This window comes from Watersipora subatra, chromosome 1, assembly GCF_963576615.1.
Source record: "Watersipora subatra chromosome 1, tzWatSuba1.1, whole genome shotgun sequence".
NCBI classification, from domain to species: domain Eukaryota; kingdom Metazoa; phylum Bryozoa; class Gymnolaemata; order Cheilostomatida; family Watersiporidae; genus Watersipora; species Watersipora subatra.
Genome location: NC_088708.1, coordinates 32411090 through 32541725, shown reverse-complemented (window position 1 = coordinate 32541725; position 130636 = coordinate 32411090). Strand labels below are relative to the sequence as shown.

The 130636-nt window shown below is 37.0% G+C and overlaps 3 protein-coding genes across 4 annotated transcripts; 1 reads left to right on the top strand and 2 right to left on the bottom strand.

Annotated features, from left to right (window-relative positions):
• Window positions 1–10031: 10031 nt before the first annotated feature.
• Window positions 10032–27593, bottom strand: LOC137406419 (piRNA biogenesis protein EXD1-like). 2 transcript variants are annotated; one of them, XM_068093004.1, is made up of 17 exons: window positions 27479–27593; window positions 27127–27201; window positions 26909–26963; window positions 25884–26077; window positions 22274–22458; window positions 21294–21398; window positions 21028–21108; window positions 20192–20335; window positions 19480–19671; window positions 18767–18974; window positions 18383–18682; window positions 18190–18256; window positions 17710–17763; window positions 17226–17391; window positions 16801–16941; window positions 15495–15574; window positions 10032–10275 (listed from the first exon to the last, which is right to left on the bottom strand). In XM_068093004.1, exons 1-17 carry the CDS (start codon window positions 27591–27593, stop codon window positions 10221–10223), a joined length of 2217 nt encoding a protein of 738 aa, XP_067949105.1. In that variant the 3' UTR covers window positions 10032–10220. The 2 variants fall into 2 exon arrangements, with proteins under 2 accessions (XP_067949105.1, XP_067949113.1); XM_068093012.1 differs by having other exon boundaries at window positions 18383–18679.
• A 7941-nt stretch (window positions 27594–35534) lies between these two features.
• LOC137398329 (protein DD3-3-like) lies at window positions 35535–63217 on the top strand. The gene is made up of 15 exons (XM_068084439.1): window positions 35535–35644; window positions 38089–38142; window positions 39446–39532; window positions 39878–39973; window positions 42146–42284; window positions 42409–42557; window positions 43674–43794; window positions 44424–44629; window positions 46847–47056; window positions 49936–50103; window positions 51336–51571; window positions 52352–52568; window positions 54942–55059; window positions 61984–62184; window positions 62761–63217. Exons 1-15 carry the CDS (start codon window positions 35574–35576, stop codon window positions 62953–62955), a joined length of 2268 nt encoding a protein of 755 aa, XP_067940540.1. The 5' UTR covers window positions 35535–35573; the 3' UTR covers window positions 62956–63217.
• An 8689-nt stretch (window positions 63218–71906) lies between these two features.
• On the bottom strand, window positions 71907–102606 carry LOC137395011 (phosphatidylinositide phosphatase SAC2-like). The gene is made up of 19 exons (XM_068081795.1): window positions 102401–102606; window positions 100692–100772; window positions 99783–99922; window positions 98344–98478; window positions 98166–98213; window positions 96950–97129; window positions 95669–95896; window positions 94751–94862; window positions 89793–89985; window positions 88013–88090; window positions 86620–86740; window positions 86077–86276; window positions 83255–83401; window positions 81476–81586; window positions 80111–80256; window positions 79767–79925; window positions 79304–79391; window positions 77869–78083; window positions 71907–73746 (listed from the first exon to the last, which is right to left on the bottom strand). Exons 1-19 carry the CDS (start codon window positions 102495–102497, stop codon window positions 73199–73201), a joined length of 3027 nt encoding a protein of 1008 aa, XP_067937896.1. The 5' UTR covers window positions 102498–102606; the 3' UTR covers window positions 71907–73198.
• Between the last annotated feature and the right edge of the window lie 28030 nt (window positions 102607–130636).

Below are 130636 nucleotides of genomic sequence, written 5' to 3'. Positions count from 1 at the left end.
TTGGAAAAAATATAATCCATCATCATGAAAGTTACGTGGCAGTAAATCTATTTTGTATAAAGGTTATTATTATTAATATGCGAGTCTGTTTGGATAAAACTGGCTGTGATTTTAGATGAATCTCTGACTGATAACGACTGATAATTTATAAACACCAGTAATATATATATATACATGTGTATGTATTGGGATGCAGTATCTGAGTATCTATCTACTGATTTCATTAACTCACTTAACACTGTCTATTCAGTGTCTGTGCAAGTTATGTAAGTATTGAATTGCTTTAAATGATAAGCATATATTAGAGTAATAAACTATAATCATCATCTCTTTAATATGAGCAATAATTACTATCTTAACTGTGCAAATTCATGATCATTCTCACGGCTGATGTTATTGTTCTTGTCAATCACTACGAGCGACTAGCACAAAAAATGGGCGTGGCCTAAACGCTCCTTGATGGCACCGGAAACGCTCGTGTTGTTGAATGCACAGTTATCACTCTAGGGGGAGATAACTCTATGCATATAACTTCGAGACGGCTTGTCAGGTTTGTCTGCTGCGCATAGCAAAAGACCGTCTGGACAAACGTTGTATAGCACAGTTACGTGACCAAAACCGGAAACAGAAACGCTAGTTTCCAAACAAACCTGATCATCGTACTGATCTCTAATGGCCTCTAATAAAATTCTGTGGAATATTATGTAAATATTTGATGCTTGCCAGTGATTAGCCAGTAATGCAGAGACTGGCTTTCATGGAAAGCTAAGGCTTTGAAAAGCTAGCTTCTCTGCCTTCTCACAGAAAAGCCGAGGGACTAACAGGTGTGATCCAGATGCTTGGCAGAAGCCTCAGTGAGGATAGCAGGAGAGCTTATGTAGTGAATCGCCGGGCTTTTGCTGACAGGAAATTTGTGTGTGGTGGTTGGGCTTAAGAGTCCATCTTATAGCAGCGAGGCTGTTCATTTTATTTGCATAGAGGTTAGCAGTAGGGCCCGCTGTGAGATTCGTGACGGCATGCTGCTGTGGGTGTGCATCGCTGTGGTGGTGAAGGCTGGTAGTGAAGGCTGGTGGCAAAGGAGAGATTGGTGTGCCATCGTAGCAGCTTGGTACTGTAGCAACATCCTTGTTGTTTTGCAGACAAGCTATTTCGGCCTTCGTCAGGGCTCTGGAAGCCGGGTAGCCAAATTAGTTGGCAGCTGTACCTGAGGGTATGGTGTCAGGGAGCGAGGGCACTGGTCCTTCCCCTGAGGGTCAGAAAGGCCCGAAGCCAACACCTGATGATGCTAGTTCTTCAGGAGCAGGTGCACAGGCACGTGCTTCGATGCAGTTAGATGCTGGTGTTTTGACCAGTATTCTCAATCAGGCTCGCGGGCCAATCTTGGAGGGGCTGAGCCAACAGTTGCCTTGGTTTACCGGCGATGGACCAGCAAAAGTGTCTGCGTAGATTGGGGACTGAGCGTGTCTGTACTCTAGTCATGCCAGTGGAACTTCTCCCATATATGCTTCATGGCGGGGCTGTCGTATGATGGTGGGAGAGGCCTCTAGCTGAGAGGTTGCGAAAGCTGCACTGGTAATCGAGCATGTTATGCCTTGAAAAAAAGTATGGCATTAATATGTTCACTGCCAGTTTAGCGTTGACGACACAGTTGCCGTTTATTTAGATCGTTTGGAGCAATTCAGGAAGAAACTGGAGATGTCATTGGGTGATCTTGATCATTTTGCATGAACATTTGTACACAGCCAATTTTGGGTCAGTGCTGCCCTGTGTACGGGGCCGCTGATGCTTCAAAGCAGCAGAGAAGCAGTTCCATCTGCTTTCGGTGGGGTGGTAATCACCGTTTAAAAGCCTGTCAACACAACAGACTCGGGCGCAAGAGCGTCGCAAGAAAAAAGTCAACAGAAATTTCTTCCATGAGAGGTTGCTTCAGGTGTGACAGCGCTAGCTGTCCTCAAAAGCCATTGCATGATGACATAATAGCTGCCGGGTCTACTAATGGTGTATCAAGTTTTCATAAGGAGAATGCAGGCGGGGCCCTTTTTGATAGAAAAAGAGTAGCACGAATCGGTACTTGCATGCGGTCAAACAGTTTAGTACTGTTCCGGGCAGCTGGTAGAGCTATGTGCAGTAGCTACATGCCAACTTTTAGGGCTGTTCTCAACGGTCGATGTTTCATGTGTCTTGTAGACACAGGAAGCGAGTGGACATTGGTGAGTCCACGGGTGGTAATGGGGCTTCTTATTAGGCCAGCCTTTGTTAATGGCCGATGGCAAAGTTTCTTGCATGAGAGACCGATGGCGAGGCATTATTTGTTTGCTGAAACACTGCCTTCATGTTACTGCGCCAGGCAGGAGTGAGTTGAAGAATATCGGGGTCGACTGCCTTCTTGGTGGTGATGTCATTGGTCATATAGGTGGTGTCACTGTTAAAAGAGGTTTTGATTCGAAATACAGTGTCTGGTGGGAAAATTCTCATCGAGATGGATGCTGCAAAGCTTTTCGAGGAGAGCCTAGTGTTAGTGCAACCCGGCAAGGTTGCACTAACATTGGGCTCATACTGCCCATATCAGCCTGCCCATACTGCCACAGGCTGATGATTCTGGGCCATCAGCCTGTGGCAGTATGGGTTTTCTGCGGGTTGAAGACCCAGATTTTGTCGCCGAGTTTGCCAAAGGTCACTGGACCATTAATTGGTGGTGGTCTGGGGAGCTACCTCACTGGCTCTAGATCAGGATCTCTGAGTATAAATGTGCTCAGGCACCTCAGGGGCGAGAGCGTTATTGCGCAAAACTAGAGAGCTGAATCTCGAAATGCTGGCTAAAGTGGTGGCACGGCCTGTAGATGGCATCATTCTACTGCTGGCAGTGGTTCAGCTGACGACAGAGAAAGTGCCTCCAGTCATAGAGTACTGTGAGCTGAATTCATTTGTCCATTGTCATACTGGTGATGATGTGGTAGAGGTGTGGGCTGATAAGATTAGGAAAGGGCGGCAGCTGCGAGGCGAGGTGAAGGTGGTAGATTTTAAGTCCGCATGCCCGCGGATCCACATTTTCAAGGACCTGTAGAAGTATCAGGTCTTAGGTACAAGGGTGTGCACTATGCCTTAACTCGACTGGATTTTAGCCTGTCCTGTGCACCAAGAATCATGAACTCAATTTTTTTTAAGTTCTGTCATTAGACGAACGTGTTTGTCATGGTACTGATCACTACATTGATGACATAATGGTTCAGAGGTCCATACTGAGTGCTCAAGAGTTAAGAGACCACTTAGTTAGCTATGGGCTCAAGACAAAGGAGCCTGAGGCCCTAGATAGAGGCTGGTTGCTGGGTGTTGCTTTGCATAAAAATTCCAATGGGCATTTGCAGATGTCGAGGGGAACAACTCTTTTGAAACCCAATTTAGAGCCATCAACGCTCACGAGGAGAGAGCTGTTTTTGATATTTGGCCGACTGGTTGGCCATTATCCTGTAGCAGGGTGGCTGCACCCACACTGCAGTTTTATAAAACGGCTAGGCTGCAGTGGAGCTTGGGACTCTCCTGTTGGAAAGACAAGCAGCAGTCTGGCTGGTGAGCGCTTGGCGAGAGCCCGCCTCGACAACCCAGTCAAATGAGTTTGAAGGGTGAACCCTCGTGGTTTTGTTAGTGCGGACTGATGCAAGCTCCCTTGGCATGGGTGTGGCTTTAGATGTTGATGGCAACATTGTGGAGGATGCTTTATAGCTCCGAAAGAAGTCTGACCATCAGCAAATCAATGTTGCTGAGTCGGAGGCAGTTGGTCGAATGACCAACAAAGCTGATCAAATGACCAGGGTACGAAGGCATTGTCTAGAGTACCAAGAGACTGACTGTAAAGCAGCTGAGGTGTCAGCTGCGATTGTCAGCGCCAAATGTTTTGAAGACATTATTTGGGCAGCACATTTGCCGTGCCATTTAGAGTTGACAGGATGCTGTACCTTGCACGACAGATTCATAAAGATCTGTCACGGGAACAGGTAAAGACTAAACTGGCTGGGTGCGAGGCATGCCACCGCATTGACTCTGCACTGTGGGGCAAGAGTATTGTAGCCATTGGAGATGTGGCCATAGATGAGAACAAATGACGAGTGGCTATTGATGTGACTCATTATGGTGAAAGTACTTTTGTGTAAATGGTGGACTGTGGCTCGTCTCAGTTTGCCATCTGGCATAGGCTGCAAACTGAGTCTGCAGCACAGATAGTGATTCAGCTGTTTAGCATCATGGTTGAGGGTGGGTCGTGTTATGAGTTGTTGCTAGAAAACTTAGCAGTGTTCAAGTCAGCAGCTGTTCATCATTTTGCTGACAAGTGAAGATTTCTTTTAGTTTTTGAGTTGTATATGTGTCTAACGGTAATTGAATAATTAAGAGAAATTATCAGACAATCAAAAGGATTGCCGAAAGGGGTGGTATCACCCTGAAGAAGGCGACTTTTTTGGTATAATGTGAAGCCTTGCAAAGAAACGGAGGAGACCTCTGTTCCTTCGAATGTGCTGTTTCGATACCATTGGCGAGTGCCCTTTGCTATCAACAACAAGGCATCTGAGGAAGTTGTCGAGAGCTGTTTTAGTGTAGGTGATGAGGCGTGAGTGAAACCATACCCCCATCTTGCACAAAACAATGGACACTAGGTCAAGTTACCAGCGTCATCTTTAAGCATGTGAGAGATGTCAGGTGACAGCGCCATGGCGATGACATAGGTACTGGTCATGTCAGCAATGGACTGGTCATTGATATTTGGCCAAGACTATTGCGTTTAGGTGGCAACCACTTCCTGGAAGCAGATGCCATTGATATGACACCATTGGAGAGAGCTACTGACCGTGTATTGCCTGTTGGGTCTTTAGGTAAAGCCGAAGGCGAGGCAGCAGAAAATCAGAGAGGTGATGGAGCTCAGTTGCCAGCTGAGGAAGTCGAACCCGGGGCTGATGCATTCAGGTCGGCGGCCGAAATGGACAGACTGCCTGAACCGACTAGACTTTCGCACCATGTGCGACGGTGTTTTGTGTATTTGGATGATTATGAGTGCTAGTGACTCGAGACCAATGCACCAAGCTGGGGGAGATGTAGGATATTATGTAAATATTCGAGGCTTTCCAGTGATTAGCCAGTAATGCAGGGGCTAGCTTTCAAGAAAAGCCAGAGCTTTGAAAAGCTAGCTTTTCACAGGAAAGCCGAGAGACTAACAGGTCTCGCTATATAAACAGACGTGAATTATATGTTTGGCAGAACCTTCAATGAGAAGAGCAAGGGAGCTAATGTAGTGAATCCACGCGCTTTTTCTGACAGGAAATCTGTGTGTAGTGGTTCGCCTTAAGAGTTTATCATATAGCAGCAATGCTGCTTATTTGATTTTCCTAGAGGTTGGCAGTAGGGCCTGCCATGAGATTCGTAACGGAGTTCTGCTGCAGGCGTGCATTGCCGTGGTGGTGAAGGCTGGTGACAAAGGGGAGTTTGGGACCATCGTAGCAGCTTGGTGCTGCGTAGCAACATCCTTGTTGTCTTGTTGACATACTGTTACCTTCTTTCAATACTGCACTTTTAATGAAAAAAAAGATAATTTATTTAGCCCAACACAATACCATTTAAATAAGCAAAAAGTTTTCTGATTTTTTGTTTAAATATTTTATACCTCAGGTTGCACTGTGAATATTGTGTGATACTTCTGGTGTCTTTAGGTTGCGTTTTTAGGGGATGTTGACAAGCTATGTTGTCTCATCCTTGATGAGATGGAGCTGAAAAAAGCTGTAGGGTATCACCCTAGCAGCAAGAAAGTACTGGGCAAGATAACACTGCTAGGCAACCAAGGGGAAACAAATCATGGATTGGCCTTTCTGCTTGGCAGTAACAGCACGTCTTCTGATTGACGGAGAATAGCAGTTTAGTTCATAGGTGTAATGGAGACCGTTTGTATGTCAACCCAAAGCCTGAAATTCATCATGATAAATATCATTGCCAAAGCAAAAGCACTTGGATTGGATGTCATAGCAATCACCTCAGACATCGGTTCTGGTAAACGGAGTGTGTAGAGACAGTTTTGAGTCACTAGCAAGATGGACAGTCTAGTTACATCCACGGTGATTGAAGGCTGATGCGCCTCATGTCACCAAAAACCATGCCAACGCTTTTCTCAATCACAGGGCAATAACACCAGTCAGCAAACAACAACATTACAGTCACAGGCACACAGTCAACAGACATCTGCTTGTGGAATACGATAGAGATAGGTACCGTCAAGAGTTTAGCTGAGTTTTTGTCAGCTAATTTAATGCTATCGGCCGTTGTAGATTCTAGTACTGGAATTCTATCAGCGTTCACAACCTAAGCTGTTTTATGTGATGCTGAGCAGCAGTCTCGCTATTACCTCAGCAGATACTGCATTCAATTGTTGATGAAGCTAGGGCAACTGTGCCAGACCTGCACAGACCAACTTTGAGTTGTGGACAGCAGCCATCTCAACCAATCAAGATTCACCCAGCTGAGGAGCTTTGAAGAGGGTTCCCCTTTTTAAGTGAGCTATGCGATGAGTTCTTTGCTAAGCTTATGAAATGGGAGGTCACTATATGTGCCTCCAAGCACATATTCATATGCTAAAAATAGTGGAAGCATTGCTTAGAACTCAGTGCAGGGTGCCATGCTCCGACATCGTCAAGCTGCCACCATCAGCTAGGGCATCATCTGGTAAAGAGGTTTGTTACAGTACGTCTGCAGTTCATGCGTCGAAAAGTTACTGATATGCTGACGAATGATTCTTGTATTAGCTTTGGCAGTGCTTCAATGTCAATATCAGATGTTGTGCAAAGAGCTAGTGTCACCAGTTAACTCCTAGCCTACTAGACTAAAGCTTGTGTGGAAAAGTCGAACTGACGCGCCTGTTATAAGCAGATTTTTTTTTCATTGTTTGAGTTTACACTTACTTTCGCTTAATATTTTCCATTTTAATACTGTGTATTATCAAAATATTATTAGTATCCAACTGCTGACCTAAACTCAGTCTTGCGAATGCAGCATTAACCTATTTAACAGAATTATTAATTTGACTGCATTCTTGTTTTTTTTGCTTTTTATTGTAACTAAAATTATAATTATTTTTGTAATTTTATGAATTACAATTGTTATTTTTATCTAATCACGCGTTCTTTATATCTGAGCTGCTGACCTGAGTCCGGTTTTGCATACGTGTACGGTATATGTAATATGCTTAATAGATCTGCAGCTGGTAAGTACCTTGCGCGCTTGTGAGACGGACAGTTTAAAGAAAGGCATCCACATACACCGTTCAAATTAATATTGCCGCCAGCTACTATGTTGTCATATTTGTGGACTGTTTAGCAGTAGCAGAATGGGTTTTTACACAGACATAAAAAGTATAATTGTTCTAAAAAACCACACCAGAAAATGGTTGCAGGTAGAAATTCTATGAGAATTTGAGTTACCTATATGCAAACTCAAGTAAGACTTGTGCTTTAATTTGAGCTTTAAAAGGATTATCTTAAATTATAAAATTATTAGCATCATCTTGTAGGGAATTGTGTCCTCTTCTTAATGGTATAACTATAATACGATAATCAATGTTGGAGTAACTGGTAACTATTTTTGTTAGTTAGTGTTGTGGTTTCCATTATAGATTATATAAAAATACTGGTTGTGTCTGTTTGTTTGAAAACCAGTGAGCTCCCATATAGGCTTTGATTGGTTGCACAACTCTGCACTACACAGCTCTGGACCAAGGTTGATCTAGATACGTAGTAGTAGTATCTTTTATTTGACTCCATGACATCCTTCTAAAACTAACCATAGCCAAGTGATTTTCTTTTTTTGATACCAAACTGAAAACTGTCTGGTAAGTTGACAAACCTTAACTATATTTTAGACCCTACTTGGAAAATATTGTTGGAACTATTACAAATGTGCTCTACCATTATGGTGACATACACCTGGTTATCGTAGAATACACGTGTCTGACCTCATGCATTGAGCTCAAGAAACTAGAACAGAATGGCTAAAACAACTATAGAAGCAGGTTTCTCAGTAGTTCTGCAAAGTGAGAATGCATATTGCAAGAGTTGGGCTTGTTCAAAAGATTAGCATATGAATGACAAATCAACTTGTATCACTTTTTCACCTGGATGCCAACAGTGTAATGGAAAATCAGTGCTGCCAGCAAAGGTTGTAAAGCATGTATAAAATCATCAGCATAACATAAACATGCATGAAATCAGATGTTTCATGGTAAGTACTCATGGCATAGAGTGTGTCTCTTAACATGGATTTGCTGTGTCCTAGTTAGACACGGTTCAAGACACTGATACCCAAATTGGCAGAGTCCATTGAACTGCAAAATATGGATCTGAATGAAATGCAGAGACCAAGATCTGAGACAACAGAATGTAACTTCAGCTCACAGCAAGGTGTCAGGCAACTGACATCGTTATAATGTGGACAATCAGTGACAGCCAGACAGATCAATAAAAAAATCAACAGATAAAGTCTAAAGGTTTGGAATTGAGGTCTATTCATCGGTAGCTGACTGGAGAGTACCGATAACAGGTTCTGAAGAGCAACAGATTTGAATCGATAAGTGTTTCTGGGGCAACAGGTCAAGGAAACCATATAGGCTACCAGAAATGTGGGAATAGCTACTAAGGACTTCAAGCTGGCGAAAGCAATGGTAGCTATTTACAATAGCATGTATAAAGCAATGGTGAAGCTATTTACAATAGCGTGTAGAAAGCAATGGTAAAGCTATTCACAACAGCATGTATAAAGCAATGGTGAAGCTATTTACAATAGCGTGTATAAAGCAATGGTAAAGCTATTCACAACAGCATGTATAAAGCAATGGTGAAGCTATTTACATTAGCGTGTATAAAGCAATGATAAAGCTATTCACAATAGCATGTATAAAGCAATGGTGAAGCTATTTACAATAGCATGCATAAAGCAATGGTGAAGCTATTTACAATAGCATGTATAAAGCAATGGTAAAGCTATTTACAATAGCGTGTATAAAGCAATGGTAAAGCTATTAACAATAGCGTATATAAAGCAATGGTAAAGCTATTTACAACAGCATGTATAAAGCAATGGTAAAGCTATTTACACTAGCGTATATAAAGCAATGGTGAAGCTATTTACAATTGCGTGTATAAAGCAATGGTGAAGCTATTTGCTATAGCATGTATAAAGCATTAATACTCTAAGAGTCTAAGTGATTGACAGTTTTTTGTTTCGAGCAACACCTCTGGAATGATAAAATACCTACTAGTGTATAAATTACATAGAATAAAAGATTAATGCATACATTTTTATTAGAGGTGACTAGAACTGGGGCAATTTTTTTTGCGAATGTGGCAAAGCTCAACCATACCCTTTGATATATCTTCATTTTGCCAGCCTCTGTGGTGAAATTTGACTAATTCTCATTAAAATTCAGTTTCACCAATGATATAAAACCCCCGCCAAGGTGGGGGGTTTATATCATTGGTTTTACAGACTACTAGAACCAACTCAGACATTTTAAAAACTGCATGTCAATAATGAGTCATAATGCTTTGAAAAAACATTGTTTAGACAAGTTTCACCTCAAGGATATACAAACGTGCCAGATAAATGGACGAGCTACGACATAACTGTTCTTTTTAATACAAACTCTGCTCAGCATGCGAGAATGGTCTAATGATTAGGATGTTCATGAAGACATCTGTCAAGCAGCTAGTATTCTATCTCTTACAAGTGAACAAATGAGGTACCGCATTTCTTCTGCTCATTCAACCACTCGGCTCTAATACTGGATTATCGAGACAGAAAACGGAATCATAAAGGATACCATACAATTGTAAATATTAACAGGATTATTGAATATTTGTACATTTTGCAACTAGTTTTGTTGCGAAACGTACAAATGTACATGTATGTAAGTAAATCCTAATGTATGTAAATCCTTTTGTAAATTGACGTTCATGGAAGATGATGAGGCCGAAGATGCAGAAGATTTGCTGAAATAACTCAATAAATTTGTTGTAAATTGTTGTAAATAGTATATATTCCATAAAAATATATGCATAACAGAAATGGAGATGAATTATTGACTTTCAATAATAGTTCAGTGATTAAAGCAATTTACAATATCCATTTCAGAGATACGAAGGCAGAGGTGAGCAGTTATGACAGCACGTTTCGCCAACAGAGTTGAAACTATAGAATCAGCTGTCCCATTCGATATCGGGGTCATTGGCGCAATCTGCACCATTCTGTTCTCTGCAAACATAAAAATTAAACATACAGTATTTGCAAAAAGTGCTCATAGAAATTGCCATTTGTGACACATCCAAAGGTTAACTGACAGCACAAAATATTATTGTATCAGCAGTAGCAGATAGCATTACAGAGTGGGGATAGCAGATAGCATTACAGGGTGGAGATGGCAGATAGCATTACAGAGTGGAGACAGTAGATAGCATTACAGGGTGGAGATGGCAGATAGCATTACAGAGTGGAGACAGTAGATAGCATTACAGAGTGGAGATAGCAGATAGCATTACAGAGTGGAGACAGTAGATAGCATTACAGAGTGGAGATAGCAGATAGCATTACAGAGTGGAGACAGTAGATAGCATTACAGAGTGGAGACAGTAGATAGCATTACAGAGTGGAGATAGCAGATAGCATTACAGAGTGGAGATAGCAGATAGCATTACAGAGTGGAGATAGCAGATAGCATTACAGAGTGGAGATAGCAGATAGCATTACAGAGTGGAGATAGCAGATAGCATTACAGAGTGGAGATAGCAGATAGCATTACAGAGTGGAGATAGCAGATAGCATTACAGAGTGGAGATAGCAGATAGCATTACAGAGTGGAGATAGCAGATAGCATTACAGAGTGGAGACAGTAGATAGCATTACAGAGTGGGGATAGCAGATAGCATTACAGAGTGGAGATAGCAGATAGCATTAAAGAGCCGGGTCTCAATTATATTTTCTGTGTAATTTCAATCAAATAATTGGCTTTATTAACAAGTTGCGAAAATGGACAAAAATATTAGCAATCTTTGCAAACTGTCACCAGGAAACAACTGTATATGCTAAATGCAATATAATTATAGTAAAATTAAAATAGATTATCTAAAAATTGCCCACTGAAAAATCCTTATTTGTAAAGCAAAGCACGCAGTTAATAGGTTTTTTAACAGATATCTTCCAAGATTAGCCAATATGGCCAATAGGACGAAAAGCATCGTGTTTCATAGAGTAAGGCAAAAAAATCTTATATAAAGGGACATGGAAACTTGTGAGCCCACTGTATGAATCTTATATAAGGGACATGGAAACTTGTGAGCCCACTGTATGAATCTTATATAAGGGACATGGAAACTTGTGAGCCCACTGTATGAATCTTATATAAGGGACATGGAAACTTGTGAGCCCACTGTATGAATCTTATATAAGGGACATGGAAACTTGTGAGCCCACTGTATGAATCTTATATAAGGGACATGGAAACTTGTGAGCCCACTGTATGAATCTTATATAAGGGACATGGAAACTTGTGAGCCCACTGTATGAATCTTATATAAGGGACATGGAAACTTGTGAGCCCACTGTATGAATCTTATATAAGGGACATGGAAACTTGTGAGCCCACTGTATGAATCTTATATAAGGGACATGGAAACTTGTGAGCCCACTGTATGAATCTTATATAAGGGACATGGAAACTTGTGAGCCCACTGTATGAATCTTATATAAGGGACATGGAAACTTGTGAGCCCACTGTATGAATCTTATATAAGGGACATGGAAACTTGTGAGCCCACTGTATGAATCTTATATAAGGGACATGGAAACTTGTGAGCCCACTGTATGAATCTTATATAAGGGACATGGAAACTTGTGAGCCCACTGTATGAATCTTATATAAGGGACATGGAAACTTGTGAGCCCACTGTATGAATCTTATATAAGGGACATGGAAACTTGTGAGCCCACTGTATGAATCTTATATAAGGGACATGGAAACTTGTGAGCCCACTGTATGAATCTTATATAAGGGACATGGAAACTTGTGAGCCCACTGTATGAATCTTATATAAGGGACATGGAAACTTGTGAGCCCACTGTATGAATCTTATATAAGGGACATGGAAACTTGTGAGCCCACTGTATGAATCTTATATAAGGGACATGGAAACTTGTGAGCCCACTGTATGAATCTTATATAAGGGACATGGAAACTTGTGAGCCCACTGTATGAATCTTATATAAGGGACATGGAAACTTGTGAGCCCACTGTATGAATCTTATATAAGGGACATGGAAACTTGTGAGCCCACTGTATGAATCTTATATAAGGGACATGGAAACTTGTGAGCCCACTGTATGAATCTTATATAAGGGACATGGAAACTTGTGAGCCCACTGTATGAATCTTATATAAGGGACATGGAAACTTGTGAGCCCACTGTATGAATCTTATATAAGGGACATGGAAACTTGTGAGCCCACTGTATGAATCTTATATAAGGGACATGGAAACTTGTGAGCCCACTGTATGAATCTTATATAAGGGACATGGAAACTTGTGAGCCCACTGTATGAATCTTATATAAGGGACATGGAAACTTGTGAGCCCACTGTATGAATCTTATATAAGGGACATGGAAACTTGTGAGCCCACTGTATGAATCTTATATAAGGGACATGGAAACTTGTGAGCCCACTGTATGAATCTTATATAAGGGACATGGAAACTTGTGAGCCCACTGTATGAATCTTATATAAGGGACATGGAAACTTGTGAGCCCACTGTATGAATCTTATATAAGGGACATGGAAACTTGTGAGCCCACTGTATGAATCTTATATAAGGGACATGGAAACTTGTGAGCCCACTGTATGAATCTTATATAAGGGACATGGAAACTTGTGAGCCCACTGTATGAATCTTATATAAGGGACATGGAAACTTGTGAGCCCACTGTATGAATCTTATATAAGGGACATGGAAACTTGTGAGCCCACTGTATGAATCTTATATAAGGGACATGGAAACTTGTGAGCCCACTGTATGAATCTTATATAAGGGACATGGAAACTTGTGAGCCCACTGTATGAATCTTATATAAGGGACATGGAAACTTGTGAGCCCACTGTATGAATCTTATATAAGGGACATGGAAACTTGTGAGCCCACTGTATGAATCTTATATAAGGGACATGGAAACTTGTGAGCCCACTGTATGAATCTTATATAAGGGACATGGAAACTTGTGAGCCCACTGTATGAATCTTATATAAGGGACATGGAAACTTGTGAGCCCACTGTATGAATCTTATATAAGGGACATGGAAACTTGTGAGCCCACTGTATGAATCTTATATAAGGGACATGGAAACTTGTGAGCCCACTGTATGAATCTTATATAAGGGACATGGAAACTTGTGAGCCCACTGTATGAATCTTATATAAGGGACATGGAAACTTGTGAGCCCACTGTATGAATCTTATATAAGGGACATGGAAACTTGTGAGCCCACTGTATGAATCTTATATAAGGGACATGGAAACTTGTGAGCCCACTGTATGAATTAATAATTTGGCGTGTGCAATCGCGAGTGAAAAGGGTATTCAGTAAATGGTAAGAGCGATTTGGAATGGTAAGAACGGCTTATCCTAGTAGTCAGGTGCACGCATCTGCAAACTTGGGGTTGCAATCTTCATGATTTCAAATCTAGTGTGAAGCGCATTTTTCATTCCAAAATTTTAATCGCTATAGCTGGGCAGATGACAGATAGATGGTAACTGATGACAGACAAACTTTGAGATTTATTTATACTGTATAGATAAACAATACTGTTTATTTTACGGTTGCATTATTATGTTTGCTGTCATTTCTCTGCTTGGCACTAACAGCTCATCAGCAGGTCTTTGTGGATGATTTTGTGGACTGCTGAGTTTGGATACTCGCAATCTAGCGAAATGTAATAATCCCATCCACTTTATAGCTCAAACCTGGTTAACTTGCTCCAATTTCATTATTGCAACATTTTCAAATTTTAAAAATTCCATACAAGGTCAACAATATAGAGGCAGAAAATACATCCAATTTTAAACAAAATCTAAAGTAAACAAAGTGTCTTACTCAGTTTCCATCACTCTTTAATAAATGAATAAAATATACAATTGCTTGCAATAATAAAAGCTATTTTTTGGTTTTTACCAATTATTTTTATATTTGAAAATGGTTTTTGTTTCACTAACATCGAAATCATATTTGAAAAGCGAAATATCATGGGCTGTGTGTGTGTTTTTTTAAGATATAATTTTAAAATGCTATCAGTTAATCTTAATACTAAAAAGGACAAACAACATAACAGGGCATGAGTGTGGAGTTGCTACAATAGGATATTTGTAGGCCACGCTGGCCATATTTAATAAAACAGCTTCAGTAATTCCTCTGATGATTAAGTCTATATACTGCACTTGAACGAATGAAACAAAGTACAAATAAATCTATAATATACAAGGTCTAATCCAACAGTTCCGCGAAAGGAGTTGTGTACACTTGCATACATCTACAATGAAAAATCCTATTGCAGCGATCAAGTATTGTGACAAAACTTCAGGTTGCGAAGACAAGGAGTTCTTGCATGAGCCAATGTTATGTCAAGGTCAGTCGAACACTTCCAGCTACTTTTTAATAAAATTATTTAAATGTTCATTTTATTGGAACAGCATATTTGCATTAAATTTTATGTGAAATTAGGGAAAACTGGTACCAAAAGTGTTGAAATGTTAAACATTGCTTTTGGAGATAGTGCTCTGAAAAATCCCAGTCTTTGAATGGCACAATTGTTTTTGTGAAGGTAGAGAGAGTAGAAGATGATGCAAGGTTTGGCAGACCAGCCTCACAAAGAACTTGTTCATCAATTGACAGTGTGAGGTCACTAGTCATTACAGATCATTGTCTAACTGTTACAAAGATATCTGGAGAGATTGCAGGTGGTTTTGGGACTGTTCAATGGATTTGAACTGTCGTTTTAAACTTGAGAAGACTCTCAGCAAAGTTTATGCCACGCCTACCTTTGCACTTGCCGTTTTCTGTGAAGTAGTATTGCACTAATAACAACATGGTTGTGCTGCCTCATCATTTGTATCTACAAAATCTGACTCCTTGTGACTTCTGGCCATTTTATAAATTAAAACTTACTGCGAGACAGACCAAATTTGACAGTGTAAAATGGATTCAACATGCAACAACGAGAGAGCTAGACAGCATCGACGCCGATGGCTTTCAGCACTGCCTGGCATCATGCCAGAAGAGGCGTGACAAGGGTATCAATATTTAAAGGGAGTACTTTGAAAGGGTAACTAAATAAGCAAGTTGAAGCAACGCGTTTGGAGTTATCGCTTCATTGCTGGAACTTTTGGATTAGACCTCGTAATTGGCATATGTTAGCGTATAAAAATTACTTACACAAGTGTCGTGTTTGGGGCATTTAGACCTAGACTATGGTTCCATCTCTCCGAAGCCTTTTCCTTACTCCCGCTGCTTACCTGGATAAAAAATTTAATGAATTTTAAAAAGAATTCAGGTCATTTTACCAAATTTATACTTGGGATTATCTGAAAAACAGGAGAAAACACCTGCCAGAGTTAGTGAAAGCAAGAGGGCTATATTAATAATCAGAGATTTCTAATGCAGGTTAACTGAGACTGCTCTGATCTTTCACACCTCTACTGGTGCCGCAAATTCTATACTGATGCCGCATGTTCTCTATTGTTCTTACTTCAACCTTACAACTTATACACTCTTACTGTTTAAATATACCATTTCAACCTTACGACTCATACACTCTTACTGTTTAAATATACCACTTCAACCTTACGACTCATACACTCTTACTGTTTAAATATACCACTTCAACCTTACGACTCATACACTCTCACTGTTTAAATATACCACTTCAACCTTACGACTCATGCACTCTTACTGTTTAAATATACCACTTCAACCTTACGACTCATACACTCTTACTGTTTAAATATACCACTTCAGCCTTACAACTCATACACTCTTACTGTTTAAATATACCACTTCAGCCTTACAACTCATACACTCTTACTGTTTAAATATACCACTTCAACCTTACGACTCATACACTCTCACTGTTTAAATATACCACTTCAGCCTTACAACTCATACACTCTTACTGTTTAAATATACCACTTCAGCCTTACAACTCATACACTCTTACTGTTTAAATATACCACTTCAGCCTTACAACTCATACACTCTCACTGTTTAAATATACCACTTCAACCTTACGACTCATACACTCTTACTGTTTAAATATACCACTTCAGCCTTACAACTCATACACTCTTGCTGTTTAAATATACCACTTCAGCCTTACAACTCATACACTCTTGCTGTTTAAATATACCACTTCAACCTTACGACTCATACACTCTTACTGTTTAAATATACCACTTCAGCCTTACAACTCATACACTCTTGCTGTTTAAATATACCACTTCAGCCTTACAACTCATACACTCTCACTGTTTAAATATACCACTTCAACCTTACGACTCATACACTCTTCCTGTTTAAATATACCACTTCAATCTTACAACTCCTACACTTGGATATTTTATAACACAAATTATATAATCTCAAAAGAAAACTTGAAAATGAAAGATTTTTAAACAGTTAAAATTTGGTGTAGTGTATTTGCCCACCTACATGTATAGTTATATTAGATGCGGTTTCTACTTACATTCGTATTGCTGGATGTTTTTGACAGTAACTGTAATTCCTGCCGACTAGCTGCCCTGATATCAAACTCTTCAGGTAAAGTGTCAATGCTAAGGAGCGCATGACCCATCTTCTCAAAGTTCTGGAAGCCGCTGACACAACCCTTTAAATAGAGGTGCAATTGAAGCACGAGATGAACAACCCAGATTATCATGGCCCAGGGTGAACAGCAGTATATACTGATTATGCATATAATAAACAATTTATTTAGGATGGAAGATGTTCAGAGATAAAAAATGAGCACTCAAAAATTGTAGATAGTGACAAGTGGCTATCTCGCGATGGCTTCCAACTTATCTATCAGTACCACAGACATCGGCAGCGAACTGGTGCAATGTTTATACGCATCAGATGTCAATACTTGACAGAAAAGAGATGAAAGCATACCGTGGTATTAATAAGATGCTCTGGGTAGACTTGAGGATTAGTTCCGCTATCAACTCCGCTATCATAATCATCCTCTGGGATGCCCGTTTGAGTCATTCTCTGATACTGCACGTATGGAACTTTTGGAGAAGAGGAGATGGGGGATCCACGGCCCACACGATATGTCCTAAAAGTGTAGAGTAGTACAACTGGACGACTTGTGCGATTGACTGCCTCTATAAATATATTTTGATATACATGTATTTGCACTACACCCAACTAGACCAGCAAGAGTACATTTGTGTTGACTAATTTTTACAGTAATAAATTATGAAATTATGCTAAAACAATCATAGAATTATCTCCCTAGATCTTCCCTTCATACTGCATTGAGATGCTAAGTATAAAATACTTCATATACATTGTATAAGTAAATTACACCATATTGAAATAAATTATATTGCGAAGGTATAGGTAATATAATATATAAATAAATGGTTGTTACCGCTCAGCACCAGCTACTCCTAGCATCCTACTACTGTCACTGTTTTGATGAACACTGTAAGACAAACACCATAAGAAATAGCATGAGTGTTAATAGAAGAAAGTTTGATATTGATTACAAGCTTTCTGTTAGTAGAGACCCACAATAGGATAATTATACATTTATATCACCATAAGCTAGGACTATGCAAAGTTCAGAAAATTTATGAATTAGAATAATTTCAGGCAAACTCAGAAGTTTGAAAACTTCATTATATCATAGCTTCAGTTGAAAGCTGGTAAGCTAAATTTCCCGCTTAAACTATTGAACATTGCTTGCAGTAGTGTTAAATATAACAGCAATGTTAGCCACTTTTCCTGTTCAATGGAATGGGAAATGATTTGTTACCATAAATATAGAATTCATGGTAGACAGATTAACTAAACTATCCCTACTTACAAACAAAACAAGCTACATATGTATATATGCCTGAGCACTTACTTCAACCGGCATGAGTGCTGATCTGAAACTGGTGAGTTAGTTTTTTTGTCGAAGTCTTTCGTCAAGCCTGCAAAGGCATAGTAAGAATAAAAGACTCTAGGCTAGGGTGTGATACTACTAGGGTGTGATATACTTAATGGAGTAGTGATAGACGTATTGTAAAACGTTTTCACATAGAGATACCCATATTTACCTGTAGATGGGTTTGTCTCCTCTACAGTTACATTGCTGCTTGTTGCGGCGCTGACATGCTGAGAACTATCAACTACAGGGCTAGCATCTGTCTGTGCAGGATTGTTAAACACTGTAGACACGAAAGTAGAACGAGAAGAGGTAGCACATTTTGACGTAGACGGGGCTGAAATTAATGGAGTAGATTCGCTATTGGAAGAAGCTGGAATGGTTGGTGAATCAAGTGGTTTTGGCAACAACTTTTGAAGATGCACTGGAACAACATAACTGCTGGCGCCTGGCTGTCTGTGTGACTTTACTGCTAAAATTGGAAAAGAATGCGTCAAAAGTCTACAAGCCGGCCTTTGCACATTAAAATCCTCATGTAATGGCTTTATGTGCCTACCCGAACTAGAAGCTTGTGAACTGTTCCTAGCCCGCGAGTGCATGATAGAATCTCTCTTATAGTATAAATCGCTAGGGTTCTCAACAGTCTCAACTAAACCATCTGAATTAAACATATGCTCTCCTTCTTTAGACTGGGTTCTGCGAGATCTCAGTTCATCTCTGCGCTGGAAGCCTCGAAAAACCGCTGGAAGAACGTGTTGATCCGGCTAAAAAAACAACAACAACATGGATATCTTTGAAGGGAATGTGTAGTAACTCAAGCACCTACTGTCAAATACAACTCTTCTGTTATTTTGGATGGCTAGCCCAACAATAGCAGTGACTGTTTATGTTATGGAGCACATCGGTGATAATATAAAGTCGAATTCGAGTACGCTGAGTGTCCATTTGTTCAAGTTCAGCCATGTTTGGGGAAATAATAATTCAGAGGCAAACACAATAAAGAGCCCAAGACTGGACAAGCTCGTAATCAGCAAAAACTAAACCATTTTATCCATTGAATAATTCGCTTTGAGGAGATGTTGAAGATGATTGTTGATGTTTACTATGAATATAATGTTTGAAAATAGTGCGGTCAGCCAGCTGGTAATCTTTTCTAGCAATAAATGTTGAGTAAAAAAGTGATAGCACGTAGGAAAGAAGAATTATGTCAAATAGCTAAGCAGAGTATACTTGGCTAAACGGAGAAGGAAAGTGTATAAACAGGCTCACCTGCTCTCTTCTTGATTCCTCGTCAGTCAAGTCTCTGTAGATGCTGACATACGCATCTATAGCCGCATAGAAGTCATTCATCATTCTTCTAATAAGAATCTCTCTTAACTCCAGCATATAGGAAACAGTCTTAGCGAGAGAGTCCAAAAGATAGTGATGCATTGGCCGTTGTGACCATATCTTTTCCTCAGTCTATAATAGAAGGATAGTGAGGCAGTTTAATGATCATAAACATAAAAATCTACATTTGCATTTCGGACATTTCCTGCATGTAAGGGACAGAAATAAACGCAAATAATTAAGAGCCGTGAATGAAAAACTATATAGTACCTTGCCAAATAATCACGCGTCCTTATACTTATCAGTACTCAAACCAACAATTCTACACCTAAGTTGATACCTATTCTCTGTAATAAAAACTGGCTTTCAAGTTTAAAAAGCCATTTGAGGCAATTGGCAGGAACTATATCAGCAAGCAATATCAGTCTGCAGACAGCGCACCAACAAGAATTTTCAAGAAAATCTAATCTTGTATGATGAATGTAAAGTGTACCACTTCTGAGATTTAGCGTACTATACCAAAATGTTGTGCAGGAACGATCAGGTGTATCCCGGCTGTCATAACTGCGCAGATCTAAATGACCAACTGTAGTAGTTTAGCAACCCCTAGAATGTCTGACAAATAGCTGTAACCCAGCAAATGTGAACTCACATCTTTGAATGCTTGACGAATCTTGTAAACGTGATATTCATTTTTTTCTATTGGCAGAAGATCTTCCACCAAACTCTGTAGACTTCTGACATACGCCGGATAATGTCCACCATTCATAGTACGAGATTCGATGACTGCAGCTACCTGCATTGTGCAGTAGAACACATATAGATATTGTAGGGACAATGTTTTTCTGCATCCTTTGACCTCATGAGACTGACTGGTTCTTAAGGTAGCAACTAGGCATGACTGTTTGCATATGGCAGGTTGAACAAGGAGAAAAACTGTTTAAGATTAAAACTAACACTAAATGTATCGAATAAAGTTACCTAAAAATGTAAAACAGTTTAGCCTGAGTTACATGAACCATACAACTCTAGCGAGTATGGAATCACACTCTAAATGTGAGTTACAAAAAAAACTAGCAACTCCATAACTACTACTCCCAAACTGCTACTAATTCCCACTCTAGGTAATGCAATGATGCAAAATATTACAGATACTTAAATAGGCCAGTTAAATGTCACAAATTCGGGAAAACAATAATAGGTCATTTATTCTACAAATAATGCTTGCAGAGCAATTCGCATTAAAAAAACTTGGAAATTCAGAAATATCCTGCTAAAAATATTTTTAACTGTAGCGTAACTAACACTGCATCCTTGTCAAATAGCTAACAACTTGTCTGAATAGTGCTTAGCCATTGATATTATTGATGATAATAATAATAAGTAACATGACAGGCAGTCATCGAGTTGATCGATGCAAAAAACTGATTTTTAGGGTCAAATCAAACATTACAAAGACGTGCTCTTAATGACAACGGAAATGAGTACCTGTGTGTCAAATATGTTGACCATCTTTATGTTGTATTGGTGGAAGAGGAGGTCTGATATATACCTGCAGTCGTGTGTTACCTGTAGACAATTATTATTATTATACCATTGAGCAAACCTATTATCATTCTAATGATAATACAGAGTAGCTTTATTACAGTACCATCGAGTACACGAAGTAACTCAATGATCTCGGACTAACAATTGAATCACTCAACAAATAATTCTGCTAGTGAAGCAAATTTGTCACAAAGAGAGTATATAACCTTAAGTATAGATGGACTTGTGAGCACAGAATCCAATCCATAAAATATACAGGTATGACCCATAGTGTATGCATCAAAGAGATAAACAACGTCGGATGCAGCCACCTGTTAAATAGAATTAGGCAAGCTGAGTGATAGACAAACAGTTCATGTTATGTCAACGCAGCGTGTCATGGCCGATGCATGGAAATAGCATTGAATGGTACACTGACTAGGTTAGCTACCAACTGAAATTAAATTGTCATGTTTTATCAAAGCGAGCTGCACATATACCACATTGGTTAGCCAATCATGTGTGTATATACCTTGCAATATAACGCAACATAATTTTTTAAAAATTGTTGTCAGTTGTTGGTTGTGGGTCAAAGATTCAATTCATTCTTGCAATAAATACTAACAATGACATTTTTCTCTAAACCACAAACAAACATAACAGAAAAAATAAACAATGTATGTTAGAACTCACTGATCAACTGAATAAGATGAATGCTAGAAGTAAAACTCAAGTTAATTAAACTAAAAGAGGTTGATATCACTGAGAAACGACGGTAAGCGTTGCAAAGATCAAATTTGTAAAACTGATGACATGTTAGCGAAACTAAACATGGTGTCTACAAACAGACCCTAATACCTACAAAAAAACCCTAGTGTCAACAAAGAGAGTTTAGTGCCTATAAAAAAAGACTTTTCTCCAATGCAGGTGGCACGAGCACTGTTAAAAATGTAGGCGTTTGTATCTCTTGTATCTCTTTGATGTATGTGTATTTTGTCGAGCAATACTGCAATCCCAATAGCAATAACAGTACCTAATAGCAATAACAATAATAGTACCTAATAGCAATAACAGTACCTAATAGCGATAACAATAATAGTATCTAAAAGCATAAAAAAGTAAATACAAGACTATTGAGATGAGGAAAGTACTACCTAAAAGCACAAAGGAATTAATACAAGCCTATAGAGTAGATAAGAAATGATACCTGAATCCAGCAGAGTTTTCCCCTCCTTGAAATGTCCATCCCGGTAAATGCAAGACCAATTGCCTCCTCCGCTTTTATGCGGTATATTGCTTCATCAAAGCATTCGCCTAACTTGTCGACCACAATGTAGCGACTGGGTCGATGTTTTTTATTAAGCTTTTGTATCCACTCATCTTTGTGGGGTACTGTAGTAATGAAAAGAGAGACAGAAAATCACCTCATGAGCATTTATAACTAGACTGAAACAAAGATAGGTAACTTTCACAAACCTCTCAAGTTCTCAACCTTAATGGGTAACCGACAGCACAATTTTTTATTGCATTAGCAATGATAGATACCATTACAAATTGAGGTTTTAATAATATTTTTGTGTAATTTCGACCAAATACTAGGTGTTATTAACATTTTCAAGTCAAGAAAATTAACAGAAATATTCGTGATCTGTGCAAAATATTGATTGAAAACAACTGCCACACTATACGATTATATTAAATTTAAACTAGGTCTTAAAATCTAGATAGTAAATTCTCTAAAAATCCCCTGGTTAAAACCCTTATTCGTGAAACCAGAATATGCGTTGATAGAGTTTAAACAGATGACTTCTAAAAATAGCTAACTTAGACAAACAATTTTTAAACTTTTCATTTGTGTGAAACGAGAATTTCTTCCTAGCGCACTCCACAAGATGTACACACAACTGTTTGTTGTAATTCTATAACCACCACTCAAAAGTTAACGCGGGACACATAAATACAGTGCAGACGTTTTCAGTAATTGTGGAATCTGCTTCTACCTTGCGTTATAATTATCTGCCATGTTGGTTAACCGTAATGATGCAGTGTGACGACTAGATGGGGTGAAGGAATACGAAAAGCAGCCAACGGAAGTTCTTTGGTTTCGCATTGGCTAATCATTGGCTTTGACTTTATAATTCAGAAGTCTGTGTTTTGCCCAAAAAATGACCACCTCAAGTCACAGCTTAGAGCTAGCTTCCAATTTTTTGTCTCCAAAACTGGTTTTTAGTTCTCACATCAAAATCATAGCTAAAAAAACAACATTTCATTGCTATACAGTGCACCCTCAGGATTCGATTACCCTGATATATGATTTTTCCCTTACGAAGTTGAACATGGTGAGGCTTTCACCTCATCATATATGACTTCTATTTCACCATACGAATTCAAGGAAATTTTTCGCCCGAGTTCAAATTTGGCAGTCAGTGTGCTTATTACGTACGTCAAAATAACAAACACGCTGAAATATGGTTTGCCGAAATATGGTTCGCCGAAAACATTTTCACAATGTTCAGAAGAGACACCATGACCGACTTCTCTGAAGTCAGCATTCCATGTGGGAAATTTGGTGAACAATACATAAGCGAGAGCAAATATTCATTTTTAGCGTTATACTCCATTCTACTATAAACTTATTCAGCATACGTTTATAACTACAAGTATCCATATTTACTGTAATTTGATAGCTATGGAATCTAAGACCGATACAAATGTTACAAGACGGAGGAAAAACGATTTCCTTTTCAACAAAGTTGGAGGTCTTAAATAGATAGGAAGAAGGCACCCGTATTGTTAATATTGCCAAGGAATATGGTCGCAACCAATCAACAATTGTAATTATTATTAAAAACAAGAACTCCATTGAAGCCAGCGCAAGGAGGAGCTTACGACTGAGGACTTGAAGGAGTTGGAGGACATGCACGGGATCAGCATTCAAGAGAAGCAACCATTTAGTGGTGAGGAAGTAGAAGAGACAGAAAAGCCTATATCGGCAGAAAAATTTCAAGTGTTTAATTTACTTTAATTAATTCACTGATGTGTACTGGTACATAAAAACAACACTGTACAATGTATGCATAATATATTTCATTATTTATCTTTTTTGTGTGGCATGTTTTTCATGTTTTAATCATTTCATTTTATGTTTTATTTTGATTCATTTTATTTTGATTTTATGGTTTATTTTCTTGTTTAACCATGTCTTTGCAGGCCTGTTTTCTACTACGTAAATACAAATCATCGAATGTATGTAACTCATATACAACAAGCTACTCAAGATAGTTGACGCATCCACATTACTTTCTAAAACTTGCTAAAGCCCTGCCATCTAAGGTATAAATATATACAAACTTCTGTATGTATGGTAACTATGGTTACATTGATTCTTGTGCGCATTTAATACAAAACAAACTACTGTACAACCTTCCCTGGATACATTTACAAGCGTTAGGCTAGCTAGCAATTTTCTGCATTGCACCAGCATTTACAGTGCATCAGCAAGCAGCATCTTCAATAAGTGATCACGTAGGCTATCTTCTACATTGCACCAAGTTAGTTTGCTGTCTTAGAGCATTTTGCGCCAGTAGGAAAGCTGTGTCTTCCTGGCCTTTTCTGCTTTTCAGGACCCAAAAGTGGTAAACTTTTTCTTTTAAAACCAGTAAAAAAATTGGACAAGATTATACAATTTCTTTTAGCCTGCCAAAAAAATTTCATTTTATTATGTATTAAATTTATTTTCAAGTGTACAGTAACATAATTAGCATTGATACGTCTTTATTTCCTCTCTGCTCTACTCGCTACATGTACCAGCTTGAGTCACGTTACTCCAAAGGTATGTACATCCTGTATAGTAAATAAAATTTCATTTTTCTTTTCGATAGCCATTAAATGGTCAAGTGTGCGAGAGGCCGCTTTCGATAACCGCATCGCTCAGCCTTTCTTGTTGAATTAGGTTGAAACAGGTTTCAACCAGACACGCTAAATGTTATAGTGAAAGTGAAGACAGAAACTAATAAAGGATAAAATTTTAGTGATAAAAAGTGAAAATTCAGTAAAATAGTTAAAAATACCTACTAAAACTTAAGTTTAAGTGTGAGTTTAGTAAGCTAAACTTATTTGAAGTGAATTTAAAGTTTATGTTATACGTATGTCTTGAAGGCAAGAACTCCTTACCGTACGTACTGCATTTGGTACACACATAATGTTGCATTCTATTGCAGATCATAACCATTAAAATACACTAAATACAATACAGTTACTGTAGGTTACTATAATTACTAAAGTTAACATACTATTTTGTTACTAATTTTTAATATGTACACAATTTTTATAATATTTTGACGATATTTACCAGGGGATGTTTGCATTGTATAATTACAATGGTCTCTATACCTCTACATATAAATTTTTCACCACACGATGCCAACCCTGGAACGGATCCACATTGTATCTTGAGGGTGCACTGTATTGTAATAAATAGAGGTAATTTTAAAAAGCCGTGAATTAACGTTTACGCTAGTGTAATTGTAGATAAATTTCATTTTAAACTCTTGCAGTGAAGGAAAACATTTATATCTCACAAATGGATCATATGATCATTAAAAAAAGACAAGGTACAGCATAGGAAAAAGCACAGAAATGCACCTATCTATGCACCCGGAAGACCTGATGTGGTCCAAAACGAACACCGTCATACTTATAGAACTATTAAATGCTGGTTTCAAATGAGTCGTAAGTACTAGCGAGAGATAACATGGGCAAATAATCTAAATTCAGCTAATTCAATCTATTACGATGTGATAGGTAACTTGACCCACATTGTACAAGCGCCTCATATACACTGGCCGTCACAAGGTGCTCAGGTACTTCCTCCGGGTTGTCTGCCTTTTGCATGATCTCCGTGAAGGTAGCCAGCTGGAAGGTCTCCCTTTGCAAGTCGGGGCAGATAGGCATATTTCTTTTGGTGACACACTTGCTTCCTCGAAAGACCATGCTTTTGCTTTTCTCTTTTCTGATTGGTCAGAAGAAATGCAAAGTTGAATGCGACCTCAATATTGGAAAACAACTAACAGAGAATATACTATACAAAAAATTAATACTAAAAACCCAAAAGAATTTCATATTTTTTTAAAGCAAAAATCTATGTAAAATGAAGGTTTTTTGCAAAATTTATAGCAAAAGCAATCCTCAACGGAGAGATGTTATGGCATGCCCTACTTGTGGTTGAAGAACGAAAAAAAGTATTACTCATGGCTGAAGAAATTAAAATTCCAGAAATTCACATAAACATCATTTACTGCTTGAACTGCTATCTAGAGGCTCTCATAGACATCAGTTACTGTTTGAACTGTTGTTTAGGGCCTCTTTTAGACATCAGTTACTGTTTGAACTGTTGCCTAAAGTCTCTCATAGACATCAGTTACTGTTTGAACTGTTGCCTAAAGTCTCTCGTAGACATCAGTTACTGCTTGAACTGATGTCTAGAGTCCCTCATAGACATCAGTTACAATAATTATCCTTGTCTATTTCAGTTCAACCTATCATATTCCAGCCAGCTATTAAAACCTTCAGGCTCTAAACGTATAATAAACGAACATTTATACATACATGTATTTAGATAGCGATTTTAAAATTCAAATCCCAAGCTGGGTGTGATAATTGCTAAACCTAAATTGTAACCGAGCTGATAAAAACAAACATTTGTGAAGAAGGAATGTTATTTTTAGCTTAAATTCTACACCAGTTCTATGCTATTGAACAGAGAAAAGACTACTTGTAGACAATAAAAGAACAAAGCATGCAATGCCTAGTGCATTACTATTCTCAGAATAGTGGAACTTACAGAGATGTTCCATCCATTTTAGCGGTCTCATTATTAACCTCATCTGTGACAACCACTGCAAACAAAATCACGGCATGGCTAGCATTGAATTTAAAAAATCGCTACATCTCTAGCAAGTTTGTTATATATGACTTTTGAACCTACCATCAGATTCAAGAAAGTTTTGCATCGCCGATAAGCAAATGACTCATGCCAAAACCGTTAATCCATTAACTTACTGGAATCCAGAATTATCTCATCGTGAAAGAATGTCTGGTTGCCAGGCAGTTGTTTTCCTGTTGTGATGCACGTCACTGGAATAAACAAGAAAGATAAGCGATGATTAAAAACAATTTCAGAATAGTACAAATGAAACATTTAACTATTTTTGAAAAAGTTGCTGCTATGATTTTGAAACGGATAGATGTGGCCCGAGTAACCCAAATGCTTCTTCACAGGAACCCGCATCAGAGAGTTACTTCCAATGGGAAGTTTAATCTATTGTATAGATGATAAATTGAAGCGTATAACTAGGTACTAGATTTCTCAGAATATGCAACTAATGCATCACCGAAATGGAATAAAGTTCACCTTTGGAAAGAACGATCTTCCCATCAACATGATTATGGGCAATTAATCGGCCACAGTACTTGCCTCCTTCGTTCTTCAAGCTAAGAGTTACAATGCGTCCCAAGTAGGCTGCCATCTACAAGGTTGCAACAAAACTTGTGGATATTTAACTAACTTCAGCTTATACGTGATATAAGATATAAATACATCAGTCACGTATATTCATACAGAAAATGGTACTGGACAGATAGCATCATTTTCATTTTTGTTCTAATTATCTAATTAATTATGTTTCATTACTCTTATTATATCATCATCATACAAATAAATTAAAATATAGCGCTTTTGTTGGCTCATTAAAATAGTAACTCGCTACAATAGCATGATTTCTATAAAATTACTAGCAAAAAGCAGCACGATTAAGACTACCAAATAAAACTTTAAGTTAAAAGTCAGCTTTAAGTTATAGCAAATTATCTGTGGCCTGCGTTATCAGCAATATTACCAGCCAGATTTAATTATGAAGAGTGAAGTGTGCATTATCTAACATCAGAAAATTGTGAAACAAGAGAAAGGAAATTGACAAAAGGCAGTCTTGGACTGGATCTGCGAAATAGCTACTCAACTATAATACTAAATTCTGACTAAATAGCTTTCGACTTACGGGCTCTTGCCAAGGTATTTATTTGTCTGCAAGTGAGCTTATGCCATTCAGTGCTTATGCCTTATGTTTTGCTGCAAAATGGTATAAATTGAGAACTCGACGAATCAAGTTCTCTCGCAAGCAAGTCGCAAGCGTATGAGGCAACAAAAACATTTAAATACCAATTGAAATGTTATTTATGACCTAGTTGAAAAGTTTCACTAGGTCATAAATGGTTTAACAAGATAGCTAAAAAAATCGCCAATACGCTTTCGCTTAAAAATCTGATTAGCACAATCATTGATTATTCAAAGCTCCAGTTCAAAACTGATAGATGAACAATCCATTCCTCTAGACATTTGTATTGCGCAAACTCAGGCTGCAAGCTGTGATTATGGTTCAATTATTGTTGATGAGTTAGTAAGGGATTGCATTGTAGTAGTAGCGCTTGACAACAACCTTCGAGGATGACAGTTGATTAAGAGAACCTCAACTTCCAAACATTGAGCTGAAAAGCAGAGTGATCGATTTTGTTGCATGAGAGCGCTTCAAAAATGGTTAGCGCATTACATGCTGAAACTACTTCGAAAAACCTGGATGTAGTAAAACAAAAGAAAAAAATGGTCAAAAGATCACAGAAGCTTGATTCAAAGTATATGAGCTGTGGTTGATATTCGCTTTGGAAAGAAAAATGCCATTCTGTAAAGAAAAAGTATTGAAAGTGTGAAAAAAATAAGAGCCTGATAATGAGCTAGACAAAACAAATTAAGAATTGGAAAGACTTCTTTAGGTTTTGACTCATTATGACTAAAGGAAATCGACAAACTCATGAAAACATCAAAACCATGGTTTTTACAATTACTAGTCAACTTTAAATCAAAAAAATTTCAGTAGATATTTGTGTGTCAGTAACAGCAATTCCAGACTGGAGTTGCCCAAAAACTCAAACTCAACCACTTGCATACGGCATCCAGGCAAGGAAGTTAGTCCACAATGACAAGTGGATGGAAGAAAAGGAATGTACAGCGGGCGCTCCTACAACTTATATAATTCGTTTTAGAAGCATTTGCTTTTATAGGGGTTTTACGTTGTACGAACAGTAAAATACATGTAGAATGCTCAATCTGTTCCAAGATCTTTCTAAACTCACTCCTTTGTTCATACAAAAAGGAAAGGCTTGAATCAACTTATTAATTTGTAGGCTGTACCGTAACTGCAGTATTATTGGCTTGTATCGACAACTTTTCTCCTTTTTCTGATCAATTTCACTGATTTTATAAAGCATGATTGTGAGAATTTTACAATAAGTTGATGGGGAGCATCTTTAACGTTCATTCACAACAATTTACTGATTTTTTTTCTAAACAGCAAAGTCTATTCTGCAAAGTAAAACTAATAACGAATACTTTATACGTCTACAATAAAGCAAAATAAAAAATATTTTACTATAAAAAGAGCGGTACTACCTGTTCGTCATCTATCTGTATCAAGGGGTCAAGGTTATGTTAAAAGATAACTTTCGACAATACTCCAACTTGTGACAATCAGATTGGTAGACCGGCGCTGTAACCAATCGATTGCCTTTAAAGGTTGACTCGCAACAAAATTCACATTACAGTTATTTGGTATCAAAAGATTCACTATGTCTTACTCATCTGTGTTGTAGGTGCAAATATGTGGAAATGTGATTACAAGATCTTAAAACCTCAAAAACGAAAAGCCGCCGTAGTCTGGAATCAGTTTATTTCTCTGATGTTGTCATTACATTTGATTATTGTTTTGTCACGTGATGTTCTCACGTGAATTGAAAGGCCAATAAAAGGCTCAATATAGAACTTCTCGTAGAACTAGTTTATGACAAACACTTCGGGTTTTACTGAAGACCCCGTATCAAATATAGATGCTCGTTACTTTACAGTTTTGTTTCAGTTTGGTCTAATCGTCTAGTCATAATCTGATCATGTGACCCAATACTTCGCAAATAATTTCTGCGGCGATTTTCGATTATCAAAGGTGACCAACAGGCTCGTCATGATGACTATAAAAAAGACGCGTAAGAACAATAGACATGGTTTTATTGAATGCGTGAAGTACATTTGTGAAAATATTTCGACGAATGAGGTTGCATGAAAGTGTAAACAAAAACCATCTTGTACAACTATGTCCCATTTGAGCCGTTTTGGAAAGAGATTCTAATCTACGGCGGTTTTGTGATGGCGGCAATTAACTGTTCGCTTTTGAGCTTTTAGGACCTTGTAATCACATATCCACATATTTTGCACCTAAAACACAGCAGAGTAAGACATGGTGAATCTTTTGATACCAAATAACTGTAATGTGAATTTTGTTGCAAGTCAACTTTTAAGGATTTATGAACAATTGTGCAGCTACCTATTATCTGTTTCGTTGACACATCTGACAATCTGTCACGATAAACTAGAGGCCATGAAAGTTGTCTATATAATAGATATAATGCTACACGCACGTCGTTTTTCAATTCACCATTCAAATTGAATTTGACAACTAGCCCGACTTGACACTATCTTGTATAGAATTTTTTACATAGTATGAAGCAAAAACTACATAGATTTTTTACCGTATTTAGAATTTACATTATAGGTGGTATACGTTATAGGAGCGTCTACCGTATATGTTATAGGGGAGACTACTGTGTGTTGGAAGATCCCGAGAAGCCACTTTTGAAAAACCAACAATAGGAAACCAAAAAACATAGTTTGTAGATTTATTTTACTGCAGGATGGTGGAATGGGTGAAAGATTTTGTAAAATATTTAAAGAGCTAGGCTGCTTGCTACCTGAAGTAATGACAGAGCTAGACTTGCAAAGGCAACGCAAAAATGTACAACAGCAGGGCAAAAAACTTTTAATAGTGGAACTTAACATATTCGAAAGGTTAAAGGTGATCGAAAAAGTTAAAAAGGCAACTGGTGCTCACCTTGTACTAAAAATCATGCTATAAGAATATGTGTAAACTCCATAAGACTCCATAAGAGCAGCAGAAGCTAACAAAATTTATAACTCCATATGAACGATATCTATGAAAAAAGCTACTTTTTGAAATCAGTGTAGCTCCACAAAAATTTCAATGCGAAATGGATTAGATTGTGATCTGTCAAATGAACTACATTTTCATTTATCAAAATCCACCAAACAGCCTTAAAGAATAGTGGGTACAACCAGAAACTCCAATACTCTTCTATAGCACCAACACCTCAAAATAAAAGGAAAAACCGAACGCATAACACTACTTGGTATAACCCCCCATTCAGCAAACATGTCACAACCAACATCGGCAGACAATTTTTAAGAATCGTCAGAGAAGAATTTCCTAAAAACCACCCACTGCACACCATATTCAACAAAAACACTCTAAAAATCAGCTACAGCTGTATGAAAACATAAAAAACATCATCGACTCGCACAACCTAAAACTCTTGAAGGGCGAAGAATCTACCAGGAAAAATTCCCCAGCAAATTCTTGCAACTGTCGTGTAAAAGCCAACTGCCCCCTACAGGGAAATATTTGCAGTCTGCTATAATTTACCAAGCCACTGTCACCTCCCACGATGGCGAATCTAACTACATTGGCTAAACAGAAACTTCATTTAAAACGCGCTATAACAACCATAAAGCGTCGTTTACACAACGAAATAAAAGAACTGCCACTGAACTCAGCAAGCATATATGGCGATTGAAGGATTCCAACACTAACTATCCCATCAACTGGAGAATACTGGAGCAGTCCATACCACTGGCCAATGGCTTTAAGAACTGTACTTTGTGTCTACAAGAAAACTTTTATATTATATACAGGCCACACCTTGGTTCATTAAACAAACGTACTGAACTCGTCAGCGCCTGCAGACACGCTAGCAAGTTTCTACTGTCCAATTTTAAAACTTAATGTTTCTATGAATCCATAATCTTTCAGCTATGAAGTTTTAGTAATTTCAATAGTTTCAGCTGTATATAAGTAACCAATACTGGTGCTAACACTTCATCTGAAGATTGCTCTTACCAAGCATGAAACTAATAGTAATAAAGTGTTTTATCTGAAGTTATAGTCTGTTTTATTGATTTTATATGTAAGCTAGATATGTTAGAATCTTTTCATTATTTATGCATTTCTCTTCAATTGCCATCTAAGTTAAACGTTTGTCAATAGTGAAAGTGCTTACAAGTACATTGTTTAGCTCCTTCCACTCCCTACATAAGATGCTGTCAGGCTCCAAAGAGCACTTCTTTCTACGCTTATATTGCAATACAATCGCATAACTGACTACCACCACATATTCATGAGTAATACTACGAGCAACTTTGCACCAAAAATATTCAGGATACCTAGCAAATCTATAGGCTACACTAGGTTAGATTGTACCAGCAGACCAGCAAGGAATCAGCAATGTTATATACCAGTATTGACTAGCCCGTTTTTCAATGCAACAGTAGTTTGCTTACACATTAGCCAGCTGCACCTATCAACTCATTTTAGATCAGCGGTCAGTTTTGCATCATTTAGTGGGTGCACCAGCAAGCAGCGTTGAAGTTTCAAGTTGTCCGCTCTACCAAAAAAGATCAGATAGTGGATCTACATTAATAAATCTTATTTCATTATTGCGTGTGGTACCTAGGGTGTTCATTATTGTGTGTGGTACCTAGGGCGTTCATTATTGTGTGTGGTACCTAGGGTGTTCATTATTGTGTGTGGTACCTAGGGTGTTCATTATTGTGTGTGGTACCTAGGGTGTTCATTATTGTGTGTGGTACCTAGGGTGTTCATTATTGTGTGTGGTACCTAGGGTGTTCATTATTGTGTGTGGTACCTAGGGTGTTCATTATTGTGTGTGGTACCTAGGGTGTTCATTATTGCGTATTTTTTGTATTACTTGAGACATAGCGCCTTAAATGTTCATGAATTTTTTCTACCATACTAACAAGTTACAACAATCTAACTCTTTCTAATGCTAGCAGCTGATGACATCTGAATGTGATGACACTCAAAGCTCCTTGATGACGATGGTAACAAGTTCTAAAAAATAACTTCTACCTTACAAAAACCCTAATCATTTACTAGTTGATGTTAGAGACAACTGCAGATATCAATCAATAACAATAGTATGAAGCTTGTTGTTTGGAGATATTAGCAAAACAAGATAGCAAAAGGGAGCCGACAACCAAATGCCTCACAAACCACAAGCAATAGATACAATACTGCAACAAACTAAACACCTGATGCTTCAAAGTACTATCAGGAGACACAACAATTATAGAAGCACCAGAAAATTAGAAGCTTCTAGTGGAAAGAGTTAATCAGAGAAAGATGCATCAACTGGTCAGCCAGAAAGCCACCAATGGAAATTAGAGGCGATGGCATTTACACAGCTCAACCAACTTCTACCAGACACAACAAAAATAACAGCAGTTAGGCATCATTTCCAATCAGTGCATTCCTATGAGGTACTCAAGACAAGTCCACTAAAATACAAACCTGCTACAGCATAAAGAGCATGAAAGAAAACAATGACATGGCCTCTTTCTCTTTCGTCTGCCGAGCCTCTTTCTCTTCCGTCTACTGAGACTCTTTCAAGTGCTAAAACTCTTTTTATTGCAACTGTTGGACCTCTCCATCTGTTGGTCCATCATAATTTTTTTCTAACTATTAAGACTCATAGACGTATGATACAGAGCAAAAAAATGAACACCCATTCATGTAAGGGTGCAACTTTCATTGGCTATTTTTAACCTTTTGTCATTAATATTATTGTTTTAGATTTTCATTAATTGTGTAGTTTAATTTTATGGCAGATTTAATCTAAGCTTCACATGCATATGCTCTGTGTCTTCCACCTGTTGTATTATGGGATTTGGGGGCTCAGGCTATATTGGCATCTGAGCTGTAGTTGTAGGTAGTGGTGGCAATTACAGTGAGTAAATAAAGCTAGTTATTAAGGCTGATGGGTCAAACTAGTGAATAATGCTAGTGAGTAAAGCAAGTGGATTACGTAGTATTAAGCAATATTGGGTCGTATATAAGAAAGTGGAACAAAAGACAGGTTTTCTTCTTTATCGCGGCAACTTCATGTGAGTACATTTATTTATACAACACCACCAGGTCGTAAATAATGTTAGTCTCTGAGCTGTATCAGGTTCCTGAAAAACAGCCTAATAAACACCCACATGCAGGCCATCTGATGGAAAAAGGAAAAAATACCGGGCATCCCAGTTTCTTACCCATAGGGGATTATAGTCCGAACCTCGACGGGTTTGAAGCTCGACGAGTTTGTATGTCGACAATGGTTGGTCCAATCTCAACAGCGGTTGGTCCCAATCTTATAAATAATAATAAGTGAATTTATTAATATTATAATTATTATATTTTTACATTATTTTATTTATGGAAGTTTATAGTCTTACAGTCTATAGTCTTATTATTTTCTTGTGTTCATTGATTTTCTCAATTTTCCAATTTTGATATCACCATTATGATAATGATTATGCAAAGGCATGCTATCAATTTAAAACTCGTTTAGTAGGCCTATATACTTCGTCAGATAACCACTGGAGGCTATTTCTAGTTTGTGGGTGTAAAATTTCTTTTATCACCGTGATATTAGTGGTGTACAGTACAGCATAAATTGTCGATATTTGTCGATATTCAGACCAACCTTTGTCTGGATTCGGACCAACCTCTGTCGAGATTGGGACTTGTCTATGTTGGGACTGTTTCCCCCCAAAACCATTAGAGACTTAAGACTTAAATCTCAGACTGAAACATAACTCAGCCTAATGCTGGAATCTAGGCAAACCATAGTATTAACCAAATCTTTACTTCTGAGGCACTTTCTCAAGGCCCCTGGGGCTAATTACAAGTGTACTATTACTATCGAGTAAGTATCCCCTGGCTTACTCCATGTAGCTACTGACTAGAATTGATCCAATTTACCCGATTCTTGCCAAAATACTTCTCTACTAGTTTGACTGAATCATACTGTACACGATGCCAAAAAATTTCTGCAAAACAACATATGTTTTCTTATCACACGCGCCAATGTGGTCGTGCAATAAAAAACATTCAAACAACGATACGTATTTATAAATTGCATGTTTAATTGCCTTATGCAAAGTTGCTGCTATCTAAAACATAGATAACAATCAGCAAAAATCAAAGTTTTCGTCTAAATAACTATGACAAGTTGATTTAAATGTGCTCTAGGTTGTCTGTCTGTTGCTATATGTTGTTAAAAATTAATGTTGTAAAATTGGTCAGATTATAGTTCACGAAAAATTACGACCGCCATCGCTAATAGCTGGGCAAAGATTATATCGTAATTAAAGTTGGGGGCTCTACTAATGCCCGTTATAGGTTTGTAGAACCTGTTCTATGTTGCTCGTCGGGCATTTCTGCCGTGGTATCGTTTCAGGAAGAACGTTATTCATCAAAACAATCAACACTATGTTTTATATTTTTATACTAACCGCGATTGTACCGTTTGTTTCTGCGGATATTTACATGCATAATCCTAGGTAAACTTTTTCTTTATGTCCATATAGTTTCTTTTGATGGTAATCTATTGGAAATTGATGATATTACCAATGAGATTCAGCCCCCACGGGGACTGTATATCATTGATATTACGGTGGTAATATCAATGATATACAGTGATGGTAATACATACCTTTAAGCCATAGACACTGATTGGTTTAGAGTGTTGTGTTCATGCATTCCAAACAGTAAGTTTTTATGTAATCAATAATTTTTGTGTTTTTGTGACTACAAAGAAAGTTAGGGTTTTGGTGTGCTCTGTATGTAACACTAGGTGTAATCCTTATGAGTTTAATACGTCAAGGCTAATTAAGCTATGCCTGCTTTTAATGATCTCTGCACGAAGCATTTTAGCCAATTTGTAAATAAGAAGTGGTAGCAACAAACTATGACATTTATTCTGGAACAGATAGAAGGGTTTTCCTTAGGTTTTTTTAATAAACCAACTATGTGTATGGTTTTTTAGACAGCAGCTGATAAGAGCAAATCAATAAGTATAAGATTTTTGTTGCCATCACACTGTTGTGGTTTTATGAAATACAGTAAACTTAAAATAGTATTAGAGGACATTTGTCCGTAGATGTTAATGAGGCTGTCTAAGTAGTCCACTCACAGTCTACTCACCTTATGATTTCAAAACCTGATATATCAATTACAAATTATATTGACTTCAGCATTCAAAGCATAAATAGCAGTATACCGTAACATAAATTTCAAAGCATCTGAATGTTATAGAATAAACAAATAAAAAAGATCACCTGAAACATTACCTTCTTCAAATTGCTCTACTAACATTTTTAACTATAAGGTTGGAAAGATCATGATTTGTTCGAAAAAATCAGTTTCTGTTGGTTCAAATCGATGTTTTCGATTTAATAGGTTTTTCGATGTTTATGATCTTTTTGATAAACTTGTTTTTTGGACTCATTTTTGTTTATGCAAATTGCATTAATCATCAGAATGCTGGTAAACCCACTTTTCAGTTTTAGTGACTTCAATGCTTTAATTTGACAAATTCTTTCATTTTTTGATCTCAACAGTCATATAAAAATATACTGTGCAAACTGCTTGTAAGTTAGTGAAGTAATTGCACTAGCAGTTTCGCACACTCTACGAGTGAAAACCAAAAAGGTGCTATGAAGTGTTTAAGCACATTTTTCGTTAGCGCAGTTGATGCAGCTGATCATGCGAAATAAATGTTTTTTCAGTATCTAGCTGGTTTCTTATTTGTGAATAGACAAAGCCAAATGTGGAAAATACTCTTTCAATGCTTCAACTATTGAGCTTAATGCAGCAAAGAGTGATGGCATAATGTCATTTATTAACAGAATCATGTGAAAAAACTATATCAGTTACAGTTTCTACTTCACAATTAATCCTGCTTTGAGGTTCATGAAATAAAGTCATAGGTCCTAGTTTCAAAGCTCTTTCTATGACATTGTCCTACACACGTAGTTAATTATCTCCATTTTACTTGCTAATCTATGACAGAGGAGCGTTTACAAATTTGTTACATGCATACATTAAACAGAATAGTTGATCAAGCAACTCTGATGTTTACCAAATTATGAAAAAAAATTCATATGAATCATGACTTTTTCTGAAAAAACAATTATTTAAATCATTTGATTTTGTTGTGCCAACTTTACTAAACCGGGCTGTGATTATGGTGCCAATATCCATGGACTACTGGCATTTGAAAGTTTCATCCTTCTACTCATTTTCCACGTATGTAGCTGAATTCATCAAGTTAGTCAGTACTTTGGTTCAAGAACAGTCTGCAAGGGAAGCACACTGACCACAGACGAGCCATGCTTTAATATTCACCATAATGTATTTAGGCGGAGGTACATTCTTTTCAACTTTCATTTAATGAGAATAAAAAATATTTAGAATAGAAACGAAAAACCTGGTTAAGTTACAATTTTGTTGATACGTGTCACGACATCATTCCTTCAGCTATTTCCGTAGCTGAACTCATCCAACCAGTGCATATATATGTATATGTCTAGTGGCTTTTAGTTAAGCAGTTTTTCTCTTACCCACATATGTATGTCTTCTGCCTTATAAAATATTCGGTTGGACCAAATAAAATGTTTATTGGTTTATTCGTTTGGCCAAATATTTTATAGGGCAGCTGCAGGTTTTCGTAGTATTTCCTTCATAATGTGCTGAACCATCTCTGCTTGAGTCTACTTCATTTTCTGCTAGTAATTTTTGCCTGCGTATTAGCCAGTCTTACTACCGCAAACCGTCTCATCTAAGTTTTCCATTATTATCAAAAGAAACCAACAAATGTTTCAGTAAACATGCTGGTACCTGAGTTTATGTCTAATTGTTTTGGTCGAACTACCAGGGCTTGTAACGCTTTGCCTTGGGCGTGTGTACGGCTTTTATTACTGGCATATTTTTATGTTATGTTCAGGGGCTCCAATAACAGGTTAGACGAAGAGGGAAGAGAGCGAAATAATGCTAACAGGTATGAATATCTTTACTTCATGCATGAGAAAGTTCAGCACATTGAGCAAAAGCATTGGAGGTGATGTATCACGAGTGATGCGTTATTAGCGATGCACTATTTCATCTTCACATGCATGATTTTAAATGTAACACTTTCTAAATCATTGTTTTGTTTATGCTATCATGCTAGAGTTCACTCGTAAAATGGCCAAAATAAAACCTTTTTTTGGCTATAGGAACCTAGGAAGATGCCTGTCTGTTACATGTAACGTGCAGCAGAAAATCTTTCTTCCTCTATTCCTACGTGTACAACAACCAGTGAATAATGTACTGGTTATTCAAAGTAGCAAACACTTCAATTGGTTAAAAATGATATTTTGTCAATATTACATTTAAATATAAACTAAATAACTCTACAAACATCTGCTTTTACAATAATTAAGCAACATTTGAAAACTATCGTCTGTGTTGAAATCAGCGAGAAAATGTTTTCATAATTTTGTCTGAGAAGTTCACTTAAACACAACTAGTGATGACCAGATCTGGACACACATAAACTTAGAGAGGGAAGTGTGATGTTTCATTCCTTGAAAGCATTGCACTGAAAAAGAAAGATGTTTTGTAATGGAATGAAAAATCTCAGTGAGAGTCCATAAACATGGTTTTAAATTCAATTGAACAGTGGGATTCTTGATAGCATTGGGATGTACCAGACCAGCACATTGACCTGTGATATTCAAAGAATTATCGTTGAAAGGTTTGATTCAAATGATTGTAATGCTCAGTGAATCTGAAGCATTCTCTGTGTATTCCAGTTTACAAAGGTCTGACTACACAAGGATAAATAGTACGATTGATAAGAGATATTTGATGGGATTTTGTCTAGCGATATGAAATACATAGACTTGTGACTGAGCACTCGCTCACTATTATTTCTCTATTGAATACTCTAGCCATTACTTGTATTATTACATGTACATTTATTGAACAGTAGCAATGCTTGCTTTGAGAACTATGATCTAACTCATTTCGACTACACCTTTTATTATTTCATAATATTAATTTACTACATGAATCCATAAACAGTCTCATCTGGTCTAGAATTCCATTGATGATTGGGATTTTATATGGTATAAACTCTTTGCCAATATCGACTGTAAATTCACTTGCATAGTCTCTGTTACCATATAATAAATAATATACATGATGCACTAATACGTATAGAGTGGTCACGCCTGTTGTATAGCGGTATAGCTCATCCCTTTTATTCCTTGTATCTATATTCACTGATTGATTAAAGCCGCTTTCTCTGATTCTTCCAGAGTGTTTGACAGTCAAAACAATGATAGAGGTGGCTACAATGTAGGGAGTCTCTACTACTACGAGGGCTCTGTATTGCCTATAGAGTGGTGAGTTTTAACCCACTCGGGCATTACTCTCAGTTTGTTGTTTTTTTCTTGTTTGTGGAATTGTTTTCTACTTTTATATGCTGCCTGTACATTGTGACTAGCCTTGCATAGATCATGTATTGCTTCTGCAAGTTTTGAGCAAACAAACTAGAGCAGCTTTTAAAGAATATGTTAATGCTAACTGTTAATGCTAACTAGACCACTGGAACATCGATCAACTCACTCTCCTTTATACGCCACATTTGATTGGTTACCACTGCTTGCATAGGTTCAGCTGCGTTTTATTGTCATCCTGTCATATCTTAATTATGCAGCTATTGCTCACTTTATTTTTACTCCCTACAGGACAAACCAGCATGAGTGTGGTGGACCGAATACTCACTGTGAACTCATAATTCAATACATGTGCAGCAATAGTCTCAGAGATGGTGCCACTACCACGTATGTAGCATTGTATTGTTCAACACTAGCGATGCGAGAAGTGGGTAGCTTCCATAATGGAAGTAACAGATATCTACTGCTAGTAATAGGTGATGTGACTGAAATAGCTGTTATAATCTTAGTTGACTCTGGGAGTGGTTAGTAGTAGGAGTGGTTAGTAGGAGGAGTGGTTGGTACGAGGAGTGGTTAGTACGAGGATTGGTTAGTAGGAGGAGTGGTTAGTATGAGGAGTGGTTAGTAGGAGGAATGGCTAGTAGGAGGAATGGCTAGTAGGAGTGGTTAGTACGAGGAGTGGTTAGTAGGAGGAGTTGTTAGTACGAGGAGTGGTTAGTACGAGGAGTGGTTAGTACGAGGAGTGGTTAGTATGAGGAGTGGTTAGTACAATGAGTGGTTAGTAAGAAGAGCGGTTAATACTAGGAGCAGTTAGTACTATGAGGCATAGTACTAAGCATAGTCAGCTGGTAGTAGAGGTGATTAGTAATAGTAGGAGCAGTACTCAGATTACTTAGTACTAGGGGTGGATAGTAACCTAATAGTTAACACCGAGCATTTACTACCGGTGATATTTTATAGTAATTGCAACTAGGGATGTATCCACAAGCTTTTACTCATCTATCTGACTGGTAAATTGTCTTTTCTTCCTCTCAATAAACCAAATTCAGTTTTCTGTTGTTCTTACCGCTATGACTATGTCAAACTTTAATGACTAACACATAATACATATAATATAGTTGAGTCATACTCGCTTGTTTTACGGAAATTAGTTTAAGGTAAGTTACAATAGTAAAATATGATCTCCTCTACTTCTTAATCTACGCATTGTCGTCCCTTCACTCTTCACATGTCTCTAATGTAACAGTGACAATAATGGCCTGTTATTATTGATTATTTCTTAGTTCTTTTCCATATAATCTAGTTGTTATGCTTTCAACTTTTTACATAGTTTTATATACAGAGTTTTCAAATATTTGAATTACGCGTTGGCCAGACACACACAAAAATAAACACCTTCATTTAAAAGTTAGAATGGTAAATGCTGTACAAGTTAAATAAAAATAAATTTTTTATGCAAAAACATTTCTATTACTCGTGCAACTCCTGGAGTTCACCTAGTAGTTTTATATACAGTGAAACCTGGACACATGAAGGTAATTTATTTTAATATTTGCATGGCAGTTAAAACCGTCATGAGTTGGACCAAACATTTTATAAGCATAGCATACATAGCATTTTGTTTAATTTATTCCAGAGCTAAAGAATAACAATAAACACTTCAACTAATAAATGTTGGATGAAAATAAGTGCATACATACAAAACTGTGTAAAACTAACGGTGAAAACCTAAATCGTATGTAAAACTTGACGAAATTAAATAGTAATCAGAAAAAACAAATTTTATCATTACTTTACCTCAGAGACATGCCAGTAGAAATGTAGGCACAGCAATGCGTAGGTTTGGTAGCAGAGATAGTGATAAAAATACATCGCAAAACTTACTTTGACTTTCACTAAAAATTTATCTTTTTTGTTTTTATTTTAATTTCTACCAGCTTTTTAGCATTTGCATACAGAAATGTGATGTTTCAAGAAATATTTTGACATAATCATCTGGGATGAAGTAAACCAAGCACCGCAGTTCCTGGCAGGAATAGTTGCTCCAGCTCAACAGTTTTAATTAACTTTGTATGTAAAGATTTTGCTGTAACTACATGTGTAAAGGTTTGACTGTAACTGTAACATGCACCGATTTTACTGTAACTTTGTATGTAGAGATTTGACTGTAATTTTGTATGTAGAGGTTTGGTTGTAATTTTATATGTAGAGGTTTGGCTGTAACTTTGTGTGTAGAGGTTTGACTGTAACTTTGTGTGTAGAGGTTTGCCTGTAACTTTGTGGGTAGAGGTTTGGCTGTAACTTTGTGTGTGAAGGTTTGCCTGTAACTTTGTGGGTAGTTTAAACTACTGAAACCTCAGCTATAGCTATAGCTCTGATGAAGCTTAACCATTGCTGGATTAGCAAGTATCTGCTATCAATATTCATGCAGTGCGCTTTTCCAGGGTGATTAAGCTAGATTATTTACTTGATTAGGTAAATAATGATATGCGTGTTGGTGAGCCATTATAGGACTATATATACCATTATAGACTAAATGTATTTTGTGTCATTCGACAGCACTATACCCGAGAACTCCGCACAATGTCAAGGCCTCAACTGCAACACAGATTTGACCTATGGCATGCATGAGGACTTCAACTATTACAGCAAGTGCAAGCGTAGGCAGCGGAATGAGGGCTTGTTCCTCGCTGACCAAGTATGAGTTCAGTGTGTTGTTAGAGCATAGCTTTAATAAACTATTATTCATTTTACCCTTCTCAGTTATTCTCAGTTATTCTCAGTTATTCTGGATTACTTTAAAATAAAAACTGCCTTTACAGAAGTTGAAAGGTAAAACAGCCAAATATACGAGACAGAACCCTGGAGGTACCAGGAGAGGCTATGAGTGTCCGGAGGAGCGTGATTACTACCCCTACTGGCACCCTACTCCTTGGAGAGATTTGGTTATAATGACCAACAATGTATCACGGTGCTTATTCGTTATCGTACTATTTATTATAGTTCTTCTTGGATTATATCAGAGTCATAGCGAGATCACATTTCACCACTTCATTGTCTAAATCTACTTTGGCTCACCTATATTTAGAGTTAGGTGTGCCTTTTTTAATGAATTATTCGTAGCTAACCACCTCAGTTTCTCACTGCACTTGTTTAGCAATGAATAGTTTAATCTCCCGATTCCAATTCCTTGCTAATGGGTCTTGTGCTTTATCATATAGTGACTATGAACTAGCCAGGCACTTGCAAACAAATGCAAATGCAATTGGTTGCATCGTATTTAAATCATGACTACACCCACCGTATGGTATGCACACTGGTATGTTCATAGCTACAACCTTGCACCTTAGTGCCATTTTTTACCACCAAGACTCTTATTTTAGATGGTTGTTAGCGATATGTTAGTCGTTAGCATTATGTTAGTCGTTAGTGATATGTTAGTCGTTAGTGATATGTTAGTCATTAGTGATATGTTAGTCGTTGGCGATATGTTAGCCATTAGTAATATGTTTGTGATATGTTAGTAAGCAATATGTTAGTCGTTGGCAAAATGTTTGTTGTTAGCGATATGTTAGTTATAGTGATAGGTTTGTTGTTAGCGGTGCGTTAGTAGTTGATGATATGTTAGTTGTTATCGATTGTTAGCAATATGTTAGTCATTGGCAAAATGTTTGTTGTTAGTGATGTGTTAGTGATTACTGATAGGCTTGTTATTAGCGGTGCGTTAGTAGTTGGCGATATGTTAGTTGTTAGCGATTTTAGTTGTTAGCGATATGTTAGTGAAATTTTCTGTCGTTAGTCGCGCAGTTAAAGAATGCCACATTCAAAATATTTGTAGTTGTCTACTCTTGGCTACGCAGGGGTTGTCCCCCCTGCACTTTGTTTCGTAGACCGGTCTGTAGAAATTCGCTATTATCTTTTTACTTGAAAACCTTCCTGAGGTTATGCTGCATCTACATGGATAGCCGCTTCGATTATTTTTATTAACATAGATACAGATGCTATGAAATAAAAGTAAAGTTCACCTATAATATACCTCGATTGTCATGATGCTTATATAACTGTCTATTTAAATTTTATTTAAAAGTTGTGAGCTGTATTTGGCTGAGTCAGAAAATGTCAAGTCACGATATGAGTGTGTGCTGCCGTACGCTGCCATGATCTCCAGGCAGGACTATATCATACCCAACAATGAGGAGGACTGCTTGGTGAGTCATTCTGTTGAGCGTGTTAAAATGCGCCATAAATTATGAATGCGTCATTATATCATGACAACCTCAGGCATGAGTCACACGTAATATGACTCATGACACAGTATAATTAATCCTGACATGGTTTGGCAAGTTTGTGACACGTTAGAGTGGTTAGAAACAGCAACTAGGCAGGTTTATGCTTCATACGAAAATCAATCATTGGTCTTTTTGACAACTAGAGAATCGTGATGTATTGGCTGCCATTAGCTTTAAAATGGTATCATTTTTTATGACGGTTTGGATGTCACGCTGCTCTTTTTGAGGATTGTAAAGTTGAATAGAACTGGGCGATCAATTGGTCAAGCCTTAGACTCATGCTAATTAACTCATGCTTATAATGAAGATACAAGACTAAAACAGCCGCTTCACTTTACAACTTTCAACCAAGTAAAAGCAATTTAGTTGTGATTTGTTAGCAAGCACATATATTTAGTCTAAAATGCCTATGGTGTCCATGTTGTCTAGAATTCTGCATTTGCATTTTAGGACAAAGTTTTAAAACAAGTAAAGCATTTTTAGTGATTGTAACATCGCGTAGGGAAGTGTAAATTATATTCTACCAATTCTTGGATGAATATTTTTAGGCATTTGTCTACCCTGCTAACAGTGTGAATGGCACAAGAGGTGAGTGGAAGGAGGTGCCTAGTCATGGTATTCCAGCTCCAAAGTGCCAAGAGACCGAGTTCAGTCGTGACAATCATCTCGGCAATGGACTCAATGGATATCCCAATGTCTACAATTGGACTATACCCAAGGAGGCACTAGGGGAGAGATGTGCAATTAGGATAAGGTAAAAGTTACTCCCCTAACCCTCCCTAATCCTCTCACAAGTGTATGATTTAGTAGTAGAATGGCGAAACAGCTGCCTGTTAATGGGGTAGAAGACTATCTAAAGTAATACATTAATTGAAAAATGTAGATACAAGAACTGAAAGGAGTATCAGGGTTGATCCAAAAGTTTCAGGACTGGTTTGATATTTTGGAAAATATTTCACTCACCAGATCTTAGTGTTAGTTGTCTTCAAAATACTCCCTTTGGTTATCAATACACCACTGGAAACAACGTTAAATACTCCCTTTGGCTATCAATACACCACTGGAAACAACGTTAAATACTCCCTTGGCTATCAATACACTACTGGAAACAACGTTAAATACTCCCTTGGCTATCAATACACCACTGGAAACAACGTTAAATATTCCCCTTGGCTATCAATACACCACTGGAAACAACATTTCTAAGATTCCATACACTGGCTCAACTTATTTCCTGGTATATTCTTAGGCTCTGCCTAACATGCCGTCTTCACAGTCTTTAGTGTCTCAAATCTTTTTCCTTTCAACACATGTTCGAGTCGGGGAACACGAAAAAGTCATATGGTGCCTGGTTTGGCAAATATGGTGGGTGGGGAGCTGCAGGAGTGCTGTTTCTGCAAGAGATCCAGTAACTTCGATGGCAGTGTGTGCTGGTGCATTGTCCATCCTTCATGCCGTTTTAACATTATTAAACACGCAGTACTCTAAAAACATCTGAGTTGACATATTTAGCTATTGTCTGACCTTGAAGGATTTATTGCTTGTGTACTAGGCCCTCAGAATTGAAGCAAATCACTATAATAGCCTTGGTAGGTAATCTGGACATCCAGTTTTGGTGGTCCTTTTTGATCTTGGCGAGGTAGGGCTCTTTCACCATGAGCTCTAAGTCTTTGTTTCAGGGTCATAAAAGTAAATCCAACTCTCATCACCGGTAACTTTTCCAAAAGTGTTGCATCTCCATTGACTGCTGCCAGCATTTCAAAGCTTGCTGAAATCTGGTGTTGCTTTCGCTCTTCTCAGCAAATGAGGAACAAATTTTGTACCGACTCGCTTCATTGCCACAGCGTTTGTCAAAATTATTCCGTACAGTTTCGTAACTCGTGTCAAGCTTCACAGACAGTTCTGCGATGGAAAATCCGCGGTCAGCACAAATCTTTTTTCACCAGATTCACCTTATCAACATTCTTAGCTATGTAACTATGAATGTCATCTTACACTGATTTTTTTTTCTTAGAACCTCTTCCATTCAAACATCCTCCTCCTGCTTAAGCAATGTTCTTCGTAAGCTTGTTGCATCATTTGATAGGTTTCACTAGCATTCTTGCCAAGCTTGAGACAAAATGTGATAGCACTTCTTTATTTTGACTGATGAAATGTCATTTCCTGCAAATTGATTTTGACATATTGCTTAATATCATGGGCCATGGTGTAGAGTGCACAACTCCTACGACAACCTGCACACATAAAATTAGCAAGATACCACAAATCCTTGAAGAATTATCAAACCTATCCTGGAACTTTTGGATTGGCCCTCATTTGGGTGCATCGTGTACCAACTTTCTATGTGTGTACGTTTAAAATATTCTGATTGTCCCATCGACGTCTATGTGTCTATGTCACGGGGTAAGCACCTTACTGCTTCGTAAGAGATGCATGACAGGCATGCTTAGCTAAATCACTTTGTTTCTATCATCACTGTGGATAGTTCAGTAGCCATATCTGCATGTACGTATCTGAATATACAGACAGAATACAGATACGCTGTATATATATATATATATATATATACATATATATATGTATATATATATATGTATATATATAAAAAATTGTTTCCTCACCCCGGATACCCCGTATGGGTGGTAAATACTGCTCTAACTCGGGTCTCCTACCAGAGACCTGGGAGTTTGAGCACTCGCCTCAAGATCTTAGCTGTTCCCAATAGCGCACTTTTCTGCAACTCACCTGAGTTGATATATATATATCATATTTATATATATATATATCTAGATGTGTATCTAGATTTTTATATATACATTAAAATGTATCTCAACCTTTAATATCCATGTACACATATTTAGATATCTACTTATCCGCATCTGGATATTTACATATACATATCACTCCCTATCTACCCACATGTACCTGAATATCAAAATTAGTCTCAGATGGAAATATTGTTTCTGTTTAGGTACAACATTTCTACTGGTGAATATGAGGGCTGGGATGGTGTGCCTGCTGGTACAGAACTTGACCTGTCAGAGAAGTATGGTTTGGAGAGTGGCGGTAACCGAGGGTATGTTCTCAAAAACAATCCCCAAGTGGACATATTCAACAATGATAAGCTCACATTGCAGATGGCAATCAACACGGCTCAGTATGGACGAGTGTTTCAGGACAGGTACTGCCCTAATCTCTGTATTTTCTGTATAGCATGTGCTCTACAGATGTGTCAACAGTATATCAAACACTCTTCATCCTCTTACATCACCCGTAGCTGTTTACAGGAGGTTTGATGAAATTTAAGTCTTTCACTTTGGTCTGTGAAGTTTATATATAGCAAAACTTATTACGATTGTTATAAGGTTTGGTGCACACTCTATCTGAGTTTAATATTGTGGATGCCTCATCAAAGTATTCTGTTATCACAATCTGTTTTATTTTGTTTTGTTGCAAAGCATTAGATCTATATCAGAGATTCGGGAAATGTGTTGTGGCGTCTGCTTAGCTGTAGTCTATATCAGAGGCTCGGGGGATGTGTTGTGGTGTCTGCTTAGCTGTATTCTATATCAGAGGTTCGGGGGATGTGTTGTGGTGTCTGCTTAGCTGTATTCTATATCAGAGGTTCAGGGGGATGTGTTGTGGCGTCTGCTTAGCTGTATTCTATATCAGAGGTTCGGGAGATGTGTTGTGGTGTCTGCTTAGCTGTATTCTATATCAGAGGTTAGGGGAATGTGTTGTGGTGTCTGCTTAGCTGTATTCTATATCAGAGGTTTGGGGGATGTGTTGTGGAGTCTGCTTAGCTGTATTCTATATCAGAGGTTCGGGGGATGTGTTGTGGAGTCTGCTTAGCTGTATTCTATATCAGAAGTTCGGGGGATGTGTTGTAGTGTCTGATTAGCTGTATTCTATATCGGAGGTTCGGGAGATGTGTTCTGGTGTCTGCTTAGCTGTATTCTATATCACAAGTTCGGGAGATATGTTGTGGCGTCTGCTTAGCTGTATTCTATATCAGAGGTTCGGGGGATGTGTTGTGGTGTCTGCTTAGCTTTATTCTATATCAGAGGTTCGGGGATGTGTTGTGGTGTCTGCTTAGCTGTATTCTATAACAGAGGTTCGGGAGATGTGTTGTGGTGTCTGCTTAGCTGTATTCTATATCAGAGGTTCGGGAGATGTGTTGTGGCGTCTGCTTAGCTGTATTCTATATCAGAGGTTCGGGGGATGTGTTGTGGTGTCTGCTTAGCTTTATTCTATATCAGAGGTTCGGGGGATGTGTTGTGGAGTCTGCTTAGCTGTATTCTATATCGGAGGTTCGGGGGATGTGTTGTGGCGTCTGCTTAGCTGTATTCTATATCAGAGGTTCGGGGGATGTGTTGTGGTGTCTGCTTAGCTTTATTCTATATCAGAGGTTCGGAGGATGTGTTGTGGAGTCTGCTTAGCTGTAGTCTATATGAGAAGTTCGGGGGATGTGTTGTGGTGTCTGATTAGCTGTATTCTATATCGGAGGTTCGGGAGATGTGTTCTGGTGTCTGCTTAGCTGTATTCTATATCACAAGTTCGGGAGATATGTTGTGGCGTCTGCTTAGCTGTATTCTATATCAGAGGTTCGGGGGATGTGTTGTGGTGTCTGCTTAGCTTTATTCTATATCAGAGGTTCGGGGATGTGTTGTGGTGTCTGCTTAGCTGTATTCTATAACAGAGGTTCGGGAGATGTGTTGTGGTGTCTGCTTAGCTGTATTCTATAACAGAGGTTAGGGAGATGTGTTGTGGTGTCTGCTTAGCTGTATTTTATATCAGAGGTTCGGGGGATGTGTTTTGGTGTCTGCTTAGCTGTATTCTATATCAGAGGTTCGGGAGATGTGTTGTAGTGTCTGCTTAGCTGTATTCTATATCAGAGGTTCGGGGGATGTGTTGTGGTGTCTGCTTAGCTGTATTCTATATTAGAGGTTCGGGGGATGTGTTGTGGTGTCTGCTTAACTGTATTCTATATCAGAGGTTCGGGAGATGTGTTGTGGCGTCTGCTTAGCTGTATTCTATATCAGAGGTTCGGGAGATGTGTTGTGGCGTCTGCTTAGCTGTATTCTATATCGGAGGTTCGGAAGATGTGTTGTGGTGTCTGCTTAGCTGTATTCTATATCAGAGGTTCGGGGGATGTGTTGTGGTGTCTGCTTAGCTGTATTCTATATCAGAGGTTCGGGAGATGTGTTGTAGTGTCTGCTTAGCTGTATTCTATATCAGAGGTTCGGGGGATGTGTTGTGGTGTCTGCTTAGCTGTATTCTATATCAGAAGTTCGGGGGATGTGTTGTGGCGTCTGCTTAGCTGTATTCTATATCAGAGGTTCGGGGGATGTGTTGTGGTGTCTGCTTAGCTGTATTCTATATCAGAGGTTCGGAGGATGTGTTGTGGTGTCTGATTAGCTGTAATCTATATCAGAGGTTTGGGGGATGTGTTGGGGCGTCAGCTTAGCTGTATTCTATATCAGAGGTTCGGGGGATGTGTTGTGGCGTCTGATTAGCTGTATGCTGAACATTAGGCTAGGTATATTTCTCCTTTCATTTTGCTCGTGAGCCTACACGATGTGTTGATGGTTGATAGAAGATGTGTTAGTCTGCATTAATTGGTGTTGATTGACATATATTATGTTCAATTTAGCTGACCCATATTCTGATCAGGTCTACCAAAAAGAGATTTTTAGTTATATTATTAGTTATATTTTGCCACTTCTATATTCTTCCCAATTATTCTGTCAACAATTAAATCTAGGATGTGTCCATCAAATACTTCTTATAGGTAAGCAGCAATGATGATTTTATGATGATAACTCTGCGCTATTAATTATGATGTATTTGAGAGAGTTGTCTTTTTTTTATAGCAGTCAGTCAATGTAAAAAGATAGCCTGACAGGTCATTTTACCATAGTTCTCTGAACTTATTTGAACCCTTGTCCGTGTCCAGATTCCAATAATCATCCAGTTGCATCGTTTGATGAGCAAGTTGTGACCATCTGACCTGCTGTATTCCCTTTAGAATCGATAAACACAGGTTTTTTTGTTCTGCAGAAGCTTTGCTATGGCCATACGCAGTTCACCCGAGTTGGACGGACAAAGGATATATAATGTCAATGTGCGAGGAAAAAGAGGAAATATTGTGCAAGTTTATCCAGCCGTTGAGTATGACTTTGTACCAAATACGTTGGAGGCCTCCGTTGATGATTATATTCATATACAGTAAGTTCATTGAAGCCACAATGTAAGACATAACAGGTTGATTCTTCTTGTTACAAAGGGATGAGGGGCAACGGTGGTTACATTTAAGGCGTGGTCACACGAGCACCGAACCGACGTAGGTTCGGTTCGAAGGCTGGTTCGGTTCATAGCACGTGTCACACAGCATCCGAAGTCACTTCGCTTTCTAGATACCATACGTATAAAGACAGGACACGGTTTCATTAGTAGTTGCTATGTATTTCAGTTAAATATATTTCTATTGTAAACAAAAAACTTTGAGGTACAATTATAAATTATAATTACACAGCAGATTTATCAGAAGATCGTTCAGCTGCTCAAAATAAATCACTCGATACAAAGATTTTGTCAACCCTTCCCATCAACATAATTATATTTTTTATTAACATATGAATGTTTTTCTATGCTGAGTACATAACAAACAAAAACAGTCTTTATCATAGTACTGTGGTTTTACATAAATAAATCAGTCAACAATACTTCATCAGGATGAATATGACACATTACTTATATTCTACACGATAGAAAATCACAACCATTCTCTTACATTTATGCAAAAACGTAAGTGCAACATCTTACATTTATGCAACACAATCACAAGTCCGGGTGAACCTTGTCGTAAATTGCTTCATGTTGTTTATTTAACGAAATAAAAGTATCGTCCCATTTCCTTTTTACTTTTCAACTTTACTCACACGCGCATAAGGAGAAAGGTGAAGCGTGCTCGCTAGAATTCTAGAATTTTAACCAGCCAATAAGAGCAAGGGTTCAGCCACGAATTTTCGAGCAGTACCGAAATGGTTCGTTTCAGCTAGAATTGTCTTTGGTCGAACTTTTTACAGCTGAGAATGACGTCGTTTTGCGTCATTTAGTTCGGTTCGGTGCTCGTGTGACCACGCCTTTACTTGGGTCACAGGCGTCTTCTCTTCGGTATATGTGATTGCATAAGGAGAATTAAGAATTGTCACAAATTCTAAGTTTAAGAGACACAATCAATCTCTCTGATTGATTGTGTCTCTTAAGCTTAAAATTTGTGACACTACTTTCCTGTCTTGTTTTCTTTTTATGGTATCTTCTAGAAATAATTAAGAACACCATCATATCATCAAACCTCTTTTCCTAAACCGATAACCAAGAGCTTTTGCTGGCCATTCACTTCATTATATATGCATATCAACATAATTTAGCTCGAAATATTGTTTATGCCATTTTAGGTGGACTGGTTCGAATACGAATCCGAAGAACAACGACGGGCAAGGACAGGCAGGTAGCGACAGAAGTAACATGGTTCTCCAGGAGGAACGAGTCTATTCAGAAGATAGTGGCAGCTATTGGCAAGGCACAGAGAAGTATGGCCACTGGGGCCGCAGCTATCCTATGAATCTAGACAAGGCCAACCTCGCTGGCCTGTCACTGGAAGATAAAACCTCTCTCGCCATCCTTTCTCCAGGTACTTTTTTTAATTTTCTGTAAGGAGAGTTTAGGTGGTGCTACTACATGATAATTGAAAAGAGGGCCAGTTGCTTGATCCTCTTATTTTTGGCATTTTATCAGCGTATGAGAAGAGTCCGAGTTATTATTGGAGCAGCATTTCGATATATGTAAGAATCTGCGATGACTTCCTGAAAGGGGAATGAAAATATTGGTGTGAAACGCTTACAAAATGTTGTGGCATGAGTTTTTAGATGAGACTAAGAGATGCTATAAGCTAACTCTTCTTAGTACAGCTTCCATAGTTCAACTGTTATGTATGATATCTTAACACTAGCTATAGTCTAAGTCTCTGTAGTTGTCCAACTATTATATATGATATCTTAACACTAGCTATAGTCCAAGTCTCTGTAGTTGTCTGACTATTATATATGATATCTTAACACTAGCTATAGTCCAAGTCTCTGTAGTTGTCTGACTATTATATATGATATCTTAACACTAGCTATAGTCTAAGTCTCTGTAGTTGTACAATTGTTACATATGATATCTTAACATCAGCTATTGTACATGTTTTGTTTGGTCGAAGATTATTCAATCTATGAGCTCTTCAATTGGTCGAATCTCTAGCCCAATGAAAGCATTAGATAAGCATAAGATAACTCCAACAAATAGCCCTTCTAGTCATCCATAATAGCTGTAGGTTGTTACAAACATTGCAGATGGCTTGTATGGGTCTTGTCTCATGAGAGCAGACTGCACCTACCTGGCACTTATACTAAATGGTATTTTGTCTTAGGCCAGTTTAGGGGTGAGCTATCTGAGCTAGATGATGCCGGCACATATTTTGACCTTGGTCCAAAGAAGGTGACAGCAGCAGGCGTTTCTCATTATATGTGTACCAGAAATAACAACTTCTCCAATCGAAGCCAAAAAGGCAAACTTGTCATCCTGCAGCATGGTGTAGCAGAGACACAGCTGGGAGCGAGGGGAGGAGAGTTAGCCCTCCCGCAGAGGTGAGACACTTTTGTGTTAGATCTTCTGATTGTTGTAGCAAGTTACGAACCCAATTCATCTCGCTGAATTGAAAGTTACTGTAAGTAATGAGCAAGGTGTAAGAATCCTTGAAGCATGTTCAGTATTGTCTATGGAAGTTGGCTAATTATTGATGCTGTTACCATGATGGTCAGTCAACTTACCTGTGACAACAACTCCTTATCCAGCTCGTTGACGAGACAAACATCATTCATTGAGACAAACCTCATTCAGTGCTAAATCATAAAGAGTCTAGCATATCTAATGTCTGTGTCACAGCTTGTCATCTTTGTAAGCTAAAAACCCCTCTTCGACTACTAAAGTTTTACATGCTTTTACAACATCTATTTTGATGTGTGTAATTTTAATGCAAAAATAACTTCCCTGTACGTGTACCAAAAACAACTTACCTGTACATGTACCAAAAACAACTTACCTGTACATGTACCAAAAACAACTTACCTGTACATGTGCCAAAATCAAGTATTGTTGATTATTCTCGTGCTCCGATGATGTTTCTTATACTAAAATTTTCCTTACAGATTTTTTTCAGCAATAATAGAATTTATTATTCAAATAACTAGAGCTCTGATGCACACTAATAGATAAGATTTTTTGATTTTACAAATTTCTGTAGGTTTTTTGAAAATGTAATACAGACAAAATATAGATTTGAGGTGTTCCTGTGTAGGTAGGGGTAGTCAGGGAGATACGAATCTAGTGTAACTTGGACTTATGAACTCTCGATTAAAAAAACTTATTTGCATTTTCTTGCTTTTACATTTGATATCTTTATATTTGTTTTTAATTAATTAGTACCCTTGTAGGCTAGTGTACTGGGAGATATCATCAGGTTAGGTGTACTGTGAGATATCGTCAGGTGTGCTGTGAGAGATCATCAGGTGTGCTGTAAGAGATCGTCGGGTGTGCTGTGAGAGGTCGCCAGGTGTGCTGTGAAAGATCTTAGGTGTGCTGTGAGAGATTTTAGGTGTGCTGTGAGAGATCGTTAGGTGTGCTGTGAGAGATCGTCAGGTGTGCTGTGAGAGATCGTCAGGTGTGCTGTGAGAGGTTGCCAGGTGTGCTGTAAGAGATCTTAGGTGTGCTGTGAGAGATCTTAGGTGTGCTGTGAGAGATCGTTAGGTGTGCTGTGAGAGATCTTAGGTGTGCTGTGAGAGATCTTAGGTGCGCTGTGAGAGATCGTTAGGTGTGCTGTGAGAGATCGTTAGGTGTGCTGTGAGAGATCATTAGGTGTGCTGTGAGAGATCGTCAGGTGTCCTGTGAGAGATGTTAGGTGTGCTGTGAGAGATCTTAGGTGTGCTGTGAGAGATCATTAGGTGTGCTGTGAGAGATCGTCAGGTGTCCTGTTAGAGATCTTAGGTGTGCTGTGAGAGATCTTAGGTGTGCTGTGAGAGATCGTCAGGTGTGCTGTGAGAGATTGTCAGGTGTGATGTGAGAGATTGTCAGGTGTGATGTCAGAGATTGTCAGGTGTGATGTGAGAGATTGTCAGTTGTGCTCTGAGAGATCGTCAGGTGTGCTGTGAGAGGTCGCCAGGTGTGCGGTGAGAGATCTTAGGTGGGCTGTGAGAGATCTTAGGGGTGCTGTGAGAGATCGTCAGGTGTGATGTGAGAGATCGTCAGGTGTGATGTGAGAGATCGTCAGGTGTGATGTGGGAGATCGTCAGGTGTGCTGTGAGAGGTCTTAGGTGTGCTGTGAGAGATCGTCAGGTGTGATGTGAGAGATCGTCAGGTGTGCTTTGGGAGATTGTCAGGTGTGCTGTGAGAGATCGTCAGGTGGGATAATAAAGCGCGGTGAGTAAGTCTATGCATAATAATTCTAAAATTTTGGAATAAAAATGATTAGCAGTAGCTTAATTCAGTTTGTTTGATATTATTTTATTGATGTGCCACCAAACTATAGGAATGAAAACTGTGTACAGATATACTGACACAAAAACTACTGTTTTACGAGACTTTGTTCAAATTACTTCAATAGTTAATAGAAATATTTGCTCAAGTTTTGTGTCAAATGTTAAAACAATTCGTATGTGTGGTGATTGTAAGTTGAATTCTAACTCTATCTGTATACACATGAGTATTTGTATGTGCGGTGATTGTAAGGTAAATTCTAACTCTACCTGTATACACATGAGTATTTGTATGTGTGGTGATTGTAAGGTGAAGTCTAACTCTAGCTAAAAATAGCTACAAGTTCTCAAGCAGTCCTTAGTATTAGTTTTAGCCTCCGGAGTGTGTATGGCTGTGATACCTTTTGTTGTGAGCATGACAATGTAATGCATGCCTCTTGTTATATATGGTTATGTAATGCATTCCTATGTAGTGTCAACTACTTGTAGGACCGCTGTGCTGACAGTAAATGTAGGTGTCCTTTCTCGTCTCACATATATTAAGATGGAACATTGGCCAGCTGAAGTGGGACATCAAAAAATAAAAGATGCTGAACAGTCTCTGACAGTCAGTAAATTATTTATTATTCTATAGTGCTATACCCAGTGTTATGGGTAGTCTACATGTGCCCTAGTTAGGAGTTGGTATAGTTAGTAGTTCTATGTGTGCAACTACGTTGACACATACAGGTATGTGTACATACATGTGCTCAAATATGCACACATACAAGTTTGCATGCATATGTCATATGAATTTGTGTATGTACGCATACACACACACACACACACACACACACACACACACACACACACACACACACACACACACACACACACACACACACACACACACACACACACACACACACACACACACACACACACACACACACACACACACACACACACACACACACACACACACACACACACACACACACACACACACACACACACACACACACACACACACACACACACACACACACACACACACACACACACACATGTATGCGTACATGTGTGTACGTGTACATGCATGTACACATTTATGTACAGTAAGTGTGCATGTACATCTGTGTGTATGCATATTTGTATGCATATTTGTATGTATATGCGTAGGTGTACTTGTATGTGTGCTTGTGCATGTATGTGTACTGTACATGTACGTGTATGTGTGCTTGTATGGGTACATGTAGGTGTACATGCATGTGTAGTAAAAATTATCTAGGGTTATGTTGTAACAAATGCTGGTGAGCATAAACACCGCTGAAAGAAGTTGCCAATAGGGTATTTATAATAGGTAGTAATTGTGTTATACATTAAACTGCCTGTAGCCTGAGAAGAGAGTTGGAAAAACTAATGATTTTTCTTAAATCAGATTTTATTTAAATCAAATTTTTCGATGTTTATGATTTTTTTGTTCATTTTTCCTCATTCAGATTGTCTGTGGGTTGCACATCAGAATGCCTTTTAAACGTACATTTCAGTATCAGTTTCAGTATCAGTTTCAGTATCAGTTTCAGTATCAGTTTCAGTATCAGTTTCAGTATTAGTTTCAGTATCAGTTTCAGTATCAGTTTCAGTATCAGTTTCAGTATCAGTTTCAGTATCAGTATCAGTATCAGTTTCAGTATCAGTGATTTACATACTTCAATTAAACTAATACTTATATATCTTACATCCAGTCATGTAAAATTATGCTGTGTCAATTACATGTAAGTTTGGAGAGTAGAAATGCTAGCAGTTACACACAAAGTATGAATGAAAACCAAAGACATAAAAAGGGTACTATGAACCATGAAACATTCTTCTTTATTGTCATCAACACAGTTGATCATGCGAAATATAAATACAGTAGGCGCTCTTACAACGTAAGTAATCCGTTCCAGGAACGTTTACTTGATAGAGATTTTATGTTATAAGAACAGTAAAGTACATATAAATTGCCTAATCCGTTCCAATATCCTTCCACACTCACCCCTTTGGTCATGCAAAAAATTAAAATTTGACTTAGCTTTTTTAATTTGTGAGCTGTACCGTAACTGCAGTATTATCGGTTTGTATCGACAATTTTTCTCCTTTTTCTGAACAATCTTACAGGTTTTATAGACCTTGATTGCAGTAATTTTCACAATAAGTTAATAGTGAGTGCAGATCTTTGACGTTCATTTACAACCATTTGCTTATTTTTTTTCTAAACATAATGTCTATTCTGCAAAGTAAAACTAATAATAAATATTTTATACGTCTACGATAAAGCAAAACAACAAAATAATTTTACTATAATAAAGCGGTACTACCTGTTTGTCGTCTATCTGTATCAAGAGGTCAAGGTTAGGATAAAAGAGAACTTTTGACGATACTCCAACTCATCACATTTAGATTGGTAGACCGACGCTGTAGCATCTGCACCAATCAACGCCTTTGTATTTACAAAAAATTCCACAGCAATTGTTCTCTGTTTTGTCGACACATTTGGTGATCTATCATGATGAGCTAGACGGCTAGAACATCGCGAAAGTTGCATTTATAATAGATAGAACGCTACACGCACGTCGTTTTTCTTTCACAAGTGCGGCGAGTTTGAGTAACATTCAAGTCAAATTTGAGAACTTGCCTGACCTGGCCCTTTACATTATATGAAATTTTTTGTGTAGTAAGAAGCAAAAACTTCACATAAATTCTTTACTTTATCTGGAATTTACGTTATAAGAGGCCTACGTTATAGGAGCGTCTACTGTACCAGCTTTCCGGTGGTTTTAGTAATGAACTGGTTTCTTATTTTTGAGTGAACAAAACCCAAGAAAACCCAAGATAGAGATGACTCTTACAATGCCTGTACTTGATCTGATTGCAGTAAAGAGTTTGATGTCATTCATTAAACATAGTAGTGAAGAAAAACTGTGCCAGTCGCAATTACGATCTCACCATTGATCATATACTCATAGGTTGTAATTTCAAAGGTCCTTCTGTAACATTGTACTACACATGTAACCAATTATCTTCATCACTCTTGCCTATTCACGATGGAAGAGTTTTCACAGATTTGTTACACACGCATCAAAATTGGATTGTTTGTCAGAAAACACTAATTTCGGCCAAATTATGAAAAAGTAAAATGAATCATTTCTTCCCGAAAAATCATGATTGAATCCATGCAAATTTTAAAAACCTGCCTAAAAATTCCCTTCTAACCTTGAGCTGTAGCAACTGTGCCCTTCTAACCTTGAGCTGTAACAACTGTACCCTTCTAACCTTGAGCTGTAGCAACTGTACCCTTCTAACCTTGAACTGTAACAACTGTACCCTTCTAACCTTGAGCTGTAACAACTGTACTCTTCTAACCTTGAGCTGTAGCAACTGTACCCTTCTAACCTTGCGCTGTAACAACTGTACCCTTCTAACCTTGAGCTGTAACAACTGTACCCTTCTAACCTTGAGCTGTAACAACTGTACCCTTCTAACCTTGAGCTGTAGCAACTGTACCCTTCTAACCTTGAGCTGTAACAACTGTACCCTTCTAACCTTGAGCTGTAGCAACTGTACCCTTCTAACCTTGAGCTGTAGCAACTGTACCCTTCTAACATTGAGCTGTAACAACTGTACCCTTCTAACCTTGAGCTGTAGCAACTGTACCCTTCTAACCTTGAGTTGTAGCAACTGTACCCTTCTAACCTTGATCTGTAGCAACTGTACCCTTCTAACCTTGAACTGTAACAACTGTACCCTTCTAACCTTGAGCTGTAGCAACTGTACCCTTCTAACCTTGAGCTGTAGCAACTGTACCCTTCTAACCTTGAGCTGTAGCAACTGTACCCTTCTAACCTTGAGCTGTAGCAACTGTACCCTTCTAACCTTGAGCTGTAGCAACTGTACCCTTCTAACCTTGAGCTGTAGCAACTGTACCCTTCTAACCTTGAGCTGTAGCAACTGTACCCTTCTAACCTTGAGCTGTAGCAACTGTACCCTTCTAACCTTGAGCTGTAGCAACTGTACCCTTCTAACCTTGAGCTGTAACAACTGTACCGTTCTAACCTTGAGCTGTAACAACTGTACCCTTCTAACCTTGAGCTGTAACAACTGTACCCTTCTAACCTTGAGCTGTAGCAACTGTACCCTTCTAACCTTCAGCTGTAACAACTGTACCGTTCTAACCTTGAGCTGTAACCACTGTACCATTCTAACCTTGACCTGTAGCAACTGTACCCTTATAACCTTGAGCTGTAACAACTGTACCCTTCTAACCTTGAGCTGTAACAACTGTACCCTTCTAACCTTGAGCTGTAACAACTGTACCCTTCTAACCTTGAGCTGTAACAACTGTACCGTTCTAACCTTGAGCTGTAGCAACTGTACCCTTCTAACCTTGAGCTGTAGCAACTGTACCCTTCTAACCTTGAGCTGTAGCAACTGTACCCTTCTAACCTTGAGCTGTAGCAACTGTACCCTTCTAACCTTGAGCTGTAGCAACTGTACCCTTCTAACCTTGAGCTGTAGCAACTGTACCCTTCTAACCTTGAGCTGTAGCAACTGTACCCTTCTAACCTTGAGCTGTAGCAACTGTACCCTTCTAACCTTGAGCTGTAACAACTGTACCGTTCTAACCTTGAGCTGTAACAACTGTACCCTTCTAACCTTGACCTGTAGCAACTGTACCCTTATAACCTTGAGCTGTAACAACTGTACCCTTCTAACCTTGAGCTGTAACAACTGTACCCTTCTAACCTTGAGCTGTAACAACTGTACCCTTCTAACCTTGAGCTGTAGCAACTGTACCCTTCTAACCTTGAGCTGTAGCAACTGTACCCTTCTAACATTGAGCTGTAACAACTGTACCCTTCTAACCTTGAGCTGTAGCAACTGTACCCTTCTAACCTTGAGCTGTAGCAACTGTACCCTTCTAACCTTGAGCTGTAGCAACTGTACCCTTCTAACCTTGAGCTGTAACAACTGTACCGTTCTAACCTTGAGCTGTAACAACTGTACCCTTCTAACCTTGACCTGTAGCAACTGTACCCTTATAACCTTGAGCTGTAACAACTGTACCCTTCTAACCTTGAGCTGTAACAACTGTACCCTTCTAACCTTGAGCTGTAACAACTGTACCCTTCTAACCTTGAGCTGTAGCAACTGTACCCTTCTAACCTTGAGCTGTAGCAACTGTACCCTTCTAACATTGAGCTGTAACAACTGTACCCTTCTAACCTTGAGCTGTAACAACTGTACCCTTCTAACCTTGAGCTGTAGCAACTGTACCCTTCTAACCTTGAGTTGTAGCAACTGTACCCTTCTAACCTTGAGCTGTCGCAACTGTTCCCTTCTAACCTTGAACTGTAACAACTGTACCCTTCTAACCTTGAGCTGTAACAACTGTACTCTTCTACCCTTGAGCTGTAGCAACTGTACCGTTCTAACCTTGAGCTGTAACAACTGTACCCTTCTAACCTTGACCTGTAGCAACTGTACCCTTATAACCTTGAGCTGTAACAACTGTACCCTTCTAACCTTGAGCTGTAACAACTGTACCCTTCTAACCTTGAGCTGTAACAACTGTACCCTTCTAACCTTGAGCTGTAACAACTGTACCGTTCTAACCTTGAGCTGTAGCAACTGTACCCTTCTAACCTTGAGCTGTAGCAACTGTACCCTTCTAACATTGAGCTGTAACAACTGTACCCTTCTAACCTTGAGCTGTAGCAACTGTACCCTTCAACGAAACTGTAGTGAGAACTTTTGGTTGTGATGTGTGCATAGTGTCCAAGGCACCATATTTTCTTCCACAGACTGTTACATTTGTTTATGTTTTGTATCTAACTACATTTTCTCATGAATGTTTTATATTTACATTTAATATATTTTTTGTTTCTTTATCCACATGTTTAGCTACATTAACATGTAGCTCTATTCTACAGTTGCGTGTAAATTGTGCATTAGGCTATAGCAAAATACCATATCTGTTTATGTATGTTCCTATAGTTACCACTGACCACTAGGTTTGTCTATATATCCTCAACTGGGATGTAGTAGTTGAGCAGAGTATAAATTTTTCAGTTCTTTATTAGATTCATTATGTTCCATTTTCTGTACAGGTACAAACATATCTACTGGTAAATATAAACATATCTACTGGTAAATATAAACATATCTACTGGTAAATATAAACATATCTACTGGTAAATATAAACATATCTACTGGTAAATATAAACATATCTACTGGTAAATATAAACATATCTACTGGTAAATATAAACATATCTACTGGTAAATATAAACATATCTACTGGTAAATATAAACATATCTACTGGTAAATATAAACATATCTACTGGTAAATATAAACATATCTACTGGTAAATATAAACATATATACTGGTAAATATAAACGTATCTACTGGTAAATATAAACATATCTACTGGTAAATATAAACATATATACTGGTAAATATAAACGTATCTACTGGTAAATATAAAACATTTTTTCAATTTGAGTCTCAATGATGTTTTTGTGTAGAAAACACAATTATTTAAAAAGAGGAATGAAAGTAAACTGCAGAACTTACGATGGCTGTAGGTCAATATTACTATACAATGACGGCTAAATCTAGTTTGATAATCTTCAGCAATTACATTCATCAAAGAGAAATTGAGGTGTCCGTATTATTGTTGAATCATGATTGATTGACATGAGACAAATAATGGCAAGTAAACGTTATCGATAAGCTGACAACTGATAGGTGATGCAGGTGCTTGCCATTAGTTGTTATCCAGCATGTCACACATGTGCTTGGTTTCAATGATAAGATAGTGTTGGAACATGTGCGCTGTTAAATCCTCTCTTTCGCTCTGATTTATTTTGAATAACTTTGCTGAGAGAATCTATTTGAAGTGTGCTAATGGAGTTTCATTACTAATTTCTTAATACTGTGGAAATAGCACATAAACCTCTTTCATTCTTCCCATAGCTTTATTGCTGAGGCATTTTGAGTGTGATATGGCTTATGCACTTGTCAAACAAAACATCTCATACAGTGGTATGCTTGTGACAGAAAAATCTTTTTATTCTTTCTGTTGTACATAACTAAGTATTGTTTCGTATTGTCTAACTGACTCATAATTCATTTTTTCTTATATTTTGTAATGAATAAAAATCTATAATAAACTTATGACAAATCTATAGCTGAACATGGGCTGTAGATACAGTAGAGTTCTAGGTATAGTAAATATCACAGTTTGGCTACTGCCTATTATCTATGAGTGTACTCTGCACTGTCTCATACATAACTATAAAACTAAGGTGATGACAGTTTCAAGTACAATAACCCATTACTTTTATATTCGACGATCATTTTTGTTTGATAAAAGTATTTCTAGGTCTTCCGCTATTTAAATTTTTGGCTTTTAGATATATGCTATTTTTACTGTTGCTTGCGCTACGATGTTATCAATCTAAGGAAAGGTTTAGATAACAAAATGTTATCCATTGTTTACAGGTTGGCACAGGATATGCTAGCGACTTTGTTGTAATCAGTCCGGAGAACGACATAACAGGTGACAGCAAAGTATTTCAAATTGACCTCAAGTTACACAATGATGCTGGAAACAATGTCAAAGTGTACAGAAGCTACTCGCAGCACTTTTCTTCTTGGGAACATATAGCTGCTGAAGTGACTGATGGCCGAGCTGTTTTTCAGGTAGTTAACGATCGCTGTCTATTATTCAATAGCTTGTATGATATCCAATCTGAGGTCTAAGCAGAACAAGAGCAAAGGCTGTAACGCAGTAATCCATCACAGGTAACACTTTGGTATCTAAGCTAGCTCATGTAATGAGTTGGTGTAGAGGATGTATTTTTTAGCTATATTAAAAATCTTAAAAGATTGCACACTCGGGTTCACCTTAGATATCGTTTGCACTAACGTCAGCTGAAGAATATAGACGATAATGCTAGGATGTTATATCGCTCTGCGTGGATGCAGTGCTTAGGTACTGTCGTAAGATCAATCCAAAGTGAGGATGTCATCATCTGGTCAGACCATTACTGTTTGTGCAGGGTAATTGCACTCAATTGTCAACACTTTCCAAGCTAACTTTATTCTGGCATGACCTTCTCTGCTCACTAAAACCTGGAAACGTGCATCGTAATTATGTATGTCAGGATACTCATAGTTTCGTGTAGTGTGAAGTTCTTATTAGCCTTAATTGTGATAAGACATTAAAAATTCATGGCTAGCCAAGCTACCTGTATGATAATAGTTGTTTATTTGCAGGTGAGGGGGGGAGGCGTTTATGTGGCAAGAAATAGCATCAATGCTGGAGCTATTGCTGCCGGTGTCATCGTTGCCCTCGCGGTTGTGATACTGGTGGTTGCCGTAGTGATATACTTTAGGAGGAAACCAGAAAAATGGGAGGCAGTCACGAGGGGAGTGAGGAATGCAAAACGAGGCACCCAAGGAAAAGTTTAAGATGGCTATGTTTTTTTAGTTACCATTTCTCAAGAAAGACCCTTTTTATTAGTTTGACAGTAATAAGCTTTTATTCACGCAAGCTTTTAATTCATTTTATGGAAATATTGCTCAATTTTATTATATTTACTGTTTCATTCCCTTTCGCATTCGCATCAGACTTTGTTACCTTTATCATACACTTTACTTATTTTTCCTGTTATCATGCAATCTTCCAAACACTATTGAAATGTATACGTGTGCATAATAAATTCACATTCACCACTTATGTTCCACCTTCAGTGAACCATATGTAGTCAATTAGAGGACACGCATTCATCATCTTATGCACTATACGGCCAGCGGCCAGCCAGTCAACTATTACTTATAACCCACTGTCAATGGCTGACCGGCATGATTACATTTCTGACTCATTTTAATATTCCTGTCAATCCGACCGATTAAATTTTATTGACATCCTTCAAGGTGGTGCAATAATTTAATCCAAATACTGCCATACCTTTCTGTATTGGATAAGACCTTTCAAGTGCCTTTCACTGTAGAAGATTCAACCAGCTTTTGTGAGGTAATCTTTGTTCTAGTTAATCTATACCAGAGTTAAGATTAGTAATAATACTGTGTGACTTCCCTCATTCTGCCGTACTAATTGTTGGTATCAGTCTACAGGAAGTACAATGTCAATAATTGGCGCGATCGACAATTGACCCCATCTCCAATCGATACCCAGTTTACTATCGACACACAATTCACTATCAACACACCACAATCGACAGACAACCATAAATTGACAGACAGTCCACAATTGACGCAGTCCTCAATTGACCTACAGTCCTCAATCAATGCACAGTCTACTTTTGACATGCAGTCCACAATCAACACACGGTTTATAATTGGCTGACAGTCAGCAAGTTTTAACAAAGTCTGTGACAACTTTCATTGTGACAGAATTAAATATGTATGCTATTATAACCAGACAAGTAACAGATTCACGGCACTTATCAGCAGGGTTGTGATGCATCAAAACTGCATTGCATCATCCATAGCAATGCAGATGGCAGCAATTTTGCAGAGCACTACAACTTTTTCATGTGCAGTAGACATTTGCCGCTACTACAACTCCTAACAAAAATTGTACACTGATCTACTGCTCATTTTATTCCACGAGGCATTATTTGAAACCCAGCAACCCAGCAGACCGCGATAGTGCATTCTTCAAACCTTGAAACTACATGTGTACTGCAACTGCGCATTTGCTTGATGTTCAGACTATACATCAAGTTATCAACACACACTGTTCTCTTTCCAAAAACCTGTGCTGCGATTTTACTGTTACCGCCCAATGTTCCCACCATAGTCGATGGTGTTTGAATGTTGAATTACATACACAGCTTCAGCTTGAGTTGCCTCCAGTAATTACCATTGACAAATCTAATCGTTTATGTCTGGTCTAAGCAGAATGAGTCTGTTCCTATTGTTTGATGTTAGAGAAATCTACTGTAATTCTCCTCATCTGTCTGGGACATCCTAGTCCGAGTTGAATATGCTGTGTGCTCACATGAGAGCTAATACTAAGCAAACACATAACGGAGGCCCACACATCGGCCCTCATTTTAACATATAAACATGATCATTGCGATGAGTTTGTTTGTTCATTCATACTAAGTTTGCGTAGCATTCACATTTTGTATTTGTGTTGTGGTTGTATCAAAGTCAACTCAATACTTAATTCTGTGATAAGTTTTCACAATAAACTGTTGTGCATATATGTATGGTGTAATGCAAAAGTTCTTACTGTATCTAGCACTACAAATGCACACTAGCAATACTTCCACTGTATTCAGCAGTGCACATCGTGCAATAGCTAATACTGCCACTGCACCAACACTGCTTATTGCACATTAGAAAATAGTTGTACTGCAAATATACCGCATACTGCGCAGTACTAAATGTATGCAATGCAATTTTGCTGCATACTACATGGCTGTGACGCGCTTACCACTGCTACCGCACTGCTAATGCAACTGCATGGATATCCAGGCAAAGATTTACTGTTGCTGTATTACATTTTGCGTCTGGACATCAGTGAGTACTTATCAATGCGCAGGTATGGCTTTTTCATACTGGTCACAACCTTGCTTATCAGTTGGTTTCTGGCTTGATTGAAATTGTCTGACCCAAAGTGACTACATGGGGTACGGCAATAATACTACTGATATATAAAATGTTTCGAGGTCAGATGTTTAGGCCGAGTTTTTAGCATCAATCAAACAAGCACAAAGCTCATTTGACCACATAGATTAGTATTAACGCTACACAGTACGCATTTGAACATATAGTACTAAGGCTACACCGTGTAACGCATTTGCAACTTAATATGAACAGGCTGGAACTTATACACCTATATGGACCTAAATATTGGTGTGTGCTTGAGGGTGCCAACTCACTTAGCCGCTGGCATGGACTGACAACAGCTACATAGGTGTGTTGGCACGTTCATATGAACAGTAGTATTTATGCATTGGCGGGAGTCAGCGGGTACATCTACCAATGCATTGAACTGATTTTGCAGATACCTGTACCGCTGCTCACGCTGATATTTGCGCATCAACGCCGGTGAGCAGGTTCTCGCTCTCCTGTCGACAGTCATATAAATGAATCAATGTGAGTTTACAGGTACTTAGGGAATCTACTAGAGCAGTAGTCGTACAACAGCGTACATGAACAGGTACTTGTACTACAATGTATAGTAGCACTCATGAGTCAGCATGCTTCAAATAACTTTTCACCAGTTTTTACAATGTACAATGCCAAATATCTACATGTAAATTTCATATTTGAAGCTCTTTCAACCGTGTAGATTTCTTTGACTGTAATTGAAAGCTAAACAATCTTTTTTTTTCTTCATATACTGTATGTTTGTAAACTCAAGTTGTTGACACTCGTATTAAAAATTTGATACTCTATTGCAACTGGCTATCTGTACAGGTGCTGACCATAATATTCCCAGCGTGCCTGTTGGGGCAATTAAGAAATATTTGATCAAATTACATTAGTTACGAATCAAAGAAACATGTTTTGTACGTATGCATTCTTCAAAGCTAATATATTTTACTGGATAAATATGAAAGACGTTGCTTCTATTTACTTTAATTAATTTTCATCAATTTATTCATAAATAGCACCATATTTTCTAAATCTAGACATATTGCATCTGATGTATAATGGTTGCAGCACCATACAAAAAAACATTAAGGCAAGTTTTTCTATCCAAGTTGAAGGCACCCGTTATGTCGAGGTGCTAAAAGTGGCATCATAACGCGATTGTCTTCGGAATATGGGTCATTGTTCGCAATTTTGCCTCGTTTCCATTTGGCTCTGCGATTCTGAAACCATATTTTTATTTGTATTTCGCTAAGACAGAGATGCTTAGCTATGTTTGAGCGTTCGCTCAAGGACAGATATCGTCTGCTGTGGAATTGTCTTTCCAATTCAAGCAACTGCTCACTAGTAAAAGCTGTCCGTCGACGTCTTGGCCTCATATTTGCTGAATGCTTGACTTGCTGTGTATCCTTTTTCTCATCTACTACATTGAGCTCTTCCTGTTGCAGTGAATCATCTGTTCAAAAAATAAATAGCTTGAGTCATTACGCTGAGAAACATTGAGCTCAACATTTTCACTTGGAATGAAATAGAGGCGAATATAACATGCTTTAGAGTTATCAAGTCCCTTTAGTGCAAATCCTTATGGTACTTAGGCTAAAGTTGCAAAGTTTTAGCTCATAGAAACTACACTAATTATTTGTTGATTTGAAAAATTAACAATTGAAAATTTTGGAGATGACTTCTGAGAGTTTGGATCACTTAGCTTTTAGTATAGCTTTACTAGCAGCTTTAAGCTTTCTATATTCATCAATTAAATAGGTTTATTTTAAATTATAAACAAATTTTTAATAGGTACACCTTTCATTTCGCTTCCATTTATTCAAGATCAAAATTTATAAAGTTATAAAATATCTAAATGCAATTTAGCGGCTGATGGTTGTTACTTCATGAAAATTTCTTTATGCCACAGTACTGACTACTCTCAGACAAATGAAACATTTTATTTAAAAAGCAGAAAGCCTGAGTATGTCATAAGTCATGAAATTTTAAAATTATGCGAATTGTACACACGCTCAACACATACGCTCTGCAGACATGTATGAGGAATGGTCTCTATAAGTCAAATAAGTCCAATAAAAAAAACATACCGTAGCTGTCGTTGTCTGAGGCTGGTGAGTTACTATTCCTCACCGAGTCTTTCTGCTCTGTCTGGCACTGCTGACGCAAATTCTTTTCAAAACTATTGAAAAATCTTTGCTGATACAGTCGTTGAATAATGGCTTGTTGTCGCTGATAATTTTCAAGCATTTGCAGAGAAAATAAAGAGTCCTGAGGAATTGCTGGAAGAGTTGAGTACGGTAGCTGTGGCAGAAGTGGATACGGTGCCAATGGAGCTGTAGCTGTTTGTGATTGCTTTGGTGTTTTCGTAATATCCTCTCCTAAAATTGCATCGATTGTAAATGTACTCATGGCAGACGGAAATGTGATGAAATAATATAACTCGAGTTTAACAAAATGGTCTTCCTTGTGCCTTTTGTAAAGTGATAGTGTAATGCTGCATGCACAGACTCCCTTGCCTCGCCATACCCAATTAATTCAGCGTAGCTTGGTGTTCTATCCTATAATTGCTTATGCAGACAGGCCATATGACTCACTCCTGCAAGCAGAGATAAGCCAGTTTGGCAGTCTTCAATGACTAGACATCGTATGCATTGTGATAACGGCAAACCATTTCAACAGTTCTGGTTATAAATCACTGTCCACATACTCAGATCTGCATTAATTAATAATTTTTTAATCATATTGGTTCTTCATCACCGTAACTAATTTTGAAGAATGAGCAACAAAGGTTACAAGCATGAGTGGGTGACTCCAAATCTTGTCATTGTTGTCATCATCTACATGTTGGTGGGAAGATAGTGGATGATAAAACAAATCAAGGTTTGAATGTTTTTTGCACAAGTCAATAACTTGGACTGTAATATATGTACAGAGCTAGACTACAGTTTGTTACCTAGCAAGCTAAAATATGCAAACAAAGCCGCTAATGTTAACTTTGCGCAAAATCAGTGACTCACATTGACAAATAAAAGCTATGTCAGTCTGTTTGTTTTGTAATAGTTTTTTAATTAACACCATCAGTGCTGCATGATGTAGTTTTAATATTTTGGAAAAGGTTTAAATTAGATAAAATATTTGGTAGGAGTTGACTTATTCTACCAACTTGGTACATTTTGAACGGAGACAGAGGTGCAATGCTCAATTTTGGTAAAATTCAAATGATCAAATGCTTGCCTTTAGTAGCTTATTCAATAAAACTATTAGTGCTTTCTCATGCCTCCATTCCAGACCTTTGCTTTTTATCGAGAGTAATGGGAAAGCCAATAAGAAACCTGTTTGTTCTCTGTTTGGCACAAAGTAAGGCGCTTTCTGTTTTTATAACAAGACAATTGCTTGAGCCAGCTTGGCAACAGTTTTAGATGAGTTGTTCTTTTTGTTTGCTGATTTTACGATTAATTTTTCATAAGACTTGTGCTAGCAACCCACTGATCACAAGACCAGAACTCTAAGATTGTCAGTAATGTGCTTAAATTGAACTATTTAAATTATGACCATTTAGACAGCTTTTTAATCAGAGTAATTTCAACTGCTTACATTTCAGTTTTAGCCGTGCCTCATTACCAGTTTATAAAATTACTTTACTGTTATGCCCAACTTCCATTTTATCCGTTGCAAAGCAACAAGTTCCAATGTAACAAGTGCCGAGATATGACCTTTGCACTCACAACAAACATTTACATTCGTGTTCTGATTGTATAGAGTTATTTTCCTGCTTCAGTGTTTGACGCGCTAAACTTTCGGTTTATTATTAAAGAGATGGGCGCGTTTCAATAAAGTTAAGTAAACCTATCAAATATAGGCACGGTAAATCTCGTAAAGCAGTTGGCAGGTCTGTAGCTACAGCCATGCTCCATGTGAAGAAGTGTATTTATAATGTTCGCCTCTTAATTGAGTGGATAGTGCTATTTGACACCAGGAATTTATAAACTACAAACATATCTATAGACACGGCCATCATGTTCTGGCTGGCTTGGAAAGAGCAGATGCAGGGCAAAAGCTAAATAGGTTGGAATATAAAACTAATTTGTATCAAACACTTTGACCTAGAGAGGTAAACAAATATGACCATGCAAATGGTGAGTAGATGCAGTCTGCCCTCCTCAACAGCTGCATGTAATTATCATTACGGACTGGCAGCGTTACATATGGTCTGGAATTAGAGATATCTGCTTAGCAGTAATCTGTGTAAAAAATAATAAAGCAATTAGCTAATGATTGTAATTAGTTGCAATATATTTTGTATCTCCGATGTTGATACTGGATAACACGTCTAATTATGTATAAAGTGTGCGATTAGCCAAGCTCTCCATCCTTTCACAGCTGCCAGTGCGGTATCAATACCATTAGGCCCCGGGCAACACTTCATCGTTGCAACTTCCTTAATATTGTAAGTTGGCTAGCAACATTAACTGGTTATAATAATCCTGAACTGCCCAAGCCACTTCTCAAATTAAAGTTACATACAATTTGTACAAAATGATCTCTAAAGTGGTTTTATTTCAAAAATTTACATCATTGATGATTCTATTAGCATATCAAAAATGATTCGCAAATGGATGTAGGCTACAATAAATTTTCAGTTTTTTCTGCTTGTGACAGCGGGCGATGTAAAGATAATATACGACATGTGACAAATTGTATCTCCATCCGCTAGCTCTCTATATCAAACGTATGACCAGGCTCGCTATCGACATGAGTAAACACACTGACACATTAATCTAGATTCACAGCTGCTTTTCACACCTCTTATCTTTTACCAAATGTCTTGAGAAATAATTGCTCGCTAACAGCTATAAACTCACCAATAGAAACCAAGTGTTGCCGGCAGTCGAGTCAATGGGCTCTGCCTTCTATGAAATGTAAGTAGTCTTTATTGACTCAACGCAATTGTCGACTTGTAAACTTTGTATCATAAGATAGTGATATGTGAACGAACATATTTGATGAGGTAGACACCTGTCGATAATGGGCTCTATGAAGTCATATTGCTTGTATAATTACATACATAAATAGTACAACATTATGCGTAATTATGTACATGTATAAACGAAGATATGTCTGCAGGCACTAGCATAATCTTTATGTCGTATGCGATAAGCTTCTTTGCAGAATTGGTGGAAATTGGCGTGACTACTGATCTCAGTCTTCAGATACCAATTTGTTCAAATGGATGGCAGCATGAAAAGATTATTTCTTGTGATGCAATAAATAAACAAAAATTTTTTCACAAAATATAAGCTAAACTGAAAAACCGTTCCGTGATCACAACCTTTTTTATAATGTAAATTTTGTTTTTATAAAATCACTCTTATGAACTTTTGATTGAGGTCTGCCATTTTTATTGATTGACATATATAGGCCTACATTGTATGTCCATATACTTACATGCATATATATATATACCTATATATATATGTATATATATAGGTATATATGCATATACCTACTATATACGTATATATATATATATACTTACACGTATATATATATATAAGTATATATTTATATATACTTATATATATACTTATAGTACTTGCCTTGCATCTCGCAAGGTGGAGATGTACTATAGCACTATAGATGTATATAGTGCTATAGTACTATATATAGTACCTATATAAATATACGTATGTATATATATATAAAACGAGTATTAAACTTATCATATAAACATACCAAATAGATAGTCACTAGTCTGTCTGTGATTAGTTTGTCATCCCTTCTGATTTACAGTAAGTGGTTATATTTTATACAAATAGAAAGCCACAAATTTACCTCAGAAAACTTGTACATCAAATAGGCTGAGTAACCAGGGGTTATATATATATTTATAGATATATGTAGTTATAGATATATTTATATATACATATAAACTACTCAAGCTGTGTGGAAGTCATCTGTGTGAAAGTGATCTAGTTATATATAATTTTCTCTATATGCAAATGCAATGTATTGCAACATTTACAGACGGAAAAGATAATAAAAGGGCAGAACTTGCGAATCTTTTGCTTTTACAATTCAGTGGAGGGTGGAATCTCATTTACCTTTGAGTGTGTTGCACACAAGCTACATACTATATGCGCATAGGATGCTTACAAAGGACTTACCTTTAACATGTACTTGTTGGTATTTTGTACATATTCTTTGTGTTTCGTTATCATGTATTACGAACTCTGGATAATAAAATATCAATGTCTTTGACACTTGAGTAGTGTGGGATTCACAAACATGCACATATATGTGAATGTTTGTGGATATAACAACACAATTGTTGTGTTGTTATATCTACAAACGTGCACATATATGTGAATGTTTGTGGATATAACAACACAATTGTTGTGTTGTTATATCCACAAACGTGCACATATGTGTGAATGTTTGTGGATATAAAAACACAATTGTTGTGTTGTTATATCCACAAATGTGCACATATATGTGAATGTTTGTGGATATAACAACACAACTGTTGTGTTGTTCTAATTGCATTACACAAGTCTAATGCGTGTAATTTACTCACGACTCTGTGCGTACACATATGCATATGATATGTATAACACATGGTACATGTATAACTGTAATGTACAAAAGTTTGTAACTCAGTTTATAAATATTGATACATTTTGAATAATATTTGGTGTTGATATGAACCCATGTTGCAGTTGGTTGCCTAACTTGACCAGCAAACAACATTTGAGGAGTTAGTATTTCTCAACTGATAACCTTTTAGGCATGCTCAATCAAGCCACGAGTTCAAAGAAAATTTTTTTAACAGCTTCGTGTCAACCTGTCACGACAGCGTATAATACGAATTCACAATAAAAGTATACAACGCACAATGTAATACACGATACACATAAGAATACACAATGCACAATGTGATACACATAAGAATACACCATGTAATAATCAGAACACACAATACACAATGGTAATACACAATACACATAAGAATACACAATTGCCTTTTAGTTTCCTTGAAAGATAACTGAATAATTAAGCTTTATAATTAAGTATAATTAAGCTTTATAATGGTTTTATTGCTAGTGTTGCTTTTATAGGTTAGTAAATGTTGAACTCCCGACTAATGACATTTTTACCTAAAATATTCTATTATGTACAATCAGAAGACCACTCACCATTAAAACTGACAATTCACACTTGAAACTGCTGCGCAGCTAGGTTTTGGCAACATTAGAAATACAGCAACCGCTTAAACAATCATTAGGAGCATAATGCAGGACCGACAGACTCGGCTAACTTTGAGTCACTTTATATAAAAGGAAAATTATGAATATATTTTGAATATAACTTGTAAGCAGTTACGGAGCCTTACCAAAATTTATTAGGCGAATCGGTCAATAAGAGTGACCCTGTTAGTATAAAACTTCCCATAATTCTATGTTTATGCATTGAAAAAGACAAAGAAACATGAGGATAAGCTTAGAGTTAACATTTGACTTTTTTGTGTAAATCTCTATTTTATTTGTAAGCGTTTCATAGCATTTGGGCTGAAGAATTTGGAGATAATTTGTTACATTAATAAACCTAATAAATAATGTATCTTTATTATATATTATTAGATTAAAATAGAAGACTGATATTTTTGTTATATGTAGCCCTTTTTGCTACCTCTGCATTTTATGTGTATACACTAGAATATGCATAAAGATGTATAGAAAATCTACAAAAAAAAACATGTGAAGAAAACTCCTACATAACAGTGTTGAGCACTGTATAGCACAAGATATTCATCAAAAACTGTGACTAGACTAGAAATCATATTTCTTAAAAGTATAACACTGAGCAGGAAAATAGTTTTAGCACAATTTCCCCTCATCTTCGCCTTGCGGGATGCACCACTATTGAGACACTTGGAGGCAGAAAAAATAGTTCTTCGTTTCGTAACTAGCCTACGGTAAAGTCTAGAAGGTTCCTTGATTATCAAACGCAATGAATTTCAAATAAAGGTATGGCATGTGAGCAGTAGGTGTGAATGATAACTTGACTGGACATGCATGGGCTGCTAGAGAATAAGAATCTTCATGTCAAGATTACTGAACCTAAGTACTGACTCTTGTATATTGGCCAGCAGCTTCGCCTCGAGAGCCTGCTGCCGCCGCCTCGTCTGTGGCGATGAATTTGGGTTGGAGATTAGTTGAGATACTTGATTCAATCCATGACGTATACGAGAGAGGGCTGATCGGTCTATGCCTGGCTTGTTAAACGTTCGAACTTTTCCATCATGTTCTTGTACGGTAAGTTCTTGCAAGTTAGGTGCAGTCGGGTGGTGCACTTGACTGGGAAAGTCTTGACGACCGGTTTGAAGACTATTTTCTTCTCCAAACCAGATTTGCGGTGCCGAGTGTCTCAAGTCTTCAGGAGTCTTAACCGACAGCATTGTAGAGTCAGCGACTAAGGGTACTTCACTGATGCTAAGGTCGGGCAGTGAGCCGACAGTCATAGTCTTGGCAGGTGCATGAATGTCCTCGGTAGAGAGTAAACTGTCTACTGTAACCATGTTGTGATCTGATGCTTCATCTATACACGTCTCTTCGTCAAATACGTCTCCTTCTGCATGATAAGGGATTAAAAACCTTGACTAAACTTGAAGCTGCATGATAAGGCTATGATTAAAAACCTTGACTAAACTTGAAGCTGCATGATAAGGCTATGATTAAAAACCTTGACTAAACTTGAAGCTGCACGATAAGGCTATGATTAAAAACCTTGACTAAACTTGAAGCTGCATGATAAGGGATTAAAAACCTTGACTAAACTTGAAGCTAGGCGTTTTCTTTGTTACGATCGCCATATACTTCGTATATTATAAAAACAATTATTAAACAAAGCGAAAAGCATAAAAGAAATTGTAAGTCAATTATGCCAATTGAGAACAACATTTTAGAATGAGTTAATTCCTGAAATTAAACTGACAGGAATTTGAAAATTGGCAAATTCCCATATGGCCAACAGAAAGATGATGAGACTGTTCAGTTGAATGTATTTTAATATGCTGCCAACTGCTATATCGGCAGCATAGGTTAGCCCTGCCACGCTAACCTAGACTACACATGTACATTGTACCTCAATCAGCCCCGCACCATTGGCTAATGTAAATCAGTCAAAGACATCTATGTAGATTGTAGTAAGTGGATTGAAGAGCTTGAAGTGGCCAGTGCAATATAATAATAGAAAATATAATGCGTATAATGTAATATAAATGAATATAATGTGTATAATGTAATATAAATGAATATAAAGTGTATAATGCAATATACGTGAATATAATGTGTCTAATGTGATAGACGTGAATACCATGTGTATAATGTGATACACGTGAATATAATGTGTATAATGTGATATACGTGAATATAATGTGTATAATGTGATATACATGAATATAATGTGTATAATGTGATAGACATGAATATAATGTGATAGACATGAATACCATGTGTATAATGTGATATACATGAATATGTGTATAATGTGATAGACGTGAATATAATGTGTATAATGTGATATACGTGAATATAATATGTATAATGTGATAGACGTGAATATAATGTGTATAATGTGATATACGTGAATATAATGTGTATAATGTGATATACGTGAATATAATGTGTATAATGTGATAGACGTGAATATAATGTGTATAATTTGATAAACATGAATATAATGTGTATAATGTGATATACATGAATATAATGTGTAAAATGTGATAGACGTGAATATAATGTGTATAATGTGATATACGTGAATATAATGTGTATAATGTGATACACGTGAATATAATGTGTATAATGTGATATACATGAATATAATGTGTATAATGTGATATACATGAATATAATGTGTATAATGTAATAGACGTGAATATAATGTGTATAATGTGATATACAAGAATATAATGTGTATAATGTAATATACATGAATATAATGTGTGTAATGTGATATACATGAATATAATGTGTATAATGTGATATACATGAATATAATGTGTAAAATGTGATAGACGTGAATATAATGTGTATAATGTGATATACGTGAATATAATGTGTATAATGTGATACACGTGAATATAATGTGTATAATGTGATATACATGAATATAATGTGTATAATGTGACATACATGAATATAATGTGTATAATGTAATAGACGTGAATATAATGTGTATAATGTGATATACATGAATATAATGTGTATAATGTAATATACATGAATATAATGTGTATAATGTGATATACATGAATATAATGTGTATAATGTAATATACATGAATATAATGTGTATAATGTGATAGACGTGAATATAATGTGTATAATGTGATATACGTAAATATAATGTGTATAATGTGATATACGTGAATATAATGTGTATAATGTGATAGACGTGAATATAATGTGTATAATGTGATAAACATGAATATAATGTGTATAATGTGATATACATGAATATAATGTGTATAATGTGATATACATGAATATAATGTGATAGACGTGAATATAATGTGTATAATGTGATAAACATGAATATAATGTGTATAATGTGATATACATGAATATGTGTATAATGTGATATACATGAATATAAGGTGTATAATGTGATATACGTGAATATAATGTGTATAATGTGATATACATGAATATAATGTGTATAATGTGATATACATGAATATAATGTGTATAATGTGATATACGTGAATATAATGTGCAAATCTGCAAAATAAATATGAAAGAAGCTATGAGATAGAGGTTCAAAACTCTACAATTCTTAATAGAAAGAGGTGCAGCAACTACATGTACAAACACTTGCAAATAAAAATGATATCCCAGCTACTCACCACGTGATTGGCTGGTTATACTCATGAATAGCTCTATAATTAATTTAATAAAAAGTAGCACTCAATTATAATTACAAATTCATACATGGTCAATTAGAGTACTGAATTAGAGGCTGTGCCTTAGAAAAGTAACTACAGAAGTGTGCGAAATCAAATCACCTGATTAAATATTTTGCAAACAAAGAGTTTTTAAGGAAAGCAATTTAATAAAGCACAACTATACAAGCATTTGAGATACATAGTAAGTACCTTTACAATACCCCCTTTTTACTGCAATAGAAAACACAAGCTTTCTCCTTTCTCTTTATACACCTAACCACTAGAGAAATGTTAAAGGTTTACTTGCAACAAAATCACATTACAGTTATTTGGTATCAGAAGATTCACCATGTCTTACTCTGCTGTGTTGTAGGTGCAAAATATGTGGAAATGGGATTACAAGCTCTTAAAAGCTCAAAAACGAACAGTTAATTGCAGCCATCACAAAAACGTCGTAGATTGGAATCCCTTCCCAAAACGGCTCAAATGGGACGTAGTTGAACACGATGGTTTCTGTTTACACTTTCACGCAACCTCATTCGTCGAAATATTTTCACAAATATACTTCGCGCATTCAGTAAAACTATGTCTATTGTCCTTACGCGTCTATTTCATCATCATTGTAATGCTGTCACTTTGAGCAATGATATCTTAAAACCTACCGTAAAAATTCGTTTAATTTTTTTAACCTTAGCTCGAAGGAGTGCATATCATCCTCTGACAAACATGAGGAGCCTGTTGGTCACCTGTGATAGTCGAAAAATGCTGCAAAAATTATTCGCGCCATTTGGCAGGAAGTATGGGTCACATGATCAGATTACGACTAGATGATTAGACCAGGCTGAAACGAAACTGTAAAGTAGCGAGTATCTATATTTGATATGTGCTTTCCGGTAGAACCCGAAATGTTTGTCATATACTAGTGCTACGAGACGTTTTATATTGAGCCTTTTATTGGCCTTATATTTCACGTGATAACATCATGTGCCAAAACAATAACCACAATTTTTGAGTATGTCATTGAAATAAAGAAATTCCAAACTACGACGTTTTTGTGATGGCTGCGATTAACTGTTGGTCATTTTGAACTTTTAGGAGCTTGTAATCACATTTCCACATATTTTGCACCTACAACACACCAGAGTAAGACATGGTGAACCTTTTAATACCAAATAACTGTAATGTGAATTTTTCTGCAAGTAAACCTTTAAAATTACGCTTAATAGTTGCTTCAAATTAACATAGCTATAGTCATGTGTTACATAGCTATAGTCATGTGTTACATAGCTCTAGTCATGTGTTACATAGCTCTAGTCATGTGTTACATAGCTCTAGTCATGTGTTACATAGCTATAGTCATGTGTTACATAGCTATAGTCAAGTGTTATATAGCTATAGTCATGTGTTACATAGATATAGTCATGTGTCACATAGCTATAGTCATGTGTTACATAGCTCTAGTCATGTGTTACATAGCTCTAGTCATGTGTTACATAGCTCTAGTCATGTGTTACATAGCTCTAGTCATGTGTTACATAGCTATCATCATGTGTTACATAGCTATAGTCATGTGTTACATAGCTATAGTCATGTGTTACATAGCTATAGTCATGTATTACATAACTAGAGTAATGTGTTACATAATTATAGTCAAGCTACATAGCTAGAACCATATAGTTAAATTTTTATATTCAATGTTTTACAGTGCACAAGCCAGTATGCAATTAAGTGTATTAATACTAAAACCATAAACTAGGTACCACAGACTGAATTACATAACCAAAACTCTTGCGAGCCAAACATCACCTTCCATGAAGTTAGGAGTTCCAACATGTGCTCTGTTATTCGATGCCTTCGGTGAAAGATTAATCTTCTTCAGCTGTTTGGACACAGTGCGCGCTGCGCGGTTAACTACACTGCTGGCCATCGAGGCAATTTTATGGGGTTGATGCCAGAGGGTTTGGTCCATGGACATAGTGTTAGTTTGAACGGAACGCTTGGCAACAGGCCGAAATGTCTTGCTGCAACATGAAAGCCCAATTGCAGATGGCTAATGAAAACAGGATACAGCCGAGGATTAAAATGGCTCCTATTATGCTGCGATTATTTTTGGCTAGTAACTCTTCGGCTAGCCAAACACATAATATTGTGACTGAGCAACATTTATCTTGGCCAATTAAACATGGACACACAAAGTTGGTCCATTTCGATGGTTGTATCGTGTGTTTCTTGTTGGAACAGCTACTCCTATATTTTGTTTAATTTATTCCAGAATTTAAAAAGCAAAGAACACTACCCAAGAAACTACATATAGCGTTAAAACAGATATATTGCATAAAACTGTGTAAACAAATATATGAAACTAAATTATATGTAAAACTATAGCTAACAAAGTAGTAACCAGTAAAAGAAGTTTCGATTGTTACGTTAGCCTGAAGACATAGCGTAGGCAAGGTAATGCCTGAAGACATAGCGTAGGCAAGGTAATGCGCAGTCCAGTAGAGTAAGTGATAGAAATATGAAGCATAACTTACTCTAGCTTGCACTCATAGCTTAAATTCACTCAGTTTATATAATCACTCCATTTTAAAGTTTATTTTTAATTTTAACCAGATTTTTTTAAAATTTAACTTACAAAACTGTCATTTTAAAAGCTTCAAACATTGTATGATGAAATCACTTCAGATGTTGAGATAAATACTTATTTCATTGCATGTTGCGTGTCAAATATGTATGTGCAAGTGGTGAGAACTAAGAAGTCAAGTACACGTTATACAAATTATTCAAACAACATGTAATATAATACGCAAGTCTACCAGAATTTGGACTGCAACAAAATCAGACCATGCAAACAAACAAGTAGATGGCACCTAACAATGCAAATAAGCCCCAACATTAAATCCACAACAAGCTAAAAATATTATTAAACAGTTGATCTTAAGAGTACATGAAGAAACAGATGTACATGTACCCTGTTTTTCTGTTTTTTAGCAAATATTAATGTTATTAATGTTAATATTAAACACATCTAAGGAGTAATTTATATATTTCAAGTGAGAAGGTTTGCAGTTCTTTCTTATGGTTAAAACATTTTGATGTAAGTGTGCTGCTTGAAAGCAGCTTCATACCTCCCCTAGTCAGTACACCATCACAACATACTTAAGGGCACGGATTACATAAAAGCTGTGCCTTCAATAAGGATGAAATTTAACATAAGGGCTGAGAAATAGAAACTGCGTACCTTTCAACCCTGATGGATCTGATGTTCACGAGACCGGTGGCGTACTCACTGGCTACCTTCAATGAATCTGCAATAGCTCGCAGCATTTCTACAATAATAGAAGCTTACTAAGGGAGGAAACACAACGATAATACTAATTGAATAGACAGACGCAAAGCTACGACATGAGCGTAAATATGTTTACAAACGCAGACATGCCTTTCCATATATCATTGACATGAGTATTTCAAAAGATTGAAATTGTAAATAAATTAAAGAACTAAAATAACTAAAATACTAAAAAGTTTTCAGCAAGTAAAAACATTTTAAAACCAGCGGGATTAAAATCATTTTAAAAGATTTTAAAACCAGCGGTTTAAATACCCAACAAATAACCTAAGAGTGGTGTGATAACTCCTAAACTGATTGTCAAATATATCGAGCACCGAGTCAAATTATAATGAAAGGGACGGGACATACTGACCAGTTTGCTCATCTGGACTGTTGATTTCTATGATAGTATTATTGAAGGCTCTCACATTCGGCACTCTCAGGGTGTGGAAGTAACCAGGATCCCCGTAGTACTTGTACCAAAGACGCATGCAAAGAAACTTGGTCTTGAATACAGATGTTGAATATGGTCCTACATTCAAACCACATGACATCCACTTTGGCAAAATACTAATTTGTCTGTAACACAGACATTAGAAAACCATGGTAGAAAACCACAAGCCAAAAACTAATTTATATCCATAAGACATAGCTATGTCTATGGTGCAGAAATTTGAGCTCAAATACAAAAAGGAATTTTGTAGCTAGAACACATACCTACGTCTATGGCATAGAGGTCTGTTAATGGAACTTGCTGATACTCGGACAAGCAATCAAGCTCATCATCATAGCTAACGACGTAGTAGAAAGAGTCGGTCAGCAGCAGTATTGTATCCATCTCGGTGTCCATCATTGAGTTGGCACTTACATGTTGATAATAGGAATAGATGATTAACCAGTAGACAACACTAAGACTATCATATAGATAATAGGAATAGATGAATAACCAGTAGACAACACTAAGACTATCATATAGATAATAGGAATAGATGAATAACCAGTAGACAACACTAAGACTATCATATAGATAATAGGAATAGATTGAATAATCAGTAGACAACACTAAGACTATCTTATAGATAATAGGAATAGATGAATAACCAGTAGACAACACTAAGACCATCATATAGATAATAGGAATAGATGAATAACCAGTAGACAACACTAAGACTATCATATAGATAATAGGAATAGATGAATAACCAGTAGACAACACTAAGACTATCTTATAGATAATAGGAATAGATGAATAACCAGTAGACAACACTAAGACTATCATATAGATAATAGGAATAGATGAATAACCAGTAGACAACACTAAGACTATCATATAGATAATAGGAATAGATGAATAACCAGTAGACAACACTAAGACTATCATATAGATAATAGGAATAGATGAATAACCAGTAGACAACACTAAGGCTATCATATAGATAATAGGAACAGATGAATAACCAGTAGACAACACTAAGACTATCATATAGATAATAGGAATAGATGAATAACCAGTAGACAACCCTAAGACTATCTTATAGATAATAGGAATAGATGAATAACCAGTAGACAACCCTAAGACTATCATATAGATAATAGGAATAGATGAATAACCAGTAGACAACCCTAAGACTATCATATAGATAATAGGAATAGATGAATAACCAGTAGACAACACTAAGACCATACTATGGTATCAGACTATAATACAAGTGACCAGCTAATTTGTTAGCACCTGTCATGCCTGGCAACAGTAACATTATTTAACATGAATATGTGAATATAAGTCGATGATTTTGTCGTAGATATTGTTGTGAAGGTTGGGCCTATTATGTTATAATCTGCGTGCATATTTGTAAACTAAATCAAGTATCAAAAATGGCTATCAACCACCTCAAGAATACAAAATGAAAGATACTATCAATAGTTGAACAAATATGACTAAATATTTGCCAGTTTAAAGTTTCACAAGTCGATGAAAAACATTCCAAATGCAACTTCACTTTTCAAGTGCCAAATACTCTTTGGCATACCAGTCATAAAGCCATTTTCAACAAAAGAACAGGATGCTTTGGAATGACTCACTCTTTATCGTCTACTGAAATGACTGCCCAGCCTCCAAGAGATCTCTCTGGTTCCATGATCATTAACTTCCTCGCTTCTTGTATGACTGAGACTACATCACTCGCTTTATCTCTGCAAATCAACTAGACATAGTAGTTGTACAGACAATATACTATCTCGTATACAGTACACTAGACATAGTATTCATACAGACAGTATACTAACTAGTATACAGTACACTAGACATAGTATTCGTACAGACAGTATACTAACTAGTATACAGTACACTAGACATAGTATTCATACAGACAGTATACTAACTAGTATACAGTACACTAGACATAGTATTCATACAGACAGTATACTAACTAGTCCCACGACCAAATGAGCGTAGCGAAGTTTGAGAGTTTTTATGATAAATGCATGTGCACGCAACTTACGAAAATTTTTCATCAACAACATAGCAAACCCTTGTTTCAAAATCTCATCAACAAATCTAACCATCGTTTTGTAGAGTCGTTAATGTATAATAACGATACAAAACACATTTAAGCCTATTTAAATATGTTACCAAGTCTTTGTAAATTGTCGACAGCATCTTAAAACTTACCCATCTGATCGGATTATACACAAATAGACAGATTAATTTGGCCGAAAATCGCCACAAAACGCTTGAAAATCTTGGTTTAATAAAAGTTAAGACCGGCCTACGATACACCAATAAAGCCGTGTGACAGATAGTAGAACTATTTAGCAGTGCGCATTTCACGAGAAAACCGTGCTAATTTCACCAGTCTATGGCCTTGTTTACTTGTAATCGAATTTATTCGAAGGTTTCTGGAATAAATGTAGACCATTTGAGGCGTAGACCGATTTACAGATACGAAATTGTGGTACACAGTTTATCAGCCTATGTTTTTTTGTCCAATCACCGAAGGTTTCATTGAATTATTTAAAACGTTAGCCGAAATTCTTTACAACTTATGTACAAGCTAGGGCCGAACTACAATGCCCTTTACGACGAGGCATTCCTCTCAATCTAGCAAGGGGTTTGACAATACACAAGAGTCAAGGTCTTACCATGGCTAAAGCTGTCATTGATATAGGCCACCACGAAATGACCGCTGGAATATCGTTTGTTGCTCTCTCTCGAGTTCGAAACATCACTGACTTACTGGTTAACAACTTCGCTAGGGAGCACATCACTCGATTAGCTATCAATGACCTAACCTTACAACGCAAAAGAGAGGAGACTAGACTGTGCGACCTTTAACAGATACTGTATACTTATAACAGATATTGTAATATCAACAATTAACCAATTACTCGTATACCTGGTTTCAACCCAACTTTACCTCCAAGATAAATTGTTAGTTGCACCTTTTTAGAGTCGTGCTCACTCAAATTTATTTTATATCATCTCAAACAAGTCTCATTTACACTATACTCTGTCAATTCCTGCTGAGAACTACTTTTTCAACAACGAACAGAACCCTTTCTTTTTTCCATTATCACTATGGTCGTGGGCTGTATGACTGTGGAATTTATAGTACACAGTACACTAGACATAGTATTCATACAGACAGTATACTAACTAGTATACAGTACACTAGACATAGTATTCATACAGACAGTATACTAACTAGTATACAGTACACTAGACATAGTATTCATACAGACAGTATACTAACTAGTATACAGTGCACTAGACATAGTAATCATACAGACAGTATACTAACTAGTACACAGTACACTAGCTAGTACACAGAGTAGTCACACAGACAAGAAATCAACCAGCACCTGATGTAATCAATTTCTTCTTGTTGCTGCTGCTCTGGCTGCTGCTCTCTGACAAGGAGTGTGAGAATATCTTCATCAAGAGGTTTGCCTAGTTGAATGTCTATTGCAGCTTGTCTGTAGAGGTCTTTGAATCGATGAATCAGGTACCTACAGTAGTACAAAACGTGAAATGCTTAAACAATTAAGATTAATTTAGAGCCTTGCAAAAATGCAGCGAAAGGCATATGTAGACTGAATGCTGCTATGATATATTGAATAACCCAGCAATGATATAAATATATTTATCTATATAAATCTCAAAGTTTGTGTGTGTGTGATTTGGTTTGTCCAGCTATAGCTAATAAAATTTAGGAATGAAGAATCCATATCGCAGAAGATTTGATCTCGGAACCTCCCATTCATTAGGCAAATACCTTACTAAACAAGCGACGCGAGATTGATGGATTCGATGGGCGATATGTGTCGCTATGTGAGTGAAAATATGCTAGTGCTCTCTGTTACGGTGCAATGTAATTTTATGCTTGCTGTCACGAGTCTAATTAGTAGGCTTACTCAAATTAGCCATTGACAATGTGCCAGGCTAATGTGACAATTATATTACCTCTCTTTGTTTATAAGCTGATGTTTAACACCCGTGCAATGCCCGGCATTCCGTTAGAATATTTATATATACAGTAGATGCTCCTATAATGTATATCTTCTATATTGTAAATTCCAGACAACGTAAAAAATTTATGCAGTCTTTGCTTCGTACTACGTAAAAAATTCCAAATTACGGAAAGTGTCAAATCGGAGCAAGTTGTCAAATTTTATTTTAATAGTAACATATCTCACCGCACTTGTGAGAGAAAAAACAACCTAAGTATAGTGTTGTATCTATAATACATACAACTTCCATGACATTTTAGTTTGTCGTGATAGACTGTCAGATGTGTCGACAAAACAGAGAAAAGGTAGTTGCACAATCGTTCATAAAAGGTAAGTTCAAAATAGTTCATAAAAGGCGATGTATTGGAGCAGATGTTAGATCTCGAGGCTACCAATCTGAATGTTTAGAATTGGAGCATTGTCAAAAAATATTTTTATCTTAACCTTGACCTCTAGGAACAGATAAAAGACAAACAGGTAGACGCTACTCTTTTTATAATAAAAATAGTTTTTTGTTTTGCTTTATTGTAGACATATAAAATATTTGTGATTAGTTTTACATTGCAGAATAGACTTTGCTATCTAGAAAAATAGGCACATCTTGTAAATAGACACTGAAGAATCTTCAGTGTCTATTTACAAGGATTTCCGTTCCAGGAACGTTTACTTTATAAGGATTTTACATTGCGCATACAGTAAAATACATGTCAATTGCCTAATACGTTCCATGATCTTTCCAAACTCACCCCTCTGGTTACACAAAAAGAAAAACTAAACTTAACATCTGTATGTCCAGCTATAGCTATTAAACTTTAGGAAAGAAATCTCCACTTCGTGCTGGATTTGATCTCGAAACCTCTTGACAGCCAGGCGAAAATTTACCAATTAAGCTACGGGAAATGCAACAATTTCAACAGGCGATATGATTTGCTACGTCGATTAAAATACGCATAGACATATGATACTATCTATGTCGATATGTATAGTCATAGTATAACCACTCTGCGTTACGCAACGTCACGAAAGCTCGCTCTCACGGCTCTTATTAGTAAGTTTAGCAATACAGATAGTAGCGTACTCAAATTAGTCATTGGCAATGTGCCAGGCTAATAGCAACTACATTACCTGCCACTGTTTATAAGATGTTGTTTAAATCTCGTGCAACACCAGAAAATCAGCTAACATATATAATATACATATACATGTATATATACATATGAAGGATTATCGCATTGTTTGAAAAAGTGCTCAATAGTAAAACTAGAGCTGACTAAAATCAAATTTGAGTAAAAGTTACCAAAATGGTTAAAGCATTTTACTACTAAATAGTTTCGTGCATAGTAGGTGCACTCTTCAGGTAAAATGACCAAAGGTTGGTAAAATGTATAAACACAAGCTAAGCAATATATAGGTTTAAAATAAATAGGATTAAAAGAATTCATGTAATGTGACCCAGTCTGTGCTTTAGTGCATGTCTACATGTCGATATCATTTCTACTCTGTTGATAGCTATGGCTCGTGAACTATAGAGAATTTTAAATAATAATGAATGAATAATAAATAATAATTTATTTGCGGAAAAACACTTATGCCAATAAATTAATCCATGAATACAGCTGGCAATAGAGTGAGAAATATTTCCCATACATTGCACGCGTTAAACTTTGTATTTCACTTGTCAGTTCTATATGTAAACGTATCTGCAAATCAAATCATATACATACCATAACTTTGAAATCAGAATCATCATTGTCAATGTCATCAAGTTCAGTATTAGAAATTGTTGACGGTGATTTCACAGTGAAAAACTGCAACAGCGACTTTTGATATGATGCCATGCTGAATTCTGAAGAAATTGTGACAACATTGAACACTTTTGTAAAGAATTGCGATGCATTGATGGGCACAATTCTAACCCCCGACAATGGTTACAAAAGAGTATGGAACTGAGCTGTTTACTGACTACGCTGGCGACTAGGTTTTAATTTATGTAGCCGTTATTCTCTCTTTTCGACAAAAAGCCAACAACTTCAATTTTACGCGGATTTTAACCATTTGTGGAATTGTCTGCCCGCCAAATCGCGAATTTTTAAATCCATTAAATAATATCATCCAGCAGGGTATGTCATACAATTGTAAAGTAGGAACTCCAATGACTGGCTGTAAAGCAAGACCTGTTAGCAGACTTTACACCATCCCGCATGAGACCAGAAAATTTTCGCTCTCCTGTCCTGGTGTAGTCTCCCTTCAGGGCAGCGGTGCCGGCATACTGGCGGCTGATAGCATCGCCGTTGTTAGCCCACAGCTGATTGAATGCATGCCGAACTCCTTCTTGCAGCTGGTCATCTGGTGTCAACAGACCAAGTTTGCGAACCTGAAGAGATAGTTATTTGTCAGCACGCATGGGGAAATACAGTCAATATATTTGGCAGCACACAAATAAGACGCATAATGTATATAACATAGACGCATATATATGCATTGTTTTGACGCATAGAAGAATATGGATGACAAATTTGGCAGCACGCATGGTCGACATATTTAGCAGCAAGCATAAAAGAATATGGTCGACAATGTTAGAAATGCCTATTGAAATGATGATGTTAAGAGGCTATGGATGATAGGATTTAAGAATATCTTGTGTAAGGACAGGGAACAGCTACTGAGAAGCCTCAGAGAGTGCACCAGCATGTAAGAGAGAAAATGATTACTCTAACCTGGAGGTCTATTATGATTCTGGCAACAGCTGTTTGTACGACATTAGTCCTGTCGAGACAATCGATACAGTTGACCCTAAAGACTCCATTTTGCTCACATATCATACCTTGACCATCCACCCTATGCACAAACAAGATATATAAAAAAAACTATTTATTTTGCTGCTCAGCAGTCTACACATTACAGACCTCGGTATAACATAAGCCAGTCCTTGACCTTTCTACCACCGTATCCGCTCTATTGTTTAGCATACTGATATTAGATGCAACTATATAAACTTTAATGCCAAGAAGAATAAATGGTACTGAATGGCAAACATACGAAACCTTAAAAAGTTTATATCATACTACACATAGATGTGAATAGATCTTCACTATATGGCGAAGTGTATATCATACTACACATAGATGTGAATAGATCTTCACTATATGGCGAAGTGTATATCATACTACACATAGATGTGAATAGATCTTCACTATATGGCGAGTTAATTGTTTGGTGGTGATTTTTAAGGTAGAAGATTTAAAAATCGCTACCATTTAAAGAGATACCGGCAATCGTATAAATGATATAATCGTGTATTGGCAATGTATCTCCCATCTGATGATTTTCAGACTGAGCGATACTGGAACTAAAGCGCACGAGCCCTTTTGTCTTATAATAAGCTCATTCCATGACCTTCCACGCACACGAACAAGCATGAAATAAATGTTTTTAATTAACACAAACACAAAACAGTTTTGTTCTAAGTTGAAATATATAAAAAATAAAAAACAAAAATTTTCATGTTTTTATGTAATTATAATAATAATATAGAAGTCGTCTATTTGCAATATATCGCTGATTTTTTGGAAATCGTGAAGCTCTAGATGTGACTATGAAACAAGCTACCAACAGACAGACAAACAGACAGACATGGAAAACATGCAGCCAACAAACAGACATAGGAAACATGCTACCAACAGACAGACAAACAGACATAGGAAACATGCTACCAATAAACAGACAGACAGACATAGGAAACATGCTACCAATAAACAGACAGACAGACATAGGAAACATGCTACCAATAAACAAACGAACAGACATAGGAAACATGCTACCAACAGACAGACAAACAGACAGGGGAAACATGCTACCAACAGACAGACAAACAAACAGACATAGGAAACATGCTACCAACAGACAGACAAACAGACATAGGAAACATGCTACCAATAGACAGACAGACATAGGAAACATGCAACCAACAGACAGACAAACAGACAGGGGAAACATGCTACCAACAGACAGACAAACAGACAGACATGGGAAACATGCTACCAAAAGACAGACAAACAGACAGACATAGAAAACACACTACCAACAGACAGACAGGTTAAACATGCTTACCAACAGTATTTGTGGTCTTTGATGAAGTCTTTGATGCTCTCTGTCAGCATGCTCACATTGTCAAACTGCATTCCTCGACTGAAAATCAAGGAAATCCTAGAGCAAACTTTCTTGACATCTGACTATGCTCACAGATATTCCAAGGTTTATCTTACTCAATTCAATCTTCACCTTTGAGCACCTAATTAAAAGCGTGATTTCGCACAGTACAATCTCATGAAAACTATCTGCTAGCATACATATTACTGCACACTTATGCCTAAACATATTTCTAATATAAATATTTCCAAAGGTTTATCGTGGCCATGCTGAGTAAAGTATTGTCAGATAACGTCAGTTTGTGAGAGAGAGAGAGCTCATTGCAGCACCATAGAAGCCTCATACCAGCTGCTTAGGGCTTCACCATCCTCATCATCTTAGTCCAAAATAATGCATTCAAATGACCAATGCATGAGACCAGGAAACATGGTCAACCAAAAGTGTCATTATAGTTGTGTTGTTAACTAGACATCTTGCCAACTAAAAACTTATGCTATGGGCAGCGCCCTATTACCACATAATTTGCAATTATATGATGTTTCCATACAATGTTGTTTAAGATAGCCTAATATTGATTGGAAAACACATATTATCACTAATATAATAATGGGTCAGTTGTAATTCCAATCGACCAATAATTATATTAGTGAGGAGATTGATCCTACGTAGGTTGCAATTCTTTGGTTAAGTATTGTTGAGTGATTTAGGTTTATTGCGTGCTGCTGTCTAATAAAACAAAATTCCTCATTTTACACTGTTAACCAGGACCGGCGCATCTCGGGAAAAACAAGCGTCATAATTTGAAAACCAGAACACCTAAACAGCTTTCTAAACTTGGCATATTTATTCCGTTAATTTCATATAATTATAAGCTAATAAGATAAATTGAAGTTATCTTGAGTGACTCTAAGTTTATAGTTTAACTTCAGTCGCAGTATTTTAAGCCAGATAATATACACATTAGTATGGACTTGGTCTGGCGTGAATATTCACACTTACAATTAACTGGGTTCACCATGAGAAGGAAGTCACATGCTTGTAAATACAAGAGAGGGGACAACTCTCGCATGTCACAATGTATAATTCATGAACATCTTCAACGACGAGACTGACAGGGTATTGTTATACCTACACAAATTAATGTCATTCCATTTTCAAGTACATCATATAAAAATAAGTCCAAAGAGCACAAGGAATAATTTAAAATAATAATAAAATTTAGTAATAAATTATTAAATTCTGAGTAATAAATTTTTAATGGATATTTTTTATCTTGCTAATTACTGAAGCTGCGAAAGCTGCACCTCAACATACGGAGGGATTACTGCACTATTATAATGTAACTGCGATGGTTGGAATGTTAGCAAAGCTTGTGAGTGCATGACTTTTCCATCTGTTTATGTACACAATGTTTAAAAATGAACAAATAAAAAAATTTTCATTGTTAAATGCACTTTAAATATAAAAAATTTTTCACTCATACATAAAGTAATGTGCATGCATAGTTGGCAGCATTTGAAAGCAGCATCACGTAGACTGAAATTAGGTTTTGACATAAATCAAAACATGAACAAGCTATTACAGTATAAAGCTTGTACAATTTTTGTGTCACATCTTCATTAAACCAGAAATATCATCTTGTGCAAGGTATTCCATAAAATACCTCTGAAAAAATACTAAAAATACTAGGCATATAGAAATGCAAGATATCGGAAATACTGCAAAATGTTGGCAAACTTACCAGTATTCATGGAAATCAAAGGCCACATAGCTGACAGAAGGATTATTGTACAAGAGCACGTGGCGCAAAAATACTTTTGCCATTATTTTCTCTCGACCCGATCGTTCAACGAGATTAACACATGTGACATCCTTGTAGTGATTTAGCTGCTCCTTAAAATGCTTGTCAAATGCAACTGCGATTTCTTCCTCATCTGCACAAACAACAATCACTAACAGAAAGAAAGCTAGAGAAAACCTAACAATAAACCCTTTGAAATCAGAAATGTACAGCAATTCAATCATTGAAGCAAGCTCAAATTGTCATTACCCTAGGACACTTATGTATTCGCGGCACCTAACTTTCGCATTTTCGCGGCGACATCCTCTCTCGAAAATTTCATGAGCGAAACTAAACTATCATAATGAACGAGCGAAAACGCAAAATTAAATGGCTTTGTTCATTGATATTCACAATAAAATCGTCATATTAGAAATGCAGGCAATTTCGTATGTGGTTGGCTCATTGGGCAATTTTTGCTAAACTCATTATAGCTAATACACCGACTGAGCAACATGGCAAAACCAATTAAGATAATAAGTTTTTTGGAAAAGCCTAGACAAATGAGGAAGATGATGATATTAGTTTAGTCATTGAATTTGTAACTGATGAGGATGACAGTCTGGTAGGGAAAGTCATAAAATTGAATAATAATTATTGTGGTGATGAATTTTATTACCAAACAAAAGCAATAACAACCGGAGCCATGGCCATCGCGGTACCGCGTGCTATAAATACTTGAATTCTAATATTGGTACCACATCAGTCACTGCGGCAGGGACCTTGACGTCATTGATAGTCCAGGAAACAAATGGCAGCAAGCAATCAAATTGCATTATTGATCTCGCCTACACATTTCTACCTGCGGTTCACAAATACAAACTACTGTCCTTGTCGGACTATTAGCCGCTAGTTGTTTCTGATGATTTGAGCCATGCGGTTTATATAAGGGTGCGGCTAATCTGTGGCTTTTTCTTTCACGCTAGGGTGCACTAACAGAAATCTCCCAAGTAGTGCGCTTTAGCGGCGAAAGAAAATATGAAACAATGCCTCACGGTACTGTCCCGTTAGACACTAAATTAAAAAGCGTCGGATAATACGAAACTGTGCCGTTCTGCACTGTTCCGTTTTAAACGGCAAAGTTGCTGCCACATTAAAAAGCACAGTCCTTAGTTCTGCGGCCTATACAAAGGTGCGGCTTATGTATTGTTTTATTATCGTTTTTTGGAAAATAAAGCAGATGCAGCTTATATAGAGGTGCGGTTTATAGTCCGAAAAGTACGGTAGTCCCAAATTAAAAAATATTTCGTACCAATGAACTAGACCTGAGGAATCTAATGATGTTTGCTCCACTGCATTTATTTTCACATCACTATATTTTCGCACTCATCAGAGCTGCGAAATTAAGTTGCAGAAAAATTTTTTTTTGTATGCTACTCACGAAACTAAATACTAGCGAAATATAAGTGTTCTAGGGTAGATTCCAGCAATTTATGAGGACAAGGCTTCTGTGATTATGCACTTGCAAGACAGGACAGACCCGCACCATGAATCCTACTGAATTAAAAACTCACAATACAAATAGGGGTTTTCATGAACCTTTTAATACTTTTTGCAAAAAATCAAACATCACAACATCATGTTGTTTTCTTTAAAAAAACCTTTAAAGGTTGAATCGCAACTAAATTCACATTACAGTTATTTGGTATCAAAAGATTCACCATGTCTTACTCTGCTGTGCTGTAGGTGCAGAATATGTGGGGATGTGAAATACAAGCTCTTAAAAGCTAAAAAACTAACAGTTAATCGCAGCCATCACGAAACCGCTGTAGATTGAAGTCAGTTTATTTCTCTGACGTAGTCATTACATTTGGTTATTGTTTTGTCACATGATGTTCTCATGTAAATTGAAAGGCCAATAAAAGGCTCAATATAAAACTTCTCATAGCACTGGTTTATGACAAACACTTCGGGTTTTACTGAAGACCCCTTACCAAATATAGACGCTCGCTAGTTTACAGTTTTGTTTCGGCTTGGTCTAATAGTCTAGTCATAATCTGATAATTTCTGCAGCATTTTTCGACTATCACAGGTGACCAACAGGCTCATCATGTTTATTAGAGGATGATATGCACGCATTCGAGCTAAGGTTAAAAAATTAAACGAATTTTTACGGTAGGTTTTGAGATATCAGTGCTTAAAGTAACAGCATTACAATGATGATGAAATAGACGCGTAAGAACAATAGACATGGTTTCATTGAATGCGTGAAGTATATATTTGTGAAAATATTTCGACGAATGAGGTTGCCTGAAAGTGTAAACAGAAGCCATCTTGTACAACTACGTCCCATTTGAGCCGCTTTGGAAAGAGATTGTAATCTATGGCGGTCTCGTGATGGCGGTGATTAACTGTTCGTTTTTGAGCTTTTAAGAGCTTGTAATCACATTTCCACATACTTTGCATCTACAACACAGCAGAGTAAGACATAGTGGATCTTTTAATACCAAAATAACTGTACAGTAATACTTCAACTTACGAGTGCTCCAACGTACGAGAAACTTGAGATACGAGCCAGCTTTCAAGCAAGTTTTAGCACTAACATACGAGCCATGTTTGAGATACGAGCACTTGAGTCAGTTGCCAAGTATGCCGGAGGTGTTTTATAAGAACAGCATCACTATGTATTTTTCAACTGCTCAGGGGTTATACTGTTGTACCGTGTTTTTGTGCACGATTTTCTGTGCAGAATTATGTAAATTAAAAGTACTGTGCGTAGACCGAAAGTTTGCCAGTAAAATGAAAGATAATACAAAGAAAAAGCAAATGATAACAGTCGATATTAAACGGAAAAGTATTGAAAAATATGCGAAATGTGTATGCGTGATTCAGCTAGCTCGGCAATATGACAGAAATACATTCATAATTATCAAACAGAAGGATTATATTCAGGGCATTTAGTTCGCAAAAGGACTAACCATAGTTTCTAAACGGTGCAGCGATCTTCACGGCTGCTGATGGCATTGGACAAACAATTGGCCGGTGACAGCGTAACTGAAACGATGCTATGTGAAAAGGCCGGTGCTATCTATCCAAACTGTTTAATAGACATTCGGACAAGTTGGCTAGTGGTCGTGCGTTAACCATTTGTGGCGACACCTGTGTTCGTCCTAATCGCAACATGTTGCAAGGGCGACAAAGGCAAACGTCCTTAGATAGGTTTATCTTAAAACGGCCGGCTAGTCGTGAAAGCGAAAAAAAAGGAAAAATTTCTCGCTAACCAGCGAGAAATTTCAAACTATGAACGCCGAAGAAACTTTAATTACGTTTAGTTGAAAATGAGAGTTTGCTTTTTGGTTTGCTTGTAAGTTTGTCTTTTAACACTTTGATAAAATCCAAATTTACCAAAGGCACCTGTTGTAACGGAGGATAACTTATATCTCCCTCCCTGGCAAATGCGAGCGTTAACTGCTATTGTATGTATTTAATTTTACATTTTAATTAATCACATTTCCTTGCATTGTTTTTTATTTGTTGCTTTTTGAAAGCATGTACTACGTAAGGACAATAACCAACATGTTCTTTCTGTTATAATATCTTGTTTTGAGTGTTTTATTTGCTTTTTTAGAGTATGGAAACCAATCAATATATATTTAATTGTTCTATATATAAATGAATTGCACCAACATGCGAGTAAATTGACATACGAGCTCAGTCTTGTAACGCATTAAGCTCGTAAGTTGAAGTATGACTGTAATGCGAATTTTGTTGCAAGACAACCTTTAAACATACAGCATGACTGTACATACTAATAAACTATTAACATGGTGAGAGTGTATTCCAGGAGAAAGGAGAGACCCGACATGTGAGAACATATACATGTGAGAGAATAGACATATACATGTGCGAGATTAGGCAAGTATATGTGAGAGAATTATAGACATATACATGAGAGAAAATAGGCATATACATGTGAGAAAATAGGCATGTACATGTGAGAAAACAGGCATGTTTATGTGAGAAGCATGTACAATATATGAGAATAGATAAATACATGTGAGGGATAGACATATACATATGCTCTGCTAGCCAGCTGTTCTATCGTCATGGCACTCCAAGTCTTAAATAGAAACACTATAAATGTGCTATCTTGAGCAGAAAATACTTGAATAAACTCTACTGTTGACAGTATAAAATACCAGCTATTTGTCATCCCATACACAACCTTCCCATCCAGAATAGATCTCACAAAGAACACAGAAGCAGTAAAAGCAGATGCATTTGTAAATAAATCTTATTACCACTGTCTTAGCCATAGGAAACAAATGTGAAAACTACATGTAACCTTTATCTATTATTGGTGGGGGTCTATACTTGTGTCTACATATGTTACCTTTATCTAGTATTGGTGAGGACTGTACTTGTGTCTACGTTTCTACATATGTTACATTGATTTATTATTGGTGGGGGTCTATACTTGTGTCTACATATCTTACCTTTATCTATTATTGGTGGGGTCTATACTTGTGTCTACATATCTTACCTTTATCTATTATTGGTGGGGTCTATACTTGTGTCTACATATGTTACCTTTATCTATTATTAGTGGGGTCTATACTTGTGTCTACATATGTTACCTTTATCTATTATTGGTGAGGTCTATACTTGTGTCTACATATGTTACCTTTATCTATTATTAGTGGGGTCTATACTTGTGTCTACATATGTTACCTTTATCTATTATTGGTGAGGTCTATACTTGTGTCTACATATGTTACCTTTATCTATTATTAGTGGGGTCTATACTTGTGTCTACATATGTTACCTTTATCTATTATTGGTGAGGTCTATACTTGTGTCTACATATGTTACCTTTATCTATTATTGGTGAGGTCTATACTTGTGTCTACTTATGTTACCTTTATCTATTATTGGTGGGGGTCTATACTTGTGTCCGGGTTGACTCCAAAACACTGGAATGCTCCCTCGCACTTGCACATATGAGACTGTGTGCGTCTGGAATCCTATTATCTACAACCATAAGCTCAAATGCGAAAGGACAACTCTTCAATTCATCCGCTATCACTGCTTAGGACAGGAATGGACAGATGGGAAAGCATTAGGGGTAATAAGCAACTTTACTATGACTTTCTTATAAATTTCTGTACATCATCAACGATAAACTTGTACAAGAATTTTAGTAAATTCTATCAGAATATATCGGTATTTATTTATCATTTACGATTGTTGGATGCTTGAGGTGATTTGATTGCCAAAATGTTTCAAGATTAAAATCGATAAAACTTCATCCCGGTTAAAGAGCTCAGATTAAGCAAATGTGCAATTATGACCTCCATGTATATAGCTGAATAAAGGCCAACAGAATAGAGGCGCGTAATGCTGCAACTCGAGCGCAATAGCCGATATCAGCTATTGCAACGATAACTAGTGATGTCTTTTTGCACGTATGTTTTCCTGAGCGTTTCAATCGCAATCAAGTTAAGTCGATTTTAATCTTGAAACATCCTGGCAGTCAGATCACCTCAAGCATCAAAAACAACCTCAAATGATAGGAAAAGCACCGCTGAACACATCTACATGCGATGTCAGAGAGCTATGATATAGTTTCAATCTTGATATATCTATGTGTGACGCTACCAGATTGTGTTATAGTTTTTCTTTTATAATCCTTACCACCAACATTATTGGGGAATAAAGTATATGGGATGAAGTAGTGAAATGAAACAGGAAATATACAGGTATTACGGCGAGAGGGTATGATCAAGATAAGTTGTTGAAAGCCTGCATGAGGCTAAAGATTGCAAAATTATACTTACCTGCTCTGTCTCGACATAGTTGGCACAGCTTCCATCTGGGTCGAGACCTCGTCTCTTGTACCTCGTGCCAGCACGATGCCGACTGCGACGTGACAACAAGGTCAGAGAAAATTCAAAATGCGAGTCAAGACCAGTTTGCTGGTAAAAGCGAGATTCAGACACGCTGCAGGTTTTCCTCTCAAAGAAACCCTGTATGATGGGCTGGATCCAGTGGTCGGCGAGAGGGTCCTTACAATAAAACAATATCATACCTCTACACCCACAAAACAACTTAGTCATGTCAAATTCATAAAACACTCCTGCATCCCTCAGACAACTCCTTTCCTCTCAGACAATGATAGTTACAAGCGAATGTACTAATCATTGTCTTACCATAATGTATGCCACGAGAAACCTGAGGATGTAGGCTTTCAGACAAACACAAATATGCCAATGTTTTAACTGAGTTTTGGAGAGCTGAAGCTAAACTCCGACGTGTCACTCTTGAAGCGTCAATATATATATATTGATATGAATATATATATTTACTGTATATATATGTACTGTATATATATACTGTACATACAGTCAGTATATATATATATATATATACACTGACTTGTTTACTGACGGGTTCACAAGTTTCGCTAGTTGAGAAATTATCTCTCTAGGTGAGATTATTTTCAGGTCTTCTAAATGTGGGTAAGAAAAAACATTTATACAGCGGTGTGCGAAATAAACTGAACTATCTGAACTATATCTGAACTATATCTGAACTATATCTGAACTCTATCTGAACTATATCTGAACTATATCTGAACTATATCTGAACTCTATCTGAACTCTATCTGAACTCTATCTGAACTATATCTGAACTATATCTGAACTATATCTGAACTATATCTGAACTATATCTGAACTCTATCTGAACTATATCTGAACTATATCTGAACTATATCTGAACTATATCTGAACTATATCTGAACTATATCTGAACTATATCTGAACTATATCTGAACTATATCTGAACTATATCTGAACTATATCTGAACTATATCTGAACTATATCTGAACTATATCTGAACTATATCTGAACTATATCTGAACTATATCTGAACTATATCTGAACTATATCTGAACTATATCTGAACTATATCTGAACTATATCTGAACTATATCTGAACTATATCTGAACTATATCTGAACTATATCTGAACTATATCTGAACTATATCTGAACTATAGCTGAACTATATCTGAACTATATCTGAACTATATCTGAACTCTAATATTATGCACATACATTGGATACAATGAGATCTTCAAGCAGCGCTTTATTCCAGAAAAATCTCTCATCAGCACGTTTCCATAGCGGAGCATCAGTGTGATATGAAGGAAGATTCTGCCTCTGTACTGAGCTAGTAATATCACCGTTAGGAGAATAGTAGTAGAAGTCTGAGATGTTAAACATTTTGCTCAGCTCCTGTATGACATGATGAAGATTATTGTAATTATTTGAAGAAAGTCTTGTGAACTTGACATGGTAAAAGCACTTTGCCTTGGTCCATCCTCTTGCCACAGCCAAATTTATTGTCCAGTACATACACCAGGATAATGTCAATTCAACAGAAAATGAGAATGGAACTTTCTCATATATAATAGTAATTGATGATGTCTAAAGACGATAGGAAACTTGTTCAACATTATTAAAAATTAACTAATGAAGTGAAAATTATGAAACAACCTGCAAATATGGTTTTTGTAACTATATATTACTATGATCTACGCATAGCCAGCAAAGCATGACTACCCTTACAAGCTAAACAGAAAATTGACAACCATAGCATCTGTCATCTCTATACTAACATACTTAGATGTCATGTCTATACTAACATACTTAGATGTCATGTCTATACTATCATACTCAGATATCATGTCTATACTAACATACTCGGATGTCATGTCTATACTAACATACTCACATGTCATGTTTATACTAACATACTCGGATGTCATGTCTATACTAACATACTCAAATGTCATGTCTATACTAACATACTCAGATGTCATGTATATACTAACATACTCAGATGTCATGTATATAATAACATACTCAGATGTCATATCTATACTACATACTCACATGTCATGTATATACTAACATACTTAGATGTCATGTCTATACTATCATACTCAGATGTCATGTCTATACTAACATACTCAGATGTCATGGCTATGCGATTGATGCAGAAACTATTGAACAAGCAAATGGTGTGAATAAATTCGCTCTAAACCACGTCAGGTGAGCTGCTGAATTAAAAACTTAATGCTTTCCCACCTTGTGGTTGGTCAGCCTAACAGAAACAATTAGCTGGGAATCTACAAATGTATTGCTTTGCAACGGCTACAATGCTGATGAAAGGCTGTTAGGTTGGACACTGCGGAGTGTATAGGTCGGTATTGAATACAAAAAGCGATTGTTAAGCTATGTTGTAGGACTTGAATGCCTACGTATTTACCTCCATAATCTTGCGTTCTAGCCGGTCCCATTCCTTCTGTGGGTCCTTCTATAAACACAAACAATCACTACAGACACTCAATCATGTGTGCATTGGCGGTTCCTAAAGGAAGTCACCAAGTTGACTAATGTCAATCCCAAACACTGCATACCATTCTTCGATATAAATGTTAACCTACCCCATTCTTTTTAGATTGCACTGAATCCTTGACCTTCTGAAAAGAATTCAATGTCGACTGCAGCATCTTCTTGCCATGTTGTGAAATTTGTCTTGGTTTGACGGCACCTGATCCTGAGGGGTGTTTGTCACATTTCTGAGAAGTAATCACAAAGACACAATAACTCTGTGCTGATGTCGAGTGAGCTAAATAACTGGTTAACAATCCCATACTCTTTTCCTTGCCTCCCATTGATCCCATTCCTGCTCTCACCTCGCTGGCCATTTTCATGCTTTTCTCTTCACTCCTCCCCCTTATCCCATTCCCTTCACTCCTCCCCTTATCTCATTACCTTCACTCCTCCCCCTTATTTCATTCCTTTTGCTCCTCCTTCTTATCTTTCCCAGCCCTTCTTCCAACCCTTGCCTCTCCCTCACAACCATCGCTGTCCTACCTGCCTTTACTTCCTCTCATTTATTTCCCTCTTCATCCCCCTCCTAGCATTTACCGGTTGCTCGCAGGTAAAATAAGACTAAGTTTACAAGTTCAAAACGTATCAGGATGTTGATAAGCTTCAGGTGGAAACTGTTCAACTATCTCATTCACAGCATTTCCACGCTTGGAATGGGTTCGGAGTTGCCTGCTGCTGACTAATACGCACCGTACCGTTTTAATGACTCGGAGTTGCACTATAGCATCCCTCAATATAAAACTTTTTAAAGTAGACTCACTTCTGGGTGACAACCACTTTACAATTCATACATAGTCAACTATTTGCACTAAAAAGTAATTATGTCATCATCTTCATGCGAACAACCCATCCTTGGCATGTAAATGTTAATGTCAAGGCAAAAAAAACAACCAGAAACAGTAGTCAGGAGCAGTAGAAATAGTAGAGGTCCGCATGACTGCAGACTGAAATTATTTTACTTCCGCTGGGGAGAGCATAGCCAAGTATTATTGATACTGATCCATCAGCAGTAAGCGTTTCTATGATGTTAAAGTACTCTTACAGCGCATACCTTCGCACATATTCAGTGAAGCAAAATAGCATTGAATGCACTCGGATTTACTTTTTCTATGATTCAGAGTGGAAGCAACTCCGCACCCATTCGCAGAAGAAAAACAGAGTAATACTCTGTCTAATACATTGCCAATAAATTGCTTCCATCCATTTCATTTACTTCACTGCCTCATCAAAACTCTGTGGCACAACCTCGACAGATACAGTTGCCTGTGCGAAAGATGATCAGCTGCCTTACGACATAGAATTATGGAAAGTTATTTGAAATAGAGCTCACAAACAAATACACCTATTACCCTTTGTAATACCACGCAGACTGACCCAACTATTAACTCTCTGCGTTAAAGATATTCAACTGAGGCTTTTTCCCTTGAAAATTAAAACATAAAGCAGAAACTTGAATTGCTCATTTAAGAGACAAAAAGAAGATACATACAGAAAGCTCGAAATCTGGAGGGAGGCTTTTATCAGAAAGTGGCAGAAGAGCAACTTTTTCAATCTTATAGACATCAGCTTTGTTTACCGTCTGACCAACATGTTGCTGTTGTTTTATAAGCAAAAGTCTCCAGTCAGAGTCTACAAGTACACCACACAGAGACCTGACTAACAACAGAGTATCCATCTGAACACAATTACAGTATAATCTGAATACAGTAACCATAGAATCTTCATGCAAAAACATTTTTAGGGAGTCCTTTGGTCTACCAAAGAATTAAAACTAAATCTCCTGTTGAACATGGATTCTAACGTTAAAAGGTGTGTACCACACTATGTTAGACGTTTAAAAATAAAATAAACCATCATTTTTAATGAATCATAAGAGCTGGTTAACAAAGTTTCTCTACTCTATATATATACACTATATATACATTATGAAAGTACTAATATGAATGCATAATATAAAAGAGTTGTAATAATGCGAACATTTATATTTAGCAGTTCACATGCAATGCTGATGAACAGCAAAAATTTCAGCTTCTACATTCATACAAAAGGCACTAGAAAGAGAGCGACGCCTGCATTACAACCTTGCCACCAAATCTCACCAGATAAGCCAGTGATTGGCTTGCACTGAGCAATTGAACAGAATGAGATTCGTTGTAAGTAACGAATGGCCAGCCATAAAGTCATCAACTGAGTGAAGGTCTACTGTATCAGCGAAGAGCATCTTGACATGAAGACACAATTGAATCAGACAAGCGGGGGTGTCAACACCTGATGACATACGAATAGATATTTATTATATCTATCATCATTATTACCATTTGTGACAGCTTGCTTTTTCTTAAAAAACCGAAGGTCATACATAATGGCAGAAATTACTTAGAGACGACATGAAACTGACCTGGTAAAACTTTCACTTTGCCAATGATGCCGTGTATGACTCCGAGACAAGTAGGATTGACAGCATTACATAACTCCATACCTAAACATCGTAAAACAGACTTTCATATGTACATATATCTTAAAAAGGAAATACAGAAGAATTATATGATGAGCTCAGTAATGCCTAAAAGATAAGTTGCTGATAGTGTTTAGAGATCGAACATTTGTAGTCAAACTTGTTGAGAGGATTGCAGGAGACATTACAAACATTAGCATTAGTATTTAGTATTCACCCCTTCGCATGTCATTTGAAATGTGTAATTTCATTCCATATTAAATTGACCAATTACCGAGTTTGATATTTAGCAGCCAAAACTGATTATGAATAATGAATGGAAAGAATCATTTCTTAACGCTAATCAACAAGAAATAATGGCTGGAAAACATGAAGTATGCCACAAATAGATTACTGGTAATAACTCTATGTGTAGTTGAAACAACTGGAGATAAAATATTTGTTTGAAACTTATCACTTAGTCTAAACCATATTATCATCTAGTCTAAACCATGTCATCATCCAGTCTAAACCATGTAATCACTTAGTCTAAACCATCTTATCACCCAGTCCAAACCATCTTATCACACACTCTAAACCATATCATCACCCAGTCTAAACCATGTCATCACCCAGTCTAAACCATCTTATCACCCAGTCTAAACCATCTTATCACCCAGTCTAAACCATCTTATCACCCAGTCTAAACCATGTCATCACCCAGTCTAAACCATGTCATCACCCAGTCTAAACCATCTTATCACCCAGTCTAAACCATGTCATCACCCAGTCTAAACCATCTCATCACCCAGTCTAAACCATATCATCACCCAGTCTAAACTATCTTATCACCCAGTCTAAACCATGTCATCACCCAGTCTAAACCATCTCATCACCAGTCTAAACTATCTTATCACCCAGTCTAAACCATATCATCACCCAGTCTAAACTATGTCATCACCAAGTCTAAACCATATCATCATCCAGTCTAAACCATCTTATCACCTAGTCTAAACTATCTTATCACCAAGTCTAAACCATGTCATCACCCAGTCTAAACCATATCATCACCCAGTCTAAACTATCTTATCACCCAGTCTAAACCATGTCATCATCCAGTCTAAACCATCTCATCACCCAGTCTAAACTATCTTATCACCCAGTCTAAACCATGTCATCACCCAGTCTAAACCATTTCATCACCTACTCTAAACCATGTCATCACCAAGTCTAAACCATGTCATCACCCAGTCTAAACCATTTCATCACCTACTCTAAACCATTTCATCACCCAGTCTAAACCATGTCATCACCAAGTCTAAACCATATCATCACCCAGTCTAAACCATTTCATCACCTACTCTAAACCATGTCATCACCCAGTCTAAACCATGTCATCGTCTAGTCTAAACCATCTTATTCCATCTACTTTGAGAACAACAAAAGCAGAATGGCCTTGACATTGAACCAAGATATCCAATTTTTAGCAATAACAGTTTAATAAAATCTCTACAAATCATGAGACCATACTTTTTACAAAAAATATACACATTGGCATCTGTGTCTCATTACAAACATAAAAATATAAAATACACAGAAATTAATAAAAAAAGACTTTTCAGATGTTGCCACACAAATACTTTTGACACTCATTCAAAGATATGGTTGCTTACCAGATTTTGGTCGTATTTCTCCGGTTTTTCTGTCACACCAAAGTGTGTGATCTCCATGCTTGATTATATAGTTCTCCAGGGTCTCATATAGTTCCATAGCAATTGGAGTCAACAAGCATCCACAGCGTATTAACGCATTAACTTTATGAGGAGAGACAGCAGCTTTCAAGTCAATTGAGTCAGAATGGCAGGACTCAACATCTGGACAAGCCTGCACAAAAGTAACCACCTACTTGGGTTGCTACAGCCTTGACTGCTTTGCTTCTTTAAATACCTCAACTATCTGATGCAAGCAACCCAGAAACGATACAAGTTCAAACTTAAAAAAGCATGATGAAAAGCTTTTATTAAAGCCATTTGTTATGGCTATTAACTTTCATTGTTGTAGGTCAACAACTAGAAGAATTAGAATCAGGGCAGCGTGCAGAAGCACCAAATGGATATTGTATAGTCGATTCCTTTATATTGCCTGATCATGGACCTATTAGAGCATTTGTAGTTTCTAGCTTGGGCATTACAACATAAATGCCTACTACAAATGTAATAGAAACAATCCATGCGTTCTAATCAATTCTTTTACGAACTGCTAAAACTGCTTTTTGAATATTATGATGATGATTATGCAAATTAGTAAATTAACATCAGCCTTAATGCATCTATGTCAGAAAAAGCTGATTACAAAGCTAAATTGAAAAACATATTCTACCATGTTACATGAGGGAATTGTATGACTAAAGACATAACTGAACACCATCCAAAACTTCTGAGAAAGGCTTCTGAAAATGAACAATGGTGTGATTAGATTAGCGTAAACCCCCGTCCTATTATCGATTCTGTATTTAAGCCAGCACTGTTAGTACTTTATTTAAAATCAATATACATGTATATATATTCAAATCATGCATGTGTTTGTTGTAGCACGTTTTTAATGTTCAATGTGAAGTTGCGCATGTTGATGGCTATAGACTTGTGGCTGCAAGCTTGTTAGTTCAATGCATGTAGGAGATGTTTACTAAGATTAGTTCTACACAAACTGCTGCTGTTCATATATACATGTATACATACATGTATATATACATATATACATATATATATATACATGTATATATGTATACATATATATATACACCATTAAAATAAAAGTATTAGAAATATTGTGACGCGTTTCTAGAAAGGAATTGTCATGAATAAATGAACATATTCTGATTTAAGTTACATTTTCATTAATCCAAACTTTTTTCAATATACAATTATGCCTTTCCAAATCTTGAATATTTCAAGGAATTTAAATTATAGCTGCTAGAGACTGGAAGAGTATACGAATGCGTCATTACTAACTTTCCTACTAACACACTGGAAGTACCATAAATGGACATCAAAGTTAACCACCCGGTCTGTAAATTACTATTGGTTTAAACATTGACAGCACTGTCAATGTTTAATCTACTAGCTCTAGTTTAATGTTCTAATCTACTAGCTCAGATAATTGCTATTGCTGTTGAGACAGAAGAAGTCAAAGTTAACTCCATAAAACATGTTTGTTCTGATTTTATATGACCAAAACAGCATGGCATATAGTCAACTTATATATGTTAACTTACACAGACCCATATTTACAAATGTGGCAACACAATTCAAAGTTTCTAATAAAATGAAAAGTGCTTCTTGTGTTAATAATTAACACATCTATAGACCAAAAATAAAAACCAGTATAGAAAATGTAACTTTTATCTCAACTTGCTCAAATTTTTATTGTTAACCCCTAATTATGCCTCTAAAAAGGCAAGTGCAAGTAGTAGAGCTATTTCTACACAACATTTTAAAGAAACAGAGCTGAGACACGAGCTGCTACAATCACAGCAAAACATTTCCTAGACTAGTTTATGAAGTGTAAATATGAAAAATTCAGTGTACTGTATAGATTACTTGCTTTTTTAATATACAAGTCAAAGTGAAATACACGTAATGTGAAAACTCTTAACGTTGCCTCCTTATTTTGAAATAGTAAGAAAAATTTTGAAAAGTGGTAAACAATTCATGGTTGAATTGTATTTATACTGTTTAAAACGCAAATCAATATGAATTGAATTATAGTTACTGTTATGAGAGCTGAATTCTGTCTATGAAGAGAGTTGATGAGAGTTGAATTCTGCCTGAAAGCCTATGAGTGACATAGTAAACAATATCATAAAGAATGGGTCATTCTTTGTCAGTCTTGATAGCTTAACTGTGATAGACTGTTACACATACATTCATAGCAATTTTTATTGATTTAGTTTCGTGTCCTATTAGTTATCAGCCATGTATAGCTGCAGCCAATGATAAAGTTGAAAAATCTGGGCGTTTTGTAATATATTGCCCGTCATATCTTTTCATAAACTAGGAGACGTATGTATTGTTCTAAAGTACCAGCCTAGACTACATCAAATGAACTTTGTTTAGTTTAGGAATGCTATTGTTCCATAGATCCTGTAGATAAGAATTATAACAGTCACAATTAGACATGCTTCTACAGAACACTTTATAAATTGATTTACAAATTTATTCCCATAGCTGAGCACAAATCAGTGATGATCTATAATTAATCTTCTGTGGTGATTTGAGAAAATTTTTATTTGATTGCAATAAACACAATAGTAATAAAAATTTAATTTGCAAGACACCTCAAGTTATTAAACAACGTGTTCACACGCATCTGCGTTAATGCATAGTATATCCGCTATGAAACAAAAGTAAGTTAGCCCAGCTACATAGCATTATTATTGTAGTCACCCTCGAGGGCAGTTCGGATAGTGTGCTTGCTGCAAAATTAAAAACCTCTGTGTACTGTTATAATTATGTTTTGTCAATAATATTTTCAGGCAGGCACTAAATGCATGGCCAAAGAATCTGAACTGCAAAACTTTCTAACTGAAACTTGATACATAAACTAACTGCTAAGACTAGCAGCTTAACGACAATGAACTATGCGACTTTGTTTACACACGAGTTTACTAAATTTAAGTTATACAGAATGACTACTAAAAGCAAAATATATAGCATATAGTTGGAACGACGTTGTATTTTTGCTATAAAGTGATGTGACCACAAATCGAGCGAATATAGGAACCTGCGATTACAAAGTTACAAAGGCTTAACAGGATACAGCTTTTACTACACACCTTTGCTCGCTATAATCGTTGTGTTTCGTTGTAGATTTACGAAGCCCCGTCTTATCATCACATAAAAATTAACATTTTATTTGGGTACGTTAGCTACGATTAATAATCTCCGTTTGCAAACAATCAGAATTATACTAAAAGTAGCAACTGCGCGAGAGCACAACTGCCAAATGTTCGCCCAAAAATAGAGTGTATTATCGTTCGCTCTCTGTACGTACTAGTATTACATACTAATAAAATATTTTAAAGATTAAGGGCGGTCAAGAGATGAACATAAAAGTATGCTTTTATCAGGAATTCTCACATTTTGTAACCTGATGACCCCTTGCAAATTTTAATGAAGTTTCATTGTCTTCAACCCCAATATTAAATTTTAACTATTTAGCAAACACTCATTAACAAACACTTTAATAGTATTGTACGATGTTACCGCAAGCCTACTAATGAGATTCAACTATTTAATGTTTATGAGAGTTTTTTTTTATATCCAGTGGCGTGTTTAAAAATTTCAGTCTCAAGTCTCCAATCCCTTCTATATTAATTTTGTTTCTCTGTTTATTCATAAGCGCCATGACATGACTGAAAGCAGTCATGTTACCATATAAGTAAGAATTTGAAAATGCCAATACATGCAGATCAACAATTTGGCAAAGGCTTGCACACTTATTCACAGTTATCTCACTGCTCCACATTCCAAGAAAGCCTTTATTATTGAAGAGAGATTTGCCACCAATTTCATGCTTAGTTCTAGCAATTCTTCCTGTGAAGTAGGTTAAAATCTATACTTTCCATGTTAAAATTAAAAGGAAATATCAACCAGCTGGGTATTTTCATTTTTTGAGATCATTAAAACACACCTTTCTGTTTTTCTGCAAGCTTTCAAGATGACTTGTACGTGTCATCAAGTCATTATCAGAGACTGTTTCTTCAGCTTCTTGTTCCAGTGCGCTTGAATTGGAAATGTATTGAAAGTTTAATCATCTAAGAAAATACTTGTACAAACTAAGCTTTTTAAGAAATTGCAATAAAATAGCACATGCTTCAATCAAAGTTGCACCCCTTCCTTGTAATCTGTTTTGCACTTCATTTAGTTTCAAGAATAAATCCACCATATACCGTAAAACAGGTGACATTTGTTTTATTTCAAGTTTTTTGGCAAGTGATGGTTAAAATTCGTTAAAAAAATTAAGTCAAAAAATGTTTCAAAATTATCAACAAGCCATCCCAAAAAAGGTCATTTCGAGAGTTACTGCACTTTTATGAAGCTGTTTAATATTGTCATTATGTTCCTCAAACACTTGTGAAGATGGTTGGGTTAGCCTATATTTTGTTTATCACTTTGATGCAAACTTGTAAGCTCTCATGAAGTTCTGATCATAAACTATTTGCAACTAAATGTTGCCTATGCAATATGAAATGAATAACAACAGTACCAGGAACATTCTGTTTCAGTCAGGCTGAGAACTCTCTGTACCGACCAATCGCAGCAAGTGCACCAGTGCAAGCTACAACAATTATAGCCTATTGTTGTATGGAAAAGCTATTCAGTTATCAATATTCTATCAATGTTTTAGAAATTGTCTCTCCTTTTGAAGTCGTTTTCAAATACTTACAAAAAGAACTCATCAATCAAACGTTTTTCTTTCTCACTCCGTTATCTTACATAAGCCATAAGAATGTTGTCAGATCCAAATATTGACTTGGCCATTTGAATAGCGAATTTGCATTGGTTCAGCTCTGAAGTGACGGTTTGTGGACGTCATTTGCCAACTCGTCAATCAGGCACTAAACTGTACTACTATTTAACAATGAACATTTCACCACTGAGCTAGAATTTTTTTCATAACTGTTTCAATGACTTCTGTCACAGCTGGTATGATAAGTTCCTTTTTAATTGTATGAAACCTTTTTTGCTTTGGAATTACATAGGAGAGATGTTGTATGACGCAAGCGAGCCTTCTTCATTTGATGCAAATGCTCAAGGTCTTGTGAACCGCTTGAGCGTTGACCTTTTTTCCAGCTTTACTTTCATTGACTTAGAATGATGAAAACCTCTGTTTTTTATTTGGATAGAATCAATTCAAGTGATTTTCCATTTTTGAATCATCAAATTTTGTGTGTGTGCATTAAGCGCTTGGGTGAAGCTTTTCTTGAAAAACTAAAAATTTAAATTTAAAATATTTTTGAGAATATTGACAGCAGTTTTTTAGTCTGGAAGGGTAGTCATGATACATTTCAATTCACTTTTGGAAGAACACCTCACTGCACTAGTATCAAGCTTAGGTCTGGCTTACCTGTGTCGCACGGAACATTTTAATGTCCAGGGCAAGAGGATGATATGTATTATCGTCATGGATTTGGTACAGGTTTGGTATGACTTATCTAATGATCATAGGTCTAATATCGATCGGCCAACTAGTCTAGTAGACCAACTGGCTTAAAGATATTCAGTCGAAAACCGATTCGTCCAATATACTATTTGGTCTAATGAAGATTGATACAAAATTTATGCAAAGACAAGATAGAAATACACAAATTTAAATCTGAGGCTTTTATTTAGTACACACAAGTTATATAGTGAACCAGACTTACAATTGGACGAGTTAGTTTTAGAAAAATTAGTTTGGAAGCAATTGGATTTAGATCAAATGTCGTTAGACAAGACCTTTAAAGACAAAGCAGATAGTTACTTTTTCATTGGCAAAAAGCGTTTTATAAATTTGTCTTTCGAATGATAATTACATTTTCAAACAACCATAATGACAAATTAATGACTGGAACAAAAAATAGTAAGTAATTAAGACAAATTATATATGTGCTTGCGGAAATGACTCAATATTTATTTTCATTGCTGTTTTTTGTTGTTGATATTGCGAGGCAGTAATTATTTCTCCATGTAGACCACGAATATATGTAAATTGACCCCATGAAACTTCATATCGACCGGTAGAGGCAATATTGACCATGTCGAGAACCCCTCTGGCCTTTGTCGCGGCTTAAACTTATAACATTCTGCTTCATAGCCTGACACCGACGCCAAGAGCCTGCTTTCCAGATACTAGAATAATTATGTAGATTATATGTAAATATTATATATATATTATATATATATCGTAATTATCTTTGCTTTATCTGCAGATCTGGCGATATCTTACAGCACAATGAACTGTCAGGTAGACACTAACGCCTGCGCCAATCGACAGCCTTGTGGTTGTACACATAATTTGTTTTCATCTTGGTATGCCCTGCACAGAACATCTCATGTCTATAGTAGTTTTGATATGTGCCTTCTCCCTAACTGTAGAGAATAAACAAGTTAGTTGCAGCTATTGTTTTTTCTTCCACATGCAAAATAAAATACAGATTTACAACCTAATAATTCACCAAGATACCACTGCCTTGTGCATAAATTATTTCTGCATGTTTATGTTTACATTATAGTTTTAAACAAATGCTAAAGATGAATATACATTAAAGTTAAAAGTTTTTAATGCAGCGCCGGAATGCTCATGATTACATATGTGATTATTTTATATTCGATGTATGGCCAAAGCGTAATTACTTTTGATGAAAGCAGGAATGTTGTTAGTCACTCTGCATCTGTACATGTGATTCCTCAAAGATAATATAAAATGGCTGCTTAGTCGATATCAAGCTGAGGCTATGTGTGTTTGTAAGAGCTTTGCTGCCCAAACAATGTCTGTGATCTTGGCTGGACAGGTCTGAGCTCAGTAGCGAGAAACCTCGATGAGTGGAGACGTGGCCAGTTGGAGGTAGCATTGTAGGTTTGGATGCCATTCCTTTCACACCAGTAGCCTTTAGCGGAATTGAACCCCAACCGGTCGTTTGGAGGTCAGTAGTTCAAGAATTCGGAGAAATTAAGAGTAAATTTATTGCTCATAGAATTCGTAAAACTACTTAAAAAAGAGACCTGCACTACTCACAATGGCATAAACTTGGTTTACGACTGTTTGAACTCCCAAGACAACAAGATGGCGGCCGCATCAATGAATTGGACAGTATCTGGCAGGTTGTCGACGCTTCCTTCAAAGATATTTTACAATACCCAAAAATAACACTAGCTTGCTTAGCTGGTATCTATTCACTGAGAAGCCGTGTACAACTGAAGGACTGGTAACAATAGCACATGGTCTTCACATAGGACTCCAAAAGTAATTGTATCAACATCAAGGAAGTACGGACGTTTCTCCGAAGAAATATGGAATCTTCAAGAACAATGCAATTTTCTGACAATTGGTAAACACCTAAATCTATCACAATTGAAACAGGTATTTAGATTTAGCGATGTATTTGGAACAAAGAAAAATAAATAAAAAATAGAACTGTTAAAACAGTTATAATTAAGCTATATAATAGATCAGCACTGTAATGATATAACCTAAATGTTTTATAGCAAAATAAATTGTATCTGAAATGCTACGGAGGCCACAGAACTGGCTATAGCAGCCTGAGTATCATCTAATCCTTTGAATGTACGTGTAATCCATGTTCATACCAGTGTTTGATGTCAGCAGCATCCAAGAATTACTAACTTGGGAACTCGTATATTGACATTAATCTTTAAAACCATATCTCCAAATCTGACTCAATGGACCAATCAGAGCTGTTGTCCTATACAAAAAAGATTTGGTGTTGTTGATCATAAAGCTCGCAATTTGGAAGCTATTGCATTTAATTTAACTAAATCTACTTGCAACACGTTCAATCATTTAATTATATCGGTTTACACATTGCCGAGAGCAGGATGCACTGAGCACTTCAAAAAGACTTCAGGACAATACATTCAAAACAAGGGAGATAACCTTTGTTATGCATAACTTTAGTGCAATGGTGTTATTGAAATCCTGCGTTGAATGTACTGAGAGGAATTTTTTGTATCTAGAGTCAACTAGGAACCATGGAAGTCAGCATATCAGAGTCAAGGCCTGACTACACACACGGCCAAAATGAATCAGCAACACGTCATCCATGCATCATTTTGAAATGAATATTTGATAATTACAGTCTTAATTCAATTTTATCAATTTCCAACACATGCTGGTTATGTCCAGGATCAGCTAGAGCAACAATGATGTCATCATGGCTTTCCGGAAACGTCTAATTACAGTCAAACATGGATAACTCGAACTTCACGGGACCGAGCAAAAGAGTTCAAGTTATCAGAGCGTTCAAGTTATCAGAGCGTTCAAGTTATCAGAGCACTGTCACAAGTCCATGTATTTATTTATTTATTAGTAGATACATGCACATATACAAACTATAATAGAAATCAAAAGCATAAATGGCTTGTTTCAAATTAAATGCTTCTAATGTAAAGTTTAAAACTTTTTTTTATCAAAAAGTATAGGAGATTTTTTTATCACTTGAGATTGTTTTGTTGTTTGAGGTGATGTTATTGCCAGGACGTTTTTAGATTAAAATTGGCAAAACTTGATCGTTGTTGAAATGCTCAGAAGAAAAGTCATCTTTTTCTTTTGAGCGTTTTAACCGAGATCAATTTTGCCGATTTTTCTTGAAGTTTATGCGAAGGTCACCTCACTTTTCCATGCTTCCAAAAGGCGATCGCTAAGCGGATGTTTGGTAAAAATCAAAATTCACCCAACCTTTAGAAAAGTCGTTGACGAAAATATTTTGCCGGCGGTGGCAATAATGACGCCTATGATTTACGAAAAGTTGAGGTTTACCTCTATGACTTGGAATAAAGTGATTTTCTAAAGCGATAACAACCGTCTCGGTAGCTGTTGGGCAAAAAACTGTTCGAGTTAACAGAGTTGAGGTCGAGTTATCTAAAGCAATTTATCATTACGTGGGAACGGACCAAAGAAACCGTTCGAGTTAACCATGTGTTCGAGCTATCCGTGGGCGAGTTATCCATGTTTGACTGTATATCTAGACAAAGAAATCCTCTTTCAAACATATATACCAAAGCAACTATATACCAAAGCTACTATGTATCAAAGCTACTATATACCAGACCTACTATATACCAGAGCTACTATATACCAGAGCTACTATATACCAGACCTACTATATACCAGAGCTACTATATACCAGAGCTACTATATACCAAAGCTACTACAATTTCTGTAGTATACCAAATTAATTTGTTTGAAGATCTGCATTGTATGTTAAAACTATGGCATGCTGGACAAAATAGACTACTGACAACACACACCAGCTTTATAGTAAATGCTGCAGAAAAATAAATGAAATATATACAATTAAAAAGTCAACTATAGTAATTGATTCACAATTGAGACAAAGAGATCGTTGTTATGTTACTTAAAGGTTGACTTGCAACAAAATTCACATTACAGTTATTTGGTATCAAAAGATTCACCATGTCTTACTCTGATGCCTTGTAGGTGCAAAATATGTGGAAATGTGATTACAAGCTCCTAAAAGCTAAAAAACGAACAGTTAATCGCCGCCACCACGAGACCGCCGTAGATTAGAATCTCTTTCCAAAATGGCTCAAATGGGATGTAATTGTACAAGATGGTTTTTGTTTACAATTTCTCGCAACCTCAATCGTCGAAATATTTTCACAAATATACTTCACGCATTCAATAAAACCATGTCTATTGTTCTTACGCGTCTATTTTATCGTCATTGTAATGCTGTCATTTTTGGAACTGATATCTTATAACTTACCGTCAAACTCGTTTAATTTTTTAACCTTAGCTCGAAGGAGTACATATCATTGGCTGATAATCATGACGAGCCTTGTTGGTCACCTGTGATAATCGAAAATCGCTGCAGAAATTATTGCGAGGTGGTGGGTCACATAATCAGATTACGCCTAGACGATTAGACCAAGTCGAAACAAAACTGTAAAGTAGCGAGCATCTATATTTGATACGGGGTCTTCGGTAAAACCCTAAGTGTTTGTCATAAACTAGTGCTACGAGAAGTTTTATATTGAGCCTTTTATTGGCCTTGCAGTTCACGTGAGAACATCACGTGACAAGACAATAACCATACTGTAATGACTACGTCAGAGAAATAAACAGATTCGAATCTACGGCGGCTTTTCGTTTTTGAGCTTTTAAGAGCTTGTAATTACATTTCCACATATTTTGCGCCTACAACACAGCAGAGTAAGACATGGTGAATCTTTCGATACCAAATAACTGTAATGTGAATTTTGTTGCAAGTCAACCTTAAAGAGACGCACAAGTGAAAGTGTAGGCTCACTGATACACAGACTCAAAAACAGAGTTGATGATAGAGAGATGGGATGTAACATTCTAACTTGGGCTAGGTGAAAACCGAATAACGTTATCTTATAGTTATCTATAACTCTGTGTCTAATTTTTACTAGCCTCTTTGCTTTCATCTACGAAATTGTAATATTTCAGGTCACATCGAGTTTTGTATGCCGGATAATCCATACGATGAAGTGATATACCAACTAGACAATTAATTGAACATGTAGCTTATGAAGATTCATACCATAAATATGGCTTTGCTGCTTCACCAGATCACGTATGATATTCTCTATAAGAGCGTCTTTCATGGATAATCTATGTTTTCTAGCAACACAATACGCTTCCTTACACCACGGCCTCTACAAATTCATATATGGAAATTGTAATCAAACATGAACTCAGACCTAAGTAGAAAGACACATTGTCATCAACTTTCACTTCAAGCCGGAGTTAAAATTGTTTAGCATTTTTTCACATTAGCATCAACGCAGGTCAATGACAAATCCAAACTTTCGTAATTGCTCGCTAAAAGACCAATTATCACTATCTATTCTACAGAAGCCACATAATATATGTGGCTTTTCTAGAATCTCGGTTATGAAAACATGAAAATTGAAAGGTACAACAATAGCCATTGCATGATTGGGTACCCTCATTTATGACACCATCTGTTTGCAGAATAGTACAAAGCATATGCAGATGAGACTGGAGACAAAGTGATATGTGTTTATCTACCTGTGGAGAGAAGAAAGAAGCGATTCCTTCCCACAGCTCAGGCTTATCAGCTGGAAGTTGAAGACTGAACATGAGACCAGTGAAGGGATCAACAAATCCATTACCGTTCATACGTTTAGACAGACACATGTAATGCTCACGAGGGCAGTCTCTGGAGACGTAAACAAGAAGTATATCATTAACTACTTCTGACCAGACAAGAGCTCCAGCTTCTACAATGGTAATATTACCACATGAACTATCCGATTAGCAACTGACCGATATTATGTAACAGAAAAAAAGGCCGAATATCTGAAAACTTTAATTTTACAAAATTTCTATGAATCTATGACAGAAAGTTAACATAATGAGAATCCTGAAGACTGACTTATAGCAAAGACAACATGGAGATGGTAATAATTTTAAAGTGATATATGTCATTTGAATGAATTCTGCTGCAATTCTAATAAAAGTTCCATGTCTATGATTGGGTAGTATAATAAAACATTTACAGCATAAATCTTGACCAAACACTAACGATCACTTTTGTAGATGACCAAATGACTCAGATCTTCTTTTAGCAGCTAACAGATTTGTATGAGGTTTTTAATTTTATTATCAAACAAATTATTCCATGGTCATCCTGGACTGCATTTCTACAAGTCTGACATGAATATATATATATATATATATATATATATATATATATTCATTCCTTTTCTTTGCTGGCTATATTGTAGTCATTGGGTACTGCTAGATATAGCAGTACCCAATGACTACAATATAGCCAGCAAAGAAAAAGAAAAGGTAGAGAAATATCTCCCTCTTGGAGAAGAGACTGAAAAATGCTGGAATGTAAGAACAACTGTAATCCCAGTAGTCACTGGGGCGCTGGGCGCCATAACACCGGCGCATAAAATGTGGCTTGCCCAAATACCAACAACAATCAACTCAGGTGAGTTGCAGAAAAGTGCGCTATTGGGAACAGCTAAGATCTTGAGACGAGTGCTCAAACTCCCAGGTCTCTGATAGGAGACTCGAGTTAGAGCAGAATTTACCACCCATATGGGTTAGCCGGGGTGAGGAAACAGTTTTTTTTTTATATATATTTAATATATATATATATATATATATATATATATCAGTGCTTAAAATTGAGTGCTACACATTGGGAAGGAGCTGACAACTACCTGGTGGTGATGGTCTCCTGATAATTGTAGCTGACTGTTTCTCTGCCAGAGTCTGCCTATCAAAAAGCTTGACATCTGTCTCAACTGCTGAGGAGGACAGGTACCTGTTCAACTCACTGGCTGACTCAATCTCTACTGCAAAATAGAAACCAATCAGCCACCAGTAGTCGGATATCAAAAGAAACGCATTAATGCATATTTTACAGTAATTAGTGACTTTTGAATGGTGCTCAAATAAAGTATAAGTTGACCAATCAAATTGTTTAGCAAACATCTTCCAAAAAGCATTTCATAGTAAATTTGTTGTCTAGACTATACATTGACTGGAGCAGAAGCAGTACAGCATTGTATAAACTCAAAGTGATTGTTTGATACCATGATAAAATATAAATCTACTAGCTGGGCTACCCGGCGTTGCACAGGTGATAAAAAAGTCTTTAATTAGAAAATTGATTTGTATTTAACATATAACAACATTTGCCATTTTAACTTTCAAACTACATATCATGAGAAAAGTGTTTGTGTAATTGAAATAAATTAACAAACAACATTCAAACTACATTTGTCAAAATCAAACAACATTTAAACTTCATATCATGAGGAAAATGTTTCGTGCAGGTCAAATAAATTAAAAAAAATAAAACAACTATAAAAATGTTTAGATGTAAATGTGAAATAATTAACAAGTAGTAGCTAAATTAAGTCGGTTTTGCTACGATCCCTATAAAAGATGATTCGGAAATGATACAATTAATTCGAACTGAGAAAACAAAATAAAAATCCTGAATATGTTGAATTAATAATAACAATTCTTGCATTAAAAGTGGGTGTGTATAAAAAAGGTTACTGTTCCACCAGAAGCTATCTATCAAAACTTTGAATATGGCGATGCGGAGACAATATAATTGTCCCCGTGAGAAGGATTGGCTGTGACCCCAGATATAGTAATCGAACCTTACGAAAAATATTTCTTGGCAGGGGCATCGTAAGGCTTGGCGGCATCGGTAAAATAATCAGCGTGCGCTATAGCTATAGGCGGAATGACAGATTCACAGACATACTTTGAGAAATATATATATATAGATAAGGGGTCTAAACAAACAATACAGAAGGACTTCTACTTGTGCATTTACAGTTTTCCTTAATTATATATCTTCTATATGTATATTTCTCAAATTTGGTCGTATGTCTGTAGGTGCATCCAGCTATAGCTTTCAAATATTGGAATGACAAATTTTACATAAATTTTCTATGTATTTGAAATGTACATAAAAAGACGTTTATATTATAGGAGCGTCGACTGTATTATTAAATGGTTTAGTGTTACTGCTATGTGTATGACTTAATATTTTATTACCTTGATTTCAAAATTTGAATTTTTTATGAACAATTTCACTTGTTAAGGTGCAACTCTACACACACTTTAGAACATATTTAGGTCAGACTTTAAAATGCTCAAAATTTACTGGTTGAAGCTGTTATTACCGACTCAAATTAATATCAAAGTATTTCTTGAAAAATTGCCATTTACACCAAACCATGAGCATCACCATAGATGAAACATTCTATGCAAGACAATGGTACATGTTATTTTTCTGTTTGTTTCTAAAAAATAATGCCATAGATGAAAAGAAGAGTCACAAGGAGTAACCAGAGTTTATGGGAGTTTCATGGATTAACATACGTGATACAACTGAGGATTTGGCTCGCTTGCTCTCTCCATCAGGTTGGTCCATGGACAGCTTTCTTTTTCTGCTGTTTCTTGCTACTTGCTCAATAGAGGAAGTTTGTGCAATGGGGTCTTGTTGGCAGGAGGAAATAAAAGACTCATTAGGCTGTTTAATAGAGCCACAGCTATCACTCTTTGCTGCACCCCAAACACGCGCAAGATTCCCTGATTTAGCCACACTGCTGTGGGTCTGCTCCAAGGTAGAATACAAAGCATGATCTCTCTACAATATAACAGTGCCATTCACATCGTGTTCAATATGTTATGTTGATGTTGCTGTAGACAAATAGGAAATGTCTGAACATTTTTTAATAGAAAGGCATGAACATGACGGAGTGAAATCAAATCCCAAAAAAAAAATAAACATACAACATACATAGATCGGATGTAAACAGGTTTGACAAACAGGCAACTTAGCCTTGAGTACAAATACATATGATTGTGACAAATCATATGAATTACATATGATAACTTTTCAGTTTATGAGAATTAGTTTTTTGAAAAGTGCAGCCAACAATCGGTCTGAGCAAACCGTGAGTATTTAGAATTAACAAGAATGCACTATAAATAGCAGTTTAGTAAATTTTTAGTAGCTCGTAGACTGATTTCTGCAAGATTGCAATATTCATGCCTTTCAATTCAACACAGAATTTCAACAACAGCTACGTAACACCTACCAGAGCCTGGTGCATCTGAGCAAGCAATAAAAACTCCATATGCAGTTCAGCCACTGATTCTCTTCCAGGTAAATTATCAAATAAGCTGCTCTCACTTTTGGAACTTCTCTACAAGTTGAAAGCATATACAGTTTTTGTGAATAAAAGAGGATAAACCTACAACTCACAAAAGCATTATATAGCAATGAAAGTGCCTATTTACTAAACAAAAATTAACAAAGTGCAAATTCTTGTACAAGTGAGCAGTACAAAATCTTGAGTAACTCAAGTATCAAGAAAAGCTAGCAAATGCACACATTTAAAAAATCCCAGTACACTGTATAACCCTGCACAAACAAGATGCAAAAACAAATATGTTAGACCTGAAAAAGCTTTTCTTTGTATGAAACGATGAAATCACAAAGTCCCGATAAGCAGTTTTTAACAAAAACATACGTAGCTAGCATATTGTCGATATCATCTACAACACGAGTTACGGCTAGCAAAATAATACATGTTTATCGCTTACCAGTGGAGTTTTTCGTGTCGCTTCTTGGCCATATTGATCGCTCAGACTATAAGATTTCCGCGTAATCTATAAAATAATTGCGACATAACCTTTTCCATCAGTTATTTATGTGATTCAAATTTGGGCAAATTGAATTATAAAAAACTAAGCTCTGCCAATAAGTTATTGAGCTGAAGCTGACAACTATAGACAAGCAAATTCATCTTATTAAATCATGCATATACACTCTGACAACCTTAATTCGTTGTCTGCTTGCTGTTTATTCTTGACATGCCATCTTTTGCCCTATATCCTATAGCTTGACACGAACATTGTTCGTCAGTAGTGAGAGTTTGGCATGCGTCTGTCAGCATAGCTCAGCGATGTTGTGGCTGCCTCTCAGCTGACATAATAAACTTGTCAAGCCAACGTCCATCACCACAAATTTCCCTCCTACCTCCTCAATGTCCAGTGGTGCTTTCTGTACTAATGTATATATAAAAAGGTAAGCAACCCGTCTAGTTACGACAAAACGAACTGAAGTAAAAAGGTTTTGAGCAAAAGAAATTTGCGAGTGTTCAGCTACATTTGGACTTAAAAGATAATTTAGACCTTAGATAATACATTTTTCTAAATTGCACACATACCTGCCAACTCTCACGCATTGGGCGTGAGACTCACGCAATCACCCCAAAGAAAAAATGAAAATGCGTGAGAAATGCGTGAGATTTTTGCCTCAATTTCCACCATTTTATATATACTATCATTGATACATCAATTGCCCCAAAACCAAATCTCACGCATTGCCCCACTCTTGGGTTGGCAGGTCTGATTGCACAGCAGCAACATCCTTTAAAGCATATTCTTTTAAATTATTAAACACCTGTAATAGACAGTTTTAAAGTAAACTGCACACCACAGCATGTAGGTCCATTTGTTATGACTATTTCAAAGGGATAAATGGAATGCATAAACGCAGTTCGGAACACTTTTCTTGCAGTATATAAAAAGTAAATATATAAAGTACCATAAGTATATAAAAAATTGAATTTACCTCAAACCGATTTTCCACAGTATATTTCATCACAGAGATTATATTTGAAGCTGTTTGTGCAACAGAAAGTATGAGGCAGTCTAAGACTCAGGTTTTCAATGGCGTTTCAAACTAGCGTCTGTAACTTTGCGCTTTGCGTACCTCATTATCGCTATTTTTAATCATCCTGTGTAAGTATCGTCAATCTTCAAGTTCTCACGAACGAAAACACGATGGTAACATAGTTGTAGATCGCAATATTTGGAGATAGATTTTCTTTAGCTGCGTTAAGTCCTAAGGCTTGCGCACTAGCAAAGCACGTTTTGGCTTTTATATCGGAGCAAAATTATTTGAAAAATAATTATTTTCGTGCTGTATGTATACGCTCTAGCTACTTTGACATGAGGATTTGTGATGTTTCCAGTTTACATTTTTAATTATTAATGTTTTAAATTATTGACCACGCTTGTAATACCGTTGGCACAGTTTTGCTTTAGGCGAATCACGGGTACTCCGAGCGTTGCGATAGGTGACGGTGAGAAGAAAGCGGTCTCTTTCCTCTCACCGCCGCCTATCGCGACGCTCGGAGTACTGTGATGGATTTGCTAAACTCAACTATTTCTAATAGCCTTATGCATCCAGCTGTTCTGGGATTAGCATAGTAATATGCAAGCCATCTTTCATGGAACTATCACAGAACGCTGTATATAAGGATATGTAAAGCATTGTAGACCAGGATGGGTAAGCATAAGTAATGAGGAAGATACGCTTATGAAACAGAAGAACCAAGAGTACAGAGCACCAGATACTGTCTACAAGCGACGAGACTATATATGGACATTTGTGGAGTACTATATATGGACATTCGTAGATTATTTGGACATTAATTCATCTCTGTGCAGTTTTAGCTTGCATAATAAAGAGCCATACTCATCATCATACCTGCCAACTCTCATGCATTGGGCGTGAGACTCACGCAATCACCCCAAAGAAAAATGAAAATGCGTGAGATTTTTGCCTCAATTTCCACAATTTTATATATACTATCATTGATACATTAATTGCCCCAAATCCAAATCTCACGCATTGCCCCACTCTTGGGTTGGCAGCTCTGCTCATCATTCACCAGTCATCTTGCTTGCAACAATTACAGTTGTGAATGAGAGCTAATACTCATTCAGTATAAGACAACTTGTAACCAGAACCCACTTAGTAGTGATTGCAAGTGCCGTAAGTCGCTATATTATTGAGAGGCAAGCGCAAAAATCACTACATTAATGGCAGCGGTGGGATATCTGTAATCCTGTTGCTACTGAAAGTTTAGCTGTACGCACAACCCAGTAATTGTTAAACAGCTCTCTGGAGAGAGATGGCTCAAGGCAGAGACTACAGAATGTCTACTAATCCATTCCTGCCGATCAGTAACCCATTTTTGGACGCAGCTAATCCATTTGCTGATACTGCGGAGAAACAGCCAAAGGAGGTCATGCATTCCGATACATCAGTACACATTGATGCGGCAACATTCATTGACGCTATGTATCAGAAGTATGTGTTTGAACTGCAGAACAGACAGGCTGCCAGCAATCGCATATTGTATCCAGCAGAAGATGAATTAGTTGAGTGTCAATCAGTGCGACCATCAAGAGGTCTTCCTAAAGTTACTCAAATAGACAGTTTGAGCAGTGTTAATTGCGGGACTGCAGAAAACTACACTGACTGCAATGAGACAAACCTAGCTGACGCGCTACATTTAATTTCAATAGAAATGGCTAAACAGACCAAGCTGATAAAATATCAGTCTGCCAGAATTGCTGCTCTGGAGCAAAAGAAACAAAGCGATAACAAAACCAATGGAAAATCTCGAAGAGTGAAACGTTGTTTCCGATGTGGAGACAACTCACATCTAATAAGAAGTTGTACGGTACCAAAGAAAAAGTCACAGCCATTCATAAGCTCTAATCAAGAGAAACCACAAAGGTTCGCTCCTAAGATTATGAGTAAATTGGTTGAACCTGTGCTCTATACCAGTTACAACAAATCGGATAAACCATACAGAAGACCAAAAACAAGGGTAAGCCATGCGGACAGAACTGCCACTACCTCGACGCTTGATGTTCCAGGAATGGAAGAGCAGCTGCATGTCGGTTCAAATAAACGACTTCAATTTGCATCAACAAAAAAGGTTGGCGGTAAACAAGAACAATACCAGTCAAGGCTCCCACATTGCAAAAGACACCCACAAATTCATGCTGGGCATAACTCCTACAGCAATGGTAGTCCTTTCACAGGAGAGGTACAGCATTGTGGAGCAACCAGTAACTCTCGCAAGCGTTGGACTGCTAGCACAGCTGGTAGCAGCAGAGTGTATTCGAGTAGTAAAGCTACTCATGCACCTGCAACATCCTATCAGCTGCATGCTAAAAATATGCAAAGCAACTTCATGACTACAAAATTACACTGGAATCTCGCCTTAATGAAGTCATCCAAAAAGAGAATGAAATTCAACACCGCTACCTGAAGCTGCTTATCTAATATGATGACCTAAAGTATCCCTTTGACTCAGGCCAAAAGAACATTCTAAGTTACGCTACTTAAATCTATAATTGTCTTATCGATGCTGGTAAACCAATATTTGAATACTGGCACCGCATCTAGGGGTGGAGTATGTGATGGATTTGCTAAACTCAACTATATCTAATAGCCTTATGCATCCAGCTGTTCTGGAATTAGCATAGTAATATCGTTATCTTGTAAAAGGCGTTATCTGTTTAAAGGATGACATATTAGTGTATGGTTCTGATCCATCACAACATTGGGCGAGACTTTGCAAAGTTTTGGAAAGAATAAAATGCTCTGGGATGACCTTGAGAAAGGAAAAATGCGAATTTGGTTTAACGGAAGTAAACTTTCTTAGACATGTAGTTAATGGCTGTACTATCAAGCCAGATCCTGGTAAGATAGAAGCTATAGTTAACATGTTACCTCCTTCAAATAGAACTGAAGCGAGGCGTTTCACTGGTATGGTTAATTACCTATTGAAGTTTAGCAGAAAATTAGCTGAATTTTGTACTCCTATTTTAGCTATTTGTGAAGTTTCAGGTATTGAATTACTGGTTACTGAATGGTATTGGTGGCCTGCTCAACAACAGGCTTTTGAAGACATTAAAAAAGAAAGGTCTAAAAACCAGTTCTATGTACGTTTGATCTAAGAGCTAAACATTGGGTGTCTGCAGATGCCAGTAAAAATGCTCTTGGTGCCGTTTTATTGCAGCTAGCTGGCGAAAATGAGTGGCAACCAGTTGAGTATGCATCATAGAGTTATCTCCCCCTAGAGTGATAACAGTGCCTTCAACAACGCGAGTGTTTCCGGTGCCAACAAGGAGCGTTTAGGCCACGCCCTTTTTTTGTGCTAGTCAATCGTAGTAGTTGACTAAATCAATAACATCAGCCATGAGAATGGTTAAACAGTGATCATGAATTTCCACAGTCAAGATAGTAATTATTGCTCATATTAAAGAAATGATGATTATAGTTTATTACTTTAATATATGCTTATTATTTAAAGCAATTCAATACCTACATGACTTGCAAAGGCACTGAATAGATAGTGTTAAGCAAGTGAGTTAATGCAATCAGTTACTCATAGATAAGATAGATAGTCATACTGGGTTGTATTGAATTGGTGTGATGGGAAGCTAATCGACTGCCATCAACTTAAAGTATTGACATTGCATGGTGATAGAGTGATTCATTGACACCACAGTCCCCAAACAGCCCTTACATGTAATATTAGATTTCAATACATATCAATCAATCATCTACATAGATTAGCTTGAAGCAAAGATGTCCACTAGTTAGTGGACATCTTTGCTTGATGTAAGCAAGCATAAAGTTTGAAAGTTGGCAAATGTTGTTATATGTTAAATAAAAATAAATTATACTTAATTATACTAAATTGTAATTATATAAAAATAAAATAGACTTTTTTATTACTTTACTTATTAAATAATTTTTTATTGTAATCATAGCTAAACAGATTATATTTAGCCAATACTTGCTAATTATTTCACATTTACATTTAAAAACATTTGCAGTTTCATTTTTCTTCCTAATTTATTTCAACAAAAAACTTCTTTTATGATATGAAATTTAAAAGTTGTAGTTGTTTGAAAAAGCTTGAAAACCTTTACAGTTGTTTTTATTGTTGTATTGTAGTTGTTGTATTGTATGATCACGATAAGTCTTGTATCACAGAAAACACAGCTAAAAGGTAAGAAGCACATAAAGGAACTGACTTAGTTAGCAAGCCCATAGCTATGGGTTATTAGACAATTATGCGATTATAGCACAGCTAAAAGAAAGCTGACTGCACAGCTAATATGTAACACATCTCCCTCACTATTCTGAGTTTATGGTTAGTCATGACCTTGTTAGAACTTAGAACTGTCATAGTAATCAGGTCGTCTTCTATTACGAGTAGGATATCTGGGACTTTGTACTGGCCTCTCATCAGGTACAGATTGGGCAGGTTGGATGTTAAGATCATTTGAAGCTGTGATGATATTGTCATTGGTCGATGTATCATTAACTTGAAGTCTAGCGTGTAGCTGATTGGCATGTCGTCTCCATACACCACGGTCTGTTCGCACAGCATACAGTATGTTACCCAGCTTGTTAATTATCGTTCCAGGTATCCACTTAGGTCCAGAGCTATAGTTCCTTGCATAAACCAAAGAGTCTACTTCATACCGTGATGATGTAGAAGATGCTTGACCTGGTGAAAGAGTTTTCTTGTTCTGAATTGGTTTCAGCAAGGTCAGAGTATTTCTCGGCTGTCGACCATGTAGAACTTCAGCAGGCGATTTCCAGTTCAAAGAGGGATGAGGCAAACATCTGTAAGTGGTTAAAAACAGTTGTAGGGCAGTCTTGATTTTCTCCCCTCCTGCACAATTCTTCTCTACAGATTGCTTAAGAGTCTGGACAAATCTCTCCGCTTCTCCATTCGATGTAGGATGGAATGCGGAAGATGTTATATGTTTAATGCCATGCATGGTGCAGAACTGGTCAAATTCATTTGACACGAATTGTGGGCCGTTATCCGTAACAATAGTCCGAGGAAGACCTTCATGTACAAAGATCTGTCGTAGCACGCCAATTGTGTCCTTAGAAGTAGTTTTTCCTACATCTAGCATAGCAACGTACGGATATCGGGAATGCGCATCTACACAAACCAACCACATCTGACCTTTAAAAGGTCCTGCAAAATCCAAATGAATTCGTTCCCATGGTAGTTGGGTGGACGGCCAACTTTGGTAAGTCTTGGCTGGGTCATTAGCACAGATTCGGCAAGGTTCACAAGCTTTGATTAGCTGTTCTATGTCTGCATTGATGCTAGGCCACCATGCGTATCGACGAGCAAGCTGTTTTACTCTTTCTACACCCCAGTGTGATGTATGCAGTAAGTCTAACACTTTACTCTTCAGAGCCTGTGGAACGACAACTCTAGTAGTGCCATCACGTTGCAAAAGCACAGCCTCCCCATGAACAAAAAGAGACTCCCTCATATTCCAATATGGCCGCAAATGTTCATAGCTAGCTGTAAGCTTACTGGGCCAAAGGCCATTCAGTATCCACTCTTTCACTATCTGTAGTAATGTGTCTTTCATGGTTTCTTGTTTAACAGCCTCATCGTCAAGGGGACCATGATCGAGCTCCTCTTGTATAGTGTGTGAGACCTCAATGCTCTCCTTCTCTTCATCATGGTCAAACTTCGGGTCTGCCCCTATAGGTAACCTGGACAAGCCATCTGCATTGCCGTGCTGTGCTGTAGGTTTGTACCTGATGTCATACTGATAAGCCATCAGTGAGAGGGCCCATCTCTGCAGTCGCTGAGCTGTTAAAACGGGGATATTCTTTTCTGGTGAAAACATAGCAACCAGGGGTTTATGATCAGTAATGAGCGTGAAACGTCTCCCATATAGATACTGTCTAAACTTAGTCACTCCATAGATGATAGAAAGCGCTTCTTTCTCTATCTGTGAGTAATTCTTTTGGTGCACGCTCAATGTCTTTGATGCATGTGCTAGTGGTCTTTCAGCTCCATTTTCCTCTTGTAGGAGTACTGCCCCAATTCCATAGTTAGATGCGTCTGTTGCTAGAACCAGCGGTTTACTCTGGTCAAAATGGGTAAGTTTGGTAGCCTTGATGACACTTTCTTTAAGAACATGGAAGGCCTTGTCACACTCGTCAGTCCAGTCAAACTCGACATTTCCACGAAGAAACTTGTAGAGGGGGGCTGCTTTGCTAGACAGGTCAGCAATGTATGAGCCATAATAGTTGATCTTGCCCAAAAACGCCTGTAGCTGTTGTAAGTTCTGTGGTCGTGGAAGCTGTTCAATAGCCTCTATTGCAGAATTCGAGGGAGTCTTGCCGTTCTTGTCTATTATGTGACCTAGGTATTCAACAGCATTCTTAAAGAACTCGCATTTCTCTCTTTGTATGCGGAGCCCATACTCCTGTAGTCTAGCTAAGAGTTTGTCGAGGTTAGACCAGTGCTCCCTCTCACTGCTACCAGTGACAATCAGATCATCCAAGTATGCTGCAACTCCAGGTAAGTCAGCAATCATTAAGTCCATGCATCGCTGAAACTGTGCAGGGCTTGATGCCAATCCAAAACACATCCTGTTGTAGCGAAACAAACCACATTGAGTGTTGATGACACACAACTTCTTTGCATTATCATCTAACTCTAGTTGCAAGTAGGCATCTGCCAGGTCTATCTTGGAAAAGTGTACCCCGCCTTTCAACTTCTCTAGCAACTCTTCAAGGCTTGGTAATGGGTGTTGATCAATTGATATTTGTTGGTTCAACATCTTGAAATCACCACATATACGCACTCTTCCATTTGGTTTGGAAACTGCTACTATTGGAGCAGCATAATCATTAAAGTCCACATGTTCCAAAACACCAGCTTTAACTAATCGATCTAGCTCTTCTTTTACAGCTTGGCGTCTAGAGAATGGCACTACACGAGGTTTAGAAAAGCTTGGTGTGCTTCCTGGTTTCAAGCGTACTGGTACTTTTACCTTTTTACATCGGCCAAGACCTGTCTTGAAGACATCAGAGTACTTAGAGGAGAGTGCAGCGATTTTGTCCCTAAATCCAATAGGGTTACTTCCTGTGACAGTACAGGTAACATCACAACTACCCTGTGTCAATATAGCTAGCCCCTGCTGAGAGAGACCGAATTTGTCACTCCAATCTAGACCAAAAAGGTTTGAGTCTTGTGTTGTGTTTACAACAAGAAGTTTGAGATTTTGTTTTTCCACATCTCCTACCTTCACACTAACTGAACATTGTCCTTTAATCTGTAACTCACTCTGCCCATATGCTTTAAGATGGGTACTGACAGGTAAGAGGGGGGGTGATCCAAGACTTTGGTAGCCTTGCAAATCAACTATAGAGCAAGTAGCCCCTGTGTCCCATTGAAACATTGCATCATGACCATTGACAACAGTTTTGATCCAAACCTTTCTATTGACTCGTTGGAAAAGATTATCTGAAACTGCATGTACTGAATGATAAGGTTCACTTGCATCAGTGAGCACACTTAACACAGAGTTTTCAACTGTCCTAGCAGACTGTTCTGTCTGACTTTGTGCTGCTGTCTTAGCCATACAGACAGCCTCAATGTGACCTTTGACCTCACATTTCCTGCAGACAAATGCTCTGCAGGGACAATTTTTTCTGTCATGTTTAATGTAACAGCTAGGGCAAGACTTCAACATACCTGTGTTCTGTGCATTAGCTTGTTGCTTTCCAATGGTTTGTTGACCTCGGCCGTGATCTTTGCTTGTACTGACCTGACATTTTGTTTACTGTGTCTTCAATAGCTGGAGAAGTTGTCGCCCCCTTGAGAATTTTATCGGTCTCCGTTGTCTTGATGAATGCTGTAGCCTTCTTAAGAACATCATTAAAAGAGGGATCAGCATCAAGTAGACACTGGCGACGTACATCAGCATGTGGCGTCTCTTTAATGATTATGTCACAAACTTGTTCATCAACATAACTAGTGCCACAGCCTGTGCTTTTGCACGTGAAAGCACAGTGCCGTGCGAGTCCACGAAGTTCTGCAGCCCAATCAACATAGGACTGACCAGTCTTCATCTTACATTGAGAAAATTCAAATCTTGCTGCCTGAACATGTATGGTATCTGCAAAGTGTTCATTAAGTTTCTCCGACAACTCAGTAAATGACTTGCTTGTAATATCCTCTGCGCCAAATGAGTTTGACAAGTCGTATGTCTCAGCTCCTACCCAAGCTAGTAAGCATGCTCGTTTCTGACTGTCATCTACCACCCGATACACATTAAAGTGCTGATTGAAACGTTGAAGGTACTGGTTCCATTTTTCTTTACCCCTGTCGTATGCTTCAAACTTGGGTATGGCGACAGCTACTGGTATTGATGCAGCACTATCACTCTTGGTAGCTTCAAACAAGGAGATAAACTGCTTCTGTAGATCAGCGTTTTGCTGCTGGAGCTGTTGTTGCTGTTTCTGCATAGCATCGATCAAAGCTTTTATGTTAGGATCCATAGCAAGACAATAGAAAAATGCTGGCTGTGAGTTCACAATGTTTGTTCCTGACACCAGTTGTTGTATTGTAGTTGTTGTATTGTATTATCACGATAAGTCTTGTATCACAGAAAACACAGCTAACAGGTAAGAAGCACATAAAGGAACTGACTTAGTTAGCAAGCCCATAGCTATGGGTTATTAGACAATTATGCGATTATAGCACAGCTAAAAGAAAGCTGACTGCACAGCTAATATGTAACATTTATTTTCTCTTAATTCATTTGAACTGCTTAAAAATATTTTCTCATGATATGAAATTTAAAAGTCAGAATGGTAAATGTTATATAAAAATAAATTTTCTGTCCAAAGACTTTCTTATTACTCGGGCAACACCGGGTAGTACAGCTCATAGTTGATGGCAGTCGATTAGCTTCCCATCACACTAATGTAATAAAACCCCAGTATGACTATCTATCTTATCTATGAGTAACTGATTGCATTAACTCACTTACTTAACACTATCTATTCAGAGCCTTTGCAAGTCATGTAGGTATGGAATTGCTTTAAATAATGAGCATATATTAGAGTAACAAACTATAATCATCATATATTTAATATGAGCATTAATTACTACCTTGACTGTGGAAATTCATGATCCTTGTTTAACCATTATCATGGCTGATGTTATTAATCTAGTCAATCACTACGATTGACTAGCACAAAAAAGGGGTGTGGCCGAAACGCTCCTTGTTGGGACAGGAAACGCTTGTGTTGTTATCACTTTAGGGGGAGATAACTCTGTGGTATGCATCACGGAAAATGTCAGAAACGGAAACTCGGTAAGCTATAGTTGAAAAAGAAGCCTTAGCAATTACATGGGCTTGTGAAAAGTTTGACTTCTACTTAGTATGACGGAAATTTGAAATAGCGTCAGATCATAAACCTTTGATCTCGATTCTACGTGAAAAAGATCGCTCCTTCTTGCCAGCGAGAGTTTAACAGTTCAAGTTATGTTTAATGCAGTATGATTACAATATTTTTTATACAGCAGGCAAGGATATGTATTTAGCTGATTCTTTGAGTCGTCTTAAAGGTTGACTTGCAACAAAGTTCACATTACAGTTATTTGATATGAAAAGATTCACCATGTCTTACTCTGTTGTGTTGTAGGTGCAAAATATGTGGTAATGTGATTACAAGCTCTTAAAAGCTCAAAAACGAACAGTTAATCGCAGCCACACGAGACCGCCGTAGTTTGGATTCTCTTTCCAAAATGGCTCAAATTTGACGTAGCTGTGTTAAATGGTTTCTGTTTACACTTTCATGCAACCATATTCGTCAAAATATTTCACAAATATACTTCACGCATTCAATAAAACCATGTCTATTGTTCCTACGCGTCTGTTTTATCTTTATTTTAATGCTGTCACTTTTTGCAGTGATATCTTATAACTTACCGTAAAAATTTGTTTAATTTTTTAGCCTTACTTTGAAGGAGTACATATCATTGTCTGATAATCATGACGAGCCTGTTGGTCATTTGTGATAATCGAAAAGTGCTGCAGAAATTATTTGCGAAGTGTTGGGTCACATGATCAGATTACGACTTGCCGATTAGGCCGAACCGAAACGAAACTGTAAAGTAGCGAGCATCTATATTTGATACAGAGTCTTCGGTAAAACCTGAAGTGTTTGTCATAAACTAGTGCTGCGATAAGTTTTATATTGAGCTTTTTATTGCCCTTTCAATTCACGAGAGAACATCATGTGACAAGACGATAACCAAATTTCATGACAACGTCAGAGAAATAAACAGATTCGAATCTACGGCGGCTTTTGGTTTTTGAGCTTTTAAGAGCTTGTAATCACATTTTCACATACTTGGCACCTACAACACAACAGAGTAAGACATGGTGGATCTTTTGATACCAAATAACTGTAATGTGAATTTTGTTGCAAGTCAATCTTTAACAGCGATACATGTGGTGAGACTAAGTCTAAGAGTGACTTGATAAAAGCTTATGTGCACGACATAGTTTCTTCTAGCACACATGGAGATGTGAGGGAGGAGGCTATGGTCAGCGCTTTGGCTAATCACGAGTGTGGTAGTCTGTGTATGGAATATTTGATAAACAGATGGCCAGATAAACATGGCTGTTTACAAGGTGAAATGTCTAAGTTATACGCAGCTAGAAATAGTTTGTGTGGATATGGAGGCATGTTGTTGTATAATTTTAGGATATATATACCTAAGTCTTTAAGACCTAAATACCTAGAATTATGCCATGAGGGACATCTAGGTGTCACTAAATGTCGTAGAAGAGCCCACCGCCACTTTTGGTGGCCGGGTTGTTCTGGTGATATTGAAGATTTCATAAGTAAATGCAATGTTTGTATTGTGCATTCGCAAATAAAACATCAGCCTATGCATGAGTCAACGTTACCTTCCAGACTATGGGAGGCTATCGGTACACATTTTTTTGTTCTAGAGAACAGTGTATTCATAGTGGCGGTTGACTATTACCCCAAGTGGATAGAGACGTTACCTGTGGCCTCACAAGCACCTGGAGCAATAATTATACTGTTATGAGATAATCATTTTTTCGGTTTGGGCATACCTACATGTAACATAGTTAGGTCAAATAACGGAATATGCTTTGATAGCAAGGAATTTAGGGAGTTTGCTGAAGATAAAGGGTTTAGTTTAGTTACTAGCAGCTTGCTTAATACCCTTGTTCTAATGGTATGGCAGAAATCTCTTTAAAATTTGTTGTCTTTATGGAAAAAAACTACTGACAAATATGCAGCGTTTATGGCCTATCGTACTACCCCATTACCATCGGGGTTCACACCTAGTGAACTTATGTTTGGTAGGGCGGTAAGGTCTAAACGTATCTTCCTTGAATGTGTTCAGGTTTTGTGCTTGTTGGTTGTGTTTGGGGTGATGCCTGTTTAACCAACTTGAAAAGGAAGGGCACGTTGTATATGCGTGTGTCTGCCTCGTGCTCGCTCGTATTGCAGGAACTTAGGTTACGTATGCCAGTCCGGTATTGAGAGGTCGCACCGCAAGTACGTGGGCCTATAAGAGTCAACCATGTGGACGACTACTGAAACTAAATAAGCATGTGACCAATTGCAGATGGGGCTTTTTCTTGTGGATCTATTGGTGAGTGTACATATTTAACGTTTTATTAACCTCATAGCTTTTCATTTCACGTATTTTTTGTAGTTGTTCGACACATGCAGTCAATTATATTCATCACACTTTACTAAGCTTTACAGCAAGATTAATTGCTAGTTGACGACTTGTATGGTTTTCCCTCACAATTCAGTTTAATCAATGCCATAATATCAAACAAATTTGTACTCAACCAGGCTAGCTTTAACTTTTGAAGTAATACATAATTACTAGTAAATTAGAAGTGTTTTGTTT

Excerpts from the sequence above, each read along its gene's own strand:
- LOC137406419 (XM_068093004.1), bottom strand. The coding sequence starts at position 27,593 with ATGGCAGCCTACTTGGGACGCATTGTAACTCTTAGCTTGAAGAACGAA. Across the intron at positions 26,964-27,126 it reads TGAGATAATTCTGGATTCCA|TGGTTGTCACAGATGAGGTT; the intron begins GTAAGTTAATGG and ends TTTTGTTTGCAG. Across the intron at positions 16,942-17,225 it reads AGCATCTTATTAATACCACG|GGTTGTGTCAGCGGCTTCCA; the intron begins GTATGCTTTCAT and ends CTCTATTTAAAG.
- LOC137398329 (XM_068084439.1), top strand. The coding sequence starts at position 35,574 with ATGTTTTATATTTTTATACTAACCGCGATTGTACCGTTTGTTTCTGCG. Across the intron at positions 35,645-38,088 it reads ATTTACATGCATAATCCTAG|GGGCTCCAATAACAGGTTAG; the intron begins GTAAACTTTTTC and ends TGTTATGTTCAG. Across the intron at positions 42,558-43,673 it reads ATGACCAACAATGTATCACG|TTGTGAGCTGTATTTGGCTG; the intron begins GTGCTTATTCGT and ends TTTATTTAAAAG.
- LOC137395011 (XM_068081795.1), bottom strand. The coding sequence starts at position 102,497 with ATGGAACTATATGAGACCCTGGAGAACTATATAATCAAGCATGGAGAT. Across the intron at positions 94,863-95,668 it reads ACTATGTCGAGACAGAGCAG|ATAATAGGATTCCAGACGCA; the intron begins GTAAGTATAATT and ends TTATGGTTGTAG. Across the intron at positions 79,926-80,110 it reads CCTCTATGCCATAGACGTAG|GACCATATTCAACATCTGTA; the intron begins GTATGTGTTCTA and ends GTTTGAATGTAG.